The sequence below is a fragment of the Epinephelus fuscoguttatus genome, linkage group LG12, assembly GCF_011397635.1.
Source record: "Epinephelus fuscoguttatus linkage group LG12, E.fuscoguttatus.final_Chr_v1".
Classification (NCBI taxonomy): Eukaryota; Metazoa; Chordata; class Actinopteri; order Perciformes; family Serranidae; genus Epinephelus; species Epinephelus fuscoguttatus.
In genome coordinates, this window is record NC_064763.1 from 26763495 (window position 1) to 26871580 (window position 108086).

The window sequence follows — 108086 nt, forward strand, 5'->3', positions numbered from 1 at the left end:
ACTGCTCTACTTCCTTTTCAAAATAAGATTTATAAGAAAGTGTTGCTGGGTTTTTTTCCCACTAAAATGCACTTTACTTCACAAAGTGGAAAAACTGGAAAACTAAAATTTAAACTGGAAAGTAACTCAAGTAATTTATTCATTTTTAGGACTGTGGACCTTTAGTAAAGGGACAGAAACACGAGTCAAAACCGAGACACCTCACAAACTAAGTGGCCTAGGAACTGTGGTATGTTGAAACTGCCACTATGTGGTCAATATTGCCATAAAGCAGTTCTGTTAATTGTTTTCAGGGCAGTAAAATTAAATGGACAGTTAACACAATATGAACATTACGGCAGAGTCTCTCATTTATTTCATCACAATGTGATCATGCCACTAATCCTGAACCAGGATCACCTATCAACCATTAGAGCAGCTTCTCTTCAAACACATTAAGTCACAGGTTTGTACAGATTTATTAACTGCTTTACATCCTGGTTGGCTACTGAAGATACTGATTTAATGATGATAAAGTACAGAGCAGCATAACTGAGAACAATTTGCGTGACTGTAATTGTGCATTTTGTGAATGGGTGATGCCTTTTTATTCTGTGAGCATGTGTATGTATGTGCGCCTTTGATGAGAAACCCTTATCTGAAAAATGTGTATTTTTCATGAACAGTCTGAAAATAAATCAGCGTCAATCAGAAAAACAGTATACACAGACCATGTAACTGACATGGCGAAACAAAAATTATGTATGTAAATGGATTTAGCTGCTCAAAAACTCAAGTGGTGCGTAGTCATCCTGGGTGTCATTTCCAAGGACTGATTTGAGGAACGGGACGACTCTGAAAAGATTAATATGGAAATCTCTGGAGGTCTCATCTGACTCGACGAGACCACCACCCGACTTGCACAAATCCTTGGTTCCCCAGCTGACCAGTGCAACCTGTGAAAGACAACGTGGGTTACTTTAAACAGTCAACGAGAAATAACATAAAGAAATGACCTCATTTATTTTAATTATGACTTTATCATTCTTTTGATAGATTCCCACTGGGTGATGCTTATTTGTTACATACCAACACATTCTCATTCCAACTAGTCACATATCGCCTCTTGTTCAATGGACTGTCATGTCTATGTGTGTTGTTGACGTTCCAGGACGCCATGTCACCTTATGCTTGTTACATGCATTATGTCTTTTCAAAATACACTTTGTTTTAAGATTATTTTTTGGCTTTTTGCTGTTATTTGATAGGACACCTTTAGTGTGAAATAGAGAGAGAGGATGACATGCAGTAAAGGGGCTGTGGATAGGAATCAAATCACTGTTGCAGCAGAGACAAAGCCTTTCTACATTGGGCACCCGCTCTACCAGGTGAGTTACTGCACACCCCACACTTCCTTTTTACAGGAAATGTACAGTTTCTGCTCATTTGATGTGCGCAGTCTTTTTCAAAATAAACTTTCAGTGTTTTTATTTACATTTATTTCCTTGTGCAACAAAAGCTTGTGCTTCGATTAAGAAAAAAACTTCATGGTTTGGCTCAACAGTCACACGTGAAGCAAACAGCGGCCTCCTGGGTGAAAGTCATGGGTTTGTTGGACTCATCCATTTCTCCTCCCACCTGTGCCATAAGGACTTTCCAGCTCCTTATATTACATTGTTACCAGCGGTGTTTCAAACTGAAGCCATCTGGCAGTGAATCATACTTTCGCAAAAGGTTCCTTTTTGCGTCTGTGTCTGAAGCACGATCGAAATCAAAAATCCAGTGCTTGGGCAGTGACTTGCAGCATCAGAAACCAATGAAAAAAGGCATCCTTTAATGTTAGCATGGCCGGTTGCCATTATAGTTTAACAGCAGCCGGTGGCATCAGGGGGAAACGTGGCGAGACAAGAATGAAAGTTAAGGTGGCGAACGGGCTGGTGGATAGGTCCAACAAACACCAACCTTCACCTGAGAAAGTAGTACTATCATCCTGTAAGATTCTAAAGCCAAGCCCTGTTCTTTCTCCCTAAACCTAACCACTTCATTTTGTTGCCTAAACGTAACCACGTGTTTGTTGTTGAAGGAAAAAAACTTCAATTCGCATTGTTGTACTGATGTAGTGCGCTTATTTTGAAAGAAACAGTATGTAGATGTTAAATTTCTTGTGAGAACAGAAGTGTGTCTTGAAAGAAGAGAAGTTAAGACGGTGTCCCAGAACCTCAACAACCAGCGCACCCAGAGTACCTTGCACATCGTATGCGGACGTGGAAAGTCCATGACCAAACGTCAATATGTGATGAGGTCAGATGCCGAATTCATTGACAAGGCAGCTGTATTTGATGAGATGGCAATGTGAACAGGCTGGATATAAATAGAAAAGACTGGCTATTTACCTGTATTGTGCGATGCTCGTAGTTCTTGAACACAGCACCTCCAGAGTCACCTGTCCCAACACACACACACACACACACACACATGGACCTCAGTTACTGAGGCAAGAACCTTTTTTTATCTTTCTTGATAACTGAGGCTCAAATACTAAGAACTTTTGAGGTTAAAAAAAGCATTTTCTGACATACTGGGGTGTTTTACAATTTTCCTTACTTACCCTTAATTAGCCAAAGACATTGCTGCCTCCCTAATGTGACTGAAGTTACTGTGTGTAGGTAAAATGACCCTGTAGCTCCACTCAGAGATGTTTATGGGATACCTAGCAGCTCCTCTCACATAGGGAAAGAACTTGTAATAGAGGGAACATACCTTTACATGATATATGATCTCTGAAAGGAGTCCGACCACCAGTGCACAGGAAGTTATCAGTCACTGCATCCTTTGGATTAACCGTTGTGATGCCGTCTGCCTCTAATGCGTGTTGGATGCACATGTCTCTCTGCATTGGTGAGTTGAAGGAAGAACAATAGCTCAGAGAGACTTGTTTTCAGTGAATACATTTTAAAAGCACACACACACACATAAGGCACAACACAGCTTAGTAATTCAAAACTTACATTATCGCCAAGCTTAGCGTGGACATCTTTTTCAGATATAGTGGTTCCTTTCTTGGTCAGGAAGTTGAGTCTTTCAAGATGAGTCTTTAACAGCATCTGTTCTGTATTTAGAGAACACAAACACACAGGAAATTGTACCTGAGGCTTGAGAGATATCTTATTTTAACATGAGCCAAGACACTGGATTGATGGAAGTAGACGGTAGTTAGACATATTTTATTTGACTGGGAAATATTAAGAAATGCATGATAAAAGCGCCATGAGTGGTCGGAAGACTAGAAAAGCACTATACAAGGGCAGCCCCTTTACCATTCAAATACTGGTCTTCAGTGTGGATATCCTATACTTAACCCACTCACATGCCACATCCAATTCCCCTTTGACTGAGTTACTATAGTCAACCATGACTTAACCATGACCTCTTTGCCCTAATCCTAATTGCTTCCAACCTTGACACATCAAAAAGTACTTGCCCACCACAGCACACAGTGGGATCCACAATAACATAACATAGGGATGGGTGTAAATAGCCGAAAAGCTGCAGTGTGACTTTTCTCACCCAGGTGAAAATATGTCATGGGTGTAGTAGGAGAAACGGATACAGCATTGAATACTAGGCCATGTTCATTCCAATGAAAGTTGCTCAGTGGTGCATGAAGCCAGATAGTTTAGCTGCTGCCTATAGAATTACTTTCAGCGGCGCTGTGCAGCCATGAATCTTACTTCTGCTGGCCAAACGACTATTTTCCATTGTGGTGCTCCACAAACTTGAATGGGGATAAAATGATTTAATCTCATGGCTCCTCTAGACTTTCTAAATTTTATTGAACAGAGTGGATCCAATCCTGATATTGAAACAAGTCACCTCGTGAGGGTTGTGACGCTCAAACACTGACATACAGACGTCACTTTCACCATGTAAGTCAATTGAAAAAGTCTTTTTGGGCCACAGGGCATCACATAACGGACCCTGGAAATTGCAGTACCACTGTTTGGCCGCCATGAAAATTGGCTTCAAAGCCTGGCACACTTCCTGGGGTCCTAAAATAGACACTTTGTATTTTTTTTCTCTGGGTCATGCAGCTTTAGCCTCAGTCTTTTAGGACAGTATCAAGTATGTAGCCACCAAGTGCATTTTTTTTTTTTTTTTTTTTTTTTTACAGGATTTTTGTTTTAAATCCAGCTGTAAACAAATATTCATCAAGAAACTGCATTTTCAAGCAACTCATGGAAGCTAATATTAGCGTAGCTACAGCCGGTAAAATCTGCCAACAAATGTCTGCTTTTGTCTGCCTTTGTCTCAAATTAAGGAAACTAACATTCAAAAATCACGGATAAGTATGAGTGACAAATCTGCCACTGTTTTCATTGTAAACATGTGCAACGCCATGAAAGAAAGCTTGACTGGCGTAGCAACAGTAACCACGGGGTGTGGGGCTCAGCAAACCTTCAATAGTGATTCATTCATGTGAAGGCCAAGCTGTGTCACAGCACGTACAGTGACCTCACCTTGTTGTTTGCAGGTGGATTGACCAACCAGTTTTAGAGCATCACTGGTCTCCTGGGTGCATGGGATGCAAATAGGCCTGCACAAGACACCAAAAACATGAAGAGGATGTTGTTCCAAGTAAATACATTTTAACACAAGATATTCATTTATGAAAATGCACTAATACTAATTTAGTTTTTTCTCAAGGACAGAATTTGTAATTCACCTGATTACAGGTTTGTCCATGTGTGTAACCATTTTATCAATGAACCCACTGACGGGACAGAGAATGTAACGTCAAATCCAAGTACGACACAAGTTCTCACCTAACAGCATTGGAGATCTGAACATCGTCCACCAGTTGGATGAGAGCCACATCGTAGTCGTAGAACTCCTTCACGCCCTCATTAATTTTAGCTTTAATATTGTACTTTGGGTGCAGCTTGAAGGTTTTCACTTTTTTCACTGTAAAGAAGACACAAGTATTTTTGTTGCTGTCAGCTGCAGTAGTGGATAGCAGATACATTTGTCAAACTAAGATGATTTTCACCTCAAAACTTTTAAAAACCTGACACTGTAACACTTATTTTTGTGAACTTCTGATGCATCATTATGCCATATTCAGAGAAGTGAAGAGGCATGAGTAAAGAAACATGTATCATTACCTCTGCCCTGTCCATCATCAATCTCAACTCTGACATTCTCAGGTAAATCTCCAAATGTGAAGCAGTGAGCAGCAGTCAGGATAAACTTGGGGGTCACCAGAGAGCCGAGACAGTTCTTTGGCGGTCCTTCATTCTAAAGTTTAAAAAGAAAAACATGGACAAAATGGCAGTACATTATTAATCTGAAGCACTGACTCTTCTGTGTATATAAGCTGAATATTTCTGAATAACAGTTGTTTTCTTCCGTTGAAAAGTATATTTCTCTGATTTTTCTGATTCTTGTGGTCAAGCACAAGCAGTGAAGATTTTCGGCCATCATCATGCCTGAATAATTATCTAAGAAGACTGTTGGATTTGCTTAGTCAGCCTTGCAAACATATTTCACAGATTAAAAGAAATCCTGAAACATTTACCTGGACAGTAATGAACGCCCACCATGGATACCTTTTCCTTGTGCTTTCATCTCTCTTGTCTTTTATTGAGTCATAGTCCTTGTGAAGACCACACAGACCCTTAACTTCTTCTTCATCTGCATTAAAAAAAAAAAGTAAAAATCAATCATGCTCATGTTCATTCATATAAAAACATTGTGGTATATGAACATTACAATAATTTCTTCAGTGTTTTGTTTTCTTTTTTTAACACACACACACTGGGAGTAATTTGGGCTTTAGTGTATCGAACTGAATACATTATATAAAATTACTTTCAATAAGCAAATGGTTTTATCCAAAGCAAAGTACGACAAATGCATTTAACCTTTACAGGAATAAGACCGGCTTGTCATCATAAATTGTAAGTACAGGACATTTTTAATGTATATTCTCAAGCTGTGAAAGTTTTCTTGTACCTGCAAAATTCATCAGGAAAAAAATTCAACATCTTATGGGACAAGAAAATGATGGAATTCTTAAAAAACAAGAGTACGAGTCGACAACCATGTGGAGCAGCTGTCAGAGGTTAAATGCTAACATTAGAGCTGCAACATGCTCACAATGACAATGCCAACATTCTGATATTCAGCAGGTATAATCTATAATGTTTAGCTGGACATGCTATTATGCTTACATTTTCTTATTAGCACTAAACATAAAGTACAGCTGAGGCTGATGGACATGTCAGTTTCAGCGCTCTAAAAGGTCCATTGTGTAGGAATTAGCATCTAGTGGTGAGGCTGAAAAACTGAAACTTCTCTCATGTTCCAAGCGCATAGGCAAACTACGGTGGTCGATGCAAAAACATTAAAACGTGAATGACCAACATGTTCTCATCCTAATTCGTAAAACATTGCCACTTCGTCTATAGACTGTCATGTCTACATATGATGCACTACATGTCCTCCTGCATCTGTTGTTGACGTTCTGGGACGCCATGTCAGTTTATGCTTACATGCATTTTATCTTTTCAAAATACACGTATGTCTTCACATGAAAACCTTTAGTAAAACCCCTCATATTTATGTTTTTTTCCTTGTGCAACAAAAGCACATGGTTTGGTTTGGAAAAAACATCGGGGGGGAAGCAAACAGTGGTCTCCCAGGTGAAAGTCCCCAGACAGGAGGGGAGGTGGATGGGTCTTTCAAGCTCCTTCAAGTTCCTTCAAGCTCCTTCTATTACATTGTTAGTGGTAGCGTTACAAATTGCCACCAGCTGGTGCAATTTGTAACGCTGCCAGAGGTGCCTTTGTGTGTCGGTATCTTACATGGTTGCTCATAGATGGGAGGGTGAACATGGAGAACAAGTTTGCTTTGCTGCACTGTTTCATATGCTGTAATTTGCAAATGAAAACTAATAAATACATTTAAAAAAAAAAAAAAAAAAAAAACATGGTCGCTCATAACTCCAGCATTTGATAACTTTGGTTGGTGGCCACTGTGTTAACAACTACTGCCACCCAATGCTTATTATAACGCAACGAAAGGCGTCTTCGTGCATTGGTATCTAACACCCAGTACACTGACAAGTGGCGGTATTTGACAGGTTCAGAGTGGGAACGGGCTGGAATGGCCCTATCTAGAGTGTTTGCCAGTTTTGCGCTACTGTAGAAACAATATGGCGGATTCTGTGGAAGAGGACCCACTCGGTTTGTAGATATTAACTCGTTGAGCTCATTCTAAAGCAACGAAAACACAAAGATTCCTTATATCGGGTGTTTATAAACTAATACAACATGATTATGAATATCATTCCTATTCCATTTCTGCCAATAGATGCCCTTAAATCCTGCACACTGGACCTTTAAGGGATGATGTGAACATGAATGTGTGAGACAGAATTCATGGCAATACATCCAGTAGTAAGATATTTATTCTTAACCACAAATGTAAACCTGCAGCTGGTGCAATTAAGGGCTTAAACTACATATCATATAAGGGCACAGATCAAGAGTGATAGTTCTCCCTGCTCTTAAGTACTTTCTGAAACAAGAGGACTGCGTTCTCCAGTTATGATCACACATCTCCTTTGTGTCGAATTAGAGGGTGGAGATGAGTGCTATGGTAGACTAACATACAAATGCACTTAGTTGAACTACAAATACATCATACACATAATATTACAAATGTGTTGCCAGGTTCATTCAGCCTTCCGCCTCAGTTTTGAGAGATCACTTACCAATGATGTCATCAAAGGTCTCTTGTAAGTTTGCAATGTCCTTCATTCTGAAGTAATGCTCTCCGCCAGTCCCCGCTGTGAGGGGCTGCAGGTCCTCATCAAAGATATCAGCTCCAATGGCAAAAATATAAATGTCTGCAACAGAATGAAACATAGCATTAGTTGCATTAAAACATTCTGTCAAAGCTGCCTGCTAGGCATTAGTGCATAACACTGAAATGTTACTGATGATGTAGCACATGTGTGTAAGGAAGAATCAGCACCAACAAGGCTGAACGATAGCAACAGAAATCTTCACAACAAATTAAAAACTAAACCTACCCAGATATTCTTCTCTTGACTGAGCCTCATCTTCACCAGTTTGGTTCATGTATACCATGTTCTTTATTTTTGCCACAGTAGGTGCAGGTGATCCGCCCATATTATAAGCACCTAAGCACAAAAAAACAGTGTAAAATGATGAATGAATGAATACTTTATACAACATGCATTGATTACATACTATAATTTTGAATCAGTGCTGATCTGACTGAACTCTGAAGCAGCAGCAGTAAGAACACAGTTAAATGGTGAATCAAAGGAATAATCTGACATATTGGGAAATACAATTCTTTACTTTCTTGCTTACTCTTAGCAAAAAACAAAAATAAATGTGCTTTACAAAATGCTGAATTATTCCTTTAAACAGTTGAAGCATTATTATTTAAATCCATAATTTTCCTTCAGTGAAAGATGCTGGCAGCTTCAACCCTGAAGTAATTAAATACACCAAGTGGCTGAAATTACCATCTGTGAAAAAGATGAGGACGTGATGATGTTCTTTGAAAGCCTCCGTTTTAACTCTTTGCTTTATAAGAGCCATTCGCTCCAAGAATGTAGTAAAGGCCATGTTCAGGTCTGTTCCAGTCTTCTTCTCTTTAAGTCAAAACACAAACACACACCCAGTAAAACGAAGCTCAAGCCGCGAATAAAAAAGTGTTTCCAACAATATCTCAGATTATGTGACTCACCGCCTACTTCAAAACTCTCCAACTTATTCTTGACTTCACTTAGTGTGACTTGGCCATCCAAAAAATCGAGAATGTTGATAACTTCAACATATTCAGAGGAGAAAAATATGATTTCATAGTTTGGAGTCACGGAAAAGGATGAGATCTGTGGAGACATAAAGCAAATCACTCAGATAAGGTGGATGATCTTTAGTGTTGTATGAACTTTTGACACAACTTTGTAAATATGTGCAAACTTGTCAAACTGCTGTGAAACATTTTGTCGATGCAACACCTCCGTGTGTATCAAACTGCTTATGGTTGTTATTTTGTTGAGTAATTGATTCATTTATCAGCAGAAAGAGAATCCCGTAGTATGCATTGACAACAAGCCAAGGGACTCACGCCAAGAAGCATCAATCATGATTATGATGTGTAATTCATAAAGCAATTTACTTCTAATGGGCCGTTGTGCTGGCAGCCAAATGGGGTGGGATTATGTTTGCGCATGTTATATGTACAGTGAGCCAAATGTGCTTCTGAAAGTGTGTCAGACAGCATAAAAGGCCTCATGTGTTCGCTGACACCAAAAATACGATTCAGCTTATGACTTGAAATAGTAAAATCCACTGCTCGCAATTAGTATTATGACAATCACACTCAAAAAGCTAATGCAGTAAAAAAAAAAAGGAATGGATTAAATGCAAAAAAAAAAAGTGTAAAAATAAAACTGTCTATTTTAGATGTATGGAGACCAAAGGAGCCATAAAGTCAATAAATAAATAAGACATCATGAAACAGGGGAGCGCGGGGCACAACTTAACACAGGGTAAATTATAAAATGGACTTTTTATGTGGTTATACAGAGTCGATCCTTTCGTGCTACCACCAAAGAGTGGCCCGCGAAATTCCACAAAGATTGGACGTGTTTCAGCTGAGCTCAGTTACAAAGAGTGTTTTCAGTCGACATAAGAAAATTTCTTTGCCATACTTGTTTTTTGATCAAAGAGCTGTCTATGTAAGTCACTGAATCCAAACATATAGCTTCTTAACAGCTGTCTTGTTGTCTTGGCACCATTTTAAACTATATAACCAACTCCCAGCAAATGTTAGCTAGGCTTGATAAAATTTCCACCCAGCGCGGTTTGTTGCATTTTCTCTATTTTTGCATTTTAGACTTATGTCCACTTTAAACTAATTAAATATAGTTTGCATTTTTAATTTGCCCGGTATCTTATTGACACACAATATTACAATACAGTCAACAGATGGATGGATACCTGTATGAATACCTATCCTTCCCCTGATGTAGATGGAGACTTGTAGTTTATAGATAGAATCTTATTAAATTAATTGTGTCTCCCCTAATCATATGAAAACTGCAGATGGAATATTTAATATAAGCCTGAAACTATGAAATAATTGGGAGAGAGTTAATGCCTCAAGCAAGGGAGTTTAAGCATCTCGGGGTCTTGTTCATGATTGAGGCTAGAATGGAGCGTGAGATGTGCCAGACCATCATGGTGAAGAGGGACCTGAGCCACAAGGCAAAGCTTTAGATTTACTGGTCCATCTACGTCCCAACCCTCACCTATGGTCATGAGTTCTGCGTTGTGACTGAAAGAATGAGATCACGGATATGAGCAGCCGAAAGCCGATAGGGTGAGGAGCTCGGACATTCAGAGGGAGCTCGGAGTAGGGCTGCTGCTCCTTTGTGCCGAAAGGGGTCATTTGAGGTTTTTCGGGCATCTGATCAGGATGCATCCTGGGCGCCTCCTGTTAGAGGTGTTCTGGGCACATCCAACTGGTAGGAGGCCCCGGGGCAGACCCAGAACACGCTGGAGGGATTGCAGATCTCGTCTGGCCTGGGAGGAGCTGGAAAGTGTTGCTGGGGAGAGGGATGTCTGGGGTGCTTTGCTTGGCCCCTTCAAGCCAGCCCCGGATAAGGATAAGATAAAATGCAAACTCAGAGAGCTTTTATGAAATGTTGTAGCATCCTGACTCCTTTCAAAATTATAGTTACTTTAAAATAAAACTACAAGAAGTTTGTATTTCAAAGATAAAGTCTGCTTACCCCAATATCTAATTTCAAAATACAATTTTAAAGTATTTTCTTTTAATCAAGATGATTGGGTCAAGGCAAGTTAAGTGAGTGGTTGTTTATCGGATCTGGTTCACAGGCAGATTATTTGGAGGTAAATACTTTTAAGTAATACTTTAAAGTCTCAATATCTTCATGACATTTTGGACCCATAATTAAAACAGTGGCTCATTCTGCCATGCCCAGTGCAAACATATATAATATCACACCTAATCAGATCAAGTGATCAATGAAATGTCCAGAGCAGTCACGCTAATTGCTATATCTCTAACATGTTTTAACAACTCAGCAAATTTATTGCCAACATCCATCAACGGTCTGTACTTTCACCCTGTGAGCATCCTTTAAACTGAGCCCACAATCAGCAAAAACAATCTCACATCTCCAGTCGCTGCACGATGTTGCTGACCGTTTGCAAAATCAGCATATTGTAAGAGAGGCTGTTCTGTGGCGATCGCCCTCTCCATTAAAAAAGCACCGTAAAACTTGAACATAAACTGATTTATAATTTGGGGTAATTCTTGCTTGTCTCTCATTTCAAACACGAGGAAAGCTGCTGGTGTCTTACCTTTGTAATAAGTTTGATCACAGCGTCTCTTGCATCCTTGATGTATTTCTCTTCAATGCTCTCAGAGATATCCACGGCGATGTAGATGTTAAGTGTTCCATTTTTTGAAATCCGGATTTTTCTTCCCTCCTGTGTGTCATCTGAACAATCAACAACAAATACTGTTAAAGTGCCATTCACATTATATGCCATGTCATGTACAATTGTTTTTTTGTTTTTTTGGGGGGGGAGAAAGAAGTCTAATGGAAGAAAAGACAGTGTTAGATTGATATAAACTAAATATGATATACCTAACTATAAAGTAGGATAAATGATAAAATTACTACTGTTAATAAAATTAAATCAATCTCCCTACTAAAATGTGCTGTACTAGCATAAATAATAATCACACAGCATTGCTATCAAACATTGCTTAGGCCTATAATCTCACTATATAACGACAAAAACTCTTTCTGTGTGTCTGTTCCACGTTTTTCTCACTGACTTGGTCAATCCATGTGAAATTTGGCACAGTGGTAGAGGGTCATGAGAAGATGCGAATGAAGCAATATTACATCAATTGGCCAAAGGGGGGCGCTATAGCAACCGATTGAAATTGCAAACTTTGAATGGTCATATCTCATGCCCCGTATGTCGTAGAGACATGAAACTTTGCACAGAGATGCCTCTCCTCATGAGGAACAAATTTGCCTCAAGAACCCATAACTTCTGGTTATATAGATTTTCCGCCATTTTGAATTTTTTGAAAAACACTTCAAATCAATCTCTTCCTAGGAAGTTTGACCGATCTGCATGAAACTCGGTGAACATAATCTAGGGACCAATATCTAAAGTTCCCTCTTGGCAAAAGTTGGAAAACTTTCTAAAACTGAGCTTCTATAAGGCAATGAATATTGCGGAGGGCGTGGCTCATCACATAAAGGTGTATAACATCTCAGGGGTTTCACCGATCACCACGCAACTTTGTAGGCATATGACCACACATAATCTGAGGGGACCCCTCCATTATTGACCCCATCAAACAAAATGAGGGCGCTAGAGAGCTAATTTTTTATCTAGGCTTAACCGCCATAGCGATTTTTACTAAACTTGGTAGATATATAGAACAGGACGCCTCAAGGTGACTGGAGAAATTTAACTCTAATTGGCAACTGGGTGGCGCTATAACAACAGAAAAATGCTTAAAAATGATTAAAATGCGACCGATCGCTGTGGCTCCCCCTGTGGCCCAATGTTTTGGGTTTTTTCTTTTCTAATATTTGGTCTGACCAAGTCATGGTATGGTATGCTGTACTCAATGGGTATGGACTAGTCAGATTAGATGCAGGAACTTACCGATGGGCTCTAAAGTGGTGAGGCTGTTTTTGATCGCACTACCAAACGCCTCTGAAACCTCCAGTGGAGTGTCATAGGTGTGTTTGTCTGCAAGAAGAAAAAGTCTCATAAACAGTAGTTTGTAAAAATGAAAATGAACTGACACTAAATAAAAGGAATCACTGCAGAGACTGGGGTTCACTTCAGAGTCTACTGGTGGGAAGTTGGTGAGGGATCACTGGAATAGTGATTCCTGCTGCATGTAGAGATCCCACCTGCCTGATCAACCAGTAGTCAGTAGGACATGATCCCTCACTGGCTTCCCACCAGTGACCAGGAGGCTACATTTTTGAAAGGGCAAGACGAGTGGTACAAAACCAGAACTTGTTGAGAGGTTAATTTTGCATACAAAACACAAGCACACACAGCTAGTTAGATGACTACAGCCTGGGTTGTGCTTGATCAGAGCCAGGCCAGGCCGACAGTGTTACAGGTAGCAAGCAACAACAAAGAGGCAAGTGGTCGTTCCGCATTGAGAAAAAGAAGAAACACTGACCTAGTACAAACTCTTGTTTCAACAGTATGGGCTAAGACTGTTCTTTTTGTGTTTCCCGTGTTGGTAAAATCAGGTTAGAACATTCTTTCGACACCTGATCTGTTGCATATAAGCAGGCAGGTTACGTCACCTGGCCTGTTGACCACAGACACAGCTGTCTTTTACACAGGATACAAACACCAGTCTTCTACAGGAGCTCTGTGTTTGACCTGCCTACTCATATGGATTTTCACTCTCTATATTACTCCTGTCAGTGCATTGTTCATGTGATGGCAGCCCTCATACGTATGTAGGTTATATACCTGTTTTGGTACATAATTTTTTTGTAGGTATATGTATGAATGGTGCATGAATACAGCCTATAACCTGTTGAGAGCTGTGTGCAGGCAACCTCTGAATCACAGATATGCTCTGAATATCAAATGGAGCTCCTTTAAGCACAGTTTCCATGAGACTCAGTACAAACAGTATTCATAGGTATCAGTCTTACAGTAGCACGCTGGCTCATTGCCAGTCCACTGGCCGTTCTCCTGACACACCCTTTCACTCGACCCCACCAAAAACAGGCCGCCGTTGCAGCTGTATTTCACTGTGTCGTCAACTCCAAACATGTTCCCTGTTCTTGAGGCACCAGCTGGGATACCAGGATCAGCACACACGTCCCCTGCTGTGGTGACAAAAAAAGACAAAAGACAAGTCACAAAACAGCCACCAGTGAGAACACCCCCCAAACCTGAGTGGATGGCTTCTCAGGACTTACAGTCACGGCTGCAGATGGGAGTGGAGCCGCTCCATTTTCCATTTGTTAAGCACACACGTTTGGATGAACCTCGCAGCGTGTATCCAGAATAGCACTCATACGTGGTCTCATTGTCCACAAAGTACTTCTCCTGAGGAGGAGAGACATTGCCGTTCTCCAGCACTGTGGGGTCTGGGCATTCAACAACTGCAAAACAAAAGGATCTGAGTTATCATGTGGAGCAGGCAGCCAGAGTCAAAGTGAGAGACATCATCATCACATCACTCACGCTTGCATCTCTGAGGTCTAAATCTTTTGGGTGCTGGATTCCAGGAGCCATTAGCCTGGCACAGGCGGGTTAGTTGGGGGTATGGGTAGTAGCCCTCAGGACAGTGGTAGACCAACATGCTGCCTGTCTTCAGCTTCTTGGTCAGTGAATAATGACCTCCTTCCATTGCCATACGGTCTTCTGTGCAGTCACATCGAACTTCACCTCCTGAAAAACAAAAGGCCGTTATGGGGCGCGGAGGTTTTGCACACACTTCTTAGATTTACTAATGCACTCAAACTTTTGAAAGCTCCATCCAGAGTCATGAAAGACAATATGCAACTACTGATAAAAAACGGCCCCTTCAATACATAGGTCTCTATAGGATTTGGGCTGTGTTGCTGCATTGTTAAAAAGCTATACATGTGGGCTTAAGACACAAGTTGTTTTTATTATTTACATTTGCCCACACATTCATATAAATAGTGTTGAGGCTTTAATGAAAATTACATTTAAATTGTTTAAAGCTGGCACTATAAATGGTGCATAAAATAATCTAAAAAAACATTTAAGCGATGAATTTATCCCTAAAAGCGTCCAACCACCACAGCAGTCTTTGGAGAACAAGTTAATATTTACCTTCTGTGCACCAATTCCTTGATAGTAAACTTTGTCCCTTTTTCAGTTAAAATGTCCCCACTGATTGGCTATTTAAAGGAATATTAGCAAAGATACTTTGAAGGCTTGGTTGAGCTTCCAGTAATACTACCCCCCCAAAAGTCAGGTTATATGGTTGAACTCAGCACTGTTGATAGATGGTAAGCCCTTTTTATGGGAAACACTCCAAAATTTGCATAATTTCTATGAATGATATGCTAGATATCACAAGTGATTTCCTGTCATACCATCAGTTCTGCTGTATGTGCGGTCAAATCTGTCATAGTTTTAATTTCAACCAGCTGCTTTCAGCCATCCCAACTAACTGGAAATGGAAACTGGTCTGTGCAGTTAGTACAAGTTGCCAGAAATGACTATCCAAAATACTTTTTGAACTTAACATTTTGATACCTTGGACACATTTCTTTTTTCCAAACAATTTACAAAACAACAATTGATTCTTACTCCAGAATTTTTCAACTGAAGATTTTCTATAAAATTATTGCTACTAAAAACCAACTTCATATGTTTGATATCGAAAATTCATCACTATGTAGATTCTGCAATGAGGAAGAGGAAGACCAGCTGCATTTGTTTTTCTACTGCCCTTATGTTGCAGGTTTCTGGACTGATATCCAAGGCTGGCTTGGGCCTCTCAACATTTCTTTTGAACTAACACCTTTTTATATATTTTCATTTAAAGCTCAATCAAGAACAAAATTTAAATTTTAAGTTTCCTGAAAAATACATTGCAATGACAGCGCAAAAAAGTTATTTTTACAAACCATTGGAAATGGGAGAATTTGCTCTAATGAAAAGTGGAACTATATAAATCTATAATTACAGTCTACCTGTCATATAAACTTCATTACATTTTTTATTTTATTTTTAATTTGATTTAATTTAATTTAGTTTATCTAATTTTATCTAATTGTATTGTATTTTGTTTTACTTTACTTTATTTACTAGTGCTGTTAACTTAATCATGTGATTTACTGATTTGATCCCACTATCTTTGTCTTTTCTTTTTCCACTTTGGTCTGTGTAAGTCTAACATTTGTTTGTTTTTGTTTGTTTGTTTTTGTGTGTGTGATCATATTGTCATGTTGTGATCTGTGCTTTGTGCATTATTATTTGCCTGTAATTTAAAATAAAAATAAAATAAATTAAAACAGCACATATTAGGAACATGATTTTGTCTTAAATTCAAACAAATAAACCAGCAGCAAAATCACATCTCAGAAAAGCAAATATTTGACCAATTAGACAAAATTGTCTTGAAAAAAATTAAGTTGTGAATTATTTAAAAATATGTTCGTAAAGGACTGAACATTTACAGTTTAGTATGTTTAGCTATCTTACAAAAGTCAGCTTGACTTATATAGTAAATAAAAATACATGGACACGGTCAAAATTACATGTAGAATATTATAAACATAGCTTACCCATACAGAGGAGACATGAAAGTGCAGCAAGCCAACTCCAGTGCACAGAAAATCCCATGTTGAACCTTAAACCAGGGAACGAAAAAATGAGAGGATTTCAGAGGAGCAGTACATTTATTTCAAAGTGGATGTTCAGAAAGAGGGACCAGATTAACATAGGCCATCCTGGTACTTATTAACTTCAGGACAAATAAAAGGAAATCAATAGTGTGTGTGTGACAGAAAACATCCAAACAAGTTCTCATAAAATTTCTACTATTGCATTAGACCTTAATAATTTAAATAATTCAGTTTCAGTTTCCACTTGACTAACAAAAACAAAAACAATAGTCTTTTCATTAATTATATTACAATAATTAGGAGTACTTTTTAAATGTCAAACAATATAAGCAAAAAACCAAAGAGAAAAGAAAGACTATTAGGTCCTTACTACCAATTCATGACCGTCCTCCTCAAAGACTTGAAACAAGTCAATAAATACAACAAAGTTTACCTGTTGATTTTGACTGTTGTAGTTCAGATGACTCTTGTTTGTGTGTCTTCACTTTAAATAGGCCAGTTTTGATCCTGGATTTTCCACCGTGTGTACACACCTGGCCACATGTTGCATAAAACAGTCAACAGTAACAGTAAATAAAAGGTAATTGTGAAACCAGCCAACCTGCATCATTTCCCAAAACCTGCAGGCACTGTTGAGCTTTACTTATTGACACATTGATTTGGTTATTGATTGCACACTCAGTCATACCAGAGTGTGGTTTAGCTGTAGCTCACCCTGAGCATTACAGCCATTTCACTGACTGTTATTTGTTCAGTTACTAACACAGTGTACCGATTTATACTCTTTAAATCTATCAAAAGTGTGACAGACTCTCTGTGAAAGCACTGTGGCAGTAGACAACATGTACAAAGTTATTTACAGTTGTTCTGAGTCTCTTTTTGTGGTCATTTTGCATCGTTTGTGGTAGTTTGTCAGCAGCTCGGTGACAATTAAGTGGCTGCTCACCTTCTAATACATGTTGATTTGTTAAATTGTGAACTAGGAAGGACACTCACTTCTAAAGGGATAAAGTTTTCCTTTCTGAGCACTTGCATTTTCCTGATTTCTGGCCAGTATGCCAATTTTACTCCCAGTATAATCTGATAAACTGATTATTATGAAATTTACACATTCATGCTTCCAAGGGCGCCACCCTCTGGACATAACCATACTGCTGGTGTACTCTTACAAAGCCATCATATTGCCAAAGACTAAAGAGCTTTACACTTTAAGGCGCTTGGCCTTTTGGTACCTAATAAAATAACACATTCAGAAGATTATGCAGATGGAGGTTTTGGGCCTTTTATATTTATTAGTGTTTTGGTTTTTTATTTTATTTTAGTTGTTGATCATGGGTGCTATTTATATATATTTATGTCATGCGTGAATTATTACTACCCCAGTCAAGATTTTTCTTCTTCAGTTTTTTTATTCCTCTTTAGGCATGAAAAAGAATTATGAAGTTCATTTTTTTTAAACATACAAGCATAGCAAGTTTCAAACTAAAAGATATATAAATCAAAAATTGATATATATAATATGAAACTATAACAATATATTTTAATGCTGTTAAACCAGTGTGTTTACATTTTTAAACAAATTCTAATGCTGTTAAATGCCATACAAAGGCACTGAACTTTGCTCCTGACTCCTCAGCTTCTCCCCTCTCTCTTTCTACTCCTCCCTTCTGTACCTACCTTCCCCTCTCCCTCTTTCAGATCCTTCCTCTTCACTCCACACCCCCCACACACCTCCTCCTGCTGAACTATATCATTTTTCCAATTTAACATTTTCTGCAAAAATAACAAGAATATTGTCAGAATATTGTTTCTGTCACAAAAACTATAAATTACCTTCTAATACATAAATCAGTTGATTTACAGCCAAAAAAAAAGTTACTGCAGACAAAGTATTTTCAACAACAACAACAACGTTGCAGTAATAGTTTAAAATACAGCCAGCGTTGCATGATGCCCAGTTAAGTGGACAGGTGATCGCAATTTTCTCACAACATATAATCAATATTTGGACAATTTAACAACTGTACTTATATGATTTAACTGATTTTACTTACCTTCCAGGGTCTCCAATTATAGAAGGAATGGCAAGATATTCTTGAGCTGCCCAACACTTCTTGCATTTGATCGGCCATCTTGGTTTTGAGAGATCTGTCTTGCACTGACAACACCTGGCCAGATGCTCAAAACCCATGCATATACAAGAAAATGGCTTTTCTGTGCAATAATCAACTGTGCATCACTCTGGCATTAATATTGCATTTATTTTGTACATTTCAACTATTATTCTTTCATTCTTGTTTATGCTATTTTTTGCATATTTGTTTAACACACATAGATCCAAATTTGTGTAGCTATTCATGTTTTTATTTGCACTTTGAATAATATATTGTAGTATGACGATGTACATATTTGAACATATTTCTCATAGTTCTTATTTTTCTTTTTTCTCTCCATATATTCTGTTATATATTGTAGCATAATGCATTAAAAAAATTCTCCATGCATATGTCTAGTAAAAGAGCAACTGTAAGGTAACTCATTTTACCTCCAGGGATCAATAAAGTATTTCTGGATCTGAATTGTTGTATAATGTATTATATGGTGACTACACATTATGATCATGATTTGCTGACAAACGGTTAAGACCCACAAAATATATATCTTTAATTTAATTTAATAAAATTTAATTAAAAAAAAATCCAACTTTATTTATTAGTATTCACAGTCGAAAATGAAACATTACATATACATAGATACAAGAACAAACTTTTCTCCCACCCCACCACCCATCCCAGGGGACAAGCAAAAAAAAAAATAAATAAATAAATAAAATAAAATAAAATAAAATAATAATAATAATAATAATAATAATAATAATAGTAATAATAAATTGAATATAATTTTAATTAATTATTTTATTTTCATTTTATTTTTTTATTTTATTTCTATTTTATTTTTATTTCTATTTCTATTTTTAAAGAGGATTTCTCTCATGTTTGGGCGGGGCTGTGTGGAACAATGTGATTTTACCTTTGCCAGCAGGGGGCGACAGAGCTGCACGCGAACCAAGGAGGGTCCGAGAAGAAGCGGAAATGACGAAATGGCGGAAGTTATCGTCGATAAAAACAACAACGCGCCAAATTTGTGCTAAATTCACTGTTGTCACCGCCACACAGTCTACGGACTCATGAAAAACTTTGTCTAATCTTTATTAATACATTTAGGAAAGGCTGCTGGCTGAGAAAATTAGCTGTGCAGGTAAGAAAGTTATTTAACTACGAGTCGACGAAGTTACATCTCGTGTTGCAACTTGTTTATTCTTATTAATGTGTTTAGCTTCGAGCATCATGGTGATTAATGACATTTAACAGCGCTGTTAAGAGTCTGACAGATAAAACGGTACATAATATCCATTAGTTACACACTGTGTATGATGGACAGCATTTCCCTGAAGTTAAATAAATTAAATGTTTGTCTGTAATTTGCGTTTATGAGTGTATGTGTGTGTTTTTCTGTGACAGCCTGACAGTGACTGTGTTTGTGTTCGCAGCATGGCTGTGCCTTTTGTTCAAGACTGGGACCTGATTCAGACTCTGGGAGAAGGAGCCTATGGAGAGTATGAAGCCTCCTTTATCATTAAAAAACAATCATTAAGCAAACAAAAAGCATTTAATGTAGAAATACAGCACGATTAACATGTCATGGTGTAGATGTATAGTTAAAAGCATTTACACTCAATTCTGTGTATGAGTACCAAGATTACGTGAGGTCAGAGTTAAAGATAATCCTTTATTAGTCCCATGACAGGGAAATTTGCATCATTTCAGCAGCTAAAGGGATGGTGCGAACTAGATGCTTCAGTAGCAATAAAAAGTATGCATTGGTTAAAAAAAACAAAAACACAGATCAGTCCAATAAGTAAACGGTAAAAGCAAAATATAATAAATTAACAGGCTGATGAATGTTGGAAGTATAGGTACTGCACATTTTAGCATAGTATTGCACCTTAGTGATGATTGTAAACAGTAGACTAAAAGCAAGATATGAGAAATAAATAAACTGCTGAATGGCTAGATTCACATTATTGCACATTGGTACATACTGATATTGCACAGAAGTGATAATTGATTGTTGGTAGTCAGTTTTTTGTGCTTGAAGTCTGCTGGGAGCAGTGGTGATTGTATAGTCTGACAGCAGCAGGAAGGATCTACGGTAACGCTCCTTCAAACACCGTGGGTGAAGCAGCCTGTCACTGAAGGAGCTTGGGATGGGATGCATGGGGTGGGACATGTTGTCCATAAGGGATGAAAGCTTAGCTATTGTTCTCCTGTCTCCCACCACCTCCACTGTGTCAAGGGAACATCCCAGGACAGAGCTGGCCTTCTTAACTAGTCTGTTAAGTCTCCTCCAGTCAGATGTCAAGATGCTGCCGCCCCAGCAAGATGGCTGATGCCACCACAGAGTCAAATCAATGTCATGTACAGTTACTTTTTACACACAGTTCAGTCAGGAGCCTCTTTATTGCAACAATGATACAGTTTAGTTTGTCAGGAGTGCCCCTGCTCATGTGATGCCGTGCAGCAAATTTGACCCTAACCTCTTGTTTTTACTGCAAGAGTTAAAATCTGCTGCTGACTGCAGACTTTGTTATCTGTTCCTCACATGATACTCCCCCTTTGTCTTGGAGAACATGCACTTGCTCTCCCAGTTAACACAAGTATACCTGTTAATACAGTATAATGTTGAAGTCTGATATGCAACAAACACTTGGTGACTTTCCCACATTTGACATTTCCACAAACTGACAGATTTCACCTCTTTTGTGCTCTGCCACGTGCTTTTGCAGAGTGAGGCTGCTGGTGAACAGGCAGACGGAGGAGGCGGTGGCAGTGAAGGTGATCGATACCTCTCAGGCTAAAGAGTGCGCTGAAAATGTCAAGAAGGAGGTCTGCATCCATAAGGTGGGTCATTCACCTGTAGTACAGTCAGTATGACCTTAAGTATGAAAGGATAATATAGGTATTATTAACTGAAACAGAAAGGCATTTGTATTTGCTAGCTAATGATATATGACATGAGAAAATCGCCCCTTGTCCATTTCATAGAACTGCATGTAATAATTTTAACTGGAGCTCAAATGTGACTTTGTAATTTTAACTTGCATGTATCGTTTAGCTAGCTAAAACCTCTTAAACGGTTTCTTAATTAGAAATGTTTAAATGTGAACAAAGTGACATTTGCTTCTGTTTAGATGCTCAACCACCAAAACATCGTACGTTTCTTTGGCCATCGGAAGGAAGGTACGACTATGTACCTCTTCCTGGAGTACTGCACCGGCGGAGAACTGTTCGACCGAATTGGTGAGAATTGGTTAATCATTCAGTCTTCTCTTTAAACATGACAACTGTCATACCAGAAGCCACAAGTATTCAGTTTTTGACCCTCAAATAAATTTTAAAGGGAAAATTTATTTTCGTATTCTTGAACCTGGACTCTATTTTCCTGTGTTTTTGTGTCCAAGTGATGAATGGAGACCATTGTAGCCAGCAGCCACAAAACAGGCTGCAATGTAAACCCTACAGGGAAATGTGCATTGTCAGCTTAGGTCCGTTAAAATGACTGTTTTTGCAACTGACAGGCTCAAATTGTTACTGTTAAGTGTCAACATTATGGAAAGGTCACTACAGAGAAATAAAAATATGTCTTGTTTTTGTTGTTGTTTTTGTTTTTTAGATTAGTTTTGGCATTTTACCTTCACTGGATAGGACAGCTGTCAGAGTGAAATGGGGTGAAAGAGAGGGGATGACACTCGGCAAAAGGCAGTGGGTTGGAAATGAATGTGAAGCCGCTACTGGAAACCCTAAAATGTTTTTTAAGATAACACTAAGCTATGCTCTCCATACTCCAACACAACAGACTCTTTCTGGCACTCCTCTCTGCAACTCTCAGTAATGTTTTCATTGTTGTTCCTCCTGCAAAAAGGCACCTCGCACAAGATTTCAAAATGAGTTTTCTTCTTTAGCGAGACTTGTTCACAGTAACAAACAATCAAAGGTTAAAGAAAAACATTTGATTTCTCTGTAGGTTCCTCTCCATTACGTTGTCAGACGCTTATAATAAGGATGTGAGCCTGTCAGTGGCAAAAACACTTTAACTGACGGTGCACAGTTGCCCATAAGGATTACATCACGGCCTGTTTCGCTACTGCGGCTGCAGTGGTTTCTCTGAATACTGGACCAGTGTCAGAAATTGTTGTATCCATTAGTCACTTAGAAAAGAAAGCATGGGGAAAATGGGTCCAGGCTGAAAAATGCTAAGTTTCCTTTTGAGCTCTCCAGACTTTTACATTTTCTTTTCTGTGTTTAATTTAACAGTTATATTCATTATAAAAACATTGGATTAGAAAATGTAATTCAAAGTATACTTGACAGTTGGATGAAAACATAGCTTCTTATTTTTGTCTTCTGTTTTACTCTTCAAATTAAAATGCATTTACATAGCCAAATTGGAAAAATGACAAACAGTATTGGCAGTGGATCACATGACTGGTTGATAGTTGATATTCAATAAAAGGCTGATAGCCTGATGCATTACTCTGCTGCTACTTTCTAGAGATGCTGTTTATTTATATGATGCTGTGTGTTTGGATAGTGGTTAGTCATTCAAGTTATTAAAATGTTCTTTTTGTTTTAGAGCCTGACGTTGGGATGGCAGAGAAAGATGCTCATAGATTTTTCCAGCAGCTAATAGCAGCTGTGGTGAGTGAAGTCAAATCTGTGTGTTAATGTTTCTGCACCTGATTCTGCTGTTATTAAACTCTCAGTTGCACTTCTGCAGGAATACCTCCACTGTAAGGGCATCACCCACAGAGACATAAAGCCAGAGAACATTTTGCTGGATGACAAAGGTGAGGAAATATAGTGTGTGTCGAGGGGTAGAAGGAATATCTTTGGTGTGTATTCATCTGATGTTTTTCTCTACCTTTAGATAACCTGAAGCTGACAGACTTTGGCCTGGCCACCATGTTTCGCTTCAAAGGACGAGAGCGTCTTCTGAGTCGACTCTGCGGGACTCTTCCCTACGTGGCTCCGGAGCTTCTCAGCCAAACAGAGTACAAAGCTCAGCCCGCAGATATCTGGGCCTGTGGGATCGTTCTCACTGCCATGCTGGCTGGAGGTAAGATCACATAGTCTGAGGCTGTGTCTGAAATCATTCACTCATCAAGTACTCCCTGCTCACTGTCTGTACAGAGTGCTATGCAGAGGACTATACAGTGAGCTCATAAGCTAAATGAAAACACACTTTAAAACGTGCCAGATCAACGTCGGCTGATGGACCATCCATAATAAATACCAACATGTGTTTTCATAATAAATACATGATAATATACTGAGCATATTTTCCAAAATTAATAAATACAAAGTACCTTGTGGCTGTTCGTGTTGTGATACACAGCTCTGATCACATTAAGCATTATTTTTATGCCACAACTCATCAATTTTTTTTTTTTTTTGTGCCTTTCACATGGTCGATATGCATCCCTACTTTCTACATGTATAGAGGAAATTGAAAACATGCTAATGAACTGTCCTGTTTCTTCTTCTTGCATCTTCAGGTATTACAGAAGCATTGTCTGTATGCAGTTATGGGTGGGAACGTTTGTCACTGTCTCTGCGTTGCTTCTTTTCCAGAGCTGCCATGGGACCAGCCCACTGAGAGCTGTCAGGAGTATTCAGACTGGCTCCAAAAGAAAACATACCTACCTCCTTGGAAGAAAATACAACCAATGCCTCTTAGTAAGCCACAGATTATTTAAGTTTGAATACTATATTTCTGACTTAGTCTTGGAGATTTATTTGACTCACATTTAACCTCTCTCTTCAGGTTTGTTGTCCAAGTTGCTGCTGGCCAGTCCAGATGGTCGCATCACCATCGCTGACATAAAGAAAGACCGCTGGTTCACTCAAGGCAGGTCTCAATGTCAGTATCAGTATTAGTATATATTGTGTTCACTGGACTGATGTCTGTCTGTGTGTCTCTGCAGGGTCAAAGCAAACACCTCTGGGCTCAGCAGGAAACAAACATCTTCGATCAGACGTGGGACAGATATCCCGAGCCAACAGGTCAGAGCTTTGTGTCTTTAATATTTTAACTCAAATGTGTGTTTCTGTTTGTGCCTGTAATCTTAAGACCAAATTTCTCCCTCTGCAGTGATGACAGAAATGTTTCCAGCTCTCAGCCTGATTTTGCAGCAGGTGGCTGGGAAGCCATGTTGATCATTGGTCAAAGTGACGGCCAAGTCAGCTTCTCTCAGCCGATCAAGCCGGAGCACATGCTGCTGGGTAGTCAGCTGCTGGGCACACCTGGAGCCAGTCAGGTAATTCACATACATACAGTGCAACATCAGTTTGTAACCTCTTTATATAATGTATCTCATAACGTGTGTGAGCTTTATGAGAGAGAGTTTACGAAATCCTACCTTAAAACGCTAATGCATTCATACTGACTCTGTCCTTTCTGTGTGTAGTCACCTTGGCAGAGATTAGTGCGGAGGATGACTCGTTTCTTCACCACTGTGAATGCCGAAGTCTCCTTGACTGCCCTGACGGACGCCTGTGACAGCCTGTCACTCGGCTTCAAACTCACCTGCACCAAACAGGTACATCTGTGCTCGAGTATACAGGATTCAAAACTTAACAGAGGTTAAATACACTCTTTAATGGATAAAGAAAACACCACCACACAGCCAGACACAGCAGGGTGACCACATAAGCTTCCTCCAGCTGCTACAGACCATAATACACTTGGGTTTTAATCTACCTCTGTCTGCCTTTTAGGTGACGGTGAGCACGCTTGACAAACGCAAGAACAAACTCATCTTCAAAGTCCACTTGCTAGAGATGAATCAGAGAGTGCTGCTGGACTTCAGACTGTCTAAGGTGAGTTTTAGCTTTTCAAAATGGTACATGTGTGTCTAACATGAGTAATCCATTACCACATTAAAACTGACACTAAAGTCTGAGACAGTGACGTGTGTTATTGAATATGGAAGAAGTATAGACACAGCAACATCCTGTTGTTGAGAAAAAGTAACAGTTTTGGAGGATTTATCCATTCAAACAACTGCAGTGCAGATGTACCAACATGTCCAACACCGTCATCATCCGATATCAATATACATTTTTCTTTTAACTCAAGTACAAGTCTTGATGGAAAACATGCTGCATCTTTAAGCCGTATTTATCTTTAGCATGTGGTTTTCAAATTATGTGTGTTGGAGGCAGTCAATGTACCTTATCGCAGATTGCTGCTCAAAAATCACACCTTCTCAGACTCATAGCTCAGTCAAATCTGAACACAGGCATGACTCGCCTATTTTTATATTCAGTTACACTCCCCAAGGATAATATTATGTCTGGAGTCCTTTGTGAATACCATAAACATTCATTAATCTGCTCAGAAATCATACAAAAAAGAAGCTCCTTATAACTCCAGAACTTGCCTGAGAATCATCACGGTTTTAAGTTTTCTTTAGTATTAAAGTAATTCAGTGACAGTTGTGTGTACATCCATGAGTAGGTTGCAAAGAGGAACTGTTAATATTATATTCGGCATGTTTTTAATAATGCTAGTTAGCCAAAATGTAAACAAATGTGGATTAAAACAAACGAGGTTCAAGTTGTTGTCCCCAGTGAACACTCCTTGGCAGTGTGACAAGTTAAAGGCTTTGAAAACTCCTGACTAAGGCAATTAATTAATTAAATGTATTTATATATAAAATTAAGCTGATTCAAGTGGTGTAGTGCAGTGGAAAACAACTTGACAAAATGGCTATTTAAGAATTGGATCAGTATTGAGAGAAGATAAAATGGCAGCAAGTGCCAGTGGACATTAGCTTTTTGTCAGCCAGCTGAAAATATACACTTATACTTTATAGGCTTACATCCCTGTGGGTCCATGTAGCACTGAAGAGGTTACTATTAGTCCACGTGATTTCATGTTTACGCCTCTTGGCTCAAATGTAAAAAGTTTGATGACATAATGTACTCTTTATTTCCCCCTTTGGTCCAAACCAAGGGAGGGAAACTAAACTTAAAGAACAACATAAATGGGGCGTCGGTGGCTTGGTGGTTGAGCAGGCGCCCCATGTACAAGGCTGTTGCCGCAGCGGCCCGGGTTCGAATCCAGCCTGTGGCCCTTTGCTGCATGTCACTCCCTCTCTCTCTCTCCCCCCTTCACACTTGTCTGTCCTATCAATTAAAGGCTTAGAAATGCCCAAAAAATATCTTTAAGAAAAAAAAACAAAACATAAATAACCTGGAAGAAGAGTTGAAGAGTACATTTAGCTCATTGTGCAAGTGCAAGTTATCTTCAGGGAGATGTTGATGTGTGTCTCTGTGTTTCCAGGGTGACGGTCTGGAGTTTAAACGTCTCTTTGTGAAGATAAAACACAAGCTCGGGGACATCATCAGCACTCAGAAGATTTTACCCCCCATCACATGAGCGGCCACTACAAACACACTTTTATGGACATTGTAGGGAGAACCTGTATATATTTAGCTGTTCTATTGCTAAATGTATTCTGATGTTCTCTTTGTGTGTGTGTGTGTGTGTGTGTGTGTGTGTGTGTGTGTGTGTGTGTGGACTCTCTTGTACTTCTATCCATGTGAAAACCTATTAAGTGTTAAGATACCAGGAGGGAGGGCAGTTTTTTTTAAAAAAGCTGGGTTAAGTCATCACTCTTTTTAAGAAGTTAGTTAAGTTTAGTGTTACACAGTGATGATTGTCAAAGGAATGTTCACATAGAGATAGAGGCAAGTGTGTGTGTCTGTGTGTGTGTTTTGTTCTGATTATGTTTGACATGATACAGTCCAAAGATGTGAATAAATTATTAAAAGACCAAGAAACTGTCCTGCGATAACTTATGCACATAATAAGGATACATAGATATTCAGTATCCATGCATGAAAGCCTTTCTGTGAAATTGTTATGTAAGGAAACAGCAGGTGGTGTTCAAGCCTTTTAGATAAGCTGCTAACAACAAAAGTAAACTAAAACAAAAAAAGAAACACTCCTGTTGGCTGAGCAATACATATTTAATATAGAAATTGATGGATGTTCATGCTTCAGATGACGGTATGACAAAGTTTGTAGCTAAAGATTTAAGAGGAGAACCGTTATTGTAATTGAGATCTAAGTCACAGACTGCATATACTGTAATGATTGTGCAAACTGTCTACAAAACTATAAATTCCAGGTTAAAATAGAACTGAAGGAGTCTCTGATACACGTGTACGACTATGATCCTGTAGCCTTAACGGTGATGGTGACGTTGACAGGCTCTTCTCCAGGAGGAGGGGCTTGGCTGGTGGTGAGGGGTGAAGCTGCCCGGGGTAAAGCTATGGTTGGACCTGGAAACGACCAGGAAAAGATGTCAAGGGTCAGCATCAGGTAGACAAGCACAAAGCCTATTAAGTTTGTTGCTGGTTGAAACAGACTGCTTATAAAATCTAATGAGCTGACTGGGTGACTACAAGATTTAAAGGTCCAGTGTGCAGAATTTACAGGGATATATTTGCAGAAATTGAATATAATATAAGTATGTTTCCTTTAGTGTAATAGCACCTGAAAATGATAATCATGTTTTCCTTACCTTAGAATGAGCTGTTTACATCCGCATAGGGAGCTTGTTGTTTATGGAGATTGACATGTTTCTACAGTAGCCCAGAACGGACAAACCAAACCCTGGCTCTAGACCGGGCAATTATAACATTTTCGCATCTTGGCCACTGTAGTTGAAAGCCTGTCTGCAACAAGCAGCATCAGACAGAACTGTTTTTTGTTTTTTTTTTTTTGCTTTATTCAGAGGTTTTACCGGTTTAAATCACCTGAGGCCTGTGCTACGAAGCAAGATTCGAAGTTAGCGAGGTAACTTAAGGGTTAACTTTGGGTTTTCAGTACTGTTCGATACTAATGTCACACAGGCCCATAGCTCAGTGATACCTGCATGTAATTCAAGTCGAGGCCGAGGGTACAGAGTATCGTTTACATCCCACGTCATTAACATTTTACTGTATCGCAGTCCCAAACACTCGCGGTACCATTTCATCTCATATGATATGAAGTAGCCTACTTCATTCATGGTTCTGATGATTCTGCTCGTGGCTGGATAGGAAAACCCAGAGTTGACTGAACTAGTTGATTACCAGCTATGTTATTCAGAAGGCCAATGTTAGGGTTAGTCAAGCCACATAACGAAAAGAGATCGTGGGTAAGTTGAACTGGTTTCATAGTACAGGCCTCAGATCCATTTGTTTTGGAGAGGAAGAGACCTCTGCAGATGATTCAGCTCCTGGTAAAAACCTCCTGAAACAATTCTAACTGGGAGAAGTTTCAGCTAGATGCAATGTTCAATCCTCAGCTTGAAATACCCTAAATCTTACCTACTGAACCTTTGAAATACTTTGAAAGCCAACTGTATTAATCTGTGGAAAACTTAAAACAAGAAAGGCTACATATGTATTTTGTTAGGCTTAGTTTCCTTGATTTTCCTCTTTGCCTCATTTTCTTATGTTCCTAATTTCTTCCTCCAAAATACCCTTCAAAGTAAAACCTCCTGGATTGTCGATTAATTTTTACTGTCGTCCTCCTGTGAGTTGAGGGTTGATGTCACAGATGACAGTTCTGAACAAGGGGAAATGTGTGAATGTGCTGCAGCTGAGCAGCTAGTTCGCTATGTAGTCTGCAAACTGAGCAGTGCACTTTTCGCATGTGAGTATTTGTTCGGTCACTCATTCAACAAACTGAAGTGCAAGGCAAGATGTGTGTTAGGAGTACTAAAGTGGGCTGCTGTTCAGAGTCTGTGGCTCTTGTGTTGTGTGGCATACTGTTGTCTGGCTCAGCGTGACCATCTGCTCTGCCTATGATGGCATGCTGACGTTACTGCTTTATAAACATAAGGTATTTGATGGATTAATGCAAAGATGGGGTTGGAGGGAGGTGGGGGCAGTGAGGTAACCCTGACATAGTCCATCTGTAGGCTTATATGAACATGCTTGATGTGGGTTCATCTTGCCTGGACTGGGTGATTCACCGATCTCCTCTATTCCTCCCTCCGACCTGGCTACCACTTCATCCTCTGGGAAGTTGATGTTTTCCCTCGACTGGCTGTGTTGCCTGTTCACAACAAAAGAGCAAACTTTTAAAAATGCATATCTGTGCACAAAATGTCTGTTAACATCATCACACATTTTTCATTGTTGATAGACAGGGATACAGATACTCACAAACCAAACAGCATGTCGTGTAGTCCTGGGAAAGGAAACACAGAGCATTAGTGCAACATAAGGGGAAAACAGCTTTATTATTCAAGTCATTAAGACATTGGTGCTTGTGTATGGGACTCACGAGGGTTGTTGTTGCGGTTGCGGATAATGAAGATGAGCAGCAGCGCTGTGAGGATGGCTGCAATGAGCATCCCGCCTATCGCTGCTCCGATCACAGCAGGGTACATATTGTAGCGTGGTTCCGCTGCAACACATCACAGTTACACATTGCAAAATAGTACACCTCTGACAAAACACTGACAGTTGCAAAACTTAATTAGAGTCTCGCTTTTTTTTTTCATCATGTTTCAATTCCCTCCAGTGGTTCTCAACCCACGTCAGTGTTGTTCTTGCACTGTGAAATGAACTCGTGATTGTTGAGTTATGTAGCTTCACTGACAGTGTTTGTTCATAAGTTTGGTTGACAAAATGATTTTGTTAAAGCAAGACTGTAACTTATGAGAGAGGATAGAACAAATGTGTCCTCTTATAAATAAAAAGTTGAATTTATAAGCAAAAAACGCATTCTTGCTCAGTTTTATACACTGTCTGGTTTTGCTGCTGCAGCCTCACTTGGTCTGGTATGACCGGTAGCATATGGTGGCTAGTGTTAGCCAGCTTTAGACAGTGCAGGGGTTGAAAACCACTGGTCTACTCTACCCTGACACCTACAACCCTTTCTACACCCTCAACAATCACCTGGCTTGGTTAGAGCAATCAAATCCTGCTACACATGGTACAGTTAACACAAAGAAGGCACACAGGGCCAGTTAGAGGAAAGGTAAGGAGCAGGGAAGGGAAGGGAAGGGAAGGAGGTAAACAGGAAGTGGGTGGAAAGTGTGGAGCTGTGAAGGGTGTGTAACTGTTTGTATGTATTCTTGTGTGTGTTTGAGTCTTTCACCTAAGTGGGTAACAAAACAAAAGAAAAAGAAAAACGTTAGACTGTCATCAAAGACATTTAAACAGCAATCACAGCACGACACCAGCATCAACAATGTTTGAATACGCCCCTAACTCACCTGTCACCTTTTCAAAATGTCACATTATTTATTTCTCCTGCCTTTGCTAGTTTTCGTCTGTTTGTTAAAGGGACAGTTCACCTCAGAATAAAAAAATACACATTTTTCCTCTTTCCTGTGGTGCTCTTTATCAGTCTAGATTGTTTTGGTGGGAGTTGCCGAGTCGGCCGAAGAGATGTCTGCCTTTTCTCCAGTATAATAGAACTTCATTTGGGGTGTACTGTCCCTTTAAAACATCCCTAACTTAAGCCCCTGTCTGTCCTGTATCTGACCACACTCGCCTCACTCTGCTCACTTACTATACCTGGAATCTTTGCTGCAGAGGGGTGTCCAACGGTGCGATGGTTGACGGGTATGATGCGAAACTGGTAGGTAATGGTTGGTATCAGTCTCCCTACTGTATGACTTCTGACTTCTGGGTCCTGGATGATGTTACGGTACCAGGCTGGTGGACCGATCCTCTCCTCCGTCTCCTCCGCTGAATCATTGTTGCTGCCTCTCCTTCCTGGTCGCTCTGACACCAATCTGTGCTGCAGGATGAAACCTGTCCAACCTCCTTCTTCTTCGTTGTCTACCTGCCACTCCAGCTCCACCTCGTTTCGCTGTCGGCTGTTGTACACCACGCTGATCAGGGTCGCATTAGGTGGCATGGGGTGCTCTGATAATTGTACAGACATGTGAGTGGTATCAATCTTCTCATCTAACTCTTGGCAAGAAAGCGATTGTATTTTCCAAAATGTCAAACCATTCCCTTTAAAAGCTTTAACGGTAAGACAACAGATATAGATAAAAACTAGAACTCACTCTTGACCACTAAAGTGACATTGATTTCAGTTCCTCCGACTGCATTAGAAGTGGAGCATCTGTACTCGCCACTGTCTTTCATCTCATCTGTGTCTCTCACAGTCAGATTGGCCCATGCAGATGTTCGCAGCAGTACGTACTTCGAGGTGTCTTGGACGCCTACGCCCTGATTGTTAAACCAGGTGATTTCACTGACAGGAAGGTAGTTGGACCTCAGGTTGCAGGTAAGCTGAACATCACTCCCCTCGTATACAGACACAACTCGACGCCGTGTCAGCAACACAGGAGCCTCTACAGGTGACAACGTATAAATGAATGAGTGAATGCATCATACTTGTAGTTTGTTGTAAGCTGTGTCTGACAACGTGCACTGACCCAGTGTGAGCCTGCAGGTCTTGGTTTGGGCCAGAAGTGGATGCTTAGCATGGCAGGTGTAGGGTTTCCCACCGCGGGCAGTGCCGTAGCGAAGCACCAAGATGTTGGAGCTTTCCTCCCCACCTTTGCCGTGGCTACCCGGGCCCTCCCACCACACCAAGGCCTTTGGGGCCCCTCCATCCCAGGAGCAGGACAGCATCAGATACTGTTTGGTGTTAGTCACATAGGCAAAACACACCGGCTCTGCAGGGGGAATATCTGGTAGAGAAGAAGAGCTTTAAGTGGGATGTGAGAGGTTCGGAGAACAGTGAGCAATACAAAACATTTGTTTCCTTACATGTGCGCGTGCTGCACTCTGCGCTCTGTTGGAGCGCCAGGTGGGAGCCCATGCAAGTAAACAAGGTGTCGTTGGAAGTCAGGCCTTCAGATGGCAGCAAGATGGCAGTGTTGGTCAGTGGATTTGTTTGCTGCCCTGTGTCAGCCTCGTCTTGTCCCGCTCGTTTCAGGTGTCCATTCCAGTGGAGGGAGGGGGAGGGGAATCCACCAGGCCAGGAGCAGAGCAGTCTCAGAGAGGTGTGATTCAGAGCCGGTTCCACAGAGCAGGAGGGGGAGCCGTCGGGTGGGTCTGTGGGGATAAGATACAGCGTAACGAGGCAGTGATGTGCAAAGTGGAGGTTATGTGAGGTCATCGGGACCAGAGAAATTGCGCAGAGGGCTACAGTATTCAGGGTGTTGGATATGAATCACCAAGATTATAGATGAAATATGCTTTTTATTAGATATATTTTTACTTACAACCTACTCTTGTGATAGAGCTGGGTAACACAGATGAATGTCAAGTCAGTACTACGAAGCCTGTCGTCTCTACTATGAAAAATGTATCTAAAAAGAAAATGCTCTCTATCTCTAATGGGTCATGCGTTGTTTTAGGTCCGACGCATGATCTGAGTATCTAGCAGAAATGCATAAACCCAGCAAACGAACACAGGAGAGCAGAATGACAAGCATCGGCCTTCTAGCCAGCCAACACTTGCCATGGCTGTGACATCACAGCAAGGTACCTGCCAGAGAGTCCCATCAACTTCCCAGATGGCTCGAACAGGAGAATAGGTCTGCAGCGCTTCCACACTCTGCTGTGTGTGTATTTGTGTGTGTGTGTGTGTGTGTGTGTGTGTGTGTGTGTGTGTGTGTGTGTGTATATGCAAGCTTTGGGGTCTGTTTTGAAGTCTTAGTGAGTATAAGGAGCAGGAAATATGAGGGATGATGGTACTGAATGGAGTATGGATGTTTTAAACAGAAGAAGCGAAGGAGGTTTTTGCATAACACAGAAAACAGAAGAGGTTTAACTGAAAGTGACAATGATCAGGGAAGTATGTTTAAGGAGGAGATTCAGTGTGAAGATGAAAATCCTGGATTTGTGTCCTCTTCATCTTGTGCTATAAATGTCATATCCAAATAAACTCCTTGCCATTTGCAGCATCAAGACAGAGGAACACAGGTGAGGACTGAGTAGAGAGGATCACAGGGGAGCAGAAGGACTGATGGCACAGTCCAAGATCAGAGGTGTGAGGTTACACTCACAGTAGACAGTCAGGCTGATGGTTTTTTTGGAGCGGGTGTTGAGGTAGGTGTTCTGTGCCAAGCAGGCGTAGTCGCCAGTGTGCATGCGGAGGATCTTGGTGATGGTTAACTGCGGCCCGGTGTAGACCTGGGAGTTGTTGTAGAACCAGACGTACTGGCTGGCCGGGTTAGACTGGGCTTGACACAGTAAAGAAACAGTCTCTCTCTCCAGGGCTGAATATCCACGCTCTGTTATACTGTACGGAGTCACGTCTATCTGAGGGATGTCCGGGCCGACTGAGGAGGAAAGACATGAACACAGTCAGGATATGAAGGGCATGGACGTTTGATTTGATTTGATTTGATTTGATTTGATTTACTTTGATTTACTTTGATTTACTTCATCACCAGAAAAAAAATCTGAAATTTGTCTTGCGCCCCAGGAGGTTAACTGTTGACTGTTGACCAAACAGCAACACCATGCTACAGGCGGAGCAGTAGTAGCTTAGTGAGTGTACTACTAGGTAGCTGGGTGGGTTACCATGGAGGGTTGGGCACTCTTCTATATAGTCCAATGGCTTTTTGGCTGATAGGTAGATACTGTAAACAGTCAGAAAAAGAGGGGCGTATATACCTGCGTATACTCTCCACAGGTTGCCAAAATTTTGACCTCAGTGTCATCAGTAGCTACAACTCTGTCTGTGTGCCTCAAATTCAGACCACTAGAGTTCAAGTATTAACATATACAGTACAAGCAGGTTTGGAGATACAAGCCAAAGCAGAAACAATACAACATGTCTTTCAAATGCCAAGAAAAGCAAAGAGAAGAAATTGAAATAGATGAATATCTGAATCAGACAAAAGCCAGCCTATGACTAAAACATGAAACAGTGTGAGTAATGATTTAACAAAGTTATCATTCAAGGCATGTTACATGGTGACATTTTCTGTGTGTGACAAAAACTGAAGATGCACGTCTTCGCAGTTTATTGATTACTCACACATCAAATGCCAAAGAAAAGAAAAGAAAATAGTCGTGTAAAACAGTCGTGCAGGCTCATCTCCAATTCCTCCCTTTTGAGGACCTTAAACAGCTGCCTTGGTTTTTACATCTGAGGCTTTATGTTTTTAAGGTTGACACAGAATTACTCACAGATGGTGTCCAGCCATAACCGGTTAGAGCTCTCGCTGTTGACGGCGTTGCTGGCCACACAGCGATACCAGCCAGTATGGTTGCGGTTGACGTCGGTCATGTTGATAACATTGGCGTTGCCTTGTGCAAAGGCTGAGATGTTTCCATTGCGGGTCTCATGTTGCCACACATACTGGATTGGTCCGGTCCCATTGTCCAGATTGCAACGCATCCACATTGTAGATCCCTCCACTGGAGATACATCACTCATCAGGAGGTAAGGCTTAGTGACGGGAACTGTTTTCAAGACAAAGTCACACATGTAGGTATGTTTAATATCTCTAAAGAACATCATTCTTCATCTGCTCCCTCCCCTCAGCTACGCCCCCGCCTGAAGAAGGTAGGTGTTTCAAAGTGCAGGAAGTCTTACCTCGGACAGTCAGGTGCACGTAGTAGTAGTAGACTTTGGGCTCCCGTTCTATGTCATAGAAAGCCTGGCAGGTGAAGAGGCCGTGTGCGGCAAGAGGCAGCTTCTCGATGCTCACAGCTGCACTGTTCGTGATGACCGTGACTTGTCCGAGTGTCTCCGCCAGCTTCTGGATCCTCTGTCCTTTCCCCAAATCATACGCCACAGCTCTTATGGCTTCAGTCCCGGGCTTGGTGAAGCTCCATATGTACATGTCAGGTAAGGTGGGACCGCACTCCAGGATCACCGCTTTGCCCACCACGCCATACACATCGGCGTCCCGGTACACCACCTCCCAGTTGGGATTGACCTTTACCACTGGAGGAGAGGGAGGTGTGAGTGAATTAAGTTAACTGTAGGGACACACACCAGACTCAAGACAGGTTCATTAGGGACGGTTTATCCACCTGGGGATGAAAGCCATGTCCCCAATTTCGGAAAAAGATGATATTTGGGTCAGCGGTTAAGTTAAATGTGAGGTTAGGTGTGTGTGTGCGTGTGTGTGTGAACGAAAGGGAGATGGTGGTGTCATGTGCCCTGCCAGTGTTGAGTTACAGGATTGATTGCACTGTAAGTTTCAGACACATTGTAATAGTTTAATAAGGGATTCCGAAAACAGATAATCGGATTAGTCAAATTATTTTTCCAGCCACATTCAATTTATCTTTTCGACCTTTAGCTATTCTCTTCCTATTACCTCCAAAATTGGCTTTCGATGCAGTGAACTGTTCCACTGTTATACATTGCATCAGACAAACTCCTCACACAAGTACAGCAAAACATGTCTCACTGTAATTAACTATTGTAACTATTGTTTTTTCACCAAAGACGACTGAAAATATCCTGATTTAAACTGTAAAACTTTGCACTCGAGTGACCTGTATCAAATATTTTTTGTTGCATGGTTTTATATACATACATACAAAAGAATATCATCAATATATTGTTATGAAACTACAGTATCACATCTTGATATCAGCCTCAAGTATCAATAATTTGTCATACTGTACAGGACTACAACAGATTCTGCCGAAAGTCCATAAATGATAAAGAACTTTTACCCAGCAGCTCACTTTATTGTCTTCATATATTCATCAAACTTTCAAATCATGTTATATGGAAAACCAGTTTTTAACAGCAACTCAGATAAGTGTTAATGAATCCAAAGACACTGGAAAACCCTTACCAGATGTCGTAGAGGTGACCAGGCTGGTAGGCAGAAACAGAAAGGCCAGCCTTAGCAGTTGGGCCACCATGGTATCATGATGATCCAACAGTCCAGCAATCTCTTTACTCCAAAAAAAAAAAAAAAATGCAGTAGAGATGATGAAAAAGTGAAGCTTTGGGACCACAACAACTGCCTGTCATCAGCTTCTCTCAGATGCCTGAGGTCTCATCTCTTCTTCTCTCCGATCCCGATGTTTCTTAGAGAATCCAGTTGCAGGCACAGACTTCATTAGACTGAGAGTAGGAAGAGGACGGAGGGTCACTAAACTGATTTGGGATCAATAATTCATGTGTTTTTCCTTTCGCTCCATCCCTCTATCCTTCTTTCTTTCTCGTGCGGGTTTAGAATAACACGGTGATACTGAGCTCATCTATTATACAAGGCAGATGCATGGGTGGACAGGTTAGCCTTCCACACACACATGCACTTACGCACACACCTGCACATTAACATTCCTCCACACAGGCCTTCGTGTTTATCCGCAGTTAGATCTCTTTTTTCATAGCATTGCATGCCAGTTTTCACATTTTCACCCTGTTCAAACTGTAATATCATGTGACAAAATGCTGATTAATGCAGATACAAATTTTTCAGACAGCATGACAGTGCATGCACACAACAAAGAGGGATTAAAGGGGGTTTATAGAGTCTTAGATGTTCCGTTTTTCTCTTTGTTTGTTTCAGGACAAGTTTAAATACAAAAATATTACATGTTACACAAACAACAAATGACTAGATTTCCCCCGTTGGTCATCTTGGCCTCCAGATTTTAATTTCAGAGGTCACGTGAGGACCGGAGAGCAGAGTAAATGCTACTGATGGGATTAGGATTAAAATAGATTTAGAAATCTGGCATCTCTCAGGGGATGGTCTGTGTTTCCTCACAGCGACATGCTGTGACCACAACACGCTGCTCAGCAGGCCACCATTTAAAGATGTAAAGTCACAGTTAATGAGATGCTGATCCTGCACGTGCACATCCCCGCAACAGTTACTCGTTTTCAGTGTTTTTCTAAGGAATCCTAACATGAGTGATGTGTTTATAAAAGAGAAAGAGAGCAGGGGGAGCTGTTAAGTGGAGCCGTGAGTATGTAATGTGAGACGTGCGTCATGAATGAATGCAGGACAGAGGTCAGTTTTCCTCACTTGGCAGAGACTGAGATGCAGCAGAACCTGAACAGACGCCGAGTCAGCCACAGTTTGAGAACAGCTTAGTTATATCCATATAACAAAATAACACGGCAATCAAGTGAAATTATACAAAGATGAATGAAATGATAGATTAGATTATGAAGATGCAGTCAAAAATATTATAATTAGAAGTTCATCCTGATAATAATAATAATTGGTTTTGTGCAAAAAAGACAGGCAGTTTGTGAAAGCAAGACGTAACCAGCATCTCCCTGGTCCACCAAAGGCAGCCCCAGCCTTCTGACAGTGAACCTATACTCTCAAAAGCTTTGACTATAAAGTTCACTGTGCAATGGAAAGATGCAGCCGAAGAGAAAAAAGATATGAAAAAAGGGAAAACTTGGGCCTGCCAAGCTGGCTGCTGAAACTGATGCCAAACATCAAGGCTGAAAAGTCTGTGAACGCACCATAAGAGCTGGATGCGGTGGCTCTGTGGCTTGTTTGTTGGAGGAGCTGGGAGTTATTTGTTAGGGATTTCATCAGCACACAAAGGCAGCCTGGGACTGTGACAGAAACTGTAAATGATACTGTATGTGTGGTAGATCTCATGGTTATAGCTATGAGTGGATATAGAAGTGAAACAAATGTGCTTTAGGTTGTTTTAAGCCAGTGGGGTGTCATGTTTATATCCACACTTGCCTTTATCTTGGATTCCAGCAACTTCTGAGAAAAATATTTGGCTCTTAAGCTGGTAAATGCTCCACCATGATCACCAGCTGGTTGCTAACTCTGTCTGTCAGCTGTTTGATTCTGAGAATGTATTTACAGTCAGGTTTTTTAGAGCTTTTTTGCTTAATACAGCTGCCTGGTGCAACCTAAATTACATTACAAGACCAGTGACACTGAACCAATACAGCTGAGGGAAACTAAAGTCATGTGATAATTCTCTGCGGGTTCATCACTACAAGTGACCTCTCTCACATACAAGTCAGAAGATCCATTGTTGATGTAAAAATAATTGATTATTGCCTCTTTAATGCGCTCTGAAGCTCTAATATTAGATTTAACCTTTGGAAATAGTAGCCAAACAGTAATGTTTTATGTAGTCTGTAACTTGCATTACTTTATATCCCCTTGAGCGTCAAATAAAAAACAATTCTTATTGAACTGCAACAAGATTATTTAATGGATTCAAGTAGGATTTTCTTCCCAGATTGTTTGCTCTTTGTGTTCTCATTTGATGAGTTGCTATATTTTGTGTGATGGTCTGATCATTTCTTTTTTTTAAAGATTATTTTTGGGGCTTTTTGGCCTTTAATAACAGGACAGTTAGAAATATGAAAGGGGAGAGAGAAGGGACAACATGCAACAAAGGGCCATTGGCTGGAATCGAACCTGTGACTACTGCAGGACATTGCCTTTGTGCATGGGGTGCCTCTTCTGCCCACTGAGCAAATGGACACCCCATCAGATCAGATCTTTATGCTTATTGAAGAAGTGGACATGGAAATGATCCCCTTTAAACAGGATGATGATCCAGGCTGCTTTGCAGAGAGGGAAGTTCACCTCAGGCCATGTACATTGACGATTATTAAAATCCATAAAACATTACTGTAGGGAACTGTGTCATGTGTCCCCATAACTAGGTCAGAGCTGCACAGACTATGTTTAATAGGATTGCAGTTTTCTGATTACAAAAAATGGTAACTACAATCCTGAGTAATTAGTGCAACAGGACTGAGTCTACAGACATGCTGGCGGTTCTGTGAGGCTGTAGGCAGAGCTCAGTGCTAATGTTTGCAATGCTTAATTTTTGCGATAGTGCTAACTAGGGATGGGAATTGATAGGATTTTATTGATATCAATGCCATCATCGATTCTGCTTATCGATCCAATTCTTTATCGATTCCCTTATCGATTCCTCCTGTGAATTAATGATATCACCTCCTGTTGTCCACCCAAGACATCTGCTTTCATAATGTTTTATTATGAACCTTAAAGCCATGGTCTAGTTTAGAAAGACGATGAGAAAGATTTGAAAAAAAGCACCCCCCCCGCCACATACACACACACACACACCCTCCCCTCTGAGCTTGTGTCCCTCTCCCCTCGGAGCCTCCTAACGACACACCTTCTCCCGCATAGAAATGTTTCAAGAGCGGGGACGTGCCGAGGCTCCACAGCGGGCTAGCAGCTCCAGGGAGGCTAACAACAACAGCGTCCTGCCACCGTGTACCTGGAGCGGGGATGTGCGAGGCTCCACAGTGGGCTAGCAGCTCCAGGGAGGCTATTAACAGCGTGAAGTGAAGCCACGGCTTTGACCGCTTCTGTCTCTCTGCCATTACGTCTTCTTTGTTGTTGAACGTGCTGCTGACTGACGAGCATAGATTCGGCGTAATGAAAAATATCGATAAGGGAATCGTTAAGCATAAAGGCTAATGATGTCGATGAATTGAACCAGTTGGAACCGGTTCTTAACAGGAACCGGTTCTCGATTCCAATCCCTAGTGCTAACATCATGTAGCATACTTTGGATATTAAACAAGTATAATGGCTGCTGTATTCACCATTTTAGTTTAGCGTGTTAGCATGCTAACATTTTCTAATCAGCACAAGATAAATGAAACCTTTCATGGCAACTCATTTAATAGTTGGGTTGTTTCAGTCTGGACAAAAATGGTGAACTGACCAACAACCAAGGGACCCCAGACGTCCCTCTCCCCAGCAACACTTTCCAGCTCCTCCTGGGGGATCATGAGATGTTCCCAGGCCAGATGAGATATACAGTCCCCCCAGTGTGTTCTGGGTCTATCCTGGGGCCTCCTACCAGTTGGACCTGCTCGGAAAACCTCTAACAGGAGGCACCCTTCAGATGTCTGAGCTCCTCACCCTATTTCTAAGGCTGAGCCCAGCCAGATCCATTTTGGCCACTTGTATCTGCAATCTAATTCTTTGGTCACTACCCAAAGCTCATAGGGAAAGGGTTGGACCATAGATGGACCGGTAAATCAAGATCTTTGCCTCAGCTCAGCTTCCTCTTCAACATGACGGTCCAGTTCAACGCTCCCTGCTGATGCTGCACCAAACCACCCACTCTTTCCCCTCGTGCCATTCTGTCTGCCACGAGTTTCGACCTCACAGTCACTGCTGAAACAAGTTTACATAATCATTTTTATTTAAATGCTAAAAATTCAAGGCTCATCCAACAACCAGTGTCAATGAATACTAAAATCCACAGATATCACGAATAAAAACATCAATTTCATATATCAACAAAATGTCTTCAGTAAATAAAAACGCTTTAAAATTATTTTCTTTGCGAGAAAAACATAAACGATACAAAATACAAGCACAGTAGAAGTATTACAGACGAGCAGGAGGTAAAACCAAAAGGTGAGGTCTGCTGTTCCTCAGTAAAGGGATTGTCAGTGTATGATGCAGGATAAAGAGAGTGGGCATTACAGATACAGCAGGAAATAATTTTTTTTTTTTTTTTTTTTTTACAAAATGATACCATAGAAGATAGGGTCAACAACATTGGACATCAAGAGATAATCCTGTCCAGTTAGTTTGGAATATTTTCCAATCAAATGTAATACATCCATGCAACATAAAGTTTTAACATGACAGTCAAATCATCTTTAACTTGACCTTCCTCTAGCTAAACATCTGAAACACGGTTCAACAATCTTCCCTTTTCAAAGAATAGATAACACAATAACAGAGCGGACAAAAGGGAAAAAATGTTTCAAAATTGGACTGAGTTCCAAGTCCAACAACAAAAGCTGCATTGTCCTTTGACCTCCAGAGCCAAACACAATGTTGCAAGCAGTGTAAGGACACTGCCTGCTAGTCCAGGGTTAACCACATTTTCCCAGCCTCCAGTGAGGAAAGGTTGGAGTTCATATCGGGTTGTTTCATCCGAGCTCGCTTGAGAGGTTTGAGTTTGTGACAAAATGTCTATTCAGACGTACTGCTCTTTGGGAAAAGTGTACGCCGCCACTCCTGGGGGAGGAGAAGAAATGCCCGGTACTGAGGGGTATTTAAAGATGGCCGTGGTGTGTGACGGAGGAGAGAAGGTGTTTTTTGGCGTGTTGGTGCCACTGCTGCTGCTGGTTGCAGTGGTTGGTTGTGAGGAGTGGTAGGGGTGGTGGGGCAGAAATGACAGAGGAGGCTTGATGGGAGGGGAGTACGGCTCTGGGTAGTCCTCCTTGTTACAGGCCAGTCTGTAGCTCACGTAGTCCGCTGTGTTTGGAAGCTCTTCATAAAACCGTCCTGAGTGCTGTGGAGAAATAACAGACACATATTGAAGATGTGTCAGAATTAGAAACGATACACCTACTCTACAACTGGTGTGTACTGGATACACTGTACATGCATGCACACAGTACATCTAGTATGTACTTAAAGGTACCCTGTAAAGTTTCAGACCTTCTGACAAAGAGAACGGAGAGAGGCGGGCCCACACCCATGTTTTAATGAGTGGGCCCGCCTCTCTCCGTTATATTAAAGGTCAGCATTGTTAAAACAAGGGTTGGGAGATATGACGCTATATACCGTTAAAATATGTCCACTGGAAGAGATTTGGCAATACAGTTTCTACCAGGGGAGCTATTAGGGGCAGGCTATGTAGCAAATTATACCCTTTTTCCACCGAATTAACATGTGTATGCAGGTTTTTTAAACACGGGAAATAGGCTAGAAACAGGCTAGAGACTCCTTTCTCATAGAGTGCCCGAGGAATGAGTCCTAAAACCCTGAAATTAGTTAGCACTTTGCCACTCCCAGTTCCCTGGTCTTGGTATCAATGATTTTTTTGAATGGGTTTTTGGTTAGATGCCTGAGATAAGGTCTGTGGTGAACACACGCCAAAGAGACATTTATGTTTTGTTCTATGACATAAAATACACCAGTAATTACTCCACGCGTGAATTTTGAAACATTTACGTCTTAAAAAAGGGGGTTACTAATTTAAACTACAGAACGTCATCACACCAAACATAGCTTTACAGCCATGCTATAGCGGCAACGTTCAGTCACGCCACCTTAGTATAGATTGTTTATAGCTTAACGTTAGTTTTTTCTTATGGCAATTGCGTTTAGACTTCAATAATCATAAAAGTGGTGTTTATTTGTGACGATTATTTTGCTGATCCAAACATGCAAGAATCATAAACGCTTGTTTCTCACAGAATCCCACAGATTTTTGACAAGGGAACCAGAGCAATGCTAACTTCCACGTCAGCCTACAGGAAAAGATCACTGGAGCACTCTATTGTCAGTAAAACTGAACCATGTACGTGGCTCTGCAGTAAACAAGCATGCCTTTCTGTTTTTTCAACTTCTGTGTCACGTTCTACTTCACGGCCAACCAGAAAATAGGTTAGTGAACAGTGGAAAGCAGCATGGAGGCCAGTGACAGCGTTACGGTGGTTACTTATTTTTATTTATCTCGTACTTCTTCAGTCTTTCTTTCACACTATCACTCCTGTGCCACAGCCAATAAATACCCATGACTACTGCAGAGTCATTTTGGTTTGAATGCTGATTGTAACCTTTCCTATTACATACAAAAGCCACATGTTAGCAGGTGTTTTGAATTCTTGCGTCATCTTGTGAATCCAGCTGCCTCGCAAGGTATTGTGATTTCGGCAGACATGGAGGAGGTGAATGAAGTTGTAAATACAGAAATGATTGGTCTCAGAACCTTAAAGCTTTCATTTAACAGCAGTTTAGTTTTACTGTCTCGAGCCTGTTGTTTTATCTGAAGTGTTGTCTCATGTGAGGCAGTTTGGTTTTGTATGAATGAAAGTTCGAAATAAAAGAAAAATATGATCAAAAATGGTTAAGTACAGGTTATTTTAAACCATTACTTCATTGAATTTACAGAACAATTACTGTGTCATGAAGTACCATTAACTTGGCACAAAATAATTTATAGTGATAGAAGATTTTGGGCATATCACCCACCTTTAGTTCAGACAGTTTTGAACTGGCTGCCATCACAAGTTCACATTAATGCAAAGACCTCCATAAAGAAATCCTCTGATCACACAGATTCATATGATTACATTAAAGTGATTTTGGTAAACATTTTGCAGTTACAAAATGCTGTTATGACTGAGCCCTTAAATACATTCATTCTCATACAGAACATAGTGCAGAGCTTCCACATAAAGAACAGAGTAAAGATAGCCAGAGAGTTCTGTGTGTCTACATAAATCAGGGCTGATCTCCAATAAGAGCTGCAGAGAATCTTGCTGCAAGTGCTGTGATAAACAGGCAGGTTATGCAGAGTGAGGATTGTCTTCGATTGAATTCTCCCTCGCTCTTTAGATAGGGCAGGACAAATTACATCTTTATCACTGTTACTGACCCGAAACCTAAGCAGAAGTCTAATCAGCCAGACTATTGAAAGCACCTGTGTACGTGTGTGGTGCCTTTAAAACTTTTGTAGATATTTCTCACAGTGGCAATATAAAAGCCAAATATCACTAAAAATACTCAAGTATTACTAATATTCTGAACCTATTTGTGGTCATATAAGACAAAAAAAATCCTCTGATCATATTTGTGCACTTGCTGTATTTGTTTAGTCAAGTTTTAATGAATGCTTTACACCTTTATTGTTCACTTACAATGGGCCTTGTTTGCATTTTAACTTGCCATAGCAGGGAAAGCACAGGTGTAACTAATGACATTAACGATCAGGTGTCCTAGTAAGTCATGGCAGTGTGTTAATGAATCAGCATGCATGACAGCAAAATCCTGAAACTGAAGCAGCTAAATGGAATTCAGCCATCATTGATTTTATTGTCCACACTGCTTTTTCTACTGTGACATGTCAAAATGTTTTTTCTGTGAGGCCTTTAAGTATCAGGAGTTTGTTGACCTCACATAATGCAGCACGGCTCTAATCAGAGGTCTAATCGGCCAGAATGTTTGAAAACACTTTAGCATTTGATATTTACTCTGCATCTTAAGACATTAAAGAGCAATTTTCTTTATAAATACACAACCTTTACAAAAATATGAACATGTTGGCAGGACACAAAATGTTGAAATATCAGACAGGAGTTTAGACTATTAAAAGGTTAACATTAAATTATATTTAAATCTTACTAAAGCTACATAAATATCACCAAACACAGCAGAACACACTCTATGTACTAAATATATCGTCTGGGGCAGTAATCACAAATGATCTTATCACTTGGAGTCCTTGTAAATGGCACTGAAAGGTCCTTACTAAGAGCTTCTTTTTGAGAGCTATTCATGAAGCTGCAAGGATAATTTTTAGTAAGGAACAAAGAGAGGGTGGGGTTGATCTTATTGCTATCAATGACGTCATGTTATGTGAGTGAACTTCCTCACTATGTGATAGGTGACCAGTCTGCATTAGTGGATGTGAAAAAGGGCGAATGCAGGCCAGTGACTTTCACCTGCTGAGGCGATATTAGTGCTAAATGTAGGCAGTGCCTGATGTGATGGACAAGAAAAGCTAGCTTGTTCATAAATACAGAGAAATATGATGTTAATGGTACATTTTCAATTTTCTCATGTACCACGCTTCTCTCCCGACTCACTGCCAGCGAGGGAGTATCTCTCATGTGGGGCAGGTTTGCCAGTATTATACTGTATCCGCTGGTTAAACATGGCAACTATCAGTGTCTCCTCTACACATACTTCGTTGCTATTGCTTGCGACTGCAGCTTTACCAGTCAAAGTTCACCAAAGTTGAACTCCACTCAGTGAGAAGATGCAAATTTGCTTTTCCATCAGAAGCAAATGTTTATACACCCCTCTGCTTGCATTGAATGGAAGTGAACGGGAGGCCAGTATTCACCAATGTTAATTATGCTCACATGATGGTACACATGATGAAGCGTGAAGATAAATAAAATTTGTATAGATAGATGCTCCTGTTTTCTGTAATAGTAGCATTATGTGTTATTATTTTCGGCTACCCGGTGACTGCATTGTTGTCAGATTGTACGGCTTATGTGGGATGTATACTTCTGCGTTGAACTGACGCTGTAGCCTGACATGCATGTCCCCAGAAATGTTACTACACGTCACAGCGATGCAGACCTCCTGTCTTTTTATTAATGTATCGTGTGTGATTTATCCAAGCTTTATATGAGCAGAGGAAATCTCTGCTTGTCGCTAGGCTAATTTACACAAAGTAAAATATTATGGGCTTGTGCTAAAAACATTAGCATGTTATATTTGTGGGGAAAATGTGTCCAGCAAAAGACAAGTGCTGTGAGTTATAGTGAAGCCGATTTGTGTTCTTGTGGTTGAAATTGTTGCTGTTTTGCCATGTTTCATGTGTGCTTTGAATCAACTAAACTTTACAGCACTTCACAGAAACCCTGCCGCCGACTAGTGTTTTAACTGCAGCGGGACACAGACACACCACTGCACAAGTATAAATGCTCACAACAGCATAGCCCACATGCCTAGGCTACGACCTAGGCTCTGAACAGAGCTGACGCACAAGTATAAATCTCGCTTTACTGCCTCAGCCAGCCTAGTAGCATTACTTCTATTGTAAACTCTGTTATTATTCTACAGTTGCAGTTCAGCAATACCAGGTAGGTAGTGCCACTGCAATTTTAGAAAATGCCTCTAAATCTTCACAGGCACACCCACAACTCTATGAACATGTGATAAAAACAATCACAACACAAAGGTTACCTGGATGTCATCTGGTCTTTTCCTTATTGGTTGGGACAGTTTTCTGGACGGAGAGTCATTTCTGATCACAGAGAATAAAAGTTAGACAATGAGATGGTTAAAGAGGACACAAAGCATGCGGGGACAACTGAGGAATGACAGACTGTTTACGTACGAGGAGTCATCTTTTTTACTTCTTATTTTGAGCACCAGGACCGTGATGGTGATGCCCATGAGCACTCCAGCAGCCAGCAATAAGGCGATTACGCTGATGACATCACCTGTTGCGATCTGCGGTAGAGGCTTTTCTACAGAGAAGACACACACACACAACAATAAATACACTTTCCTTGTTCACAAAAACTTTGGGGGTAGAGAAAGTGTGAAATCCAGTGACCACAGACTCCAGGTAAACGTACCTATAATGCTGACCTCCACAGAGGCTGATCGTGTCCCAATGCTGTTGGTTGCATCACAAACATAAGTGCCTTGCAGGTCATACGTGACTGGCCCTTTCAGGGTCAGGACGTTGTCTCGGATCTCAGCATTGCTTGGTATGGTGCCGTTAATCCTGCAGAAAATAATGAACATTAACTACAAGTGCACACAAGAAGTGAAACTAAGAGTCTCTGTAATCTGTAATTTTGTCCACCTAATTGAAGAAATAGTGAAAGTTGCTTTCGAGAATAGACTCTCCAAATTATTCACAATTTGGCCAGACACGTCACAGCCTGATTGATCCATTGTAATAAGGTGGTCTCACACTGACAGTCAGTTTGAGTCAAACACAGACTAACAGAGTTGTACTCACACTCTCCACTGATACAGAGAGACGGCCGGGTTGGCATCAGCTTGGCAGCTCAGCTGGACGTTCTCTCGGTTCAGGTACCAGTTTCCATCATACCCATCCACCGACACATCTGGCTCATCTGGTATTAACACAAACAAATACATATAGCAGACAATGAGCTTGGAGTAGTTTTTTACCTGTGTAGTTATGAGCTTATTGCTTGGTGTGGAAATGACTTACACTGAATATCGAGGGTGACACTGTCAGTGAAGACCTCCTCGTTGTAAGAGGTGACGCACGTCAGCGTCTCCTTGTGCGTTTCTCTGCTGGGCACCAAAATGTAGTCGCTCTGAACAGTGAAGGTCCCGTCTGAGTTCCTGTACTCTCGGGTGGACACTTCTCCCGGCACCCTCGTCTCCCACCTGCCAACATCGACAAGGAATCATGGTCACGACACTAGGATACATCGATGTAGGCTGATTCATAGTCCAGTGGGTTTTAAACAAATAGGGTGGCATCGTCACCAAACAAGCTCAGCGAACATGCTGTTGTAAAACACTCCAATCCATCCACTAAGGAACACATTAACACACAAACCTGATGGTACCAGGTGGTTTTCCATTGGCAGAGATGCAAGTGGCCACCGGCGTCTTCAGATTAGATGATCGAGCCACCAGCGTTGGCGTGGACAGACTCATCTGAGTTGTTGGACGAACTGAGGGAATTATAACAAACACAAGCATGATAATATATTATAATGTTGAAATTATGACAGCCTGATCAAGGTGCTGGCAGGTAAGAGCTTTAACTTTGACACCACAGTAAATATGAATAGCAGTCACCTAATTAACAAATGAAGCTTTAGCCAAAGTTCAGTGAGGAGGACACTACTTTTTTAAGCTTAGGCTGTAACTTTCTTCCTCACCCTGCCATTCACTCCTTGCACACATGCTCACTATCTCTAGGTGTCATTGCCTGGGGCTGTCAATCGAGTCATCAGCTTTTCTACAGCTGATTCGCAATTAACCAATAGCACAGTGACACACTTTCTCTGTCAGCCTATCGTCTTACTTTCCTCATTTTAATTAGTTTTTTTACTGCCCGCAGTCTTTTCATGCTGCAGCCATGCACCTCCCCATCATCGCCTAGTCTTGTCGGATGCAGCCTCATTTTGCCTCATCAGTCATTAACCTTGTCATCAGCCACCTCCACCACTTCCTACACTCCATGGGGGAATTTATCTTGCTGCCATTCAGATGTTCCACGATCACAAATAATCTCCCTCCGGTGTCCAAGTGCTACAGACTTTTGTAGAATCTTACCAGTACAAATAATCTGCATTCAGATATGCACTCATATTCTGCATTAAACTTTATCTTTATTTCATTCTTCTGTCTCCTGATTGAGATCACCCATCAGGTTCTGTTTTACAAAATTGGCATGGCAACACCATTTTCTAAAAACAAGCTGGTGCCCTGGAAATTTTACAAAATATCACTTCATCATTTATGATCTACAGGTAATGTTCATCCCATGCAACTAGGACTTAAAGTTGAAAACAAAGAGGGTGAAATACCTATTAAATTCTTAAAAAACAACACTGAAGAAACTGTTTTTGTTCTAATTTTTTGGCATATATTGTCGAACAGGTGCACAAAATGTCCAGGGATGTGATCTGAAAGTGTTAAAAAGGCATTTTTAATCTCATGTCAACTTTGAATTCAAAATATTTCTGCATTCATTTAACTGTACATAATTTTTTTTGTGTATGACAGTTCATTCTTGACCTTGGAAACAGTAGTTTAATTAAAAAACGAGAATGCTGCTTGATCAGTGAGGACTACCAGTGTAACTATGTGTCAACCTCAAAAGGACTGTGAGTCATTTTTGGAAATAAACTTATTTGCTTTAGAGTTAGATGAAAAGGTCAATGCCACTCTTGTGTATTTAACTTTAATAAAGCTAGAGTCAGGACAGTTATCTTGGTTTGGCAGTGGACTGGAAACGGGGAAACTGCTAGCCTGGTTCTGCCCAGAGGTAAAAAAAAAAAAAATGCTTATAAGCACCACAAACTCACTGACTGAAAGTTTATATCTCGTTTGTTTGATCCATACAAAGCTGAAATTTAAGTTTGCTTTAACGTCAGATTATGTGTCTCTACATTTACCATCCTCCTCCATATGTGACACTGACTATCAACCTGTCTTTTACTTGAGAATCAGATCGTCACCACTGTGTCTTACCATAGACGGTGAGGTTTACAGTGTTTTCTCGGTTCCCTGCAGGGAATGTGGTGTATTCACAAATGTAGGTGGACTCATCGGAGAGGCGGAGGGAGGAAAAGGTGATGGTGGTGTCCTCTAAAGTTGGAGTCCGCCGCCTCACTGCTGCATTCTTGAAGGTGACACGGTCCCTGTAGGGTGGGGCCACGGACACACCCAGGGAGGGATTGGCGATCGCCACGTTCTGCTTAGTGCCATTCACCAGCTTCTGCCATGTCACCTTATTGAGACAGAAGGATGGAGGAAAACACTGATTAGGTGAAGTGTAGAAGAACTCTGAAATGAACGACAGACATCTGAGTGATGATATTAATTGAGTAATATTGAGTGGGCAGTGGTTTTAGCCCATTTACTGTTTTACGTTATTAATTGCCATTTTCTGAGGCAAACCACAGGTTCTTAAATTGATTTCCTACAACACTGGCAGCCAGTGGTTTCCTTCATTACATTATGGGATGAAAATCAGCTCACAAGCCTGCATTCATTTTCTGTTAAGTGGCAATGCATCGCTGAAATGAAAATTGCTTCCTGGACAGTGGGAAATCAGTCTGTTGGAAACAGAAGCCAATAATAAAAAATATTGATAATTGGCTGGAACAGGCTGAAATGCTGCTGGAATGTCCCGGGCATTGATTTTAAAAGAAAAACTGATTGTTTTAGAGCAGGGGTGTCAAACTCATTTAAATTCATGAGCCACACACAGCTCAATGTCATCTCAGTGGGCCAGACCAGTAAAACCATTGCATAATAATCTATAACTAACAGCACCTCCATTTTTTCCTTTCTTTTAGTATAAAGAAGTACAAGTACATTTTGAAAATGTTTATCAATAATCATTTACAAATAAGGAAAAATTAGTGCAAAGATATGTCTCAGTTTTTCCACATCCAGTCAGTCTTCTCACATGCATGTCATTACACATGCATTTTCCCATAGATTTTCTCTCCTGTGCAGCAATATTGGCATCAACACATTGAGCTAAAGTGAAGGCTATAGAGGAAGCAGTTTAAAGGAGCAATAAGCGAAATTCATCATTTCTAGATTGAAGGAATTAAAAAATTGCTATGTGAAGAACTAGAGGTGTAATTTCATCTGGAGTATAGCATGACCTCACACACCCTCTCTCTGTGTTGATCTCCAGCCCCTTGGCTGCACGTTCATGTACGTTCTTGTGAATCTCCCCCCCCAGCCCCAACCCTCCTCCTCCTATAAAAGGCTACAGCCAGTGAGCAATGGCAGCGCGTATTTTCAAAATGAAATGGCAGAGAGCGGAACGTCCACCTGAAGACGACCAGGATCCGACATTACCTCTAAAGAAACAACGGTTGTTGGCGAAGAAGTTGTCGGATAAAGAAAGGGACAGAACTCGGATTACAATTGGCCTTGCATTTCCAAGGTGGAGAGCACTGCAAGAGCTAAAGGGGCTACAATCTGACTCGGAGCTAGCTCTTCTTCTCCTGGACAGGTACAACATAAAGTCAAATGTCTGTTTTAATTAGTGTTACAGTAACATTAGGCACATGTTGCTATGTCGATTCAATTAAATTTAATGTTACAATCGTAGCATGGGTTAATGTCCGGAGCTTGAGTTATTAGCGGCTCGGTCCCAGCAATGAGTCAGGCGTTTCGGTTGTGTTAGGTGAGTAGCCTGGCAGCCCAGCTAACATTTGCAATTAGCATTGTAAAATGTAGCCCGGCAGGCAGCCTGGAGGCTGTGTTTAGCTATTCCCCTGCGTACTTCAATGATGATGGTACCTGTAATAAATGTAATATATTTGCTGAAATGGAGGCAAGGCTCAGTGACTAGAAGAGCTGGTAGAAGCACTCCATAGCTGCAAGCTACTCCAGTAGCCGTAGAAGCTCTAGTGCTAACTCTGGGAGCTAACGCTAACATTCCTCTCTGACTAGTGCTAACGCTAATGTCCCCACGTTTAAGCAGGCTCCCGGAACGTTAGCATGGCAGCCGACTACTGCTAAGGCTAACGTCTCCACGTTAGAGCTCGCCGGAGCCGAGAAGCAGGCTCCCAGAACGTTAGCATGGCAGGCTTCTCGGCTCCGACTCACTGAGCCTGGTGGAGAAGTGTGGGGACATTAGCACTAATGGGCTGCCATGCTAACGTTCCAACTCTTCTCCGTGAGACTGTGAGCCCGGCTCCCGGCTCAGTTGGAGCGTTAGCGTGGCAGCCGAGTAGTGCTAACGCTAACAGGAAAGCAGGGAAATAGCTAAACACAGCAGAGACCGAACTGCTAACTGCTAAACTAAGTTGGCTGTTTAGGTTTTATTTCCTCGCCCCTGTGGCGAGTGAATCTGCCTGCAGTGAAAGCGGGGGCTAACCGGTGCTTCCTCCTCATGCTCCACTTCACTCAGCTGCTAACACAGCCAGTTAGCCTCCGCTAGCGGCTCTCCGTTTGGATCCAACTGGAGCACCAAGCCCTGGTTTGTTATTCAGGTTAATGTGGGAAGAAGCAGCGGGTATATCGGGCAGCTGAGTGAAGCTGAGTGAAGCGGAGCCTGCGGAAGAAACACCGGGACCGTCTGGATGTGATAGTCCGTGGAGGTGCTGCGGTACTCGCCGGCACAGACAAGGCAAGTGGGGGGGGTGTTGGAGAGCAGAGGTTGAGGGAGGAGTGGCTCATGACACACTTAATTTTGCTCTACAGGCAGTGCACAACAGCGAACCTAGCGGTGAAACGATTTCGCTTATTGCTCCTTTAAGTTATCCCGTGCCTTACAAACCATTTACAAATAAAAAGTTTTGGCAGTGTATTGGCAATGTGGTTCCACTGATACTGTTTTAAGTTAGAAGTCTGATGTGGATTCTTTTGTAAAGATTTTGCAATTTTTTGCACAATGTTCAATTTCTTAACATCTGTCCACAATAAGTATTCATTGTTTTTTTCACGGAACTGCATTTTACATAGAGCAGGCTACTCTCTGTTTAACTTACTCCTGAAACCTGGCACCTCTTAAGCCCAGAGTACACAGTGCGATTTTGGGCTGTCTCAGATGAAAGATGACCATCGTGAATGAAACGTGGCAATATCTTTGGTCATGGCTCTAAAACAGTGGTCCTGAGTCGCACAGTGAGAGAGGTTCAAGGATGGCCATGGTCACAGTCTTGTGATCAAAGACAGCCTGGGATAAAATTCTAACAGTGTCAGAAATTTGGGATGACCATCTCACTGTGTGACTGCTGTTACCACCTGCGTCTACTAACCAATAGCAACCAAAACCAACACTGGCGCTAACCAAAGCAAATAGCTGGATAGCAGCTCGCCATGGAGGCAAAAGGCGCAAACAGAAATGTGTGGGAATCCAGCAAAGAGGAAAACCTTGTGGAGCTGTGGCAGCAGAAATCTTGTCTGTAGCTATGATGTGTCCTCCAACTCTAAGTACGAAGCATGGGAGGAAATAGCAGCAGAGTTGCAACTACCTAGAAGCTAGCAAACACACACAGACACACCGCAGTATAATGTATAGGTTATTTAATAATGTGACCCTCTATGTTGTGCTTCACAGTTGGAGAAGTAATAAGCCGTGCAGCAACCTTGCACACTTAGTAGGGGAAGCTTGTATCATACGTCGTAGCCTGTGTTTCAGTAGGTGCTGTCATCGCACGGTCTGCGTACATCACCCTTGATGTCGTGCCCAGGTTTATTAGATCCATGTCGCACAGTGTAGCTGCACTAAACTCATAAGATTGCTAGAATCTCACAGTCTGTAGGAGGCTTTAGATATCACAGGTGCATCAATATGAGGTGTGCAAAGTCATCCAGTGCACCAGACTGGACCATTTTGCAGGCCGGTTCTGGCCTGTGAGCCGTACCTGTGACACCCCTGAAGTTTATATTTTCAATTTGGACATTTTGTTTTGTATGTATCCTTTAAGTAAGCAAGAATCGACAGTACATGTGAAATCTAGCCTCTGATTTTCTCATGCAGGCAGGCAGTCCAAAATGCATCTGATTGTAGTTAGATATCCTTTATTGATTCATGGATAAACCAGCGTCTTTCAACTAGAGAGTCTTCAACAGGGTACCTTGATGAAGTATCTTAATAATATTGTATCGTAGGGCCTTCAGGGTACCCTGATGAGGACTCTCTAGTCTTCGGCTCAAATGCATTTTTGGACTGAATCAGCTGGCCAGTCATTGTTTTTTTTTTTTATCTTTATATGACTATTTGCCCTATTCCTGAAGAGCACATGATTTATTTTAAATTAACTACACAGTGTCTTAACCCCATTCAGCACTCCCTATTTTTTCTTTAAGGTTATGTAGTTATCAGGTTGAGGTAAGACATGGTAATGTGCTCTAAAATAGCAGTCACTGTGAAGACTGTTGCAAATAGTTGCTTATTTATCAGGGTGGGAATCACCAGAGGCCCCATGATACAGTATTTTTAAGATACATAGGTCACGATACAATGTTATTGCGATTTTAAACATGTTAAAATACGCTGATTATTGCAATTTATTACCTTTGTTCAACTGTAAATTTTGTCCCAAAAGGAAAACTTCATCAACACCTGTTTTATCCAATAAGATAAAAGTTTTCAGTCTGTCCATCTCACTTCAGTCATTTACACTGCAGACAGTTGGACCTCGTGGATGGAAGAGCAATTGATTTTATTATTCTAGTAGGCCACCAAAAGATGAATTTGTACTTGTGATATTAATAATTTATGTATTTTTATTTTGCAGATCGTACTCCGTGTGTTTATGCGGAAGGCCATACATCAGAATTTCTTGAGATGACTAAAGGTGTCCCCCAGGATTCCATCTTGGGGCCTGCTGAGTTTACATTTGATTTTAAATGCTCAGAGAAAAAAGTTTCTCAAAATCTCGCTCACAGTTGCTTGATGATTTTAGCAAGCACTTAAGTACTTGGATATATGGATTGATAACAAGCTTTCATTTAATGTACAAATTGCTAGTTTAGTTAGGAAGCTTTAAGTGAAGATTAGCTTAAGTCTTGTTTTACTTTCAGTGCTACGAAAAACCTTGTGGAAGCTACTTTTCTGTCTGTGACTGATTGTGTGGTCCAATATTTCCCTTGGCCAGGTCTCTCTTGTTAAAAAAGATTTTCAATCTCAGTGGGACTTCCTGGTTAAATAAAGGTGAAATAAAAATAAATTAAATAAATATTTAATAAAAAAAATTGGTACTTGGTGCCTGTGTATTGATAAGATATTGCCACAGAATAATAATGCAATTCTAAGCTCTATTGTTTTTTCCCCAACCCCTATTATTTACACATCCAGCAGTTATGTAGTGACAATAGAATTCATTTGGAGTTGTGTTTTGGCCAACTCAAAAATGTAAATTCAACATTCACTATCTCTGTTTTGTTCTGTACTGAGAGAAATATCAGTCTATTTCGCTGCTAAATGTGTTGTGAATATGAATGATATTATTTGTATTATACGTTTCAATCTGCATACTCCTGGATTTAACCCTCAGGTGGACTGACTGAGTACCTGGGAGATTTTGACAGGCGGGGAGCTGTTGATGAACCGACAGCGGAGATCCACCTTTGAGCCAACATACCCCGACTTCCCATCATCCATTTCCACAGTCTGCCCATGTATCCCTGGAGGAGAAACACAACAACGTAAAAATACTTTCACCCACGCCGGGCATTCACACACACAAAATACACACACGTTGGCAGCATCAGACTGGCAGACTGTGAGCACTTCACAGTCAGCACAGCATGTTGAGCTGATCAAGAGAGCTGAGCTGTCAAAGGTGATACTGTTCAGCAGCGTGAGAGGTGCGCTGAGGTCAAAGGTTGGGGATTAGAGTGAGGTATAAATAAGCACGATTTGTTTGGTTACTGTTCGCACTGACTTACTGATCCCTTTTAACAAATCCACGGCACCTACACCCACTTCCTGAGTGTACATAAGTCACGTGTGTGTGCTTGTGTCTGTCGGATACACTGTCAGTAAAATCATGTTTAATGTAGATGTGGTTCATAACAAATACATTAACTGTTATTAATGATGCTGGATGAAGGGCAATGATGGTTGAACAAAACAGCTCAGGACAATGGCTGCTCGCTTTCTCATAAACACTTGGCTGCACAGTACGCACGCACACGCACACGCACACGCACACACCTTTCATGTTAAATAGCTATCATTGTACCTCAAACGTCAGCCATCTTTGATTAACATATGAAAATCCTCATTCATTCATTCATCTTCTAACCGCTTCATCCTCTTGAGGGTCGTGGGGGGGGCTGGAGCCTATCCCAGCTGACATCGGGCGAGAGGCAGGGTACACCCTGGACAGGTCGCCAGACTATCGCAGGGCTGACACATAGAGACAAACAACCATTAACGCTCACATTCACACCTACGGACAATTTAGAGTTACCAATTAACCTAGTCCCCAATCTGCATGTCTTTGGACTGTGGGAGGAAGCCGGAGTGCCTGGAGAGAACCCACACTGACACAGGGAGAACATGCAAACTCCGCACAGAAGGGCTCCCACGCCCGGGATCGAACCGGCAACCCTCTTGCTGTGAGGCGAGAGTGCTAACCACCACACCACCGTGCCACCCCATATGAAAATCCTTCCTATTAAAATGTCTTTATCATTAATAACTTTTCATTACGAAATCCTTTTAATTTTATTTTTATAGTCATATCTATATTAAAATAAAAGCTTATACATAAATAAGAAATAAAAGAAATGCATCCAGACGTGCCAAACTAAAAAAATATAAATTATGTTTACAACGTTCTTAATGTTTTTCAAGATATAAGTGTTTTCACTTTATGTATTTAAAATGTAATTAGTCTAGATTACTTAGTGTGCATTTCTATTCATAGTGCAGTGATACTAAACTTAAATCTGGCTCGTTAGAGTGCAGGGTAGCCAGCCTACCATTTTTTTTAGGGATTTTTTATATTGGAACTGAATGTAAATAAGGTGGCAGAGTGCATAAAAAACTGTCAAAAAGAGCTACTTTCTATTTAAAAAAAAATCTGTTTATTTCCTTGTGCTACAAAAGCACATGGTTAGGCTTCAGGAAAAACACCATGGTATGACTCAACATTCATAAGGGAAGTGAACACCAGGCTCCTTGGTGAAAGTCCGGTGTTTGTTGCACCAGTCCACTACCCCACTGCCCGCCCTAATGAGACTTTCCAGCTCCTTAAATTACATTGTTATCCAGTAGCATTATACACTGACGCTACCCGGCAACGTATCATACAACTGTGATAGGATGCCTTTTTCGTCAGTGTCTGACGCCGAAACCACTGACCAAGCGTAAGTATTTGACGACTTTGGAACAAGAATGGGTTGCAAAGTGAAGCAAGTTAAGTATCTCTGTTAAAGGGGAAAAATCATCACTTTCATCAAAACTTACCTTGAAACTTTTACTCGAAATCTGGTAAATTCTGACTTGTAATACAAAAATAAAAGTTCTGCAACATACAACCAACATACACGTTAACTTCCCAAACGAGATGATCATGTGATCTCTTTCTTTCCTACTGAGATCTATTTGGCTTCCTCTTTTGATAACACAATAAAAGCTCCTGAGTGGGCTTCCTGTCAGAGTCTCACAACACCTGGCTACAAGTACAGGGTAATATGTATTTGTGACAAAGCAGCAAAATGTTGGTCACTCAATAAATGTCATTATGGAAACAGACTTTTCAAACATTCGGCTGGCAACTTTTATCTTTCTCAAACATTTAACGCCACAAACCAGGCGACTGGAAATTTTACTACATGAATACAACTCTCAGTGAATGACAGTGTGAGTGTAACCCATATCTAGAGGTGATTTCCATTTTTGACATATTGTATTTAAAAAACAGATACAATGAGGTGCCGCAGTTCAAGGTTCATCATGTGGTCCAATATTTCCATGCTATTAATGAAGGGATATTGATCGGTCCATCAGTGTTCTGGTTTAGTCTCCATCACAGAGGCAACCAATCAGGAACACCTCGGGCTGACAGCGCAGCGGTCAAAACTAAAGCTGGTCATCCCTCTGACAAGCTCCTCTTGTTAACCAGGAGTCATATTTTCACCCACAAACAGAATCTCAGCAGCCCAGTATTTCTGTCAGAGCTGTGTAGGAGCTTCCTCAAGAAATGTGCCAACATGTATTTTCCTGCTGGCTCACAATAAACAACAGCTGAATAATAGCTTCTTCTTGTGCCGCTCGGGAAAGGTTTCACCAAACAGTCATTACTGGCTGATTATATATAAGAAATACTGTAATGTGATATGTTCTCTTGAGATTTATTATCAAAAAGAAGCAAATAAATATTTTTAAAACATATGTATAATGTACATACTGAAGGTGTTTTTGTGGCAAGTTTTCAGAGGTTTGTGAAACACCCACTCTTGAGAACTGGGACAGATCATGTCCCACCAAAAAAAACAAAAACAAAAACAACAGCCTTAAAATAATAACATATCAACACACTAATTCTGTTTTTGGGGTGAAATATATATTTTTTAAATTATTTTTTATGAAATAAATATGGTTTATTAAATATTTTGGTCTGCTTTCTTGTCCCAGACAAGAATTCATAATTTAAAACAATTAAAAAATTTGTTCAAAGCCTAAAAAATGTAAAACTAACATTATATACTGATAACATTGGTGTCAAAATGTACTGTTATATTCATCTTTGTTTTAAAAAATATTTTTTATGAAAATGTTAGCCCATAAAAGTCTCAGATTTTTGTCAGCTCCATCAGATTTCATCATCATCATTTAATCAACCATAAAAGGAGTAAGCTATATCCCAAGGACTCCTGTCTCGCTTCCTGTTTGCCAAAAAGCAGGAATGCTGCTCAATAGCAATAAAACCCATCTGTTCAAACTCTCATACTCCGTCTGATCCTTGCACTGTCCATTGTATTTTATTGTTTGTTTTTATCCCTGTTTTTATGCACTTCTGTACTTTTGTAAGGTGACCTTGAGTGCCATGAAAGGCGCCCTTAAATAAAATGTATTATTATTATTATTATTAATAGCTGGTCAGCTTTCTATTTTTTTCATAAACTAAATAAGAGTTATGGTTTGAAAATCAGTATTTTGATCAGCATTAAAAGAGCCCTTGGCAACTTGAAAAATAAAATGGCTACTCACTACGACTGCTGTGAAACTTTTTGGCCCGTTACAAGGTTTAAAAGTCAAGACTTTGACCCCTCCCAAATAATAAGGGTTTGTCCCAATTCTCAAGAATAAACATAAACTTTATTTTCACAGAATGAAGTCAAACAGCACTGGGGTCAGTGCTAATTTCCTTCTGACATTTTAAATTTTGAACTCTCTTGTCAGTTCTTATTCTTGTTTTGTTTTCTCGCTGGGTATTGCTGGAATATTTTAAGTAAGCTGAAAGTTACTTGTAACATGACTTTTCCTCAGACTGCACTCCAATTGAAAATGTCCCAAAATGACATATGACTACATTAAAGTGATGGCCACGTAACCCAACGTGTTCCCATCTCAACCTGTCAAATATCCCCACTTTGTCTGTGACAAACGTACATCGGCAAAACACTTTGTATTTACATTTATTTCCTTGTGCAACAAAAGCATGTTGTTAAGTTTTCACAGGGGAAGTGATCAGCAGGCTCTTGGGTAGAAGTCTGGGGTTTGTTGGACCCATCCACCTACCCTCTCACCCCCCCTATAGGGACTTTCCAGGTCCCTATATTATGTTGTCACTGCTGACATTTCAAACTGACACTGTCTACTAACTAAAGCTGCCTGGTGGCATATCATACCATCATGAAAAGTGCCTTTTTTGTCAGTGTCTGAATCCGAAATCACTGACAAAGCTGGGGGTATTTAACATGTTGGGAAGGAGCACAGGTTGGATAACCCTAACCCTAACAGAGGCCCAAGGTTTTGGAAAAGAGGAGGAAAGTATAAAATAAAAAAAAGTTGATAACTATGGCTCTGCTGCATCATCTTTGATCCAGCAATGTTATAGATGTGCAATCCTAAAACGAGTACTGTACTGTGGAAGACTTAAAGAGATATGAGATATATGAGATCTGTCTGTACAACCAACAGTTACTCCACTGATTGGCTTAGACAAAGCTTAATATGCGGCGTGCCTCAGGGGTCATTGCTGGGTCCAATCCCGTTCTCTGTGTACCTTTTACCCCACCACATTTTTTCTTTATATATTTTACCAGTTATGCTGACAACACACAGCTATATCTCTCATTTAATGACAAAACACAATTCAAACATCTTTCACTGAATAAAAAAGAATGGACATTGTGTTTTCTCCAGCATAAATATACGAATTATTCAACTGGCCCAGATACTGTTACTCAAGAGCATAGCATTGGGTGGGTACATGTATCTACCAATATCCAGCAACTGCTTAATTGTGCTAAGCAATGACTTTGAACAAAAACTTTAAATATAACTTGTTGTCCATCAGTGTCTAGTCAAGGGTATGCAAATAGTTAACAGATCTCGTTTTCTACTACAAGTCCTGCCTCCCTAACCCAATATCACTAATAGGATTGGCTTTGCTGTTTCTTGTTAACGTGTGACAGACTGTAGCTACATGTGGCTCCGCCAGCTAGATATGCATCCTGTGACCGGTAGCTCTGTGTCACTGCATGTGCTTCCCACTGAAGAGCTTGGGGAAGCAGCTGTGAGCTGGACTTTACTGGAGGTGGTGGAGTTCACATTTAAGTGGACAATAAGCCACACAATGAAGAGATTTATGCCTGATCATAAGGGTTTTCTGTTTTGGTTTTCCCCCTTTCATGAGGAGCAGCGCACAGCCACTTTTAACTGTCTCATTCAGAGAGCTCCAAACATGGCTGTGTCTTTTAGACAGTCTGACGGGGATGCTACCATATGAGCAGAGCAATCACGTAATGCACAGCAAACTGTAGAAAACCAAGAAAATATCATTACTTTTCTTAAGATTGTTCGACTTTATTTTCAAAATAGAACACAGATATTTGGGATATGTTTTAAATGCGTAGAATCTTGCAGGCCAATCAAAGCATTTTCTAACTGATCAGGATTGACTGTACTCAGTTACATAGAGGATCTGATCCTTTGTTTAACGTCAGCTGTCACACAGGTGCTTTCACTTGCAAAGCTTTCATGATGAGACACATGGAGTGCAGCTGTCTCCAACTCTCTGCTCTCCTTTTCTCCTTCACTCTGCTGAGCTCCCGTGTGTGTGTGTAAGAGCAGGGGCTGAGCCCCACCCACGGGGAAACACAACACACCATAACCGACAACAAAAAGCAGTTCGAGATTGTTTATTTATGTTTTTACCAAAATTATGAGCACTAATTTAATATCAGCTCAGTATATTGCATTTATGGTGCATGGCGTTTCACCACGGGCAGAGCTGTGCAGAAGCTACGACAAACAAACACACTCACCATGCGACTACAAATTGTAACAAAAGCGCCGAGAGCAAAAAGCACATGAGAGTTTTATATTGATGTAGCCTGATGTGCACAAAAGATGTAAGATAAATGAAAATAAACTCTGAATGAAATACGGTTCACTCAGGTAACTCAGGCAAAGGCTGCACTGAAGCAACAAACACTGGAGAATAAGCGGCTCTCTTAAAGGAACAGAGACATTCCCTCAAGACAGCAACAAGGCCAAGAAGACTTTTTCTTAATGCACTGCAGAGCAATTCAGTTGTCAATCATATACATTGGATTGATTTTAATTACTTTAATGTGCCTGAAGTGTTCACTGTGCTGTACTAACTTAGAAAACAGAAGCATTGGATGGGGACTCGATATTGGCAAATACTCAGTAGTAGATTACTTGGATCAGGATCAGGGGCAAAAAAACATGATCGGGACAATTCTACTTTCCAGTAAAGCAAAATTATAAGGCCTCTAACTCAACCTAAAGCTTCAAAAAGCTATCCTTTTTTTTTTTTTTACCACATCACAGCTATTATTGTAACACCTAGCTCCCCTGCTGGGTCGACTCCAGCTCGTCCATAACTCTGCAGCCAGACTTTTAACAGAACAAAGACATAAATCATACATTACATTGATTCTTTCAACTGGCTGTGACTGATTGTTTCAGACTTTAGTCTTGATTTACAGGGTATTACGACACCAGGGCCCTGTGTACTTAGAATACTTTGGAACAGCCTTCTTTAAGTTAATCTTTCTAATGTAATAATTATACATCAAAGCGAAGACAAGTGAGGAGAAGTAGGCATAAAAACATTGTATAAACACTTTCTAAGTTAGAGAAAGCAACAAGTTCATTTAGAATCTGATCTGCAGACCATGACCAACTCTGGAGTGCAAAGGGACTCGTAGGGCCTAATGTTAGAAACGGCATCATATGTCTGAATAACATAAGAAAATCCTCCAACAATGAGCCAAATAAGGGTCAACCACAGACTGAGCCTGTGCCAGGACAGAAAGCCAATCAGCTCTGAGATACAGTGAAGAATCAGGGTCTTTGCAATTTTAAAATCTCTCTAAAGGCAAAAAAGGGAAGGCAAATTTATCTCTACAGCACATTTCATACCCAAAGGCAACCCAAAGTGCTGCACAGATTAGTCAAGTCAAAGTTCATTGTAGCCCAATTACAAAGCATGCCTCAAAGGGCTTTATAAATGGTTATTCCAATTTCAATTTGATCTATAAAGTTCAATATCACAAATCACAATTAGCCTTCCTCACAGGAAAAACTGCCCCCCGGAAAACACTTTAACAGGGAGAAAAACACTGAGAGACACACTGGGAAACAGATTGATTCATATAGTTCAACTTCTCATAAACCAGGAGACCAATTTCTCACAAAACTGTACTTTTAAATTTCAATTAATTAAAGGTATTTTTTACTGTCTTACTTGGTTCTCTCTTACACTTAAGTTCTGGGCTCCTTATACTGCAATAGGTTTGCTTTGCTGCCTCCTAAAACCTGCATCATTTAAAAGAATATGTTGATGAATTTGCTGGTGTCATAGGTTACATTGAGCTATGTAATTCACAATGAATTTCAATGCATTATGATTTGTTTTAAACTGATTTATAGGACACAAAATGCATTTTTTTTTACAGAGAAAATGCCCAACATGTTAGTGCTGAGCTAGTTTCTCATCACCCTGAAAGATAAAAACTTGCAAACAAAGCCTCAATTACATTATGATGATCAGAATTTATTATCTCCCTACTTTAATAGATTTGCTTGGTCTGGTTTTATAATATAAATCTGCAGAGAAAGCATTTAATATGCAAAAATGTATCCGGTATAAGGTACATTGTGCATGTTCTATGCATGCAAAAATACACACGCAAAAGCTTGGAAGTGTAGAAAGCCCTTTTAAACCCATCTGCACTGCTGACATCAATCATTAAAAATACGACCAACATCATCTCATGATGCCGAGTACGATCCGAGCTACATGTGTTTCATTATATTAATAAGTTTAATAGTTTTGTATTAGAGCAGGAGTTCACTGCACCCACTTTTATAAACCGTTGTGTGCAGGTTGTCTGGAGGGAAGAAGGCCAGCAGTGGAAGTAGATTACAGCATTTAGGATATTAAAGTGCATCTGCATTATAGTCCGGTTGCTGCAGTACAAATGGACAGCTCACAGTTACAAAATCCTATGCTGAAATATCTTGTAGATTCAGTTTTTAAACCTCCATACGTATAAGAAAGACCTTCAGTAGTTTAACTTTTTCATCAGTTTTGATTTATTATTAAATGCTTCATAGGAAACTATTGTTAATGTATGACCCTGACTGTGCCACAATGCTAGAGAAATGCTTCATGTGATTCATGTTAAACTGAGAGTTTATCTGAGACAACATTTGCTGTTTCGAGGACATTTCTGTGATAATTTGAGTTCTGGTTTCATCAGGTTCAGCCTTATATTTAAAAAAAAATGATCTGTAACATTCTGCCAATTCTCAGTTTGACAACATTTGCTAATCAGCAATCTTTGCTTTGACACTGACAATCAGCTTCAGCCTCCTCTTCAGTTTCTCCAAACATCTAATATTTACACCAAATAAGCACTTGCATTATTAAAATGCATCACACCTGTGTAAATTCATCTCAATCACCCAGTAAAATGTCAAATTACAAATAAAACATGTCACTGAACTTATGGTAGACTTTTCAACATTTGGTAGAGAAGATTTTCGCACACTTACATCTATGCAGTATTTCACTTAACTGTTGAGATTTTGGTCTATCAGACTATCAGACCTTCATCACAGCATACGTTTGCTCTGAAGAAGGTCTGGTATTCCGAAAACTCAAAAACCTTGCCAAGACTAGGCTGGGTAGAGCAGTGGTTGTCCTGACCTTTGACCTTTCAACATTTACCACCTTGTTTTTACATTATACTGCTAAATCAATTTCAATGAAATGTTGCTGGTAATTCTAACCTCGCTGGCATTTTAGATTTCCTCAAAAACATATTAGCCCATGCAAAGTAAATCCATGAACATAGTAGACGATTGGGTTACAACATAAAAACTGAAAAAGCAATTTGGATGCAGAATGAAATGTCTGTAGCTCCACAACTGGATGGGGACAAAACTTTATTTTCACATTAATATAACACTTTTATAACTAGAACAGCTGATTGATCACATTTTCTGAAATGTGCTGAAAAGACTGATACCACTCTCATATAATGAGAGTTAAAGTTACAGCTAACATCTGTTAGCTTAGCTTAGCACAATCACTGCAAACAGGCAGCCTGGCTTTGTCCAACATTAGCAGATAATAAAGAAAGAAAACAAGTGTATTTCCAAAAATGTTGAGCTATGCCTTTAAAGAGAGTTCTATGGGAGAAGATCTGTGGTGCATTAATGGCTCCTCGCCATTCTGTCCATACATAAAAACATGCTCAGTAAATACAGAAAAGATTCAAGTCAGTCTGTAATTTCTACCAACGCTGCCTTGTATTAGGAGGATAAAATGCCTTTCACTTGTTTCTGTATCTATTTCTTTGTCTCAACACACTATCCTCTAAATACAAACACACACATGTATCCCACTGAGAGACCCCCGCCCTCCACTGAGCTCTGCTGCTGAGCTGATTAGGGGCTTTAGATGAGGGCAGAGCAGACAGAGAGCCTACCTCACTGTCTCACACACACACACACACACACACACACACACACACACACACACACGCTTTCATATCTCATTGGTGCCCCACATCTCTCCCACCTTCCTCTCTTCCGCTGTGTCCATTCACATTCTTCTATTGTTTAAACCATGGGAAATGACCTCACCAGCCCTCATGACAAAAATCTATAAACAGCAGCCCACTGGAGAGACACCACCATGGGAACATGACAAAACAATAGCAATATTGTTTCACACTTGAATGTGTAACATGCAAAACAGCAAGAGCATCACAGCGTGCTGCTGGGCTCTTTGTTCGTATCCTGAGTGGATATCCTCCATTTTTCTTCATCATTCTCATTATGTGACGAGCCATTTTTAACCTTTTCTCATGTGCGTGAGAGCTCAACAGAGAAACAGTGGCCCGTTTTGCTGTGGGCTTTCTGGGCAAAAACCTAAGATATGATACTTCTTTTAATTTAACTTTTCTTTAAGCAAGAAATTCTCTTTGAGATCAAGACAGTGTGTTCTGGCCACTGTATGAAGTTCACTATGTTCATTATTCTTAGTTTGCTCATAGCGCTAACACAAACTTGATGATGTCACTAAATGAAAGCGTCACCAAAGTCACTGCAATTCATCCCAAGAGAGACATGAATGTGTACACCAAAGTATTAGGGTATAAAGGTAGGAACAACATTGTTGCCATCAGGTGTTGCACCCTGGAAGGGCAAAAGGTTTTTGACTGCTGTGGTTGTGGAACGTGCGCAACGTGCTTAAAGCTGTGTGTTCAGTTTGGATAAGATAAAGAAATAGACATTTATTCAACCTATGTTTTGGTTGCTCTGCAACTGGTCCTGCACACACCGGTGACACAGACCTGGTTGAAAACTGGCAAAGTATCCCTATAAGACGAATTATTGGAAGCCAAAAATATCACCCTCAGTGTGGAGCCAGAGGAAAAGTCATGGGATCACCAAATTCAGTCAGCATTCTGTCAAAAAGTTGAGATACTTTAGTCCAAGTGGTACACACACACACACACACACACACACACACACACACACACACACACCTATGAAGACTACCATACATACATTAAGTCATGCTGCTAGCATGGCTAAAAATATTAAAGACCAGTCGAACGCAAAACCCATAACCAGCAGCCATAAATCAACAGATATTTGGACAGGATTAAGTCCTTTTAAAATGTACTCCTGATCATTTTAAACAGGGAAACCTAAATCTGCAACTTTTGTTCATGGATAAAAAAAGAACCTGAACCAAAAATTACGATCAGCTTATTTACAGAGGTTAGTGTTTGGCCAAATTAAAGAGAAAACTGAAATAGAAAGCAGAGAGAAAATCAAAGCGCCAACTGTTTTGTCACAGTGGCACCAAGTCAGTATTTTAGGTGTTTACAAGTATGAGTTGGACATAATTATCTACAATGGTGCTGTTAGTAAAGATCACCACATTAAACTGCAACGTTTCAGTGCTGAACAAACCACATTTACCTTCAGCCACCAGAAGGCCACACAGATGCTAAAAAACTGACCTCTTGCAACAGACGAGAAAATGAAAAAGCACAGTGAGAGAAAGAGAAGAGGACGGATTAACTGTTTAATCTTTAGGCCATCAAATCTGTGATTGATCGGGGATTACACACTGTGTTTGTGTCTTTGGCCCTGTGATTTACAGCGCAGGGAAACCTGATGCAGAATGAAGACCGACTGACACACACACAAAAACACACACAGTGCTCTGAGTAAAACCTCGCCATTGCATAACTACGTGCAGCCTGAAAGTGACAGAGGTTCAGCTGGTTTGTGATACAACTGCACAGCAATACCTGTGACTGGGCTGTTATTTCACATAGCAGTTGACAGACTGCAGTGTGACAGCAAACTTCACCAACAATGGAAACTGACTTTTGGACATCCACTTCAAATCATGTATTTCCCTCTTGATTTTTGCCTGATTAAAATGAGAAATCACTTTCTCTCTTCTCATTTTCCACTAAATCGATTATAATCTCTCTTTGTTTTTGATTGGGATTCGTGCACACGCGCATGGATACACGTGCGTGTTTGTGTGGGTGTGTAATCTGTGGCACTGTAGGAACGTGGAGTGTGCACTTGGCCGGTGTTCAGCAGGCAGCTCACAGGATTATGATGACTGCTGCTGCGTCTGTCTTTTGGGACATGAGAGGAGAATAAAAACCCAAGGGAGAGAGGAGATGGAGAGAAATAAATAAAATATCTGTGGAGGAAGATCAATTGATTGAGAGACAATGAAGGGGGAAAAGACTTTAAACAGGCTGACTCTGGAGAGGGAGGCGCACAAAGAAAAGACAAACAAAAGAGGAAGAGGACAGAATGGCTGTGTGCTTGTGCTGGATTATTTCTTTGGGGTAGCTTCTGTGTGTTCCAGCTGCGGACGGTGGATTATGCAAAAATTCATGAGCATGCCGGCCTGTCAGTCTCAGTCAGCCTTTTTTGTGTCTTCCTGCAGTGAAGGATTGCAAACTCACATGTGAAAACATATCAGTGATTGCCTGTGACAACCTGCTGGGGCACCCGACAGAGGCTGACAGACTCTGAGTGTGCACCAGCCAGGGGAAGACAGACACACTGCAGCAACAGTCGGCAGGCAGGGACTTGGCAGTGATCATGTTGTTATACCCTTCCTGCTCCCTGTGCAGCTCTAATCCACTGCTCTGTCCTTCAACATGACAATCCCACACATGGCGTGGACTCACAATCAGTAATAACACATACACACGTATGCACACCAGCAAATTACTGCTCAGCTAACACATGGGGGGGTTACCACTGACTGAGTGAAAAAAGCAATCACAGCAGATGTCACAGCAGCTAAACACATCCGTATGCCGCCACAATCGCTTTTGTCATTACGTAATATGTATACCATCACCCCCCTTTTTATTACACCGCCACAAGACCGATGCCGGCTGCATGTTTGGCCCCAGCTTAGTGTGATTACACAGCTGCACCTGTTACAATGAGGCAAGAGTGAGTCCATTCATACACACACACACACACACTGTAAGATATGGGGATGCCATCTGAAGGGGCGGACACATCTTAGTGTGATTACACCAGTGCACCTACTGAAAGAAGGCAAGATTGACAACTGTGTAGGGTTGACTGAAAGATGTAAGAAGCTGCTGAAATGGTCTAATTTGGCTTATGCACAGGAGTAAAAGTCACATAGTTTAAGAGTTTAGTTTAAATCATTTGGATATAAAGTTTATGAAGTTTGATGCTCCTACACCTGTCACAGTTGCATCGAATACAACAAAATTGGCACTAACATGCTGAGCAACATACTGAGCTGACATATTTAAAGGACCTTAAACCTACAGCAGTGTTTATCAACTTCCAGCCCGGGCCAGATTTGGTCCACAATACAATGCTGGGTGGCCCATCTACCATTTGTAATTCAAAATGTAAATAACTTGATTCATGCTGGGAATCCTCTTGTGTGTTTTGAATGTAAATAAGGTGCCAGAGTGCATAAAAAAGAATTGAAATAGTGCTCTTATTATCAAAAAAAGAGAAGAAAGAAAGTGCAACAGGAAGATCCACTGGACCCCCCTGACAGTGGCCCCCACAAAGCCCCAAATATCCTCAAATCCTAGAGACGCCCCTGCTTACACCTGACCTGGATTTGCCTCAGCAAACATCGAAAGGTTGCAAGCATCAAATTAATTTATTACATATACTGATAAATATTATATATATTGTTTTTTACCTGCCCCCCCTGACATTTTGAAAAGTGGTCAAAGCAGGTTGAGTGTCCCTAGCCTTCATTATATTCAGAATTAACTTAATCTTAAAAAATAATGAAAAAAAAAAATCATCACGTTCACCCTATGTAGGGTTGATAAGTTTGAACTAATGGCTTTAGTGATAGCTGATAAATCATTTATTGATCCTTCACAGGTCAGTTGTAAGTCATCAAGAAGAACACCTGGGTTACAAAGATGTGAAAAATCTTACTACCATCACAATCTGGCAACCCAAAAGCTGTTTGCATTAATGGCTTATAACAAATTATAAAACTGTGGTAAATAACTATTAATAATTAATTTAGAAATTACAACATATAAGCCCTTTATCAAGAGTGGCTATTCAGAAACCGGTATTCATTTCTTGATTTTAAAATTTGCTCTTATATTAAGTTGTGATTAAAATGATGTGGGTGATGATATGCCTTTTAATTAACACTTAAATGACATGTAATACTGTTGTAAAATCAAATTGATCAAAATAATAGCAGAAGTAGAAACATGTTTAAACTACCACGCTCGTGACAGTACAAAGTACAGAAGGTTATGAAGCAACCACCTATTTGATCCAATTTATATCTATAATGCTGTGGTTTCTACTTTGAAATGATCCATGTTCCTTTTACTTTTCGACCTCCCCATTGTGTCTGCACCTCTTCCTTTGTGATTGGTATAGATTTACTGAAAGAGAAATCAATCATGTCACCTGGACTCACACCGCCACAGTCCCATCACTATTACTTAACAGGTGCTGAGGAAAGCAGAGCAGCCTACCTGGAATAACACAAATTGTCATCAGGAATATCCAAAATCCAGTGCTGTCCATGCCCAAACCTCCGTTGCCAGCTTCTCGCTGTGGTTAAATTCCCAGTGTACACTTGTTTGACGCCTCCTGCCTCCCAGACTGAGCACACGGCAGCGGGTTCAGCTTCAGGTCTGCCTGTCAGGGTCCGGTCAGGTCTCCATGTATGCGACAAACAGAGCACACACACACATACACACACACACGCTCCCTGGGATTCACAAAGATTTGTCAAACTTCACTCCGCAGCCTGTGTGTCACTTTTTCTTTTCTGCCACTCTAATTCCGACTTCCCTGTGAGAGGTGACGGAGCTGCAGCAGTCTCTGTCCGGCTGAGGCTTGGCGGGGATAAAGCAGCTTAACGCGTGGGCAGATTATTTCCGAGATAGACTACCCCCAGTCCCGACCGACTACTATCTATCTGTCAGTGTGTGTGCGGGCTGAGCTGAGCTGAGCAAGCCGGACACCGTCCGGTGTGAACAGTTAGGGGAAAAAAGGCGCAGTAAGGCTATTTTTAATGAGCAGACTCAATAGATGCGATTAGGGGCCCAGACAGGGACGGAGCTACAGGAATTAGAGCTGGGTGACTGTGGTCCCCCACACATAACCACACATTGTGCTGTTGTACCTGATGCCTCCTCTCAATAATGAGCTTGGATCTATTGTTCTGCCTGGCTTTTCAACGAATGAATTGATAAATCAATAAATGAATGAATGAATGGATGATCATGCAGTGTTTGCTCTTGATTTAAAGGGAAATTTCGCTTTATTTCAATCCGTCTCCTATCGTCCTAAATTTGTTCCAAGTGACTAGTGACATAAAAATAATAGTTAGCATGTTAGCCGTTAGCCTAGATACAGCCGGGGTGCATAGTAGCGTCAGACCTGTTAAAACGTAAGTGAACGGGCATACTTCAAGTGCAAAGTTAGTCCACTAAACAAGCTTTTTTTTCCACAAAGACTGCCTCATATCGTTAGGATAAATGTCAGAGAACATATAGAAAACGGCATGTAAATGTGTTGTCTTACCTTGCTGCCATGCTTTCCAAAGCGCGGCCGAAATATGGTGAGCTCTAGATAAAGCCCAGCTGGATACTACTCCAGGTCTCGTCCTCGGTCACATCCAGACCTTGAAAATAAGGCTGCAACCAGTCCTATTCCTTGCAACAGAGGAATTCCTCTTCTGTGGGCACTGGGGCACAGCATTCACAGGTACACCACCAATCTCCAGAGCTACGCAGCCTTGCAGCAGCCATTCCTCCTCTCTCGTCCTCTAACGTTACCTGTTGCGCCTCTCTCTCTCCTCCTCCGTTCTTCAGTTTCACGAGGCTCTTCGTCAGTGTATTCTGGCTCAAATAAATTGTTTACCATTTAGCTCTGCTTTCCAAAGCGCGGCCGAAATATCGCGAGAACAAGCAGCGACAGCTGGAAGGCAGAACCAGACAGTAGCCTGAAAAGTTCATTCATTTATTTTATGAAAGATTTATAGAATAATGGCTGACTTTTGCCAGACTTTGACTTTGTGGAGGAGGAATTTGATTTTGGAGAGTTTGATGGCTGACCTTATTTATTTGAGCCAGAATACACTGAAGAAGAGCTTTGTGAAATTGAAGAACAGAGGAGGAGAGAGAGAGGTGCAACATGTAGAGGACGAGAGAGGAGGAATGGCTGCTGCAAGGCTGCGTAGCTCTGGAGATTGGTGGTGTACCTGTGAATGCTGTGCCCCAGTGCCCACAGAAGAGGAATGCCTCTGTTGCAAGGAATAGGACCGGTTGCAGCCTTATTTTCAAGGTCTGGATGTGACCGAGGACGAGACACCTCCACCTGGAGTAGTATCCAGCTGGGCTTTATCTAGAGCTCGCGAGATTTCAGGCATGGTGTGAGATCGCTGCTTGTTCTCGTGATATTTCAGCCGCGCTTTGGAAAGCAGAGCTAAATGGTAAACAAACATGGCAGCACACTGGTAAGGTAAGACAACATGTTTGCATGTTGTTTTCTAGATGTTCTCTGACATTTATCCTAACGATATGAGGCGATCTTTGCGGAAAAAAAAACTTGTTTAGTGGACTAACTTTGCACTTGAAGGTTGCCCGTTCACTTACGTTTTAACAGGTCTGACGCTACTATGCGCCCCGGCTGTATCTAGGCTAACGGCTAACATGCTAACTATTATTTTTATGTCACTAGTCACTTGAAACAAATTTAGGGTGATAGGAGACAGGTCGAAATAAACCGAAATTTCTCTTTAATCATTTGTGCATACAAATTACTGATTAGTCCTCTTGACTTAAAGGTCCAGGGTGTAGGAAGTGTGTTTTCTTCAGTGTATGAGCTGTCCAGCAAGCTCATAAAAGACAAAAAACAAAATAAAATACGTTAAAATAAGTGCACAAATAGAAATTAAGGCTTATAAATAATTAAAAATGGCCATTCCACAGTCCAGCCAGTTGTGGCTAATGTGATGTTTGTAAGTATGTGTGTGTGACTGGATTCAGGAGGTGTTAAACAGTCTTATTGCCGAGGGGATGAAGGATCTCCTGAAATGCTCTGTTCTGCAACACAGTGAGATGAGCGACTGCTGCAGCTGCTCCTCTGTTGCTCCAGGAGGCTGTGGAGAGGGTGTCTGCTATTGTCCATTATAGCTTTCAGTTTGTTCAATGTGCCCCTCTGCACCCCAGCTCTTAGTGGGTCCAGTCTCCTGCCAAGCACTGAGCCAGCTTTTTTGACCAGCTTGTCCAAACGCTTGGTGTTTTTGTGGGACCTCAGTGTCCACAGGTAGAACAGGTAGAACAGTCCAGTACATAACACACAGAATCCTATCTCACACACTGTCAGGGGTAAATCATAGACAATTAGTGGTCACTGCTGGTTAAGATAAGCAATAGCAGACGGGACAAAGGGCGATCTGTAATGCTTAGTGCTACATTTAGGGAGGCAAAACCTTTGCCCTGATGGAGGCATTTGAAGCATCAGAATGACTATCGCCCTGTGGCCTTGACATCCCTTGTTATGAAAACATTTGAGCACATTGTCAAATCTGAACTCTTATATTCTGCACAGGACATGCTGGACCCCTTACAGTTTGCACATAGCGCAACTAGAGGAGTGGAAGATGCTACAGCTACTTTGTTAAATCTTGTTCTGAGACATTTGGAGAGGAATATGAATCATGCACGTTTACTTTTTGTTGATTTCTCTTCTACTTTTAGCTGTATTCGGCCACATGTTTAGCTCACAGACTTTTATTTAATGTTAATTTGGATTTTAGCATTGTGTGTTGGCTCGTTGACGTTTTAACAAACAGGTCTCAGAGGGTCAGGCTTAATAGGACATCGTTCAGTGCCTGTTTTTATGCCACTGGATGCAATCAGGGATGTGTTCTTTCTCCTCTTTTATTTTGTTTACACACTAATGAATGTCAGAGTAATCACGTATCATGATTTGTTCTGCAGATGACTCTGTTATTGTAAGCCTTCTTCATGGATCAGAATATGATCATGGCCCAGTACTGGATGAATTTGTTAATTGGTGTGACCAGTCTTTCCTCCACATTAATGTGTCTAAGACCAGTGAGATGTTTATTGATTTTCGGGAGCCAGTGGCAGCAGTGCAGCTGTATAGGTATTTGAGCTCTGTCTTAGATGACAAGTTGAATCTTGATATGAATACTGACAGCATCTGTAAGAAGGCAAACCAATGCCTATTCTTTTTAAGGAGGCTGAGAAGTTTCGATGTAAAAAGGACAATCATGAAATTGTTCTATTCCACTTTTATTGAGTTCGTTCTTTCTTTAAACATTGTCTGTTGGTTTGGTAAAAAAACAATTACAAGTAGCGTATAATCACCTGAAAATAAGAATTACTGTGTTTGCCTTACCTTAGAATGAGCTGTTTATATCTAAATAGGAAGCGGATCTCCATTTACGAGGATTGCCATGTTGCACCACCATGTTTCTACAGTAGCTCAGAATGGACAAACCAAACACTGGCTTTTTTTTTTCCCGCATTGGCCACCATACTAAGAGGCCCAACTGCAATGAGCAGCACCGGAGTTTCACTGGTTTGTAATGTGAAACAACTTTTTTCAGTGTTTAAATCACCTGGTCCATTTGTTTGGGAGAGGATGGGACCTTTGTGGATAATCTGGCTTCTGATGAAAATTCCTGAACGTCTGGATCTTGTGTTGTCGGAGAAAAAAGGCGACTACACATTAGCAGGTGCTGGACTAGCTGCCCGCAGCAACATGCCAAACTGCATTGGAAATACGTGGATTTGTAATGTGAAACATAAGTTAAATCTGTGCTTCCCAGTTTTAATCACCAGGTCTGTTTGTTTTGGAGAGGAAGAGACCTCCGTGCATAATTTGGCTCACTGTAAAAATCTACTGAACATCTGGATCAGAGAAAAGTGAGCACACATTAGGGGTGAGCACACTACAGCATGTTGTAACGTGGAAACTGCTTTATTCAGTGTTTTTATCATGGTTAATAGCGGTTTTAATCGCCTGGTCTGTTTGTTTTGGTGAGGAGGAGACCTCTGTGGATAATTCTGTACATAGTAAAAACCTCCTGAACAATGAACACGGAAGGATTTCTGACTGTGGGAAGTTTTAGCTGGTTGCAATCTGCAATTCACGGCCAGACGCCACCAAATCCCACTGAATCTTACACACTTCACCTTTAACATCATATATCCTGCCTCCTAGTCTCTTGTAGAGAGGAGATAGGCTTTCAACATGGCATAATTAGTCAGTCAGAAGTCAGAGGAAGATGAATTAGAAGACATTTACGAAGTGCTCCACATCCCTGAAGCTGTTTTTTTGTGAACTGGATGACATGCAGCTATGAGGTTATCCTGTGAAATACATCTAAGGTATCTCAGGTATCTCAAAGATGTGTTTAACAGCCAGGTGACAGGACATATGATTCCAAAATGGTTTGGCCTAGCCTGTAAGCCCAGAGGTCAGGTGATTTGAAGAGGAGGCGACCGCCACTGCAGGCGGGCAAGAAATGACTGAAACTGGAACATTGCAGAGCACTCTGGGAGTAGGAGGGAAGAGTTTGAGGCTGTCTGAATGTTCCTGAAGATGAAAGAGAAAATATGATGTAGGTGGAACCATGACACGGCTGTCTGATAAGATGAGAGATACGTGTTCCAGCGGGCATTCATTTTTCACACAAACATGCTGCTAATGCAAAATAGCTGCATGTATGTCACACATAATTCATATGAAATATGTTGTAATATCATTGGGGGATCAGGGGAAGCAAAATTATTACAGGAAGTTACACAAAATTACTTTTATAATCATTGCTTATTTAATAATTTAGATGCTTCTGTGTTATGACTCCTTTTCCTTGTAGCTCTTAAAATTTGTCTCTCTCCCTTTTTCTCTGGGTTCACTCCTTCAGGCCTAAAAAATATAAGACAGGCTGACTGCTGATGGTATGAATGTGAGAAATCTACCTGCTTATCCTGAAGTCAGGGACTCTCTAATTTTGCCTGGACATAGGTGTAGATTTCAGGGGGGGATGTAGGGGACACAGCCCCCTCAATATTTAAAACGTGCATTTGTCCCTCAGGTAGCAGAAGACTTTTATTTCGATGGAATTAGAGACATTTCCATTTCGATTTTAAGGTTCTTTTATTAGTTTTTAAATGTCTTAACGGTCTTGGGCTTTCTTATTTATCTGACCTGCTTTTACCATATCAACCCTCGCGGACCCTGAGGTCCTCCGGCACCAGCCTTTTAACCATACCACAAGTTAGGACTAAAACACACGGGGAGGCGGCATTTAATTATTATGGCCCCCGATTGTGGAACAGCCTGCCAGAGAACCTCAGAGCTGCAGAGACTGTTGATGTTTTTAAAAAGAGGCTCAAGACTCATCTTTTTAATCAGGCTTTTAACTGATCTCTGTATTTATCTATTTTAAATTCCTCTTATAACCGATTTATCCATCTATTATCTATTTTTTATATTCTTACCCTTCCTCTTTTTACGTTCTTATCTCATTTAACCTTTATCTTTTGTTATTTTAGTTAGCCTATAGGTTTTAGTTTTGATGCATTTTATGTCTCTGTTTTAAATCATTCTTACCTAGCTACTAACTCAATTTTATGAGCTAAATAGCCTTTTGTTGGGTGGGAGGGTTGGGTTTTCTCTTTTCTTTTTGTTTTCTGTTTGGATCTTTGTTGTTTTTAACCTCTGTGAGGCACTTTGTGTTACTGTTGTATGAAAAGTGCCATATAAATAAAGTTGATTTGATTTGATTTGAATAAATTGATGCAGAAAAGACAAAAAATGATGCATGAAAATTCACCAGAATGCCGAAAAAATTAAGTCTTTGATGCTTAAAGCTTCCTGGAGGAGGATCCCAAACCCCCAGTTTCATTTGTGTCCCCTCAAAAGCTGAAACCAAACCTACATCCTTATGCTTCAGGGTCACTTTTGTAAATGACAAGATGCTAGGGGCCAGTTAATAAACAATTATAATGTGTAGGGAACCCGGTCTCACTCCAAAGTTGTCAAAATCTGGCGCTTGGGCAGTGACTTGGGGCATCAGAAACCAACGGAAAAAGGCGTCCTTTAACGTCGGCATGATCCACGGCTAGTTGCCATTATAGTTAATTGGCGCCCAGTGGCATCAGGGGGAAACGCAGCAGGACAAAGATGAAAGTTAAGGCGGCAAATGTCCATATAGGGTGGATGGGACGGATGGTGGATGGGTCCAACAAGCACAGACTTTTACCCGAGAGAGCAGTGTTCATATCCCATAAGTTTCTAAAGCCTAACTCTGTTCTTTCTTCCTAAATCTAACCACGTGCTTGTGTTGCCTAAGTCCAGCCATGTGTGTTTGTTGTTGAGGGAAAAAAACATCAATTCAAAAACATCAATTCAGTGCTGTACCATCATAGTGCCTTTATTTTGAAAGAGACTGTATGTAAACGTTAAATTTCCTGTGAAAACGGAAGTGTATTTTGAAAGAAGACAAGACATGTAACAGGCAGAACTTGACACGGTGTCCCAGAACATCAACAACCAACGCACCCAGGGTATCTTTCACATCGTATCTGGACGTGGAATGACCGAGCACGTCAATATGTGACGAGGTTGGATTGAGAATGTGTTGGTATAGGGGAGCCTTCCCTGGCACTATTTCTTTGATAGACGAGCTCTACTTTATTGCTCTTTTACGCACTCAGGCACCTTATTTACATTAGACTTGTCCAGCAGGCTGTAAGTTGAGTATCACTGCTCCAAATAAACAAGTGACCTGTACAGCTGTTTTCCTGCTGTCTCCACAGAGCATGCTGGGAACAGCACAGTGCTCTGTGACTATAAAGTGGGTGAATGTTCCACTTTATTTAGACAACTTATTACTTATTTATGTTTTGTTCTATACTGTCAAAGCATTCAGCTGTCTCATTCTCAAAAAAGTGGATGGTTGTTGTCCACACACATACAGCAACCACTAAAATTCCCACAGCCCACCACTGGCACCTTGTGATTCAGGCTGTGAGTCTGCGTCCGGCTTACTTTGTGAAATTCTGTCTACTGGCCTCAGGATGGAGACACTGAGCCATTTTACATGAGTCATTTGGTATGACAGTGCTAGAATTTTCTAGGTAGTTCATCCTGTGATAATATGCATTTGCACTGTGCAAACAGGATGTCACCAAAATGATGTATCTCTTAATGTTCTTTGAAAAGAATGTAAGGCAGTCAGCATTTTTCAGTGGGTGTAGAGGTATGCGCTTGTTAGATAGAGCACACCACAATAACCACTCTAATCTCTGCCTAACTCATTTATAATGTATAAGAGCAGCTATTAAAATGGAAATATGAAGATGGCTACCACATGAGAGACATGAAGGGAAATTAGGGCAGGAGTGGAGCTGAGGAAATGAGACGAAGATGAGGAGAGGACCAGAGAGGAAAGGGAACAAGGTCATAACATGCTGCTTGTGAAAATGATGATGTTTTGCAGCCCTCCATAGTCTCCTCCGTCAGGCACTGCAGAGGAGAAAGGCGAATCAGCGCTCTCTGGTCCACCCTTATCCCTCCTACTCTCTGTCTCCACCTCTCTGTATCGCTCCCACCTCCTCTCATAAGTGTGATGCTCTGCAGTGCTGCACACTGAAGCCACCAGCTGTTTATCCTCCAGCCGGACAACAGCACGCAGGAAGGAGCTGCTTCATCATCCAGCCCTGACGGGAGGTAAGATTCCTCAGAGATGCTCAGCTACAGCTCCAGGAATAAATATGAGCACTAGGTTCAAAATAGGGAGACAAGGAATATGCTAGAACATGCAGGTATGCAGGGCATAATAACAGAGAATACCTACATGAAGACATGTGTAGACATTAGTCTATAACTTAACATTTAAAACTCATTATGTAGTAGTAGACTTTGGAAACTGATTGAGGCAAAGCTGTGTCAAGGACAGAGGGGAAATGCAAGTAAATAGTTAAACAAATAGTCAATAAAGCATTGATAAACAAAGCCATCTCTTACTCCGAATCATGTCCAGTCATTGGATTTGGCCACAGGTGGCCTCAGATCAAGTTCTGGAGGCAACTAGAGGGAATATACAGCAATTTAGATCAGTGCAACCTTGTTGGCACATGACCCAAAAGTCATGTACACTGCAGCAAAAGATGTAGTCTGTCTTAATTAGTTTCCCTTGTTTTTGATCATCTGTTGTCGCCGCACATGAGGTTAGAGTAAACAACATCATGACCTCACCCAAAATGACCTCACAACCATCTGGAGAGCGCAGCTGACTGGTAGACAGGCACTGATTTATGAAATGGATCATAATTAAATCAAGTGAGACAGCAAAACAACACTGCTATATTTCACTTTTATAAATGCTCTTTGCAATTTGCTTGTCTCTTTTGTTTTTCAAAGTTGGATGGGTGCTTTTCCATCATGCTCAAGTTTCTGTTTCTATTCGGAGTTCTGGGAGGTGAGAATTACCTGTTATCATTTAATATTTTGTCACTGGTATATGGAGATCTTTGTGTAGACTTGTAATAAGTTGTTAAATTAAATCTATCTCCATACATGCTCTCATCACCTCTGTGTCTCTCCCCAGTGTTGCTGATCCCAGCAGAGTGCAACCTGATAACCGTGTGTATTGAAGATGACAATGACCTGAGAGTGGACTGTCTGATCAAGCCCAAAGCCAACAAGATCACTACCTATGAGTTCTCCTGGTCCTCTGGCACCAAAGAGACCCCGATTAACAACAATGTGACTGGTTCACCACCAGATGCCCAGTTAAGAGACAGCAGCGATGTGGTGGAGCTGGAGCCTCATGGCTACAGGATGACCCTGAAAGGCCACACAGACAAACTCCCACACAACACCACATACATCTGCAAAGTAACTGGGCAGCATGCCATCATCAGTGTGGAGAAAGGTAGGTGGACTGACTGTGTGTGTGTTTGGATCTGGGGGAGTGAGCATGAGGAAAAAGTGAGTAGGAGACACATTCAAGAGGATTTTGTCAACTCTTTGCATCCTACTTCTCTTCCTCTGCAGAGCAACTTACCCCGTGTTCGGCTGTGAGCTTCTTTCTGAAGAGCTCCTGCTCCTGGATCGTTTGTCTGCTGTTCTTCTTCTATCAAACACACTGCTAAAAAAAACAACAACAAAAAACCACACAGGCTTGCGCTGGCCCACCCACATCGAACCACGCCTACGCATCTGTCCACATCAAGCATCAATAACACCCACATGTTGATAAGATGTTGTCATTAGCTTGCAGCCACGTCTCTCCTTCTCTTGTTTTCTGCCCGAGAGCACTGAAATAGTATCAGTATGTTTTCATAACTGGCTTCAATCAGGAAGAATGAAGATGACTCAACGGAAATGTTTATGTGCTTTTAGCTGCACAGGCACACACAGCTGTATGGGTATAAACAAACTCAGTAACTTGTTGTGTACATATTACTTTGTTGTGGTTTTGTTAGTTGCAGCCTTTGTTTTCAATAAAGGGATGCTATTTAACGTGAGACATTGACTTGTTGTGTTCAGTGTTTGTATTTCATATAGATATGAATGTGTGTGTGTGACTGTGAGACTGACGCAATGAGCAAGTGTGTGTTGGTGCATGTGTAACATTTATATGCTGCTAAATGGATTGCTCCAATAAAGTTTTGTTGTATAACATCCACTGACAATAAAGGGTCTATCTGTCTATCTATTTGATGTCTTCATGTGGGGCCGCTCATAGGGGGGTAATATGGGGAAAGCTTTCTGGGGCCCAGCCGCTAGAGGGGACACATTTATGCCAGCAATAATCATGTTTATCTGAATATATAACTAATAAATATTCTAGCAGCTGGCCTATGTGACCCCCCCCCCCCCCATCACTCTCACAGCTCACATGTGTGTGTTAGTAGGAGAGAGACAGCATCAGGGATCAGGGGTCCAATCATTTCTATGAGCGACCTTGGATAAGTGTACAGGTTACAGAGTTCTCAAGGTGACCCACAGTGCAAAAGTACCAGAAAAGTATGGAAAGTATTCATATCTTGATTTTACAAAGTTTTAGAGCACACTAATAATCTATTATTGAGATCACATGTATGGGCAGGGGAATTTGATTGATTGTACAGCTGTATCTGTGAGTCAGTATTTTGGCAAAGGCTCCACCAGGAAGACAAGGGAACACTCCAAACTGCTGGGGAGACTGTGATTGAAAAGCATAAAGGAAGTGGATGGATACAAGAACATTTCCGGAGAGAAGTTAAATCAATAATCATGAAATGGAGCTGTAAAACTGAGTGAGCCTGCAAGGAGGGCATTATTTTACAATGGCATTTTTCCACAATGACACTTTTAATTCATAACCTCACGTTTCATGACAATGGAGCTGTCACCAGTCAACAACCCCCTTTATACATGGGTGGATTATGAGAGAATGGACCCCTGGGCACAGATATGCAAAGAACCCCACCACCTCTTCTACACAGGAGCAAAACACACAGACTCTGTGGCTGTATCTTTGTCTCTTTGTAGTTTTCATGCATGTTTTGTGTATTTCTATGGGTCTCTTTGACGTATTTTTATGCCTTTTTTTGTCTTACTGTGTTATTTTGAAGACATGTTCTGCCTCCTTGTGGTTGTTTTTCCCATTTTTGCAGTTGTTTGTGCCTCTTTACTGTTCCTTTGCATCTCTTTGTAGTCTTTTTTTGGTTGTTTGTGTCTTTTGTGTAGTTGCTTGGGTCTATTTGAAGGAACTTTGTGTCTCTTTTAGTTGTTTTATATCTCCTTGTGATTCTTTTGTGTCCTTGTTTTAGTCATTTGGGTCTCTTTGAAGGTAATTTTTTCTTTTGGAGGTAATTTTGTGTCTTCTTGTAATCATGCTGTGTCTCTCTGTGGTTGTTACGTGTCTTTGTAGTCCATTGGGTCCCTTGGAGAGGATTTTGTGGTTTTTTTTGTCTAATTGTGTCACTTTATAAACTTTCTGTCTCTTTGTGGTTGTTTTTTATGGGGTGCCATTTGTAAAGTGACTCACACTGAAAATAACATCAACATTTTGCCACATTTAGCTTCAAACAATGTTTAAAAAAGTGTGAATTTTTTTAACGCCACCTTTTACCACATTTACAGCAATATTTGTTAACTTAGAAATATATTAAATAGTTAAATCTAAATACTAAATGTGGCACCTAAATGTTAAATGTTAATTTAATATTTAGATTTAGGGGGTTTTCCCCTGCCCATACATGTGATCTCAATAATAGATTATTAGTGTGCTCTAAAACTTTGTAAAATTAAGATATGAATACTTTCCATACTTTTCTGGTACTTTTGCACTGTGGGTCACCTTGAGAACTCTGTAACCTGTACACTTATCCAAGGTCGCCCATAGAAATGATTAGACCCCTGATGCTGTCTCTCTCCTACTAACACATACATGTGAGCTGTGAGAGTGATGGGGGGGGTCACATAAACCAGCTGCTACAATATTTATTAGTTGTATATTCAGATAAACAGGATTATTGCTGGCATAAACGTGCCCCCTCTAGCGGCTGGGCCCCAGAAAGCTTTCCCCATATTATTATAACGGCACCCCATAGTTTTTTGTCTTTGTTTTAGTCATTTGGGACTCTTTTGGGGTAATTTTTGTCTCTTTGGTTTAATTTTGTGACTCTTTGTCGTCATTTTTTTTTTACCTGTGTGGTTGCTATGTGTCTTTTTGTAGTCCTTTGGGTGTCTTTGAGATGCTTTTATGTCCTTTTTTGGTCTAATTTTGTCTCTTTGTTGTCATTTTGTGTTTTGTGTGTCTTTGCTGCTCCTTTGTACCTATTTGTGGTCTTATTGTGTCTCTTTGAGGTCAGTTTAAGTATCTTCCTGGTCACAAAATTTATTTGAGTGACATTTTGGAGGTGAAGGCCAAGAGGCCCCCTGACACTTTGGGCCCCATAGGCCTGTGGGTGGTAGGCCTGTTCAGTAACATAATGAGTATACATGAGTGGTCATGACACATGCACACACACAATTTATTTATTTCTTTTCACTAGTCTACACAAACAACACCCCATAGCGTTGCAGAGATTGTCGTCCAGTATTTGAAAAAGTTTACTGATATTCGCGTTCTTGACCCTCGGCGCTCCCCGTAGTTTCCCATAACACAACGATGGCGGCTTCAACTGGCAGCAGTAAGAAGCCAGAATTATCTAAAGCTGAGTACCTTAAACGTTATTTATCCGCAGACGAAGATGCCAGGAAGTCAAAGGGGAAGCTTAAAAAGAAACGGCGTAAGGTTCCCGAGAAAGGGTGAGTCGGCGGGAGCGTTTTAATCGAGCTGTTGTCGGACAGGTTGTGTTTGTTAGCCGTTAGCCGTTAAGCTAGCCGAGGTCGCTGTTACGCCGCTCGCTGCCTTAAACTTCTTGTTTTTCGGTGAAAGTGTGTGTACTTTAACTCACTTTAACTTCTCTTGTTCAAGACTTAAAATAGTAGACGATGACATAGACTGGAGACAGATGGTCCAAGAGGAGAAGGAGATTGAAGAGGACGAAGAGGAAGCTCCAGTGGTAAGGACTTAGCTAACGTTACCTAGCTGGCTACCTTCTGCTCATTCATTCACATGCAGTGATTAGCACGCTGACTTCTTCATGTGCGTTAACACCTGTAAGCATGCCATATAGGTTACTGTGATTGTATTCATGTATTTTGTAATTTTCTTGGGGGAATTATGGAATTATATTACAGTTTGTAGTAAAATAAAAGTCTGGCTCAGCTAACTGTAGAAGATGTGCTTCAAAAAATCAACGCATGTCATCATGTTGATGCAAAGATCATACCGTTATTGTCTGAGGCAGTCCTACTCATTGATTTGTACTACTGCTGCAATGATCTGATACAAGCAGAGGTTTTAAAGACAGGGTTAGCATGGAATAGATTGCATGGCAAAAAGTCTGTGATGTTTGTCAAATATTTGTCATATCACCAATCCCTGTCTTCAAAGTTCATCTTTTATGTTTGTCTACTAAGATTGCTGAGGTGATTGACGATCGACCTGAAGAAGTGAAGCAGCTGGAGGCCTTCAGAACCGGCAATAGATGGAAAGTGATAGGAGGTAATTGATATTTGCGATCACAGTAAAGAGAAGCTTTGACTGTACACTGAACAAGCTTATTTGAGTCTTTTCTCCCAATAGCTGATGAAAATGAAGACACAGACGAGGGGAGAGAAGGAGAGCATCAACTTTCAGAGCCTTTGGCATCGAGCAGGAATCGCCATGACTCTCCAGACTCATCCCCTCCAAGAAGAGGTCGTCACGACTCTCCAGATATATCCCCTCCAAGAAGAGGTCGCCACGATTCTCCAGACGTATCCCCTCCAAGGAGAAATCGCCATGACTCTCCAGACATATCCCCTCCAAGAAGAGGTCGCCACGACTCTCCAGACATGTCACCTCCAAGGCAACGGTCAGGGAAGTCAGGGAAGGCGCAAAGTAAAGGTGAGTAAGTGATAGGAACACATCAACCAGAAGACCTATCAACATTGGAATACAGTATATCACCATATTTATTTATGGAAATGTATTGGAAGGAAACCTCTTAAGCTGTCTAGTTGATGTCCATCACATTTTATTGCTTGTTAATGGACGGTCAAACTGAAACATCGTTAAGTATTTTAGAAGTCATTATGGGAAGATTGATACTTAGTAATTGCTTTGAAGTCTTAATTTGGAAAGTTATATTCATGATATCATAATTCATAGTGTAAGAAAATCCAACAATATTGTTACAGTCAAATGTGATAAATGATAAATCAGTGTATCCAATATACTGGCCAGTGTTTTTACTGTCATCCACGCCAATCAGTTTCTTCCACATGAGAATAGTACTTTCGGTTCAAGTGTTTCGTTATATAACAACTTCACTAAACACTTCATCTCTTTTATTGTCAGATTTATCCCCCGGCAGAAGAAAGCCAAGCTCATCATTATCAAATAAAAAACGTTCACCCGATTCTCGTCGCTCACCACCAGCAAAGAAGGCTCAGAACAGGCATGATTCAGATTCTGACCAGTCGCCTCCAAGGAAAAAGGCACAGAGGAGAGAAGCATCAGAATCCGACCAGTCTCCTCCAAGGAGGAGCTCAAAGGCAAGACGAGGCTCTGACTCTGACCAGTCACCACCCAGGAGGCGGCCGCGGAGTGGGAATGACTCAGATGAAGATCTGTCACCACCTCGTAGGCCTGGCCAGTCTCAGGTGAGCAAAGAGAAGGCAGAAGAGTGATATGAAATCTAATTTGCCTGAAAGTGCTGTGTGTGCAATATCCAATCGATCCCATGTTGTTTTACCTGTTTTCTTCTCAGGGTCCAAGGATGCTTTCTGGTGGGAAGGCAGGTCTGGTTTCTGCAGATGTTTTAAGGAAGGAGCAGGCGGACAACCGGCGCAGAGAAAAAAACAACAAGCCACTGGAAGGTTTGCTCAGCTTTTCTTTTTTTAAAGATGCTTTTCCTTCACAGCTGTTAATGACAGAGCTCGCAGGACTATTCATCTCATATAATCTACATGATCCATGCATACTCTAAATGTCTTTGGTCATAGTTGTGACTAGTTCTTGTGAAGTTGAATGATGCAGTGGATGACATTTAACACCAATTTTCCTGCTATTACTAGACGAATCCCGCAATGCTGAGACGGTGTTCCGAGACAAGAGTGGTAAAAGGAGGGATTTGGATACAGAGAGAGAGGAAAAGAAGAGGAAAGCTGGAGAAAAAGCAGCAAAGGATGAAAAATACGCTCAGTGGGGGAGAGGGTAAGTCTGCACAAGATTGTCACACATAAGAAAAGACCATAGAGTGTGATTGTGACCACATGAAGACCTGAAATGTTTTGTGTGCTGACTTGTTTGATCAAAGTCAACGTGTGTTTATAGGTTGGCCCAGGGCCAGATGCATCAACAGAAACTTGAAGATGCAGTGCTTGAAGCCCAAAAGCCGCTGGCACGTCACCGAGATGACGAGGATCTTGACCGCATGTTGAGAGAGCAGGAAAGGGAGGGAGATCCGATGGCTGCGATGCTCAGACGTAAAAAGGACCGCAACACAAAGACACAAGGTTACATATGTGTGCTTTGTTCTCTGAGCAGAGTGTTGCAAAATGGTTCTTTACCATTTATAGTGTAAAAATTATATTTTTGTTTTGCAGACAAACCTCGATACAAAGGCCCAGCACCACCTCCAAACCGCTTCAATATTCTGCCAGGCTATCGCTGGGATGGAGTTGACAGGTACAGTTTCTGTGTGAGTCTACCAAAAGAGGGATGCATTTGTAATGTGATTAATGTGACCACATGTCCCTCTTCTGTCATATATACTATTCTCTTACATGTCATGCAGTTGTTTTAAGTAATTGTACAACAATAGTGATCACAGTTTTGGCCTCCACATTAAAGGGAAATTTCGGTTTATTTCAACCTGTCTCCTATCGTCCTAAATTTGTTTCAAGTGACTAGTGACATAAAAATAATAGTTAGCATGTTAGCCGTTAGCCTAGATACAGCCGGGGCGTATAGTCAGAGCTGTTAAAACGTAAGTGAACGGGCATACTTCAAGTGCAAAGTTAGTCCACTAAACAAGCTTTTTTTCCACAAAGACTGCCTCATATCGTTAGGATAAATGTCAGAGAACATCTAGAAAACGACATGTAAACGTGTTGTCTTACCTTACCGGTGTGCTGCCATGTTTGTTTACCATTTAGCTCTGCTTTCCAAAGCGCGGCTGAAATATCGCGAGAACAAGCAGCGATCTCATACCATGCCTGAAATCTCGCGAGCTCTAGATAAAGCCCAGCTGGATACTACTCCAGGTGGAGGTGTCTCGTCCTCGGTCACATCCAGACCTTGAAAATAAGGCTGCAACCAGTCCTATTCCTTGCAACAGAGGCATTCCTCTTCTGTGGGCACTGGCGCACAGCATTCACAGGTACACCACCAATCTCCAGAGCTACGCAGCCTTGCAGCAGCCATTCCTCCTCTCTCGTTCTCTACCTGTTGCGCCTCTCTCTCTCCTCCTCCGTTCTTCAATTTCACAAAGCTCTTTGTCAGTGTATTCTGGCTCAAATAAATAAGGGCGGCCATCAAACTCTCCAAAATCAAATTCCTCCACCAGAAAGTCGAAGTCTGGCAAAAAGTCAGCCATTATTCTATAAATCTTTCATAAAATAAATGAATGAACTTTTCAGGCTACTGTCCGGTTCTGCCTTCCAGCTGTCGCTGCTTGTTCTCGCGATATTTCGGCCGCGCTTTGGAAAGCAGAGCTAAATGGTAAACAATTTATTTGAGCCAGAATACACTGACGAAGAGCCTCGTGAAACTGAAGAACGGAGGAGGAGAGAGAGAGGCGCAACAGGTAACGTTAGAGGACGAGAGAGGAGGAATGGCTGCTGCAAGGCTGCGTAGCTCTGGAGATTGGTGGTGTACCTGTGAATGCTGTGCCCCAGTGCCCACAGAAGAGGAATGCCTCTGTTGCAAGGAATAGGACTGGTTGCAGCCTTATTTTCAAGGTCTGGATGTGACCGAGGACGAGACACCTCCACCTGGAGTAATGTTAGTATCCAGCTGGGCTTTATCTAGAGCTCGCGAGATTTCAGGCATGGTATGAGATCGCTGCTTGTTCTCGCGATATTTCAGCCGCGCTTTGGAAAGCAGAGCTAAATGGTAAACAAACATGGTAGCACACCGGTAAGGTAAGACAACACGTTTACATGTCGTTTTCTAGATGTTCTCTGACATTTATCCTAACGATATGAGGCGATCTTTGTGGGAAAAAAAGCTTGTTTAGTGGACTAACTTTGCACTTGAAGTATGCCCGTTCACTTACGTTTTAACAGGTCTGACACTACTATGCGCCCTGGCTGTATCTAGGCTAACGGCTAACATGCTAACTATTATTTTTATGTCATTAGTCACTTGGAACAAATTTAGGACGATAGGAGACAGGTTGAAATAAATAAACCGAAATTTCCCTTTAAATTGAACCTGTTTGGGAGCGTTACTGAAGGTTTGCTTTGGTGCATCAAATCAAAGATGGAGTTGAGGGTGTGATTGGTAGAATTAACGGTGGTATTTTATTTGTATGTGTCTTGCAGATCAAATGGTTTTGAAAAGAAACGCTACTCCCGAATTGCAGATAAAAAGGCTGGCCAGGAGGCAGCATATAAATGGAGCGTGGAGGACATGTAATGGCAATCAGGAACTGATGGATCAGGAGCAGAGCTGAGGAGCAGACAGCTCATCCATCCACGACAACTGCAGATTACACACATCTATTGAAGAGAACTGACTTTTTTGAATAGACTGAGAAAACTTTTGTTCAACTTTCAATGCTGTTTAATACTGTACATTAGATATCAGATTATAGTAAATTGATAAAACACAAAAATAACTGTACATAGCAGGGAAGTGACAGCGTCTTTATCATTTTGTAATAACTGAGTCTTGTGGAGCCAAAAAATGTTTTTCACTGTTTTATTAAATCATGTTTTTTTTAAGTATTGTGCCCTGTGTCACAAGTGTTCACACACAGAAATGAAATTCTGAATTCACAGGTATAGAGTTGACATTCAGTCATTTCATGTTATGGAGCTTTAGTGTACTTTGGTGCACTGAAAAAAGGGCGGCATGGTAGAGCAGTGGTTAGCACTTTTCACTTCACAGCAAGAAGGTTTTAGGTTTAAGCCTGCCACCCGGACGGGGACCCTCTCTTAGATTAATTGGTGACTCTAAATTGCACACAGGTGTGACTGTGAGCATACATGGTTGTCTCAGCCCTGTGATAGTCAAACTGTCCAGAGTGTACCCTGCCTCTCACCCAGTGTCAGGTGGGATAGGCTCCAGCCTCCCCATGACCCCAACAGGATAAGTGTTTACAGATAATAAATCAGTGAGTGAATGAATGAAAAGTGCACTGAACAAAATACAGGTGATATATATATATATATATATATATATATATATATATATATATATATATATATATATATATATATATATATATATGCTCTGTAGACCCTGAAGACATTTAAACATAGGTTTATATAGTAGGTGGACCTTTAGTGGGGATTGTTAAGTCAAACTTCTGTTTTCAAGGTCAAGAGAGACATTCTAGCCTTAGCTTTTAAGACAATATGAATAAGAAGTCCCTAAAAGTACTATGGATTAAATCATAACAGTCAAGCTCACCGCTCAGCAGATTATGACAACTGAGCAAACTCCACTGACTGATGAAGATTGTGGTTTAATGATCACAGGCTCTCGAAAAAAAAAAGTAGTTTGTGGGCCTTAAATTGGGATCATTGAGTGAAATTCTAACTTTGTATTTCAAACACTTAGTTTACGTGTGTGTTATAGATGACACTGAAAGCACCTTGGGAAATGTTCCGAGTATATGGGCACATTTTCTGTTCCAGAACTGACGACACTACAATATAATGAGGCTCATTTAGGTGTATATATATATATATATATCAAGTTTGAGATTTACTTCTCTGGTTTCTGGCTTTGAGAGAGAGTAGTTCATACAAATATTGACTGAACTTTCCTAAGCCATGGAAATAACTTACATTTTAATTTAGGTCACGTTCCCCTTTAATCGCGTTAGGAACCTTAAAAGGTGACGGACCGGAAGTCTACGGAATGTTTATATTGTTGCACGCGCATTAACCGTTGGATATTTTCTGTTGGGGTAAATTGCAGGAATGAAACATTAAACGGGATTAATGGGGGTCTGTGGCTAATTATTAGTTAATGTAGCGCCTGTATTGAAGAAGGAGGAACATGGTTGACTGGAGTCCGATAGCGAAGGTGTACGACCCGCTGAAAGCTGGCAGCATCGACGGCACGGACGTGGAGCCCCATGACCGGGCGGTATGGAGGGCTATGGGTGCGCGCTACAAGCCCAACAAAGGCGTCGTGGGAGACCCGCTGCTCACCCTGTTTGTGTCCCGTCTGAACCCCCAGACTACAGAGGACAAACTGCACCAAGTGTTCTCCAAGTACGGAGACATTCAGCGGCTCCGGCTGGTCCGGGACATCGTCACGGGCTTCTCCAAAGGATACGCCTTCATTGAATACAAGGAGGAGCGGTCGGTTGTCCGGGCCCGCCGGGACGCCAACAAGCTGGTGGTGGACCAGCACGAGTTGTTTGTGGATTTTGAGCAAGAGAGGACCCTCAAAGGGTGGGTCCCCCGGCGGCTTGGTGGCGGGCAGGGGGGGAAGAAAGAGTCCGGACAGCTGCGGTTTGGTGGCAGAGACAGACCTTTCCGTAAACCCATTAACCTCGCGGTCGGTCCGGTGCATGAACGGGGAGGCGGTGGTGGAGGGAGGGAGTGGGATAGACAAGGGGTGAGGGACAGGGAGGACCGGGACCGACACAGAGAGGCCGAGTGGGGCAGCAGCAGAGGGAGGAGAGATGACTGGGACAGAGGCAGGGAGAGGGATGACCGCAGACACGGAGACAGGAGCAGGCACCGGGACAGAAGATGAAGCCCATATCTTTAACACCGGAGATAATCTCACCCCTTTTAAAGGTGATCTGTGATCTGTCTGTGACGGATGATTGATCCACAGTCCAGCTGCCTGCCTCCAGTGGAGGAAGTTTATGCCAATTGTGGAGTGAAGAGGAGTGTCAGCTCACTTCAGCCAAATTTGCACACAGGAGACTGGACTGACAGACTAAACATTTCAGTCACAGAGCACATTCTTATGTTATCATTAATTCGGGTTGGGTGTGGAATCAGGGCTGCAACTAGTATTGTTTTCATTACCAGTTAATCCTGATTTTGTGTAGGAAATGTCAGAAAAACGTGAACAATGTACATCCCAGTTTCTCGAAGTCCAAGTTGATCAGTTATTTTTCTGATCATTGCAGCTCTGTGTGGACTGACAAGTTTTCTGGTTGACACTCATCCAGTTGCACTGTATGGTAATGGGATGTCGATCTGGAGCTGCCTTTTTCAGCTCTTGAGTATTTCTCAGGGAAATCTGACTGACATGAAAACATGGCTTTTGTAGTGTAAATTCAGCGACAACAACAGTGTAACAATTCACCAAATTTTTTAAAAAATGCACCGTAAGTAGAAATGATTGACTTCTCAAAAAAAAATTTTTTACAGTGTGTGTTTTCCAACCAAGTGAAGCCTTATAAACTTTACAAAACACAAGCTTGAAAAGCAGAAACTGCAGCTGAATACACAAAATGTCATTATTTTTACTACCATCCACAGAGTACACAAAGTAGATCAGATTGTATCTGTTGCACATTGTCTCTTTTCATAAGTACAACAATTCACTTTCTGTTTTGAAATCTTAAGTATCACAGTGTTGAAACACTGTAAGATTTCTTAAAACAGGAAGTTTACCAATGTAGCCTCTCTGTGTCAGTGGTTCTCAAGTGGTGTGCCGTGAGATTTTCTGACAGCCACACATAATTACTGCAATATTCAACTGTGCCTCTACAAAGAGTTATGAATTATTTTTTTAATCAGTATGTTGTGTGCACCCATTTCCAAATAAAGAGACGAACTCTACCCAAAAAATGTGATTTTAATTTAATTTAAAAAACCTTCACAGGACCTTCTTGTTGCCGTTCATGCGAGGGAATTGTAAGTGTGTGACACATCACTTTATCCTACATTATTTCCCTTTTAAATGGATGTGTTAATGGTTGTCAGCTGTTATTTGATATAAGTAAATAAAAACAAACATTCATGTCATGATAAGAGTGATGACATAGGTTATAGAGTCTATTGTGCCTTGAGATTTTGGTACCCTTTGGAGTGCCTTGGGCACAAACAGTTTGAAAACCACTGCTCTATGTCATACATGCTTTACTGATGAAGATTTTTAAAGTGTCATACTGGGTAAAAGGCCACCGATGAGGATTTGTGCAACACTGACTCCATACACAAGGGCAGAAAACCAAATAAACCAAAAATAATTTTAACACAATGGTGTCACTTTTCATCTTCCTGGAAAATTAAGATTTTATTCTGTTGTTACTATGGGTTGAATTTTGCTCGATGAAAGAAGCAGTTAAATGTAATTTCTTGTGTTTTATATATCGTTCTGCCACTAGTAGGTTTGCTTTGTAATTGTGATCCAACATATTAAGCTTCAGCCAAATGTCAAAGGTCAACAATCTGGATTCTAAAAGTCTGTCATTTGCCATTAAAACATGTTCAGATATTTCCTAAAGTGCTCATTTGTGTTTGAACTTACATTTTCATGCTGTCAGAACAGAACAAAAATGCATAAAATCATATACTGAATAGCATATCTTTAAACATACATTGTTTGATTTAAAAGTTATCTAGCTCAGCTGTTTGATTCCTACATCATGTTTCAGCCATGAGTCACTGGGTGGGTTGTTTTCACCCAAGCTGACTGCATGTCTGCCTGAAGTCATCAATAGGAAATGTTAAAGTCATCTATTTTTTTAAAAAAAAAAAAAAAAAAAAAAGGTCTGGTGTTAGCATTAGATTATCAAGTCTTATCCTGTGACTCCGTGTCCTGGACACATCATCAGTCCATTAGCTCATCAGACTGACCTGATGCTGGGAAATTCATCAGATGTTATATGAGGTGAAGCTAAATGTGAGAAAGGAGTTTGTCTGAAAGGAAGTGACTCCTGAGTAACCCTGATGTAACAGAGTAAACAAAAGCAACTAAAGAATCTGATTATAAAAACAAATGTGTGAGATTGATAGGGTTCAATAGCCAGCTGATTGAATATAATAACTTTAAACATGACTGTTTTTGACATCATTTTTTCTCTCTTAGCCTCCCAGCACTCCTGAGATCCATCATGGGCCAAATGGGGTAATGCTCTCTCTGCATGGTGCTAAATTCAATCCTGTGAACAGAAACACATACACTGATGAGCTGCTCTACATTCAGCTGTAGCGCACTGTGATGTTGACAGCCTCACTCTCACCTGAAGGCAGGGTTGATGCCGATGTTGTCTGGCTGTGGGAATGCAGGTGTTCGCCTCCTGTGGCTCGAGGATGGAGGAGGGAAATCTTTCTGGTACTGAGACTGCATCTCTGTCACGTGTGGTTCAGTTGTCACTGCTGTCTGATCATGGTCGCCCTCTTGCTCGTCCTCCCCTGGCTCCCCGTCCCTGCTGCTGTTTCCTCTTCCTGTTTGTCTCGAGGATGTGGGATGAGAACGGCGAGACCCCTGTTGTGTGTGCGGGGCGATATGATCACCTGAAGGGTAATGACAACATCAGTAAGGGTTTCATTTCATACACAGTAATGGATAATCCTATGAATCTTTTTTTCAGCGTCTATGGAGGCAACATTTGGAAAAAAAATTAGAACTCCTTCTAACTGTTGTTGTTGACACATCCCAAATGATTTCCCCTTCTTCAAGTCTTCTACTTTCATATAAGTAGAAGAAGACTTAATATAAAAATAGTTAAACCTGGAGAGCACCATCTTCTCCCAGTGTCAAGTATGTTCTCCCTGCGTTCCACCTCTCCCTTCATGTATGCCAGCTAGATGAAATTGTGTTTAAATGGAGTTTGAATCTGATATGTTTGAAAAATGCTGGGCCAGTGAGGCAAGAAAAAAACCATATATTATGGGTCCTTGAAAAGTCATGGAAAAGCTTTGAAAGTTTGCCCATTTCATTGGTTTCAAAGCATCTTGCCAGAGGACTGCAGCTGAAAATTAGCCAGCTGGCTAACACTGGCACATTTACAGAAATGTTGATTAATGTGCTTTGTCCTTATAAATAAAATAAAATAAATTACATTAAATGATAATGTGTGGGCACCCTGGTCCTCGACATTGGACCTTTAAGCGTTAGTAACTGTATTGTTATTATTTCATTTTAATGACCGTATGCCTGATTAAACCATTACATAAAAGAACTCAGAAACTCACTTTCCTAATCTCCACCCACACATACACAGCTAAAACTTTTCCAAAACACACACATAGTACATCCATTAAACACAACACATACTGACTCACACCTTATCTTAAAACAGACAGAATGAGTTTACTCTCTAGGCTGAGATAAGACCGCAGACCTTTGCCTCTGTCTTGTTGTGAGACGGGTCTGAAGCAGAAAGCTTCTCGTGATGTGGTCTCCATCTTAGCGGGAGTGTCCGGGTAGAGGAGAAATCCTGGGGAAGTCAGGACAAACCAGAGAGGGTGAAAAGTGCTCTTTAAAAGTGCCTGATTACAGGAATTAATCAGGCACTTTGAGAAGTCAAATTAGGTCAGTGTTTGTAAATGCCTTTCTCTTTAACAAACTACTTTGGAGTAGTCAACACGTCACTGCTGGACTAACTTCACTTAACATTTGCTGAACTCCTTTAAATCAGGTATTTTTTATTTTAGCGTTTGAACTGGAAAAACCCCAAGCCAATAGTCTATCCTTGTAAAATATAGTGACGTCAGCTGTGGGCCCAGTTACTTTGAACCCAGTTAAAATAACTGCATAGCAGTGATGCTGAAGTCATCTTCAAATCCAAACAGCAAACCAAATTTATTTTTAAAACACCATGGGGAGCACTTATCCAACATGAGCCACAATGTATTTTAACAGAAGAATAATCTGGGTGGATTAAAGTGAGAATGAGTCATCACAGAACATCACAAACTCTGATGTCTGATGCTGCAGACATTTACCTGCCACTGCCGGCGGTTCCCCCCTGTAGGTTCGACTGCGCTGAAAGAATTCATAGTGGCGGCGGGGGTTTTGTCGGTTGGCATTTTTGATGAACATTTTGTCTGTTGGCTCCTAGCTGTGCTCTTGGCACCACCAGCTGCTGTAAATCTTTCAGCTTGTGGTGCAACAAATGCTGTAAAAACAACCACAGGTTTGGTGTGTTCAGTAGAAAGTAGACACAACTGCCTCAAAAATATCCCATTATATACATTATTTGTATTTTTTAAAGCTAGTATGAAGCCCCAAACAGTTCTGAGAAGAGGAAGTTAGTGTGTTGCTTACCTTACAAGTAGAAAAACACAAGTTGTGGTACAGTTCTGCAGTGTTTCCCTATACTGTCTACATTTCTCTGTACTGTCTGTACGTGTGCACGACCATACAAAGAGCTGCTTAAAGCTTGTTTACTGCAGTAGTCATGGTGTTCACTTCTTCTCCAGTGAGTGACAGATACAGTAGTTACCAGCTGAGACAATAAAGCAGCCGGGCTACCAACAGAGAGCTGAAACATGGCCCTGTATGAAAGGTTTTGAAGTAGGGCTGATTTAACAGGGGGGGACAAAAAAAAAAAAAAGAGACACTTCTCAGAAAGCCAGAAGTGCCGAGCTGAGCCTTTTTCAAAAGGAGCCATGTCTAAAATATCAAGTCTCGCATCAACGACTCAGGTAAAAATGTACAGTAGCGAGTATAATGATGAGCAGTTGTGTTTATTCACTCGCACCACGCTGTCAAAAGAGAAAAAAGAGAAAACATGTTGTCTATTCAGTGGTTGCCCTGGAGCACTTGGCCAGCGCTCAGCAATGCTCTGTGTCTCCCAGTGTTCAGCTGGCATCAATCCCAGCTATATTCCTGTCACATTAGAGGGCCTGTTTCAGCCTGTAACTTCTCAGTAGACAACCTTATACTTGTACTTGTACATAAATCATTTTACCTAATATATTCAGAGGTATTCTCTGATGAGAGTGTTTCTGCAAACCTGCAAATCACTTCCATTCATTACATAGTAGTCTTCTGGGTAGACCAGTTTGTGTGTGTTGTGGACTGAGGGAGGTTGAGTAGTTTTAACTTAATCTGTCACGGACTTTCAAGATTGAGAGTGCATATTTTCACCAGAGTATGTGACTGCACTTCCTGAAGAAATATTATAAAATGAAACAGTGATTCCAGAGAGAATCACTAGAAGATAGTTAGAAGCTAAAGCCGAACTATAGGCTACAGATCACAGTGTAAAAGTGAACCACCACATCACTGCTGATCGCCACACAAGACAATGAATATAAAGGGAAACTTTGCTGATATTGAACCAGCTGTGTGGCATCACAGTGTGTGCAGATGAGCAGTGTTTGGCTTCACCCCTGTGCTTCTGCCAGCACGTCTGGCAGGATTTCCGGGGGAAGTCAAACAACGCTCATCTGCACACAATGCAATGACACACAGCTGGTTGAATATCAGCAAAGTTTCCCTGCTTCCCTTCACTGGTTCCTGTACAGCAGGGTCGGCCTTTTTTCACTGTTGTAATCATTAAAAAGCAAAAGCAGCATGTGTATACATTCAGTAGACTATATCTTCAGTAGCTAGCTAGCTAACCCTACACTATCATTAATACATGACGTGCCCCAGGCACGACATTTAGCTCCAAATCCACAAAACCAGCCTGAAAACTAGGGAAATCTGAAACGATTGCATTAGAGTCAGTGGAGCACAGCTGTGTTGTTGCTGGACTCTGGTCTGAGCCGGCCCAATGCTACGTTATGATTGGCCAATCTGCGTCCGGGGATGGAACTTAGCGAAGGGTCAATTAGATAAAAGATTAATACCTGTCTTTTAAAAAAGTATCTCATTCATGATTTACGTATCCACTTGAATCCCATACAAAAGACCCTGCACAAGATTTAAGTCAGCTCCTAAACAGACATTTCTGTCTGTGTTGTTTACTTATCACTCACATTCACACATTCAGAACATTGTTTAACTCTCTTTTCTTGAAAAGCGCCTGGACAAAGCCTAAAAATAAACATATTTAGGATGTTTATTTCTCTGATATTGTTATCTACTTTGAAAATGGACTAGCTGAGGCTTCAAGATATGGCCCAAAATTGTGTTTTCCAGGTAGTACCTCCCAACTCTAGTCATCTGCAGCATCTCAGTGTGTTGAAATTTCTTTAATTCAATAACAGAAGTGCTTACAGTGGCTCTGATTGTTGTTGAGTGTTACCTTTCAAAAATGGAACAAGGGCAACTTTCGATGAACCTCAGGTAGGCATTGGATAGGCATTTTAGGTGAGTTTCAGTGAATTTTAGGACAGGTTTACGATTTTCAAGTCTGCCCTGAAACAGATTACAGTATTCATACAGACACTGAAATACGTTCTGTTCATTGTAGTCGTTCCTTCAGTTCATCTTTCACTAGAACTACAAAGAAAACTAAGAAATACTACAACATAATACTATTCATTTCATTTTGTCTTTATTTTATTCATCTTTTTTTCAATATTTGCCAAAGATACAGCAGCATTTTATTTGTATTTCTTACAAAAATCTGCATAATTTAAATACGTAATGTTATGTCTTAATTAAACCCTCAGAGACACCGGAGGCCTGTACAAAGCAGGATTTGGAGTAAGTGAGGTAACTTCAGGGTTAACTCTGGGTTTTCAGTCGTACGAAGCTGGTTCTCTTTTTACAGAGTTAAATCACCATGTTAACTTATGCTGAATAGTTAACCTGCCCTGGAGCAGGTTAACTTCAGGGTATCAGATCACAGCCTGTCAACACCCCGACCTCTGACTAATCAGATCACTGAAGAAAACAGTGTCCATGGACGATATCATATGAAGTATCCTAATTCATTCATGGTTGTGATGATGCTGCTTGTAATTAACACCCTCACCTCTTTGACATGAACACGCTCGTGGCTGGATAGGAAAACCCAGAGTTGACCGAACTAGCTGATAACCAGCTTTGTAGTACCGGTTACCCAGATGGTCAATGTTAGGGTTAGTCAAGCCAGATAACGAGAAGATATCTTGGGTAAGTTGAACTGGCTTCGTAGTACAGGCCTCAGATGTCATCACCTGCCCCAAAGATGAAGTGATTACAGAAGAAGAAAATACTCTCATTTGCTTCGTCAACTACTCCTTCCCTCCCAACATCAACATTAAGTGGACAAAGAATGACATAGAAATAATAGTGGAAGATCATTTCATCAAATACATACCCAATCCTGATGGGACATTTTATGTGTTTGTCCCAAAGGTAGGAGAAATCTACGGCTGTGCTCATGTCTCCTGTCCTCTCCAGAGGTGGATGCATGTGTTGGCGCAGAGTCCAGTGTGTGTGTGTATACTACTTTTATTTTTTCTCATTTTGTCTTTATAACTGTATAAACAGCCAACCTGCCATACTTTTGCTGATGATCAAAACAAGCATGTGTGATTAAGCTCTCCTCATCATGAACTTGCATGTGAGCTACTCAAGGTCCAGACACATACAATGGTGATTAAGCAGATCAAGATGAAAATAACGTACAAGCCGAATAGCAGACGGTCAATTACAATCCCCATCATTTGCCATTCCTGTGACATATGGTTCCCCTTGAAGTGTTTGTCCATGTGGTGGCGAATGGCCATGAGATCTTTGCTCAGCTTTCTCAGTTCATCCAGAGCTGGCTCATGAAGGGGTGTCACAGGGGGTGTATCAACAGAGACACTGCTGATATTCATTGCTGGATCTGTAAAAAAAAAAAAAATCAAGATTAGAGTTAGTGTGATGCATGGCGTGACACACTGTTTAAACAACAGACAGCAATCGGGGCTTGACATAAGCACTCACACACTTGCCAAATGCAGGTAGAGTTCAGCAGTGGTGTGTAACACAGTCACTCTGACTCACCACTTTGGTTGGTGGCATATGTGCATGCAGATTTATGTCTTTAATGTAGAACCAAAGTCCACAAACAAGAGTTCCACCCTGAATGTTTTAGCTGTCCTCTGTCAGCAGCATTTGCTGAGGTCAGCATAATGAGCTCATTTTTGTGTGTGGCCATCCCACTGTGGCGGTCACAAATTAAACACCAGAGCTGGAAGACCTGCCTGGAGATTCCCAGTCAGCTACACTGACACACAACTCACCTGTTTACATTTAATTAAGGCCTAAAGTTACTCATATTTAAGGGCAGGCTACTTTGAGTGACAGGCTGTCTGCTGATAGTGATGTCGTGTTCTCAATCAGATCCACCCCTCGCTCCTCAAAGGCGCCAGCCTCTCACCCAAATATAATCACATCTAGCTCCAAATAACCAAGATGGCAACATCCATAATGCTTTACTCCAAAATAGGAGTCGACAAACCCATTAGCGACGTCACAGCAGCTATGTCCATTATTTCTTCAAATCATTTTTACAAATTACTGTTTCCAAGATCAAGAAGACCGAATGAACATTAATGCTCTATTTTCTTATACAGTTAATATCATAAGAACTTTGTTCAAACAAACTTTATACAAAATTACAGGAAAAAGATCATTTATTGTACCTCTGGCAGGTGCATGAGGGGACATTGCGACGTGTCGGCTCCTCTTTGCCCGGGGGACACAAACAATAACAGCTAGATATCGTAACACGAGGACTTTGAGCCAGTTAGGCATCACACCGTGCTGGTCACCACTGAGCTGGATGTTAGTGATAAACACCGTCTCCAACAGGCTTGCCACCATCAGAGCAAGGCTGATCGAGAAGAAAACATCTACAGGAAACACAAAAAGGGTGGAAAGAAATAAAGAGACTCTTTCATTAAAAATGAATTCATTAAGGGTGGGTAACAGATTTCTCGTAGCTCACTTGTGCTATCAGAGAACCAGGGTTAGGGTTGTAGCATCTCTTTCAAGCATCTGCTCGATATCTTGTGATGCCGATATATGAACACATGTACAGTATTACAAGATTCATTTCATTTAGGTAGAACGTCCACTTAAGGAGGTTGACTCAAGTCTACATGTGCCGGTGTTGGTGTAGTAATGTCTTATGTTTAGCAACAGAAGTGTGAGGTGAGACCAAACTTACACACTCAGTTGCCAATGTACTGGTTATGGCTACTGGTTATCAGTCCTGCAACAAATCCTCCCATCACAAAGGGTATAATGTTCAGGTCTTGGTGAAGGTGTTTTAGAGACAGTTTAACTGTATGTTGATATCAGAGGATGTAGTTTGTGGGGCTGTTACATTGACCTTAGTTAAAATTACACTCTGACTGAGCAAAATGCTTCAAAGAGAACCAGCTTTTCAGAGGGCAAGGTACTAATAATGCAGCAAGGCATCTGGTCAAGAAGAAACGCTAGTCTAAATATAAAAGAAAAAGCATGGCCCTTATCTCAATATGAGGTGTAGTTGGCTAATTTAAAACTATCACAGGTGTCACTCACTCATGAGAGGTGTTGAATTTCCAGTGACAGGCAGCAGATCGTTCATGATTAGCAAGAAAACGGTGTAGCCCAGGATGAGGGTCATTTTGAAGGAGGACCGGTCCACACTATGGGGAGGCAGCAGGAAGCTGAAGAGGTCCAATGTGATGAGGAAGCAGCTGGGCATCAGGAGGTTTACAACATAGAGGACTGGCCTACGTCTCAAAACAATCTTAAGATAAAACAACAAAAGTTTTTAGTGAGAATTTACAATATCAGTCTAATTACCATCACTAAAATAGACTTTTGCCAAGAATATTGGCCTTTACAAGCCCCTGTGAAACTGTGTTGCAGTTTCTGATGCTTTTTGGTGGCCCCTCAGGGATCCATCATTGGCCCTCACATTGTTTTCTGTTGACATGCTTCTCCTATGATAAAACATCCACAAAAACACCCACTACCCTCACTTCCTTAAACTCAAAAATGAAAGAAAGAAAAAACTTTCATGTTGGCATTTTTAGCATGTCCTATCAATTTAATCTTTCCAGGATTAATCACATAAATAATTAAAATCAATGCTGAAAGGATAAATGATTCCGCATGTTAATAAATGATTACATAAAATAACTTACATAGTATCTGATCTCAGAGTAGCTTCCAGCAGTTATGTTCAAGGTTCTCGGAGCTTCTATGATATCTAAAAGCTCCCACTCCCCTTGAATCTGCATCACATTTCTAGACTCCGCCAGGATCGCTTCAGCTGAGGAACCTGCAAACATCCTTACATCTTCCACTGGAATACAGTTTCAGGAAAGTTTGTCCATATTAGTTGCTCAGTCTGTGTGAAGTCATGCACATGAGTAAAGCAGAGCTGTCAAAGCTGAGTTTGTAAATGTTACGACCTGAAGATATTTGAATTAATTTATTTAATCGTACTGAAATTTTGGCTTGACTTGTGTAAAGCATTTAGTTTTCATCTTTAGAAATGCATAATTAGTGCAAAACACAACAACAACAACAACAACAACAAAAAGTAATTAAACTCTTAACCTCAGAAATGAAAATTTTGATTTTGGTATTTTTAAATGTAAATTAAAGACCTATCTTTTTTAATCTGCATTTTAATGTGGAGTAACCTTACAGTTCTGGTTATTTTTATGCTATTTTATGTATTTATTCACTCTTTTTATTCTGTGTGGAGTTTTAATCATTTGTTTTGTTAGTTTGTTCTGTTTTGGTTGCACTGATGACTCTGTCAAAAACTAAAAAGTGTCCAAAAAGCTGCTGGACAGACTGCAACCAGTTGCTACAAAACGCCCACGTTTGGGACCTAAAAAAAACAAAAAACAAAAAACAAAAAACGCGATGAACACAGCAATGACTTGCTAAATCACAATGTTGTTTCTGTGTTGGTCCAGAACAGTGGTCTGCAGCTTAGCAGGCGTATAGCCTATGTGACACGCCATCCATCAACCCCTCCACTTCCCGCTGATAAAGTCAGCTTACATATTTAGTCACTGTACAAACATTTATATGATACATGTAAAATGTAAAAATATAGTGTATTTGCATAAATGTACAATGCCAAAATTTTCTTCTGGCGATAAGGCTTTGTTTTATCTGCAGACTTACCAAGGTGTAGAAATGGTCCAAAGGTCAGCGAGCAATTTTGGATATCAAAGGGAAAAGTGTAGATTTCTAATCGGCAGGAGGTCACCATTCTTAATGGCCTATCATCATACACACGACCTGTGTTGTATAAGTAGACGTAGGGAATAAAAGGAGATGTGTCCTCATCCATGCTGAAAAGAAATAACATGGAAGTTTAAAATAATAATAATTGTACATTAAAGTAATGAATGTTCTACTCAGCTGACTTTTTCCCTTTGTTTCGTGAAATAACCACCAAATATTTTAAAGTGTTTGTACATAATACATGTAATAATATGTCCAAAAGAAGCATGAAAGATAAACCACTGCGTGTCCAACAGCTATAAAGTTGCTGCCATTGTCTAGGAGATAGGGTCTATTGATGGTGTGATTACTTTTGTTTTCTTTACAGAGTACTGAACGTCATTTTAACTTACATCTCCGCAATGATGACGTCTGGGATCCAAAGCTTGTCTCGAGGGACAGAAACTCTTCTAACACCACATTCCTTCTCATCCCAGCTCAGTCCCTCTATATTCCATTCCTACATTAAACAGAACAACATCAGCATGATGTACCACGTAATTGTGCCAGTACATTCTTTACATAGTTTAATTTAAAGCATAAGTGCGCATTGATGACTGTGTGTGTGTGTGTGTATCCGTCTGTCTAATCTCACAAACTACTGAACCAGTCAGCCTAATATTTTGTGTTCACAGTTGTCGAAAAACTTATATTACTGATTGTTTCATATCGTCACTGATTGCTGACTCCTCACTCCTCTTAACCAGCCTGTAGGGACTGCAACTTTTCCAGAGATCACCTCAGCTACATTTTGGTCATCATCGTGGCTCAAACACTGATATCCATAAAAAGTTTGGTCTTATAATAAAGCAGAGCATCTGCAGATTAATTCAATACTTGATGTGTTATGATCCACCAAAGTTAGACACGTTACAAGTTGAAATAGTCCCACTTTTGACTAAGGGAGGCGGTGGGGGCAATTCCACTGGCCACAGCCCTCTCCAGTCTAGATGCATCATTCTGTCCTCTGCATATGTTGCAGTGCATCTGCTGAACGTGCTCTTATCAAATCCCAAAGACCACAATAAAAAAAAAACTACTAACAAATATTAGCAAAACTAGAAACTGGAAACTTCTGGGTTCTGTTTCAGTCATAAAAACAAAAATTACTATCCTGCCTTGGACCTTGGTTGCCAGACTGTGGCAGGGCTGACACATAAGCCCTGTTTCCACCAAGCAGTATGGTACGGCTCAGTCCAGTTCAGTTCGGTACGCATTTTTTCCGTTTCCACTGTGAAACGTTGTGGATGGCACCAATGGAACTGTTCTTTAACATCCCCATTTTTGGTCCCCCCTCTGTTGGGGGTCACTCTGCTCAGGGCTGAGTTGTGGCTGGTTTGAGGCTTATATAACCACTGTTCATACATGAAGAGTTTTATTACTGTAACTATAAAATGAAAGGATGTTTCGCTGCCTCTTGCAGCAGCTGGAGTCTGAGAAAAAAAAAAAAATTCAGTGGGCCAACTGCCGGCAACTTTTGGGGCAGAGTGTTTACTTGTAATGTTACTCAGTGCATGTGTTGACCACGTGAATCCATCAACACACCTTAAAGGGACATTGTGTAACATATTCAGTTGTTTATTGGCAAAAATTGATGTCTGCATTCATAAATATGTCATCACTGGTGTACTATTACCTCCCCCAATAATCTGACTTATTCTCGTAAAAGGAGAATTTCGGATTTGTTTGTACATTGTGCGTCGTTTGTGGGGTTCCATTACGTTTCACCATCTTGAGAATACACCCGCCAGCAAGGGACATACAGCACCACCTGCGTTTTCGTTGAGAGCCAGGCCAGCACTGCGTGACTGAGGAGCCGAAGGAGAGGAGCAAGAGGCGCTTCGCTACTACCCTGGCAAATTTGAAACAAAGTCCCACTCTTTGAGCATAATGCAGGATCATGCATATGCAGCATCATGGGAGACGGAATCCTTGTCGCCAAGAAAGCACAAAAGGGAATAGAAAAGGCGGCGTGACCGGCGAATTAAAAAAAAACTAAGGCCCACATCGGGGTAGCCTTTCCCAAGTAGAGAGAGCTGCTGAGGGAGAATGGTAATGCAATCACAGGCCAGCGCCGCTGTTGGCTGTTAGCCGCTGTTAGCGGCCAGTCGCTAACAGCCTCATCCCTCTCCTCGCATCACTGCGCCGCTGTTAGCGCTGGCCTGTGATTGTATTACCTTTTTCCTTCAGCAGCTCTCTCCACCTGGGAAATGCAACCCCAATGCTGACCCTTGTTTTTTTAATTCGCCGGTCACGCTGCCTTTTTGATTCCCTTTTGCACTTTGTTGGCGACGAGGATTCCGTCTCTCGTGATGCTGCATAATACATAATCCTGCATTATGCTCAAAGAGTGGGACTTTATTATGTGGCACTAGTGCCACTGGCCACTAACAGCTGTTACCGGCACAGTAATCAACTTGTGTCGTGTGTGTCTGTGTAGGAGCCTGAATGAATACTCCATGTAGTATTGGATGACATGGTTTCATCAGTGTTATCATAGCTTTTTGGTACACAGCTGCTACAGTTGTTGCAATACGTGTTTGAAACAGTGAGGCGCTAGAGTGCGCCATCTGTTTGAATGCAATATATGATTTCAACGTTAGATGGGAGAAATTCCTACACACCGTGGCTTTAAATTTCAGTGCGATAACTTTGACCATTCCATTAGTTTTTATATGACATACACTTTTAGTAATGAGTGGATCTTCAAGTGTTTATACAGGTAATTTTGACGTGTTTTATGTATTACATATATTCTAATCCTCAAAAAGCTTCGCAGTTAGTCTTTTCTATGGGCTACGGCAACACTAAACCACTGCGTTTGTCTAAGCACTGCTCGGACGGGATTAGTTTTACATGGGCATGTGGGGTAATATCGCTTTACCACAGGACGTTGGTAATATTAATGGCCGATTCGCACAGGATAAGAAATATCCCAGAGAGGGGAGAGGGAGAAATATAGCTAAATCAGATGAAAATAGAAAAGATTGTCTCTGTATTTTATTTCTGTTTTCAGTGTTTAATTAAGGTGGGAGAGGCAGAGGGCTGAGGGAGATCGGACGCCTCCAGAGAGGGGAGAGGGAGAAATATAACAAAATAAGATTAAATAGGAAAAACCTGTTTTCCTCTTTTATTTTATTTTCAGTGTTTAATCAAGGGTGGGGGAATGAGGTGGTGGAAGTTACTTTCTTTTGATGAGTAACTGATGGCTATTTGTGACTCAGATTTGTTTATTTATTTATTTCAGTTTGAAGTTATTTTTATTCAATATTTATTTATTTATTTATTTCAGGTTGAATTTTTTATTTTATTTGACTCATACAGCCAAACTACTGTATCTACACTACATTTGTTATTGCCAGTAAAGGTTGTCAAGTTAAATGGCAAGTTGTTGTACGGTCATTTTGTACCTATGATACATTTGGGATGGGGGCCTCCAAATAAAATTTCGCTTAGGGCCCCAATTTGGTCAGGGGCAGCCCTGTGCCAATGCAAGCATTACCAGGAGAAGGAGAAGGAGCAACCCCCCCTTCCGTCACCGCCTGACTGTATAAAAGAATCAGGTGGAAACATGCAATAGACAAAATAATGTAGACCTATTTAATAAATGTTCAACGACAACTTGCACTGGCGACGGCGTAGGAGTGGCGACGTACTTATCAACGACGACTTGCACTGGCGACGGAGTAACGTTAGGGCCACACCGCCCGCGGAAGCGCCGCGAATAGCCTCGAAGTGCCGAGAAGAGAAGGCAGTTTCCTTTCGGCGCCCATGTTAACCGACTGTGTCGTCCACACTGGCCGCGCCGCGCCGGGAAGCTCCGCGATTTGCAGCGATCAGTTCGGCGTCTGGTCTATTTTCTGCGCGAGCCGCGAGGGAATCTGACAAGCCAGGCAGTGAAAAACAAGAGCTGGGAGCAGAATCGCTTGTCGACGGCATGGAGAAATGCGCGTCTGATGTGAACGGAGGTGCTCCGGCGCGCGCGAGAATTTCGGTGCGCTGCGCTTCCGCGGGCAGTGTGGCCCTGGCGTGAGTCAGCCAGTTCAGACGTTGATGTCACACGAGAGTCTCCTGCGGTAGGATTACCGTGGCACTATCCACCCGCCATAGCTGGTGTTGGCGCAGCGGGCTCCTCCGTTGGCGCCTCTCCTTCCGACGTTGTGTCCCTCTCTGCGAGTCATCTCCGCCCGAACGGGATTCGCCGAGATATACATCATTATTAATAGTAGCCTATTAATTAATTATTAATGATATTCGAATTATCAAATTTAGGTTCGAACTTATAAAAAATATGTAGGCTATATTCGAATATATTTAGAACTTTTTTTGACAGCCCTAACACACATAGCCTATTTACTGCTGGTCTGTTCACACGGGATTAGTAATTGTCCGGGACCCTTTTACAGAAGGTAAAAGTCGCGTTAATCTTTACTGACATCATGCGGTAATGATTACTGACATGGCACATTCGGACAGGACTAAAATCTATGGTAATTATTACTTTACCCCACGTACCTATGTAAAACTAATCCCGTCCGAATAGTGCTTTAGAAGGACTAAATGCACCAACTCCAGTTTTTACATAGGCTATCCCATGGAGAGAGACTCTCACTGCAGCCTGTTTTATTATGGTCTGAAAATGTCGGCGTGCAGCCTCGTTCTGAGGACAATAAACAAGGTGCAGACTTCCCTCAGTGTTACCAGTACTGAGGAAACATGGACACTGTTATTTATTTTACATCATACAACCAACATACACCATCCTGCTCTCATAAATATTCATTAGAACACCAAACTAATGTTTGTGTCTTCATATTTGTGACTTGTATCAACAGAGAACAATATGAGGAGTTCCATTTGAAAATGCTATGTTGAAAAACACAATTTACACAATAACAATAAGACACTGTAATGTTTAACATTGTTAAGATCATGGTATTTGAACATCAATTTACAGACTATTTAAATTTCTGGTATGCCAAAAGATTTTAACGTATTTATAAATAATTTACATTTTGTCAGTGCTCTGAAAACTTACCAGGACTTGCCATAAGAGTGATGTCACGGACTGGGCTTTTTCATTCTGGGGATGAGACATATGATTCTGAATGATCAGTTCACTAATGGTAGTTAAAAAAAAATACGCATGTTTCTATGCAAGCATGAATATATTTTTGTACAACTTGTGAACTCACCACTCCTAAAATTCCCTCCAAAGTCATTCCGACCGAAACATTTAGTGCATCTGTGGGTTTTTTTACAGGTCGCAGATGTTTTTTATTAAATACTTCTCTCTCAAGTGCATCAAACAAGGATTCAAGAGTTGGGCTGGTGCATCTCAGTGCTTCAGCAAAACCTAGGTTTAATGAGAGTAAGGGGAAAAAAATCAAATTCATGAGCTAGCCCAAACAGAAGTATTTATTTGCATTTGCTCACACGCAGATCATTCTCTGTATGCTGTACAGAATGGGGTAAGACTTAATGAACTAAATGCATCATATCATGCAGGACAGAGATCAAACTTTAAGGCCGATATCATCATATTATTAATTTTTTTTTTTTTTAAATTAATAATCTTTTTTTCTATTGCTTATTAAATATAAAGTGAGAAAAGACACAAACTTTCAAATTTCTATTTAATTATTTTTCAGCTTAGCTTGTATTTTCTTGTAAAAAATCTCAAAAAGTTAAGATTTCTTTAAGTTTCTCCCGGCTGACTATATTCCAGCTTTTAACAGAGTATCCTAACTGTCTTTTTTGTTTTGTCAATTTACTGTGGAAAACTGTCAAAAATCTGTCTTTCTTACCGTGAAGCAGTGAAAAACAGATGAAAATGAGCCTGACTGTCTTCACCTCCATCATCTTGTCTGTGTCAGCTGAACCTCATACCTTGTCCCACTGACAGCATTTCCAACTGGGTCACCTACATGTCATGTTTGTCAAAATAACAATGGTGTCATGTCAAATAAAGAAAAGGAGCAAACAGGTGAGTTTTGTTTCCCTTACATTTCATTTAAATGCAAGCAATGTTGTTGTCAACTTTTATTTGGTTTCACTTGTTAGGTCTGTTTATTTTTGGCAGTTTGGCCCACCCCGAACAAACATTATAAGTGCACACTTCAGCATGCAGTGGGCCTGCATCAGTTGGCCAACTCAAATCTACTTCATGCACAATACAAAAGGGTCAAGAGCTGCAGAAATCAGATTGGAGAACATTAGTGGATGCTAATTGAAACACAATGCATGAAATGATTTCCAGTGTAGGCTATTTTTGTTTTTGAAACATGTTAATCAAATGTAAAGAGAAAAAGACACACACACGAGATGATTTCCATTAATGGCAACTTGTTTTACTGCTCCCAAACTAAATGTTTTCCTATGAATATTAAACGCAAAGGAGGAACTGGGAGAGTTTAGACTTATATTCTCTTTTGTATTAGTGCATCATATTACAGAGAAGTACAGTCAGGATCATCACTGTCATCAAGACTGTCTTTAAGGAAACATCTCTTAAGCTTAAGGGGTAAAAACAGATTTTACAATCATCTTTGCTTTAAGATGCTTTTGGGAAATGAGGTCCTGGACTTAGACTCAGGAGAAGGGCAAATAAAAGAACTTGTAGGACAGAGGAACATGTTTACAAGAAACCTCCAGGGTAGAGTGAATCCTGTGGACCCAGCTGTTGCAGTATGCAAATATCTGTTGTGTAACTGACAAGTTGGGAGGAGAAACAACAGGAGTTTCAAGAAAATCTCTCAAATATTCATTTCAGTGCCTCAGTGCCCTACAAATTAACTTACCAAGATCATTTTAAATAAAAGAAATGAACACAAAATATCAAATTGTAAAGGTGGACAGCTCAGTGTAAAAATGGAGACGCGTTACTTTTAACTGCACAAATACAACCAACCCTCAGCCTTTCTCTGTAGTAATAACTGATGAGGAATATGAGGAATCATTTTAACAAATAATAATTCAGAAAAGTCCCCAAAATATTTAAAGACAATAATCATAATCAGCATAATCGGGATGTGTTGTATGACTGCACCCGGGGTTATGAAGATGACTAATATGAAGGAGATATAAGTGCCAAAAAGTAGGCGGTCAATGTTGAAACCCACCTGGATCCACTCCTCCGAGCTCTGGTTTCCACCCAACTGCTGCTTCACCTGAAGGCAGAGGATCTGTAGGTCCCTACCCAGGTTCTTCAGCTCCTGCAGGGCCTTGTCCACATATAGCTGTCCCTTCTGTTCTGGAGCCTCGCTGTCCTCTAACACCAGAGGGGAGACTTTCATTTCTATTGCAGGAGAGGAGGTGAGGGAGGAGGTGATGGTAGCTTTGATTGTTTGTATGGACTTGTGCAAAGATTTTCTGCATGATGCCCATGCATGAATCAATTAAAACCACATTCTAGGTCTTACATTCTATCTTGTGTGGCAGGATATTGGATGACTGTGACAGGTGGCCCAGGATGTGAAGAACAAGCTAGGGGCCGGAGAGTAGTAAGAGGAAGGACATTCTTCAAAAAAGTACCTAGTTTACAAATTACTTTTGGCTTATCTAATTGTAATAACAAAATTAATTTAAACATAAATGAATGGTTTAAATACTAGCCTGTCTGTACTTTTAATTTTCATGCAACAGATACTTTTCCAGTTTAAACTCTTGTTTAATTGAATTTTTCTTGTACAAAAGTAGACTAGAAAGACACAGGAACACAGTTGTTGTTTAAAATAACGTGATTTAGATAAAAAATAAAAGCTTTTAAATTAATAATTTA

At 40.9% G+C, this 108086-nt stretch overlaps 8 protein-coding genes across 10 annotated transcripts; 3 read left to right on the forward strand and 5 right to left on the reverse strand.

Moving 5' to 3' along the window:
* Positions 1–326: 326 nt before the first annotated feature.
* LOC125898344 (complement factor B-like) lies at positions 327–16956 on the reverse strand. 2 transcript variants are annotated; one of them, XM_049592119.1, is made up of 19 exons: positions 16884–16956; positions 16391–16455; positions 14310–14516; positions 14042–14227; positions 13772–13948; positions 12747–12833; positions 11412–11551; positions 8764–8908; positions 8540–8668; positions 8075–8185; positions 7754–7888; positions 5555–5670; positions 5142–5274; positions 4803–4941; positions 4497–4573; positions 2988–3088; positions 2740–2869; positions 2373–2422; positions 327–935 (listed from the first exon to the last, which is right to left on the reverse strand). In XM_049592119.1, exons 2-19 carry the CDS (start codon positions 16446–16448, stop codon positions 756–758), a joined length of 2301 nt encoding a protein of 766 aa, XP_049448076.1. In that variant the 5' UTR covers positions 16449–16455; positions 16884–16956; the 3' UTR covers positions 327–755. The 2 variants fall into 2 exon arrangements, with proteins under 2 accessions (XP_049448076.1, XP_049448075.1); XM_049592118.1 differs by lacking the exon at positions 16884–16956 and adding an exon at positions 16824–16844.
* Positions 16957–19542: 2586 nt separating this feature from the next.
* Positions 19543–27093, forward strand: chek1 (checkpoint kinase 1). Its single transcript, XM_049592027.1, has 14 exons — positions 19543–19708; positions 20001–20066; positions 21297–21411; positions 21702–21810; positions 23144–23208; positions 23288–23357; positions 23438–23626; positions 24142–24246; positions 24335–24418; positions 24495–24573; positions 24662–24827; positions 24978–25109; positions 25288–25389; positions 26858–27093. Exons 2-14 carry the CDS (start codon positions 20002–20004, stop codon positions 26951–26953), a joined length of 1377 nt encoding a protein of 458 aa, XP_049447984.1. The 5' UTR covers positions 19543–19708; position 20001; the 3' UTR covers positions 26954–27093.
* Positions 27094–27748: 655 nt separating this feature from the next.
* On the reverse strand, positions 27749–39832 carry LOC125898617 (V-set and immunoglobulin domain-containing protein 10-like 2). Its single transcript, XM_049592463.1, has 12 exons — positions 39727–39832; positions 35096–35449; positions 34687–34962; positions 33555–33830; positions 32311–32598; positions 31974–32231; positions 31599–31889; positions 31099–31452; positions 29858–29980; positions 29737–29761; positions 29526–29626; positions 27749–27861 (listed from the first exon to the last, which is right to left on the reverse strand). Exons 1-12 carry the CDS (start codon positions 39830–39832, stop codon positions 27749–27751), a joined length of 2565 nt encoding a protein of 854 aa, XP_049448420.1.
* An 873-nt stretch (positions 39833–40705) lies between these two features.
* Positions 40706–69433, reverse strand: nectin1a (nectin cell adhesion molecule 1a). Its single transcript, XM_049591998.1, has 10 exons — positions 68934–69433; positions 54721–54833; positions 49203–49461; positions 47557–47674; positions 47200–47381; positions 46981–47098; positions 46589–46740; positions 46345–46477; positions 46191–46251; positions 40706–41772 (listed from the first exon to the last, which is right to left on the reverse strand). Exons 1-10 carry the CDS (start codon positions 68983–68985, stop codon positions 41455–41457), a joined length of 1506 nt encoding a protein of 501 aa, XP_049447955.1. The 5' UTR covers positions 68986–69433; the 3' UTR covers positions 40706–41454.
* A 12171-nt stretch (positions 69434–81604) lies between these two features.
* On the forward strand, positions 81605–86988 carry bud13 (BUD13 homolog). The gene is made up of 10 exons (XM_049591970.1): positions 81605–81756; positions 81926–82013; positions 82474–82558; positions 82640–82942; positions 83396–83700; positions 83808–83916; positions 84115–84253; positions 84374–84555; positions 84646–84727; positions 86587–86988. The coding sequence occupies exons 1-10, from the start codon at positions 81617–81619 to the stop codon at positions 86678–86680; spliced, it is 1527 nt and encodes a 508-aa protein (XP_049447927.1). The 5' UTR covers positions 81605–81616; the 3' UTR covers positions 86681–86988.
* Positions 86989–88136: 1148 nt separating this feature from the next.
* On the forward strand, positions 88137–90699 carry snrnp35 (small nuclear ribonucleoprotein 35 (U11/U12)). The gene has a single exon (XM_049592750.1). The coding sequence runs from the start codon at positions 88274–88276 to the stop codon at positions 88979–88981; it is 708 nt and encodes a 235-aa protein (XP_049448707.1). The 5' UTR covers positions 88137–88273; the 3' UTR covers positions 88982–90699.
* Positions 90700–90939: 240 nt separating this feature from the next.
* Positions 90940–95466, reverse strand: si:dkeyp-69c1.9 (uncharacterized). Of its 2 annotated transcripts, none has more exons than XM_049592752.1 (5): positions 95391–95466; positions 93139–93311; positions 92535–92630; positions 91431–91704; positions 90940–91349 (listed from the first exon to the last, which is right to left on the reverse strand). In XM_049592752.1, exons 2-5 carry the CDS (start codon positions 93233–93235, stop codon positions 91259–91261), a joined length of 558 nt encoding a protein of 185 aa, XP_049448709.1. In that variant the 5' UTR covers positions 93236–93311; positions 95391–95466; the 3' UTR covers positions 90940–91258. The 2 variants fall into 2 exon arrangements, with proteins under 2 accessions (XP_049448709.1, XP_049448708.1); XM_049592751.1 differs by lacking the exon at positions 95391–95466 and adding an exon at positions 93461–93657.
* A 286-nt stretch (positions 95467–95752) lies between these two features.
* On the reverse strand, positions 95753–107487 carry LOC125898805 (5-hydroxytryptamine receptor 3A-like). The gene is made up of 10 exons (XM_049592749.1): positions 107428–107487; positions 106114–106229; positions 105502–105662; positions 105345–105389; positions 100660–100766; positions 100205–100374; positions 99205–99365; positions 98594–98804; positions 97708–97917; positions 95753–96905 (listed from the first exon to the last, which is right to left on the reverse strand). Exons 2-10 carry the CDS (start codon positions 106166–106168, stop codon positions 96625–96627), a joined length of 1401 nt encoding a protein of 466 aa, XP_049448706.1. The 5' UTR covers positions 106169–106229; positions 107428–107487; the 3' UTR covers positions 95753–96624.
* Positions 107488–108086: the final 599 nt, after the last annotated feature.

What these genes read in the sequence shown, in the direction of transcription:
- LOC125898344 (XM_049592118.1), bottom strand. An exon ending in GGGCGTTCATTACTGTCCAG is followed by an intron (nt 5,275 to 5,554) that starts GTAAATGTTTCA and finishes TTTAAACTTTAG; the next exon opens with AATGAAGGACCGCCAAAGAA. An exon ending in ACGAGCATCGCACAATACAG is followed by an intron (nt 936 to 2,372) that starts GTAAATAGCCAG and finishes TGTCTTTCACAG; the next exon opens with GTTGCACTGGTCAGCTGGGG.
- chek1 (XM_049592027.1), top strand. Translation starts at nt 20,002, where the DNA reads ATGGCTGTGCCTTTTGTTCAAGACTGGGACCTGATTCAGACTCTGGGA. An exon ending in AGGAGGTCTGCATCCATAAG is followed by an intron (nt 21,412 to 21,701) that starts GTGGGTCATTCA and finishes GCTTCTGTTTAG; the next exon opens with ATGCTCAACCACCAAAACAT. An exon ending in AGACCGCTGGTTCACTCAAG is followed by an intron (nt 24,419 to 24,494) that starts GCAGGTCTCAAT and finishes GTGTCTCTGCAG; the next exon opens with GGTCAAAGCAAACACCTCTG.
- LOC125898617 (XM_049592463.1), bottom strand. Translation starts at nt 39,832, where the DNA reads ATGGCAGAGAGACAGAAGCGGTCAAAGCCGTGGCTTCACTTCACGCTG. An exon ending in CTCGCACATCCCCGCTCCAG is followed by an intron (nt 35,450 to 39,726) that starts GTACACGGTGGC and finishes CCTCTCCTCCAG; the next exon opens with TGGTAAAGGTCAATCCCAAC. An exon ending in CGGTGAATCACCCAGTCCAG is followed by an intron (nt 27,862 to 29,525) that starts GCAAGATGAACC and finishes GGTCGTTTCCAG; the next exon opens with GTCCAACCATAGCTTTACCC.
- nectin1a (XM_049591998.1), bottom strand. Translation starts at nt 68,985, where the DNA reads ATGGACAGCACTGGATTTTGGATATTCCTGATGACAATTTGTGTTATT. An exon ending in TGTAAACCTCACCGTCTATG is followed by an intron (nt 47,675 to 49,202) that starts GTAAGACACAGT and finishes TAATTCCCTCAG; the next exon opens with TTCGTCCAACAACTCAGATG. An exon ending in AAACCACCTGGTACCATCAG is followed by an intron (nt 47,382 to 47,556) that starts GTTTGTGTGTTA and finishes CGATGTTGGCAG; the next exon opens with GTGGGAGACGAGGGTGCCGG.
- bud13 (XM_049591970.1), top strand. Translation starts at nt 81,617, where the DNA reads ATGGCGGCTTCAACTGGCAGCAGTAAGAAGCCAGAATTATCTAAAGCT. An exon ending in ACGAAGAGGAAGCTCCAGTG is followed by an intron (nt 82,014 to 82,473) that starts GTAAGGACTTAG and finishes TTGTCTACTAAG; the next exon opens with ATTGCTGAGGTGATTGACGA. An exon ending in TAGATGGAAAGTGATAGGAG is followed by an intron (nt 82,559 to 82,639) that starts GTAATTGATATT and finishes TTCTCCCAATAG; the next exon opens with CTGATGAAAATGAAGACACA.
- snrnp35 (XM_049592750.1), top strand. Translation starts at nt 88,274, where the DNA reads ATGGTTGACTGGAGTCCGATAGCGAAGGTGTACGACCCGCTGAAAGCT.
- si:dkeyp-69c1.9 (XM_049592752.1), bottom strand. Translation starts at nt 93,235, where the DNA reads ATGTTCATCAAAAATGCCAACCGACAAAACCCCCGCCGCCACTATGAA. An exon ending in GGAACCGCCGGCAGTGGCAG is followed by an intron (nt 92,631 to 93,138) that starts GTAAATGTCTGC and finishes TGACTTCCCCAG; the next exon opens with GATTTCTCCTCTACCCGGAC. An exon ending in ACAACAAGACAGAGGCAAAG is followed by an intron (nt 91,705 to 92,534) that starts GTCTGCGGTCTT and finishes ATTACCCTTCAG; the next exon opens with GTGATCATATCGCCCCGCAC.
- LOC125898805 (XM_049592749.1), bottom strand. Translation starts at nt 106,168, where the DNA reads ATGATGGAGGTGAAGACAGTCAGGCTCATTTTCATCTGTTTTTCACTG. An exon ending in GACGTCATCATTGCGGAGAT is followed by an intron (nt 100,375 to 100,659) that starts GTAAGTTAAAAT and finishes ATTTCTTTTCAG; the next exon opens with CATGGATGAGGACACATCTC. An exon ending in CCCTCATGCACCTGCCAGAG is followed by an intron (nt 96,906 to 97,707) that starts GTACAATAAATG and finishes TTTTTTTTACAG; the next exon opens with ATCCAGCAATGAATATCAGC.